The sequence below is a fragment of the Carassius gibelio genome, chromosome A13 (genome assembly GCF_023724105.1).
Source record: "Carassius gibelio isolate Cgi1373 ecotype wild population from Czech Republic chromosome A13, carGib1.2-hapl.c, whole genome shotgun sequence".
NCBI classification, from domain to species: domain Eukaryota; kingdom Metazoa; phylum Chordata; class Actinopteri; order Cypriniformes; family Cyprinidae; genus Carassius; species Carassius gibelio.
Genome location: NC_068383.1, coordinates 13,101,604 through 13,223,744, shown reverse-complemented (window position 1 = coordinate 13,223,744; position 122,141 = coordinate 13,101,604). Strand labels below are relative to the sequence as shown.

The following is a 122,141-nucleotide window of genomic DNA, read 5'->3' as shown; positions in this document are numbered from 1 at the left end:
CCGTTCCAAAAGCGCACACGTCTCCAAAGGTGCACGTTTTACCACACAAAAGAGTTGATATTGTTTGAGTTTTAACAAGAGGTGTACATATGGCATCCGGGTTGTAATTAAATGTTTTTAAGTTGTTGTTTTTGTCTGCTCAGTGAAGTTTCCTTTTCTTCTCGATGTGCAGCCTTTTCCGAGTCTGAACAAGAGAGAAGAATTAAATAGCTTTTCCGCCAGTTTGGAACAAATGGATGGCAAAAAGCTGGTCAGCGAGTTTTAGTCCTTGATTGCCTTCTTCAGATGCCCTTCAGACAAAGGCTGGGGATGAAAATAAAGCCCCACCTGGTACTTCTGTTTGCTAAAATAATAAGAAATAGATTTCGTTTCATAAATAATTGCAACAGATTGTAAAGTGCAGCAGTTGAAGAAGTATCAATCAAGAGAGAGGGGCCAGGTATCACCTGCTCTTCAGTAAGACGCATTTATTGTTAAATCAGGTTCTTTGCGATATCTATGATTTCCACAGCAACAGGTCGCCTATGTTTGCCCATACTTTGCATAACAAGCAAGATATTACTAGGCACTGATAAAAATCGAGGGACAAATCTGACAATCCCAAACCCACACCTGTCCCGCGATATCCCAATGTGGATCTGGCATGAAAAGTTATTTGTAAAGCGTTAATATTTGGTTTACTTTGGATTATTTCGAGGTCTTTATAACAGCACGACATCATTCCCTATCTCCTTGCTTTATTTGTCCATTTTATTGAAAGCATATGGTTATCAGATGTCCTACAAAATACATATTTAGTTAGACTGGCGATGAGTGCCTTTGTGGACACTTGGGCACCACGGTAAATATTTTGCGCCCATAACAGTGCTCTTGGGCTCTCCAATAAATGAAGATTTATCAAGGCTTGGGGGCTTGGGGCCAAGTGTAAACTCGTACTATCCGACCACGTTGGAAGTCTTTTGTTTGCAACTGCGACCACATTTACAACGCGCACTTGATGTTCTTAATAACAGACTCCGTTTGGAGACACCAGTGCGCACGCATTTAGTTTCCTATGCAAATGCTTTTGTGCATACTATTCTGTGTTTTCATTGTACTATAGAAGTGCTGCTGCACACAATCACAAGTTATTCCACATTTTCTTCAATTTAATATTATTTCCCCAGGGTTTTTGCACTACAGCACAATTTACGCACAGGAATATCGCCACAAGGCGCAAAAAGGCAATGACACTAAATTAGCACTGTTTATAAGTAATTCTTTCCCGTTTCGAATAATTAAAATTTATTGTTGAAATTTATATGTTAAGTGCCAATAAAAAAATGCAATAAGCCATGTATGTTCATAATACTACCTACATGATGTTAATGCAAATCATAAGACTATTCCTGCTCCAGATCCGTGAACTTTTTTTTTATCATCCAGAAGTTGATGTTTGATAAAACCTCATGCATATACTGTACCACTATTATATTTCGACAATGAGGACTTATAGAATTCATTGCAAAATAAAGGCTTATAAGCCACTATATTTGCAATAAGCTGCAACGAGCTCGTGATGAAATTGTTGTAGACAAATGAATAAGTGCTACTATAAACAACAACAACAACAGACAACTATAGAAAAGTTCACATGACATATTCTACCCTGTTTTAAACCCCCTCTTAGTTGATTTCTTAAACCTGAAGGTAAATTTCGGAAAAGACAGTCTCTGATTGGCCACTTGACTCTATTTGTTTATCCTAGAGCGCAGATAGGATAAAGGGACATAAATGACGAATGGGCGCATCACTCTCTTTTGTTCCTTTGATTTATATATTAGGGGAATGAAAAGAGACTGCATGCTGCTCACTGGTGGACAGGACGCGCAGTGCTGTAGACCAACACCCTCACTGAACCTCGGTTTCACTGAGTCAGTCTGCAAGCCAAGAGGTAAGCATCTGAATTATGATAGGTTTCTCATAGGTTGTTATCCAAGACCTTAGACTGAAGCTGACCAGTGTGTTTCATGTACAGAATGACTCCAGGATCCACGTGCGCGTCGGTAGGAAGGAATGGGGCATTTAAATCTAACTGGAGTTCAGCATTAGATCCCAAGGCTGGATCCACAGACATCACCAAAAGCCAGCAAATCAAATGCAACAGAGAATTTGAGCTGGACAGCACAAACTCGGCAACGAAGGAACGCTCATCTACCGTCAACGAAGAGAACACAAGAAGTAAAAGAATGAAGAAAAGGATGCCGGTTAAATCAGCTAGCAGACAACATGGGAATCGCAGAGTGAAGGCAAATGACAGAGAAAGGCATCGCATGCATAAGCTGAACTCCGCCCTGGATACTCTCAGAAGCGTGCTTCCAACTTTTCCCGATGACGCGAAACTGACTAAAATTGAGACTTTGAGATTCGCGCACAACTACATTTGGGCATTGTCGGAAACACTGAGACTGGCAGACCACGTTCGACAAACTTCAAATCACGATCGGGATCAGGAGAACCTCACTGTGCAAAATATTTGCTTGGATACGCGTTTTAGCGCGTGTAGCGCACGCGCGTCCAAATGGCACTCCACAAACTCATCCTCAAATTGGCAAGAAACTGAAGGCTACTACGCTGACATGTTACTAGAGGGATTGAACTGCGATTTTCGGGACAATCTGACATTTAATCTGATCTGCGAGTAGCAAAGCTAATCTTGTCCCTTGCTGTAAAGACCACGAGAATGACATAAGTGTAGAAATTTTATTTTCCATTTACGCCTTATGAAAAACGTCATGATTTAATCCCTTAAATTATTCACATTATTTATTATATATTTCCAGTCATTTTTATACGCAAGGGAAGTTTAAACGCAAAATAGCGCTTTTCTTTAGATTGCCAGCTCTTAACACTAAAAGATGTGTTTGACTGTTATAGTCATAAAGGTGTAAATATGTGTTGTTTCCTTCTTTTTAATTTAAATGTAAACCTTTTGATACAAATCATAAATAAATATTGAATCTGCTTTAGTGTTTCGTCAAAGAAGCTTTATCTGTTGTCCTTCATACGACGCTTTCTGCGCTTCCCAGAGCAACAGGTAGTTGATCAAAATAGGGTACATGGGGGTTATTGTTCAATGTCACATTTACATTTAAAAAAAAATAAAAATTCAACATCACTAGTAGATATAGATTTGACCTAGTATCATTTAGCTAGGTGTTAATATATTTCTCTATTCTATTTCTTTATATTCTTGCAATAATTGAGTAGGACAGCTTCTTTGAGATTTCTTACAGCTGCACAAAAAAGCTATATTGTACTCTGACTGAAGTGTGAGTGGGTTGATGCTTACATTACAACACTTGAGTATTTAGTCATTTATTCAGTTGTCTTTATAATGCTCTTGAAAAGCATAATTTTCAAAGAAATAAACCATAGAGAAATTTCACAATGGATATGCAAAATTTATTTTCTAGCAAGACTTAACATGTTATTGTTATATAAAAACATGGAGAATCCAAAAGACAATGTACATACATGGAATAGATTTTCTATACTGGTGTGCGTGGGGAATAAAACCATGATTACATAATTTCAATGATTAGTTTATGATTTTTTTTTATATGCAAATGCCTTAAGTGGTCTTAAGATACCCTAGCATGAGTCTTTTATACAATGAGATAAATGTCTGGAATAACAAGGACACTGGAATGTATGATAACAATAGCACTTAATCTGGATAGAACTATATTCACATATTCAGGTGACGTCTAATCACAATTTCCTGATTACTGTTGCCAAAGTCTATTTATATCCATGCACATCTGTCTGAGTATGTAAGAGCTGTTACAAACATTCATTCTGGCAACAAAGCAGCCTCACTGAAAGACTATCCAAATAAAGAGTTGCAGATTTCCAAATGAATTCCCCAGATAAGGGAATGTGCAGTTTTAAAGTAGAATGTGGGAAACATTCTACTTTGGAAAAACAGTGACAACATCATAACCCTCCGGAGGAGTGACGTGTTCACGTGCGTGTTTCTCGCAGTAAATCTTGTCCTCGACAAAAAAGTGTCCTTTTTGCTTAAGATTGATCCCGCAGTCTGTGCAGACGTAGCATTCTGGATGGCGAAACTTATCTCGAACTTTTACCATCAATCCTCTTTATAACCAAATAAAGAGAAAACAGTTGTTTAGGAAAACATGTTTGCAAAAAAGCCAACAATTCTAACCAAATAATTAACAGAGAGCGAATTATAAAGGTCATAAAGAAATTGAGTTCCCAAATGTTCCACTAGATGGCAACACTGGCATGATACAGCAAAGGACATGCAACTGTTCTGAAATGGATTTCATAAAAAAAAAAAAAAAAAAAGTGAAACTTACACAATCCCTGAACCACATTTGTCACAAAGAGAGAGCTTTTCAGGATTCCCAACCGAGGCTCCAATTTTTGGGGTGGGGGCTTTGACACTTCTGAAGCCTGAGGGTTTATCTGTATCACCTGACACAAAGAAACAGAGATCCATGTAATACTAAGGCTGTCTTTTATAGGCCCAAAGATCTGAAGCAGAATGTGTTTCACAGCTGTAGTTACAGGCATGGCTTTAGATACTGATGATTATTAAATCAGAGATAGATTATTTTATCAACAGAAGCTAAGGCCTGGTGGGTGACCCGTGTGTAATTCATACACAATGTAATATGGTATAAAAGGAAAGATGTATGAGATCATACCAGTTTCCAGGATCTCCTGCAGAACTTTAAAAGAGGCAGACTGGCGAGGAGGCTCATTGGATTCTTGATTCTCCTGCAGCATTTTGTACACTTCAGAGTCTGCAGCTAATGCAGGTATTGGCTGGCCAGGTCTACAGGGATCTGGGCTATAAAACATGCAAAAGGTCACAATGATGACAGCCACAAGACAAACAATATTCTCTCAAAAGTATTATATTATTTAACTAAATCCTAAATGGCTAGTTTCAGCCCGACGGACATAAATTCAGATTAATATACTTATACAGCACAAAACTGGAATAAGTGTAGCACGTAATGATACAGTATACAAGTGTTCATAATAAGTAGAAAAAAAAACATCTGTACAAAATCTGGTTGTAAACACTTGTTAATTCATAGAAGCTTTGTATTCATGCTGGAACATGTCCCATAAATGTACTATACAACTACACACAAGAAACGTTGAAATTTAAGTGTCAAGATATTCATAATGCATGTATTTAGAAAAGATTTCCATTTCATATAAAGGCTGTTGTTTTGAACTTTGTACTACTCAAAGAACTTTGAAAACAACATATCACGATTACTGGAGTATTGGAAGGAATGTTTGCAGAATATACATGAATGTTCGATAAATGCTAGACACAACTTAATTAAATGTAAACTTTTCATAGGCTATACATGTGCAAAACTAAATTACATAAGATTTTTCCAGAGGTGTTGCCTGAATGTTATAAATGAAAAGCTGCCGAACGCACATTGATTAACTTATTATGGACATACAGCAAACTCCACAGGTACTGGACTGATATCTTTGACTTTCTTTCAAAAGTACATAAGAGGGACACTCGATCCAGACCCAAATAATCGCTTTATTATACGTTTTTGTTGAGCATTCCTTTAACAGGCATGAACACCAGTCCATCTTCTTATCTATGGTTCTTGCAAAGAGATTGATTCGTGGCTTAAAGAGCTGATGAATATTATACAGATAGAAAGATTACGATTTATTATGAACAATGAAAAGTCAGATCTATTTTTAGGGAATTTTTAATCGTATACTGGATCACTTGGATATATTTTTGCTCCATATTGGTCATATATACGGTTTGATATTTTATTTATATATTTACTAGTTATTTTTCTGTATTCCTTCCATGTGTCATAGATGTTTATCCCAGTTATTTAATACCTTTTCTGTTTACTTTTATTTTTGTAAATCAGTACCGTACTGCTGTTATTTTTTGGACCACACATTTTGATCAGGTTTATGTTGTATAAGTGAACATAAGTGGAAAAAAAGGTACACTTTTACAGACCCCAATGTTTTGAATAATAGTATATTTTGTCAAGGTAAGAAGCCCTTTTTAAAATAAAATAAAAATATAGGATTGTGCTATAAGATAAAAACATTAGGTTTTTGTGGAGGTAGCTTGCCTTGCCATGTCTTTTGATCTCACATAACAAATGTCGGTAGGTTATCATCGAGGACTCTCTATAATATAATTTCCTGATTTCTTTTTGTTTTTCTGCATGTTTGTTGTACCACATAGCTTTGTGACAGTATGTCAGTGAGGTGTGTATTATGCTTACTTCCTACTGGCTTCACTGGATGCAGCAGAAGTCTGGACGCCATCCACTGCACTGTTAAAACTCTTAATGTTTTCAGAGGAATACAGGCCAGCAGGGTTATTGTACATGTTGGTGACCAACCTCGGACTGCCAGAATTGAAAGGAATGGCACTTCTGTTATGAGCAGAGCCTATATGTTTCATCTCCTACAAAAAAACAAAACAAAAAACAGAGCAGCTACTATGAGTCTAAATCTCAAAAACATGTCAAACAAAACTGTAACTTTAAAAGATTATTTCACCCAAAACGGCTTTGGTCATTTACTAGTTCCAATCCTGTTTGACTTATTTTCTTCTTTTTGTCCATATAATGAAAAATCAGTGGACTCTAATGTTGTTTTGGACTCCACTGACACTGACTAAAGATGACAGAATTTCATTCAAATAAAATGATTTCATAACAATGGCAGTAATATATAACTTTCAGACCAGAAGAAAAGGACTGAGAATCAATCATTACTTTTTTTTTTTAGAACTGTAGATATTATAACCAAGTCGATGTGAACAAAGACCATTTTACAACAGGAGAAAAAAAAAGACAGGGAAAAGTTTTTCCACACTAAGGTTTTAATGACTTTCGTCTGTCAACAACATATTTAACAGTTGTTTCTTACTATGTTTCTCCCTCTGCTTAAAATTAGGAAACATTTGTAACTCCCAAACTATGCAGTCAAACTCCACACACTTCCTATGATCACTCACATTCTGACCCTAAATTTCCAACATACCCTGCAGGATGTGGATCTTGCGTCATGGTTTTGGCTGATGAACTCCCTGTCTCCATGGATAGGGCTTTTTAGGATATAAACAATGACTTCACTTTGGTAGCCTATGGCGTCGTGCCTTTATTTGTTTAGCAGCTATGGTTCCGTTATGTATGACAGTCTCATGCACTACAAAGGTCTTTAAAACTCATTGAAAATGATCAAGGGTCCATTTAACATTCCCTCAGCTCCCAGATAAGCAGAGCTAAAACGCACCTGTGCTTCTTTATTTGCCAGATTCATCTTGTATGGATTGGTCTTTCCTTCTTCAGTTACCAGCGGGGACCACATTTTTGACTCTGATCTGCAAAATTTTTTTAAACTTTCAAGCAGTGAATCAGTAAATGATTAAGGTACAAAAAGTGAGAAAGATGAAAATTAGACCCAGCACCATTTTACAGTGTATGCCATTATCTTCCACCGTGTCACAGAATATTATATCTAGAATGTCTGTAAGAATTTAATAAAAAACAACTTTTCTGTTTGTTTTGTAAGAAGTTTCATTATATAGTGCTTTTCTACATACTTATAGCTAATGCTACATTCAGGTTAACAACTGCATGTTCCCCTTTGCACTGTAATGCCCCACCTGTCAATGGAAAGCACCATTTCCTCTATGCAAGCTTTGATTTTATTTTGTGCTTCCAGGTGAGTCATGCCCTCTGTTGATTCTCCATCTATGGACAGGATCATGTCCCCTATACAAAGGTCTGCTTGAGCCGCTTTGCTTCCTGGAGTCACCTGAAAAAGTCAAAACTGGTCATCTAAAAGGCTTTAGAATTAAATTGTATAGTTTTTCATACCCAAATATAAACTTAAAAGAAATACAGCAAGATTTTTATAATAACTTATTTTTGGTGTAGCTTTCACTTGTTACATCCTGACCTCCTCTATGTCAGGGTGGGCACCTTGTTTCTGAGAATAACGTGGTTAAACATGCACTCAGCAAATTTTTATTTACACTTTGCTGGCTTATATCAGGATGAATATCAACTAGAATGCATGATGTTTGTTTATTCCTGAACTAAACTGCTTGTTTATTTTCTGGATACTCTTAGATCCAATCCCGACTAAAGGGTCGTTCACATCAAGGATGATAACTATAATGATAAATCAAACAATGAAGTTTTGATATTTGTTCTAATTCTGTGAGAATACAGATAGATGACATAACGCTAGGGCACGCTTAAAGTAAACGGACTGTTATTGTGCATTGTGGATGCTAATAGATTTATCATTGCAGTCATCGTTTTTGGTGTGGAATGGCCTTCATTTCTAAAATGAGATCTGAAAAGAAGTGCTATTTAAAGCGAATTATTTTTGGTATCAACATGGTGGCACCCATGAAAGAGACCCACTCTAGTAAAATAAAATAGCTTATTCTAGAAATCTGATGTTGGGAGTCTTATACTAATGCAAGTGAACATTTTTTTTCTTTATACATACAACTTCTAGTTAAAAAATGTATTCAGTGCCCCTTTAAGAGATGACAGGCAGCTTGTTGCGGTAGAAGGTACCGTTTGTGTGTCATATTACAATCATAACATGCATTCATGCCATGAATACTTGTAATGTTTTCAAATCAATACAGGTTAGGCGACTGAAAACTTTTCTGCTAAACCATATGGAATGAAGCACAGAACTAGTTCTATTTTGCGTCAAGATGAGCTAGTTATTAGCTAATTGGTTCCTTTTGTTTCGCGAAACATTTAATCCAAGTGCTCGAGACATTACAACACTGACGTTTAGGACGATACGGTCGCGTTCACGTGCGTTCCTGTTGGATGCTGCTGCTGCATGCAGGCGTGACACGTCTTTGAGAAAGTTTATCCAGATCCTGGAGTATAATATGTTGGCCTAGTGATGTCTGTGAAATCCATTTTTCCTCTGTGATTAATTATTAACAAATCCAAAATTAATGTCTTACCCTCGAGATTGTCAGAGGTTGTTCGAAATCTTTTCCCCCGACCAGACGGAAGCCCCACGGTCCAGGACCTTGTAAAACAACCCGTAAAGGCATTATTATTTCCAACACGTAGCCTAAACGGGTGGTGTCTAGTGCACTGTAATCTGTGCTCTGAACTCCGCAGTTTCGAGTACTGTAATTGTAGCGGGACAGGGCGTTCCCTTTGAAGAGACGATACCTGGGCGGAGCTTCCTCAGAAGTGAGCGAATGTCAAGTATCTGTGCTGATAAGAGCGTGTTTCCTATGTTTATTTAGGGGTGGACCATTACGTCATCTTATATTGGAGTTGACCATGTATGGAAGAGTCAAATCCTGAGATTTGGTATGTGCCACTCCCAAATCGAGTAGATTTTTGGCATGGGGGGCAATTCGCTTAGTGCATGAATATTCAGCGGGACTGGATCACATTCTCAACATTCCCAAAGAGTGGAACAAGTGCAGACAAAACAGGCAACGCGGAAGCACAATGTCAATATTTAATTTACACTAGAGTTTTATAAACGTAACAACAGTACCACTTCCACTGAAGTGGCTATGTTTGTTGACATTTTCCAAAGTTTTATACTGTTTCAGATAAACTGCCTTAGTAAGGGGATGTTAATGTCATTACATTCAAAAATGTTTCCTAAAATGTTAATGGTTAGTACAGATAAGGGTTCTGGTTTAGTAACCAGGCCGGATACAGTTACGATGTCAGTTGGAACACTGAACTAAACGATCTTAACTTCTTTTAACTTGGTGACACCCTTCCTGCAGAGTTTACCCCTTCTTTATAAAATCTGCCTGTAATTATCAAGCGGTCCTAGTCTGTCAGTAACAGTTTCAAGTATCTATGCTAAACTGAAATATGCAGAATGGAAAACAATATAATCTAAAAAAATAATAATAATAAAAATCCACTTTTGCCTTCCCATGACTTTCCAAAAGGGAGAGAGAAAATAATATGGTAGTTTGAGGAGAGAGAGAGATGTCAAATATTCATTCAAGCCCCCAGAAACTACTTTTTGTAATTTAATGCTATAGGGTAACATACAAATAAAGCTAATTTACTAATTGGTTTATTGCAGAAATGCATCAACACAGGCTTATTATTTTATGCAATAAGAAACTATGCAATTAAAAGAAAATTGTAGTACTATATAAAGTAAACTATTAAATTAGCAATATATATATATATATATATATATATATATATATATATATATATATATATATATATATATATATATATATATATATATAAATATATAATAAATCACTGTTTTGCTGGGATGCAAATTAATTAATTTTAATGGAAATGCATCATTGCATTATCACGGTCTGTGAAATACCTGTTCATGCATGACAAACCCATGTACTTTTACTGCCACATATAGTGTATAGTGTATGTATTTGCATGCAATTAGAAATTTTGAAATGTTAAATCATGTAAAATACAATAAATAAATAACAAATAATTAAAATGAAATATTAGTGCAAAATAAGAAAAACTACAATGAAAATAAATGAAATAAAATATCTACAATGGAAAAGTAATGGAAAAGCATAAAAATAAATAAACAAACAACAATCATGAAAAATTCTATAAATAAAAAAAGATAGAAATCTCTCTCTCCCACCACCATAAAGATTTTTTTTTATTTTTTTATTTCACGGTTGGATGTTAATATCCTAATACTTTATATTAAATCATTATTCTGTCTAATTAAAATGAAAATAATTACTTTAATTAAGATTAAAGTCTATTAGTAGACATTTGGCCTTTTTATATTAAACAACAGAGAACCAAATTAAGTAAAATGGCAATAAATAGTTATTTTAACTTATTTAAATAAAAATGAAAATACTGAAATTTGTTGTTGAAAGTAGTAAAATGTATTACGTAATAAGTAGAAATTTGCCATCTTTGAAAAAATTACAGAGAACCAGATTAAATATTTTCCTTAATCTCTAACAACATTTTTTTTAAGTGTCTTTCCATTAAAAGTTGAAGGCTGCTACATTTACAGCCTGTTCACTGAAAGAGCCTGTTGGCGGCACCAGCGGTGTGTAATGTAGCTGCGAGCTCGGAGCTGAAGAGCATAAATCAGATGTGCTGTAAACCCGCGACCAACAGAGGTCACCCTCAGCCGTCTGCGCTCGAACATGCGGACAGTTTTGAAATGTGTCACTGTTGTTTTCGTTTCCACTTTTTTTCCGTGATGACAGCACTGTGAACCACAAACACACAGCTCGTTCTAAAATAATAATAATAATAATAATAATAATAATAATATATATATATATATATATATATATATATATATATATATATATATATATATATATATATATATATATATATATATATATATATATATATATATATACATATATATTTATTTGCGTGCGACCTCAATAATCAAAGCGTTTGAGCGCGAGATCAAAACATCACTGGACTTCATTAAATTGTGTAGTCTTCAAGAGAGTGTACCTACATTACACCAAGCAAATACAAAGTGTTTAGTAAGGCTAATGTTTTAGTGTTTGGAGGTGATAGCAAGATAAGGATAGAGAAGTTCCCTAAGCTGTTCTTTTTAAAGGCAAGTTATAAATGTTGTTCCCCCTTTGATGGTGAGCTCTGTTGAAAAGCAGAAGTAAAGCATGTGGCCTGAAACTATCAGTACAAGTTGGTGAAAGTATCGACTCTGTGTTGTGTTTAAATCTTGTGGTTAGTCCTGAGGGCCCTCTGCCCCTGGTAGCCCTCAAATGTGTCATGAGAAGGTGTTTTGTGATGTCATTGTGTGGGAATCGGTTCAATAATGACAGGTAGATCTCAAGAGTATATATGTTTTTGGAAGACGTCAGAGCATGTGGGAAAGTGAGATAGAGGGGTAGTGGTTTATGTTGAATACGGGGCCAATGGTGACATTTTGAGCTGTTAACACCTTCTCCCTCCGTACCGCTCCCCCACCCACAGACTGACGCAGTTGGTTTGACCAACAGTACAAGCAGGTGCTCAGTGGTCAGATACAACTAGATGGTGAGATAGCATTGGCATATTGGAACATCTGTACAAAAAATAAGTAAATAAATAAATAAGGCTCAATGTGATAGATAGATTTATAACCATTTATTCAGCTATAAACTTACTAACAGAAAAAAAACTTTTGACATTTATTTTATTAAACTATATTGTAATAGGATATATTTTGCACCTTTTTAATACATCCTTTATATTATTAAACTAATTAAAATAGTTTAGGAAAATGTTTTACAAATGCACAATTAAATAAATATTGTGAATAAATAAATAAATAAATGTTGAAATTAAAATGTAATAAAAATTACGTTAGATTAAATTCACAATGTCATATTAATTTCATGAATTTTTAGAATGTTTCATCAAATTAATATATTAAGGTTGTTGTTGTTGTTGTTATGCAATTAACTCGTGTGTAAACTTTCAAATGTCTTTTTGTTGATTGTTGTGTAACTCTGGATGTATTTGACACAAAATACCTTTTAATAAATCATTATTTTATCTTATTAAATTAATTAAATTCCTTCAATTATGTTTAAAGTTGTACAAGTCTAAGGCTAAACTTGAAATGCAGTGTATGTTGCTGTGGTCAAAAGTGTGTGCCAAACTATTTCACTTTCAAAAGCACACAGCACAGAATTTCCTGGTTGTGCTACATGTGGTATAACCTAGGCATCTATACTAGAAGTCTGTCTACATGTGTTTTAGCTTGTTTTATATACTGTATTCAGGTTTATATGAGTGTGCATGAGAGTGATAGTTTTTGGAGGTGTGGCACTGAGTAAATGGAATGGTGATAAGTTCAGTGTGTATCAATTTCAGCTCAGATCTGAGGCAGATAATTTGCAAGCACAGACTGTTCTTATGTGTAGGGTTATAGGGATTTTCCAACTATGCTGAAATCTGAGATTCATTGCACATGAGATAAGTATTTCAGTGAAACACACAGGCAGTATGTAATTAGACAAACCTCCAGGACACTTACACATGCCTCTCTTTCTCCAAACAAAATTGTTTAAAAGGTTGTAAAAGGTACATTTGCTTGCTTAAGAGATTCTGAATGAGCATCGTGACCTTTGCTTTAGACCTTCAGATCAGAATAGTGTGAAAGTGGCGTGTTTTGTCTGCTACTTAAATGATTTTCCATATTAAGCAGGATTTTCAGATTGAAACATTAATGTTCCTGAAAAATAAATATGCAAAAGCAATTTTCACTAGTAAATCTGACAAAAAATAACAAAGAAATTTAATAAAAAAGTTTTATTATTGTATTATTTAATATTTTGTAATATAACATGCATAGGCAAAAACAATTGCTTTTTTTAAAATCACCAATAAATTTTTAGTTTTCAAGATAATTTTTTTTTACCAAACTTTGTATGAAGATTGTATAACAGAATTATTCAATATACCATTTTTTCTTTCTGCAAAATGTGAGTAAAGTGACCATAGACGGGTTTTCTCATTATGTACAATGTATATATATAAACTAATAATAAACTATAATTTGCATATTAATGTGTTTTTGGGGCAACATATAATGAAAAAAACAAATGTAATAATGGGAGTAATAATTGACAAGATTTTCATAATAATACATAATATTTCACAGAATATTTAAATATTTTCTTTCCCTATTCATTTGTCATGTCTCCAAAAACACGTAATATAAATGTTTTTAGTTCCGTGTCCTCATATGAGGAAATGTATGAAATCAACATCCTGTTTCATAACAGAAAGTCATATTTTGATTTGAAACCCCATAACATTTTCCTGAGATGCTGATTTATGACACAATTAAAAAATTAGACCGATTTAAATTATAATTACAAAATATGATCATATTGACATTTACAATTAATTTCTGACATTTTTGATGACCAAGGAGAGGGAGTGGTCACGGTGAAACATCCAATCATTTGGCATGTACAGTCTCATATTCATAAAATTCATAAAAATATAATGTCCTCATATGAGGCCGTAAGGTCTTATTAATGCTAATATACCAACCTATTAAAGTACTGAAATCAGATTGGTACTTTTGTAACTCACTGCTAACCACCAAAAGCAGGTTGTGATGATGAGGTCACAAGATGAACCAAAGCTCATCATAAGCAGCTTTTCCACAGAATGAGAAAGAAAATATTAATAGGACCTATATAGAGAAGGTGCATTGTGTCATTCAGACAAATACTAAACAACATCATGGTAACACACGACACTAACATAACGCAAATAAACATCAATTTAACAGCCTTAGATGTAACATAACTGGCAAGAAAAAAACTAAGAAGAAACTGTTATTTCAATGAAAAAACATTAAAAAAAAGGAATTCCCATTTTCACTATAAATTATATGTTCTTTTTTACATCCAAAAACTCTTTTAAATTAAAAATTAAATGTCCAATACAGGTTTTCACCATATATTGTGTAGTAATGTATGCTGCATTGGTATCAGTTATGAAAAACCAGGAACTCTGAATTAAACATTCAAGTAAACACACCAAAATATTATTTTCTTGTTAAATATACTCCAATAATCTTTTTTATTTACAACTTCATTTTCAGATTTTACTACATAAGAGTCTACCTTTTTATAATTTTTTTTAGTTTTGTTTTGTTTTTTGGGGGGTCTTGGCACTGAAGTTTCACCATTCATAAACACAGTCCATTATTAGACTGTAATGTGGTTTTTCGTTGTGAACTTATTCTTGTGAGAGCAGCACAAGAAAAGGCAGTTCTTTGAGGCGTGTCATCCATTTCCCATCCTGTAAGAATGCACGCGCGCGCGTGCGTGTGTGTGTGTGTGTGTGTGTGTGTGTGTGTGTGTGTGTGTGTGTGTGTGTGTGTGTGTGTATGCTCGTGACGGAGGACAGGGGGAGGAGCTTGACTGGAACTGAGAAGTTTGGTTCTGTTTTATTTTGCCCTGGCTTTGTTCCAGGGCAGAAATGCTCCGACCGAACATGTATCATTGTAATGTAGACACACAAAATACTTCGGAATCCCTTTTCAGCTCAGTGTCAATGCTTGTAACAAAATAATGATATTGTGTGAAGGTCAATGTGCTTTGAATGGGAGCCAGGTCAGCAATCGAACTCTTGTTCAACACAGAAGCACTAATAGATATGACAAAGCATATACTGGAAAAAAGTATGAGTATATTGGGATTAAACAGCCACTGTGTCATTGTGGTCACAATTTTTCATCTCTATTTTTGACTGATATAATTTAAACTGTTGTTGACCTTTTTTATTTTCATCTTTTTCATTAGTTCCAGGAAGGTAAAACAAATAAACAAACGTCATTTAATTCATTAACTGACATCTGCTAAAGTATTTCCCCCCAAGATCTATGTGATTATTACCTCATCATGGTAGTTGTGACAACATCAGGGCTTATGATCTGATATGCTCAAAAGAACTCTATTGAGTCATTGATCTGTTCCCTTTGCTCTCATTAACATGCATAACAGAAACCTTGTTTTAAGGAAACAAATCTTGCTAAAATCCCACAGAAATGCTTGCGCTGTCCCTTCGTATGTATTGTTGTTTCTGTTTAGAAGCTGCATTGTGGTTTGCTACAGGCAGACAGGAAGCCACGATTTTAAACAGAATATCTTCCAGATAAGACCATAAGAAGAGTCTGTAGTGTGTCCTGTATTCACAGGTATTGACGTCTCTGGGGAAAGCAGCTATAATTCTTAGCTCTTACAAACCACACAATTTCAAGGAAAGTTGTGAGCTTCATCAGAATATAAAAAAATATCCATGTACTGACTTTAAATGTTTACCTAAAAATGAATGACTCACACCATTGGCTTGAAGGCCTATAATTGTTCCTGTTTTTCGTACGAGATTTAAAAGCATTTTCTATGATGCTTAAAGGAATAGTTCACCCAAGAAAAAGTAAATAATAAAAAAAAAGAAATGCTAAAAACTCACCCTCAGACCATCCAAGTTTGTTTTTCATCAGAGCAGATTTGGAGGTCCACTGCAGTGAATGGATGCAGTTTGTGTAATCTACGTAATACACAAACAAAATATGTGTCCCATAACCATAATATTGCTTTCTCCAGTAAAATAGTTGTCGGAATCAGGAGAGAAATAACAGGAAAACAGAAGAAAACATTGTTTATGATTGAACATACAAAATCCAAGAGAACCTGCTGATTCATTTTACATTATTATCTAAAATTGACTTACACTACTGTTCAGAAGATTTGGATAAGGAAGTTTTTTTTTTTTATTCAGCATTTAAATGATCAGGGGACAGTAAAGACATTTGCAATGCTGCAAAAAAAAACGACTTCAACTTTCAACTTTCTATTTATCATAAAATTTAGAAAAAATAATTCTGCTTTCCACAAAAATATTAACATATCAACATTGACAATTATAATAAATAATAATTGTTACAAATCAGTTTGATCTATTTCTGAAGGATCCTGTGACAGTGAAAATTGGAGTAATGGCTGCTGAAATCAAGCTTCGCCACCACAATTTTAAAATATATGTAACTAGTATGTAAATATATGTACATTTTTATAATATTCACAATATATCACAATTTTACAGTTTTTACTGTAAACTAATTTATCAACACCAAACATTTGAATGGTATAGTTTATATTTTTAGTCTTACAACTTCTATCACCTCAGAAGCGTGTTGGTAATTTATGATTTAGCACATTTCTGATTCATTATTAATGCAGTTTGTTAAACTGATGTTGCACGCAATATCTCATGCATGTGCAACATATAAAAATCATCATAATTGTGTAACTCCAGTATTGAAATTACATAAAAACTGAAACAAAAAGTAAAAGTGTATATTTCCAAATTGTGGAAAAAAGTTAATCAAAAAATCTAATAAGGAAGTAAAAGAATTCCCAAATTGCTAAATCAATTGAGTAACTCGGCAGCATAACAATGGGTTTCTATGGATTATATATAGCCCTGTTGAGTTTTGAAACTGCTTGAATGACACAATGACTGCTTCATGGGTTTTCATAATTCTTGTTAGTATATGACAGCAGGTTTTGAAATATGAAAGCCAGACATATGTGCATCCAAAGGCTTCTCTTCATTCTTATAAATGAAGGTTATTTGAAAAGACATATGTACACCATATTAGAGAGCTTCAACTTTTATTTACCTGAACTTTGGAATGTGAAACAGAAACAGACAATGCGTTCAAATAACCAGTATGAATGAAAACAAACATTTGCCATCTTCACATATCAGTAATGTAGCAACAACCCAGCTCAGAATGTAGCAAACATTACATACATGAAACGATAAAATCCATGTTCAGTAGTATAAACTTTAATTTGATCAAAATACAAAAACTCACTCAAAAATGCAATGTCTAAGCAAACTCCACAATTCGTATGTGTATGCTGAATAAAGTAACAATAGAATGAGACATTGGTCGTAGTTTTCGAAAGCCCTAATATCGCTTGAGTTACCGATAAAAACCCTTTTATGAACAGTATGTTTGAGAACCTTGGATAAGAAGCATGTGTAAAATGACATAGCCATTACCCAGGGACAATTCCCTGCTAGTTCCCATGTTAAGGAACACAATTACCCTGCCATAATTGAGCATTTGTGGACAAACAGCCCCAAACTACTCCAATATGACTATCAGACTGTTATGTACATAAACGTTTCATAAAATCTCAATGCTTTACCTAATTGGTTGCAGCATCCTACAGTATTTCCAAGACAACAAACCCTCCTGATTTTCAGGAAATACATTAAGTGAACATGAATCATAGCCTATATTTAAAGAAGAAAATCATGAACATCTTGAACACTTCTGGAATTCCACTCTATTCGGGGAAGAATGACCAGACAAAAGAATCGAGATGGCTCTCCTGCCCCATGCTGCTGGCAGGGTACGGAATCTGCGGGACCCTCTGATTGGGCCCACCAGCTTCCATTTGTCTCATGGTCTCTGCGGTACTTCCATTGGTGGTGGTGGAGTTCAGGAGCGCGGTGAAGGATTGCCCACAGTCCGAGCTGGGCCCCAACACAGCCATATTGCTCGGCCCTTGAGTTTCCTGCTTTAGTGGTTGGCCTGGCTGATGATTACCCATCAGGTGAAACAAATCATCATCTATGTTAACTGCATACATGTTGCCAGTTCCCATTGACCCACCGGTGCCTGTTGCCCCATTCTGTGTGCTTTGAGGCTGTTGGTGGCCATAGTTATACCAATTATGAGCTACTTCTACGCCTTGTCTTTGAGGTGGCTGTTGCGTTTGCTGGACCTGCTGGTTCAGTTGGTCCTGTCGAGGCTGGCTGCTATTTTGGCCATCAGGTTGAAGAATCTCTAGATCCATAGCGGTCAGCACAGGAAGGCTGTTTCCACTTTCCCCTGTGGTGGGCATACTGGGACTTGGGTTCACCTGCTGTAGGCCCACTCCATTACTGGCTCTGGCGGTGCTGGCGATTGGAGTGGTCCATGCTTGACTGAGTGTCCCTGACGGTAGGGGTTCTGTTAGGGGTGGCATCATGGAGCAGGATGGAGGGGTTTTGTTATAATAGCCTGTTAGATTTTGGCGCATCACCCCATGACTGGATGGACTATAATAATTTTGTTGCTCTGTAAGAAGAATACGCTGGGTTATATAGGAATACTGTTTACATAAAGAAAAAAAATATATAATATATTGGTATTTAGTTTGGGTGACATTAAAGGTGCCGTGCATCTTACCGAGTTTGATTCTCTGATTTATCATGCTTGGTGAAGGCACTGCTTTTTGTCTGTTCATGAAGCTCATGGATCCTTGGGAGAAGCTAGAGAAGGATTTCATCTGGCTTTCAATTTTACGTTTCTTCTCTTGACAGCGATATGGATCTGCAAAAAAATAAAACATAAAAAAAATAAATTAATATATAAATAAAATAATGCATGATGCTCATGCTCGCAAAACTGACTATCAATTAAATTCTTTTTTTTATATTTTATTGTGGGTACTCTTATTTGTCATTGACACATTTGTAACACAATGAACAGTGAAGGCATGGGCCAAAATCAAATCAAATCCATGATGTGTATTTCATAAAATGACGGGATGATCTCTTACCTTTGTCATCGGGGAGATAGCGGAACTCCATGGGCTCACTGACCTCCTGGTCTGTGGGCCGGCGCAGCTGCATGCGCACTGTGACAGGGGCTGTGATGGCGGTGTCATAGTAGGCGGGTGTCTTGAACACTATGGCCACTTGCCGGTGTACGTCTGCCTGAGAGAAGGAGCCTTTGGCCTCCCAGGTCTGAGTGAAGAACCTCACCTCAATGTCATCTAGAGTAAGGTGATGTGATGGTATTAAATAAAAGAATGGCATAAAAAAACTAGCAATGGAAGATGGATAGATAATTTCCCATAAAATAAAATGAATGAATGATGAATAAAAGAAAAGAACATATAATAACTTGATAAATACCTACATGAATTTCAGATCTCTATTTCAGCTTTTCATTTTATTTCAGTTAGCAAAATGGCTGAAATCGATAAGACGGAGTAATTTTTTTAAATAATTAAACTGTTCCCATACCTTTCTGCACTTTATCGCAGAGGAGGAAAATCTCATCACCTCCCTTTACACTGCCACTGTTCTTGTTCACCCGGCAGATTCGCAGTTCGGCTGTATTCGGGGCCCCTGAAACAAGCACAGGCCATTGAGATTAGAAAATCCTAACAGACTTGAAACACAGACATGCACTGCTATGAGCAGTAGGAATCCAATTTTCACATTCTTTCACTTTATCAGAGTATCTGCAGGCACAGCTACACTTGCAAACATTCTGTCCCGAGACTAAAAAGCAGCCCAACCTGTCATGATATAGAGAGTAAGGGCGGGGTGGTTTATTACTTCCTCTTTTCTTGGTTGTATAAAACTGATTTCTGTGATGGCAAAGAACAGTCTACCATATTAACACTGGCTAAGACTATATCAAAGATTTCAGGTCAAATGTACCTATGTATGCTTGTTTTGAGTATTTACATGTTTTGTTTTACTACAGAATTTTACTGCATTGTCATGAGAACAGCATGAAAGACTTGAGAATCAGCCTCTACAAGCAGACGAAAGGGTTTAACCAAGTCATGGCCTAACCCCCACCCCCATCCTTTTTATCTGCTAATTTATTTAGCATCACACAACCACACAAAACACTCTGCAAGAATTGCTGTTCTGCATCATGCAGTACACAACCATCACGTGAGGAAGTGTTGAAATGGACCATGCTCATTTCCTGTAGTGTGGGATGTGGTCACTTACAGAACTGTCACCTAAGCGATGCATACACAGCTTCTTGCTCTGTGTTAGCAGTGACTTGAATCATGTTTAATGCCACACAATACATTAGTCAAAGGGGCTGCAGGAAAGTTATGCTCTGAAGGGTATCACTATACCACGTTCTTCACAATCTAATATGTAATATCAAATATAGCAGATACGGAAAACCAATAATGATTATTAAACCACTAATTTTGACCATTAAATAATCCTAAATTTCAAACTACAGACTTATTTTTGCTAATTTGCATTGATTATAAATTATAGAACATGACGTAAAACATATCATTTAACAAGTTCTATAATTGAAGATTATATAAAACTCCACAAAAATGTTTTAGCTACTAATAAATGTTACATTTAGCTTGGTTGTTAAGTAGTGGAGTGAAATTTCAAAAATTCTCAATATCACGTACTTTTATACTTTTAAAAAGCATGATATTACAATAAATAAATAGTGTAATCATTTTTATTTTATTTAAATCAACAAACTAAAGGCAAAACTAAAAAGGCACCATAATAAAACATATATATGAATAATAAATATTGTATTCTATTTCACGATTAGCCCTACCATCCCAGTTGAAGTGTAATTCTTTACAACTAGCGGCACAACCCAGTTCTGCCACTCACCAAAGAGCTAAATAAGCTAAATTAAAAGTCACTGGCTGAGTTAGTGTTGTAATGTTGCCAAACAAACAGTTTTCAGTTCCATTTGTTGCCATGCAGTAATGACACACTTCACATTTAATGCTGGGTGCTGCTTCTTATGTGTGTCAACTCACTGTTGTCATAGATGGGGTTGGAGACGATGGGAGGCAGGGTGGTGTTGTACATCCCGGTCTCATCTTGCAGGAAAACTTGGAAGCAAAGACGCACCACATTCAGATCATACTCCTCAGTCTGTAACAGCTGTTCCCGGAGAACTGTGGACACAAAACATGTGCTCAATGTTGCAGTGTACACAATAAAAAAACATATCAACACATTAATCCTAAATGTAATTTGTGTGTCAAAACAGAGCAGGACATTTTTAGAGTGTCATGTGAATGAGGTGAATGAAGAGGAAAGCAGAAGAGCAAGAAGAAAATGAAACTGGCACGAGAATGAAAACCAGGTCAGTTCGTTTAAAACACATTTGTGACACAACTTGTGATAGGTTTTTAACATGAGAATTCTCTCATGATAAAAAAGCATGCAGTTCTGAAAATTATAAATAAACATATACTGTAATGCAAAAAACTAATATATTATTTTAAAATTAATTTCTTTCACCTGTCTAAGGATTGAGCTGTTTTGCATTGCCTTTTGTTTGATAATTTAAATAAATGTACTTTACGTTAATATAGTACTTTTTACAGTAAATTATTGTAATGTTTATAATTTATGCAAAATATATACGTTTATGTGTACATATAAATATTTAAAATTCTAAATTATAGATAATATAAATTTTACTGCATATCGTAATTTTACAGTAATTTTTCGACTTGGGTATGGTTGTCTTCAAATTTGGTTGTGATACCATGTATAAATAAGTGATATAAAGGAAGAATTTGAATTCAGATGTAGTTATTTGCGTTTATTTTTTTTACAATATAGTTCTTTTTTTTTTGACTGCTTCTATGTTATATTTTGGACTTGTACGCATGACATGTCGTAATAATGAACGCCCGAATAAAGTGCATTTGAAGGCAGCATTAATATAAAGCATAATCGTTGTCCAAGTCAGAAAAGCAAGCAGCATGTAGTGCTCTTCCAGATTCTACCCAGCAGCATCACCAGAAATGCCACTGACACATCAGCCTACAAGCACACTCCCACCCACATGGGGGCTCGTGCAGACATTTCTCACTGTGCATTATCTCCGCCCACTCTAACTCTCAAGAGTCTGTCTCTTCTCACCCCACGGCTATCCCGCCCACAGCCGTGATGAGCTTTGAGCACTCTGAGGTCACAGCAGGTGGAAATATCGCAGTGGGTTAGAAAGAGAGCTCGAGTGACAGAGTATCACTGACGGCTCCGCAGTGAAGGGGGCGGCCTCCTGACGTGAAGGGACACCTCTGTCCAGACCACAACCCCAGAAATGTGAAAGAAAGATGGAGACAGAAGCTGAGCAGCGAGAAGCAAATCAGACACATGTAAAACAAACAAGAAGGAACAGAGGAACAGAGATAAGGTGGGAGGAGATGAGTGGGTGGGGAAGACAGCGAGAGGCGGAGTGTGAGAAAAGGCAACTGCGAGCCACGGTGTGGTCATGTTTATTTGCGTATATGTGCGCCTCTAGTTCTGCATTTAGTGAAGTCAGAGAGCAAGACGAATGAGTGGACAGGAGTTGCAGGTGGGTGATGAATTAGGTTAGCGTGGGCTGGTGGAAGATGAAGCTGAGGGTTCGAGTTGTAGAGAGAAATGGGGGCAGGCAAGTGAAGATTCTCCATTCTGTGGGCATACCACCATTCCCAAGCCTGACACTCATCTCTCGTCACCTGAACCCACCATCTGTGAAACCTAACACCCACTCAGCACCCATAACGGCAAATCCAACTATGGGCAACCCTACTGACACCACACGTTTTTACAGCTACATACTTTTTTGCAACATGGCACTTATGCCTACCTATTAAACTAGTTGTGATTTCGAACAATTGTGAGTTATCGTGCATATATTACCAACCAAATAAGGGAATTGTAATCAAATGAAAGAATGTCATGAAATGCACATTTTGCCTTAATTTGTACCATCAAACCCTCAGGTTTTAATGCGAACATGTAGTGCTCTGGATTCACTTAATGTTAATATTTATGCATATTTTTGGATGTTACAGTTTGGACCACCCTGATGCATGAAAATGACAAAATTACATTTACATTTCATTATTTAGCAGACACTAAATAATCACTAAAACAAATGTATTATTTGCAAAATATTCTAATATTATATTATATTGGCTAGATATAAATGGTGAATTATAAATGGAAGGTGGACCCAAATTAGAAAATATTTGATTTATGTATAATTATATTTATGTGATAAAAAGTCTATCACATAAATAAAAATAAAAAACTTTCTACTTTCAAGAAAATGACATGTTTAATTCAGTGTGCTACTTGCTGTTTCTCTGTTTGCAAAATTTACTAGCAGTGAGGGAGTGAAACCTCTTTTAAATTAACTTTTTTTTATTGTAGGAGTATCAAGCAGAACATAAAACAATAACCTCATTCATCACAATTAGTGGTATGACATTTAATCCTTAGCTATACTTTCATGTCTCCAACAGCCCTAACCACAAAATGAATACCTCCTCGCAAAAAAACTAAACAAAAAAACATTTGATTACCTAGTCAATAAATAAAATGAATTATAGTATACAATATATATGCATGCATCATGAATGCAATCATTGTGGGATAACGTCAGTGCAAATGAAGTCATCTCTGGCAGGTCAACCCTTTGACACATGACCAAACTTCAAAAGTAATATCAAAACTAATCTCACAATGACTGCCACCATGACTAATCTACCTAATTTCAAGGGATTGTGAGTGTTATGCAGCCAAACAGAGAGATCTTTATTTGGTCATCACAGCAGAAACGAGAGCAGTCCCTAAAACAGCCCTTCACCACAGAGAGCAGCAGGACAAGGATGAGGAACTAAACAAAGTTAAGTTCACAGTCTAACAGTCCCTATGTTCACGATGATTCTTGTTGAAGCCCTTCATATAGAAAACTATAAAGAATATCCTCGATATTAAAGTCTCATTTCCAAAATCTCCTACTCTGTAGGTCAACTAGTCAGACTAATCAGAATTATTTATCAGAAAAACATTGCTGGTGGTGGTAAAAGACAATCTGAAACTTGGACCTGGAAAACCACCCAGATAAGCTGCTTTACAAATGTTGATGTTGTAATTTCCACCCACACAATAGTTTGTATGGAATTCCTGAAGTAATTGACTGTTTGCAAATTCTAAGCAGAATAAGCGACAGTTATTAATTACACAAAAAGTATAGTTCCTTTATATATTCCTCCCTCTCTGAATAAATTCCCCCTGATCATATGGCTCTCAATACCGCAGACAGTTGTTCAATACTAAATAAAGAGAAGTGTTTTTTTCTACTCTAAATGCATTGTCAGATTATGAGAGTAAAAGTGAAAGAAACTGGGTCAGTGATAAGAGGTAAGAGAGGTGATTAAAAGCCCCAGATGGAATTTGCAAATCTGATAATTCTGTGATGTATAACTAATTTGTAAGACACTTTGGATAGTAGCATCTACTAAATGAATACATTTAAATAAGAAAAAATTAGTTGGGGCAAATGTGGATTTTTTTTATTTATTTTTTTTAAATCATTTGGCCCAAATTTGGATTCAATTTGTGGACTTTTCTGTGTACGCAGATTCTATTTAGGCCTGGAGGAAATAAAAGTGTGGTTGGTTCTCACCATTAAAGGGGTTGATTCTTCGTGCAATCCTCTGCATTATGGCATCTCTCACTTCTCGTCTCCGCACACACTGGATACCCAGATTCTGAAAACTGAGGAAAACAAAGAAACAGTGTTAAACTGTGCAGATTGATTTTGAGCGGCCAGATTGGTTAAGTTCTATGTATTGTCCATCTTGAAAACTGATCCCAATGAATAAAGCTAACAGGAACAGTGAGGTTAGAACTAATCATATTGCCATATTGTTTAAAATTGAGGGCAGACTGGAGCTCTAAAGCTCTCATTTTGCATATCCGGGGAATCCCCGCACGGCTCCCTACTCTGACACAACATGCTTCTTAAAAAAAAAAAAAAGAAATTTAATAAAAAGAAGAATGGACAGGAAGAGAAATGTGGTAGTGTGTGGGCTGGAGTAATATGGAAAGCACATTGGAATGGCTTTGATGTGGGACGCAGAGATGTTTCATTTCATTAGAAGAAAAATGGTAACAGAACCAAATGAGATTAGAGCAAAATATGCAGATAATATATCAACAATCAAAGGGTTTTAAACTTCTGTATTCATGTGACATTAAAATGATTTCGACATTTTCACATTAAAAGCATCCACTTACGCGATGACTCTTCGTTCAGGTCCAAACTCTGCCTCATAATAACCATCCTTGCAGTCCTTTCCCACCAGATCATGAGGATGTGGTTTATATGGCTCGCTTTTGGTCACCAGGGTAACACGGACTTTTCCTTTCCTTGTAACATTTAGAATCTAATAGGGAGAGATGCCGTTTATAGAATCACTTAGTAAGTAACATTCTCCTTAAAGTCAAATTATACAGTCAGTTCTTTTTCTAGAGGTGTAAGATACCTGAATGCTTGGGTAGGTTCTGTTATTGTCTGAGCTTCTTTCTCCAGGTATGCTGCCTGCTGAACGACCCTCACATTTATACCTGAAGCGCATGCCTCTCTGTTTTGGCTGCTCAAAGATTTGAGCACATGGATCTCCCACTGCACAGAACGGCAAAATGATGTCAGTCAGAGAAGTGAATTTCATTCATTTAAATATTCAAATGTTCAAAAGCATTTCAAAAACTTAAACAAGTCCTATTATTTATTAAAATGACAACACTGAAGACGCAAAGGAATAAGACAATGGGCTTCAAACACCTGCAGAAACAACATCTTGTGTTTTTCACAGAACCTGACCATAACCTGACCACAAACAACCCAGCCTGCTGGTAAATAATTTCCCTTTCTCTGCACCTGTCAGCACAGACCTTTAGCAGCTCGTCCAGGTGCCATTAAACTAAGTATATCATAGCTCCTTTAAACACCTGCACAAACAGCTGCATTTGCCATGCGATATATTTGGTCGTTTTGAACACACTTGCTTCTGACATCGACAAGAACATGTGGGATCTATTTGCCTATGCATTCTTACACTGTGAAAAGTCATAAAATAAGCTGGGGAAGCTATTAAATCTATGGTTGTAATGCATGAAATAGAGCTAATGTATGATATAGTGAAGGGTGCAGATGTCACTACTGCCTGCTCAAGAGATTTGTCACTTACAGGAAGTTGTATTTTTATCAAATAAAAGAGGAAGTAAGGTAAGAAAATCAGAAGAAAAAAAAAAATTTCAAGGGCAACTGGGTGACGTTTAAACATACTTAGTGAGTAATTAGGCAAAGTTTATGATCCACCCTAAACATGTTACTGACGTCAGTAACGACAGAATGCTTTTTAACTTTGGCTCAAATGAAGATGTACTTACTTAGATTGGGGTCCCTGTGCATTGAGAGGGAATGCACTGTACAGGAAAGCATGGATAGAAGAACACAGATTAATAAAATCAGATAAATATATTGTAATTCTTTTTATATTGTACAAGAATGCACAGACGTGCAGATGAGAATAAGAGAGTTGAAACCGCTTTAAAAAAGTTCCTCATTTTTATTTCCTGCTTGGTCCCTCATGTATTCATGTAACGTTACTGACAACTCCTTTGATTTGTTTTTAATTTAGATTTGTTTCGATTTATCTTCAGTTTCGAAGTCTTAACTTTAGAACTTTGTTTTCAGGTAATGCGAATCATATTGCTTTTGTTTCACAAGTGATTTCCACAACTCTGCTTTTTATTTCCTGTAATACATAAAACTATGAAGAGCCTGTATTGTTTTTTTTCTTAAACGGAATCAGATTTGAACATGTAACGTTAGAACATGATATATTGTAAGATTAACGTTACATAGTAAATTACATTTACAAACCCAAGAATACAGAAAATAACATAAAAAGTCATTGTTTTTTAGATGGATTCTACATAATAAATATTATGAGTTGGCAGATTAAGTATCTTTAAATTAAAATCTAAACGACTCAAAACAACGATGCTGTTGTGAGTGGAATATCTTTAACACAGCTTTGAATTGTACACATAATTTAATTATAGACATCAAAGATAGAGAAAGGGAAAAGAAAAATACATTTGATTAATTTAATAAATACTGATACTCACCATCCATGTTATGCGAGCACCCTTGTCTTAGGTTTTACGTCTGAGCTCTAAAGTGCTGAACAGATATACAGTGAAGTAACACTTCGACACAGAAGACTAGGCCTACTGACTGGGAATTCCCCACTATATACAAATGCCCGCCTACATATCAGGTAACGCCCCTTACTTGTGGCAAGCCGTTTTAACAGTTCTCAGTTAATTCTTAACGTACTCGCAATAAATCACAATATTGACTTTTTCAGCTTTGCTAATAATTATTTTATTAGATACTATCATTTTTTCTGTCCCATTTGCTAGATGCTCACTATTCCAATAGTAGCAAGTAAATTTACTTTCACATTTTTGCCTTTCATGAATTTTATGTATTCCAATTGCTGATTCTTCAATGCAGTTTTACTATTAGCTATGCATTAGGTGCAAGTAGGCTACTTGTTCTTTTGTTGTAACTTTTACAAATAGTTATTGTCTAATTTTCTTAGTGCTAACTGAATAGGCACTAGGATGTGTTTATTCCATTTGTTAATAGCTAGTGACTACTAAGATTTTTAGAACTATAAAGTAGCCATTCTAATTATTCATTACTCAAAGAAAAAAAAAATGCAACTTGTGAACATTTTTAGTAGTAACAAGTGGGATAGACTCAATAGGTAGTATCTTAATAATACTAGTAATATCAGTACAGATAGGTGGAAAGATAATAGTAACCAAGAAACAAGACAAAACAAAAAAAAAAAAAAAAAAAAAATTGTTGTTGTGCTTTCTGTGTTGATAACATTTTGTGGAGCATAAATATCCCCTTTCAGTCTAGCAATACATATGCTACTGTTAAAATGTTTCTTGCATGCATTTTTTCATTCATTAAAATAAGGTGTTAATAAAACCGTGTTAGCGCAATAAATATAGATATATTAGACATTACAGATTTAATTTATGCCAAAGGCTCAATGGAAATCTGATTAGACAACATGGTACCAGCATTCCAGCCATTATATTTTGCCAGTAGATACCTGGTGAACGTGATTTCACCCAGTACATCATGTTACAGGGATCAACATCATTGTTGAACAACATTCCAATTAACCAATCAGAATTGAGGTATAAGTTTTCAAGAAATGTCAGTTTTATGCTTACAATCAGGGTTAGATGCTTCTACGCCCTATTGATTCACCAATCAATTCCCTCTGATATTAATAATACATTATGTGTAGGGTTAGGTTAAGGTAAAAAAAAAATTGATCCAGGATCATGTCGCACTTGGCAAAATCATGGCGATCGTAGATGCCTACACCAAATTTATATATTTCATAGATGATATTACTCCCAAAAACAAATTTTAAGGTACAGATATAATTTGTTGTAAGCAACCTAGAAAATAAACCCTTGGCGGATTGCACATGCACACATAACTGAGTTAGTGACTACAGTAAGAAATAAGTATGGAATCTCTAAAAATTTGAAACAGTCTTGAGATGGGATGTGTAAAAAATGTGTCATACACACAAGAGCGTTTCAGAGACAAAAACCTGAAAAACGTCTGATAACTGTAGTATAAGCCGAATAATAGACTCAGTGTTGTTGAATTATTAGAACAATAATGCACGTACAAAGCAAGCATATTGTACATTAGGTTTAGGTATCTACTGGCAGAATAAAATGACTGGGATACTGGTAATATATTACTCAGATTTGCAAACAGTCTGTAGCATTACTTAAATTAGAGATGCCTATTATTTAATGTCTAATTTGTCTCTATTTTCCTCTTGCTCACCCACGTTGTTATTGACCAGTCATCAGTTATTCCTTACATGGTTTCTAACTGAGCAGGTATCAGTCACTTCTGGTTTACATAGTAAATACCAAATAAGTACTACAAACAAAAATAGATACCATTTAAATATGTTAATTAGGCTTGCCATACCCTTTAGGACATCCAATTAAACGAGGGATGTGCATATAGGGCGACGTCACATTCAAATTAGCTAGAAAGAAAATGAGAAACGTCAAGGTGCTTGAAATAATTAATGTTTACTGTACTTTCCATTTCAACCAACACACGTTTTGAGATTTTGAAATCCCACGAATACTATCGCCTTTATGTTGTTCCAATCCATCGTGTATTTCGTTCACGAAAGGAGACATTATTGAAAATGACAGCTCCATTCACCAGTCATTTTCAATGTATGGGGAAGAAAAAAAAAAAAAATCAGTCCTGAGGTCAGTCCCTCACATTTTGCTTAACATCTTTTTGTGGGTCCTCGTTAGAAAGAAACAAAGCTTGTGGAACAGCATTAGGATCAGAACTACTGGTGAACTATTCCTTGAAAATGATCAACTTTTGAAAGAAAAAAAAAAAAAAACTCAAGACTGAATGACCAGTCGCTCAAACTGTTTTTAAAATGGACGCCGCTTTTAGGATATTTGCTTAAGTTCACGCAACTGTTAAACTTGTTAGGGTAATCCCCTGTACGCAGTGGGGAATCTCCCACGAACAAGGAAGTTTACGTCCAACAACAAACAGGATAACACTTAGACATAAATTAAGCTTTGAGTCGAACTAATTACAAAGATATGTACTCATAAGCTTATTTATATCTTGGAGTTGAAGCACCTATTTGAATTTAATGGTTAACGCGACGTGTGTTTACTGTTTACCTTTATAAGATGTACGTCACAGGGATCGCCCATAGTTGATTACGTCATGCCAGGCAATGAGACTTTACACGATAGCCTTCATTAGGTAAAGAATAGGTATATAACACACAAATGTTTTGGAGGAAATAAAAAAAAAATAACACCACAGGAGCCATTTTGGGGTTTTGTGAATTTATGTTCTTAAATGTAAAGAATGCAGTTTACAATACATACAAAAATACCCTTTCAAATACAACTTTTGCCCTACAAAAAGAATGACAAGTAGATTTTTTTTAAATTGTCCTAAAGGTAACAGGAAGATTCAAACCGAGATGAAACTAAATGACTAGAGGAATAAGAAGTTCAACTGCAATACCTGTGATATAAAAATGATAATGGTACAAATAAATAAAATGTTAAGAAACCCCAAAATGAACATTAAGTTTATGTTCTCTGTACACCCCAAAAGGGGAGGACAGTAGCTAGTGGAAAGAAGAGGAGAGGGGGAAAAAAAAAAATTCAAGGAAAGAGGGCAGAAATGTTATTTAGTCTCTGTTCTTGAAATTCAGGAGACATTGCCATTCAGACCTCCATGGGAGGCGCAGGGGTGATGCCCTAGATGCAGGGAAATACAATCATGCACACGCAAAAACCAACACTGACTCTGTTATAATTTAGCAAACAATCGCAAACTCTTTGTAAAACCAAACTTGCCTTTCAATTTTGGCCCAACAAATCCAAACCTCTGATCTAATACTTTTCTTTTGTTCTGAGTGGTTAACAAAACTATAGAGTGGCAGCAGCATTTACTGTGAAAGGTAATGGAGTCATGGTTTTTAGTAACTAATGCTGGTCCATCTATACACACATATGCACCCCACACAAAAGGTCCTCCCAGAAACTGTACCAGAACCAATACAGACTGCAAAAAGACTGCAAGGAAAACCTCCGTACATACAATGAAGAATCTCATTTACAGTGACAAACAGGACAATTTTTTTTTGTAACTTTTTTTTGTTAATAAAAACTACATTACGGTGACATAGAAAGACTAACAATGATTTTTAAAGTTATATACAAACTACATCTACTGTACAATTTTTTTCAAAAGCTCAGATAGACGTTTAAGAAAGCATTCTGACGCAGTAAGGCATAAAAAAAATCTATACTTTACACTAACTCCGTAACAAGCAGGAAGATCAGCCAAATATCAGTAGCAGTTTAAAAGCAGCACTGCTGTTACACAAGTGTGGTTCCACTCTTTAAGGGACAACCTGTGCAGAAAGATGTTGAAGAAGAGGGAAAAAATAGATTAAAAGGGCAAACCCAAGAGTGGCAGCAACAGTAACAATTCATGGCACCTGTAGATAGCTCACTGTTATCGGTTAAGGGTGAGCCTGATTGAATTTTTAATCACACGGATGTTACTTGTGGGAATTGGGGAAGATGCATCAGGAAGCTCTTTACTGGGTAGTCTCTGAAAACACAAAATACAGTAAAAAAATCATTTCAATTTAGATGTGGACTTCAAATTATGATGATTACTATGTCAATCACCTGTGATCTCGATGCATCAATGGTTGGTATCGGCATAGGTTTGGTTGCTGAAAGATCTTCCTGTGTCAAAAAAAAACAAAAAAAAAACTTTTTAGCACAAAAATTGGGTAAGGTCTTATTGTGTTGATGCAAGAAAACCGTTTTAGTGAAATGTGCCAATTATGGCCAACACCTGAGAATAATGCAATAAACCTGAGAAAAAAAAAAAAACCCTCACCACTGCTGGCCTCTCTTCACAGTCCGAGCCATTACTATTAGGAGGGTACGGCTCTTTAAATGCAGAGTCATCAGAAAACACCTGAAATTTTTTAGACTTGGATTAAGCATTTTTATATGTGATCCACAGAAAGACTGATCAATTGTAATGGATTTCTTGACTTGTGTATTTTATAAAGATCTTAGCACCTCTGTATCTTTGTGCCTCTTAGGTGGATCCTCCAGAGATGGAGAGTGAGGTCTCTTTGGTGCTCCATTCACACTGTTGGGCAGTTCAGTGGGGCTAGGGCAGGAAGAGGTAATACGTGGTATCACACTACGGCCAACCACTGTAGGAATGGTGTTGCCAGCGGGAGGTGCTGGGGGCTTGGCAACTGGAGTGGTGATGGGCTCTGGGGAAAAACAAAACAAAACAAAAAATTACACTAGATGAGTGGAATCAGAATGAATGCAAAAAAAATTAAAAATAGTTTCTCCAATAAAAAACAGGAACAAGTATGTCCATGATAGCACTTACTGGATCCGATGACTGGAATGGACATTCCCTGTTCTGGTTTTGGAGGAGAAACTTCTGATGCTGTTGGGCTGTCTATGAAAACAAGGACTGGATGCTTGGGTGGGGTGATACTACTGACAAAAAAAAAAAAAAAGGGAAATAAAGAAAAGTTCATACAGAAACTAATTAAAACATTGCTATAAGACACTGCCAGCGATTTAAGTTATTGTAAATAACAGCATTCTGACATGTTGTTCTTATTTAAAAATTTCTCATGCTTGAAAATGAGGCCATAAAATTAGCTTGACCACAAAAAAACATGACACTCTACATGCAGTTTGTGACATTTATAATTTCCACACTGAAGCGGAAAGAGTAGAGTAATATCTCTACTAATATCTAAGAATAGAGTAGAGTAAACGTCTTGTTTTCTGTTTCAACCTCTAGAACTTCAAAAGGCTTGCTGGCAGTCAACAGTGATACTATAAACTGAAAATGACATTTCAGGTATTGGAGTCAGGTGGCATTAGATCTTGCAATCTTTTAGAAATTCCTGAGAATCATATAATATAATTAGCTTAAATCACAAATATTTTGTCTGATCAGTGACACTACCTGTCTTCAGGTGTGGAGACTGGCTGGCATTGTTTGCTGACTGGTGTAGGAGAGCTGAATGGGGTGCCGATATCTGTGTCCCTGGAGCTGTCAAGCTGACTGCCATCTAGAGAGCAGCGCTTTGACCCACCACCATTTGAGCTCCGGTTTATTTCTCCCAAACTCTGCCCAAAAGAGACATGGGATGCAGTTCAGCTTTTTTAGAGACTAAGAAAATTATTATTTTTTTTAAACACTTTTTTTTGTGTTTTTTTACCTTTTTCTTCCTCTGCACAAGTTCAGGAGGCAGGTAATGATGCAACTGTTTCTTCTTCACATGTGTGGCCTCAATAGTCATGCCATCCTTTAGCATATTGATATTGCTTGCCTGCCTGTAAACTACAATAAAACACTGCTTTTAGACTTTAAAAGACACCAAGTTTCCACAACTACATCCACAGGACATGAGCATGGTGGAAAACAACAGAGGCTGAGCAGCTTACCAGTATCTGTGAAGGACTGGATGTCGTAGGTCAAGTCAATATTCACACAGTCTGAATTGTCCAGTTTTTTGAAGCTGATTCCAATGAACCACATGGACACAAATTCATTCCTGTGAAAAAAAAAGCGTGCAAATTTATTACAGATTTTTGAGATCTAAAAGGTCAGTTGAGCAGTCTGTATATACAGGCCTTTTGAAATGAACTCCCACTGGCCGAGCACTCATTCACTTTAGTACGGTTCCTTGGCCCCAAAATAAGTATGGGTAGTATAAAGCGTTGATTAAAGGTAATTTAGGAAGCAGATCTGAAACCCTGAGCATATTACTAAAATCAAATTTTACACACAAAACATTAGCCTCATGTTTATTATAGCAGGATGGCAATACAATAGAAATACAGTACAATGGTAGATATGTTCTGGTAGAAAAGTTTGTTTTAACCCAAGTGAACATGTTCAATCAGCATTTGTTGGGCAGTGAAATGTCGGAGAAGTGTGATATGATTTTCCAACAAACTCTGACGTAAACTGACCCGACCACGAACCGTTGCAATGACGATGATTCAAGACTGCAAACATATGCCTGGCATGATTAACAAAATATCCAAAAAATGGCAAACCGAAACGGATTAGGGACTGCAGTACAGTTGTCTGCATATATTCAAGTTTTCTCCATAGCAGCAATCACGGCTTCACCCATAGCTTTTTGTTTTATTCAATGTCTTTTCAGGCGAAGAATGACATGCAAAGAAATTGATAACAGTAAAATTTTCATGTTGGTTACAGGTTTATGAGCCCCCCCAATAAAAGTCAGAATTACTTGACTCAAAGTTTGTGGGTGTCTGCTGGGGCAGTGTGATCATGATAAAATTCAAAATCGAAACAGCCAACATGTCTGTTGATGTTTTGTCTGTGCGGTGTCAACTGGCCACATAATAGCTATAATTCTGCATGTCATGTGATAAAATTGTATAAATCTTATGTATTTATTTTGCTATAAATTAATGAAATAAACAAACACTACGTCATACCATCATGGTGATAAACATTTAGGTCATGCCACCCACCCATCCGTTACTTACTCATTGTGATTCTCTTTTGACCCAGGAAAAGACTGTGGGTTGACATGGGCAAGGGTGATGTACTCATTGCGCTCCAAATTTCCAACCAACACTCTTATCTTTGATTCAACCAGTCCAATCCTGTTGAGGCCAGAACATCATTATATGAAGATTCTGTGATTCCATACCCAGAACCCAAATTAGTTTTTTGTTTTTTTTACACCAGAGAACTGATTAGAGTGTGTAGAAAGAGAATTAGCAAAATGTTGAACACTACGGGTGTAATGGTACCGTACATGTATTTAACATTTTCTGTATGCTTGTGTATAGAACCGATACAGCGTTGTTTTAACCACTGCATGTGCCGAATCAAATTTGAAACATCCAGTTTTAAATACGGTTACCGTTGATAGAAGACAAAGTCTCATCTTTTAAATTCCCGCAATTAAAAAAAAAAAAAAATTATAATTCAGGAAGTTCAAACAACAGATGTAATTTTGTCACTCTTTGATGTGGCGTGATGGCTACGCGGACATCTCGTGTCATGTAATCGCTCAATCAACCACAGAAAGACGTCAACACAATAGCTTGTGAGGAAAAAAAAACATCACAAAGCATTACATTTACCTCAGGAAAGACTGAGCATTTGTGTAAATATTAGCGAATATATTCATTATTTATATTTTACCTGTCGGTGATGTCCAATTATTTAATGTATATTTAACCCCTAAGCTGTCACCCCGTCCCGAATACGGGATGCCTACGCTTACTTCACTTTATTACAATCAAATCTAATCTAGACAAACTATATTATTGTTGGAAAGATCTAAGACTCCCAAATATATATTTTTACCTATGTTTTTTGTTAAAAAAAATTATTGTAGGAAAAGTAATAGTTTAATTTATGACACCCTCAAAAGTCTACATTATAACAGGAGCCTTGACCTTTGCACATTATTTTCATGCACATTATTTTGCGTTCTATATTTAATTCTACAATATACATCTTTTTTTATATTTTATTCTTATTTTTATTGTTTACTTTTATTTCATTCTTACATAGCTATATTTATGTATATTTGTATTGTATACTTTAATAATTGCACTGTCCATGGAGCGGACCTGACTCACATTTCACTGCTGGTTATATATGCTATATATAATTGTATATGTGACAAATAAAAATCTTGAATCCTTTGTTTAAAAAAAACAACAACAAAAAAAGACTTCTTCATTGCCTTTTTCTCTATCAAATTTTAGAAATCATCAGAAATTATATATAAAACGAAAACTTAATCTCAAAATTCATCTTTTAAAACCCATTTTTAAATCAGACATTGAATTACCATGTAAATGGTACATCAATATCATGTTACAAATTGTTTTCAGTCATGAATTATACAAATTTAGGTTTGTATCATGCACATTCAAGTCTATCTTAAAAACGTGAGTGACAGGTAAGGGGTTAAATCAATCTATCAAAAACACCATTTTAACATCCACTGTGTATATGATTATACAGCATCAATTAATACTAATTTTATAATTAGATTTAGAAATGAATGTAAACTGCCTTGGAATGTGGAATTTACATGATTGCATATAATTTATTTCTTTATTTAAATGTTGATTATTAAATCCAAAATTAAATAGCAATTGAATATAATAATTTGGGTTCCTATATTACAGTAATGTGTAAGTAATGGGACTCCCTATAGTTCACAACATTAACTGAGGTAGATTTTTAACCTGTAGCAAGCCAAACTTTTTTTTAAGTCTCTAACACAAAAATCATTACTATTAATAGTTAAAATAAAAAAAAATAAAAAATAAATCCATGAAACATTTTTTTTTGCACCTACCACTCTAGGTGGTTTTCCTCAGTGGATGCACTAGCAGTGAGGACAATGTAATGCCTGCAAAGAAAACAACCAACATTAAAAACTGATTTAACTGATCTTTGATATGACACTCTGGATATCCACTTACTTGTACTTCTGGAAAAAGTTGGGAGGTTCAAACAACTTGGACCAATCGGCTTTACCCTGAAGAATTTCATCTGTAACAGTGAGACCTTAAAAAAGGAAATGTAGAAAAATTAGCAAATAGTCAAGAGAAATGGCCAATAAGAGACAATCACACACCATTCTTGAACTCTTCACTCATGATGCTGCGTGTGGAAGTGGACACGTTGTAGGTAGAGTTCTGTTGTGGATATGCAGGAGTGATAATTGGCATCAGATGATACCTGTCTGATGGATTCACCTAAAAATAAAATGACAAACTGTATAGTGAAAAGTCCAGAAAACTGCATTTCATTACAATGAACATAAGAATACCAACCCGTGGATCCCAGACTGGCAGATTCAAATTGCTGTCTTCAGGTTGTTTTAAAAGCACAGGGTTTGGCCATTCCCTGATGAAGTAAAATTAGACCAGAAATGCAGTTAGGGGGGTGGGGGTGGGGGTGGGATTGTGGATATTCCATGGCTGCATGAAAGGATTAGACATTATCAACAAAACAATACGTGAAGTTTCAGTTCCACCATATGAACACAATGAGCTGTGACCTCACCATTTAGAGAAGACCAGAAAGAACTTGTGCACAAGTGTGGCGGCAACAGCATTTGGATAGAGCTGACAAGTTCTGGCCACGAGCATTGCCCAGGAAACTCCACCAAGAAAGCCTAGCATGTTGGAATAGATTCCACGGCCTTTAAAAAAAAATAAAAATAAAAACATGTCATTGAATTGCAGTCTTGATTTTAGCACATCAAGCCAAGATTTAGAACAGAAGAGATCAGAAGTCTCGATTTCAAACAAGACAAAAAGTTTAAATCAGACGTACGTTTGGCCCACAATTTAATTGCTCTCAATGTTAATCTGAAGTTCTCTTTATTAGGCACCAAATATAGGATCTCATCTGTAACACGGCAACCTGCAAAACACAAAAATAAAAAATTAAAGCTGTAAAAGAACAGACAAACTAGACTGTTTGACATTTAAAGAAAAATCTTAGAGGGTATTACCATTTAGACTGCGAATACATCTGATGTCCAAGTTTCTGAGGAGAGAGTCTCCCCTCAGGTCCAGGTTATCAGGAATTGACTGTAGAGCGAGCCTGGCAAACAGCAAATCGATCTGGGTGGAGGAGGAAAAAAAAAAAAAGTTCAAAACTAAATATCAACCAGGCTGCATATCAAACACTTTTCTTCAACAGTTTTACCTCAATTCCATCAAACTTGAACTTGATGACTGGTACAAATGCATCCTCCACAGCCTGAAAAGGAATAAAAGCCACTCTTTAAACAAAGCAGTGGCAGAGATAAAAACTTAGGAAAAGAAAAAGGTACTCACACGTAGATCCTTAATCTCATCATGCCGTTTTAGTTTTTCAAAGAAGGATGAAAAAAAGTCAGTTCTTTCAATGTGACGTGGGGCAACACACAAAGCATCTATATCAGCACCTAAAGAAAAAAAAACAATTTGATATGCACAATACAGTACATATAACCCTTTATAACTGTGAAGCCCTTCCTGATTTACGTTTGCAGATCTTTAACGGTCATTCTGCTGCTCTACAGTACAATCAAGTTCAATAAATGTACCTTTTGTGTGCACTCCCAACCTATATGACCCAAAAGTAAAGATTTTGCCACCAACATTTGTTACTGATGACAGTGGAAGATTCTGTGAGGAGAAAAGGGAGGATTCAGAAAAGCATCTCATCATGTAACTTAAGCCCCTTTCACACTGCCATTCCGGCAAATACAGGGGTAAAGTGTTCCTGCAATTGTTTCCAGGTCGCTAGATTTTGCACTTTCACACTGCCAGTGATGACCCGGTATATGTGCGTGCTTTCACACACAAACCTTGAAGATCCCGTAATGACACGTGACATCAGCGCGTGACGTGTAATGTACAAGTCGAAAACGCTAGGCACGTTATACTTTCACTGAAGCAAGCAAACGATCTCGGTGTCAGCGTGGAAAGTGAGGAACAAACTGGTCTCTGCTTCATTACAGTTTGCACATATGTTTTAGTCGCGAATGTTGATCTTCCTTCAAAACAGCCGGTAAAAGAGTCCCACGATAACACACGTCATCACTTCAACACGGAATTAGATCTGGCTTTTGTTCACACAGCACTCGTACCGGGTCGAACCCCCCAATGTTACTAGGTCCCCGACCCGGGTTCAATTCGGTAATCAATTCCGGGACGTGGTTGCTTTCACACAGAAGGCGACCCGGCAATGTTCCCGAAATATTGCGGGTCTGACGTGCAGTGTGAAAGGGGCTTTAGTGATCAGGTCAAGAGACCTGCAATATTTTTTTACCTTTGAATCACTGATTTCTGCAATCCACTCCTTCACAAATGAATTCAGCTTCCCAAGAACTGCAAGCCTATAAAACACATAAACACAAAATTTGTGGGAAACAAATTATACACCTAATATTGCAATCCAAGTCAAGGGATATTTAGTTTAAACCAGCAACAAATCAAACTAACTGTAATATATATATAGATAATATACAAATCAAAATAATTGTAAACTAATGTAAATAAACATTAGAAGTTAATCTAAACAAATTTAGTTAAATATGAGGATAAAGTAAAAGTAAAAATAAAAATAAAACGCTTTCAAAAGGCTGTAACATGACTGTTTTACACAATGTCTTAATGGTCTTGGTTTTCTACTGCTTGCAAAGCAAATTAACTTAAGACACCAGGGTATGGTAAGATATTTAAAAAGTTTTGTGAGAAATCAGGTCTTCCCTTGAAGTCGGGTCTCCATTAGGACACCAAGCAATCCAACTGGAGACAATAATTTTGATCGGGTAGTCCCTATTAGCTCTACTATGATATCACAATATGATGGCATGTTGTTTGAATTATGGTATAATGATTTTTAATTTCCACTTGTGCATCAGTTCTACAGGACTTGAAAACTTGTCAGCCAGATAGCAAACCAATCTGTGTTAACATGCCTCATGACTTCACACACCAGAGTAGTGATTAAATGTTGTAGATTAAAACATGTAAAATTGGCCAATTCACCACTGACAAGATGGAATTTTAATAAAACTAGAACTTTAAATAGGTGCTACATGACTTGAGAAAACAGAAAAAGGCTGTGGTGCTACCTTTACCCACACAAAAAAAAGGGAAACTTCAACACCAGTAACGCACAGGGATCATTGCCATCCAAGCTTTCTTTGTTATTTTGATTGTCAATGGGCAGGGAAACAAAAATGCAGAAGCACGAGTACAAATTTCATTTACACATTCTGCTGTGTGGCAATACAAAGCTGGTGAAAATCTTCAAACTTTTCATTTAATTCTTGTAGTGTTCTTTGCTTTAAGGCACTATATTTTTGAGAAAAATTAGCAGGATAAGATATGGTTAATTGTTGTCATAATTCCAAACAATCACAGTCAAGGTCTACCAAAAAAATAAATAAATAAATAAAATAAAAAACCACTACACGTGTCTGACAGATATTACCTGGTAAGGATACAAAGATTACTTCAAAGGTTTATGTAAGTAATTTCATCAAAGATGCTACACAGTTAGCAACAGAAAGGAAAGCAATGGAGAGCAACATATCTAACCACTGGAAAGCAGTGACCCTCACCTGTGATTGAGTTCATCTTCACCCTCAAATACTCCAAATGGTTTCATAGCCTCAGTAAGCTTCTGAGTGTAGATATGGTCTATCTCTCTGGGAAAGGCCAGGCTGATTGCAGATGTGATGCCATAATGTTTCCGAGGCTGCTGCCCGCCAAGCGTACTGTTACCAGTCCTGCAAATGAAAATATGACATGAATAATAGGCCCATGCTGCACTGTTGACATACTGAATATTACAATATCAAATAGTACGGAGCTCAGAACAAGTACAACAACAGAACATGAGCACTTTGCTTATGAAACATTCTCTAATCAGAATTTAAGACAGCACTGAATACATGAAATGTAAAAGAAAAGTGTATGTATGACGGATTGCGCGTGTGTGAGTAATACACACGCACAATACATACATGTATATATATAATACATAAAAAAACTATAAACAATGTAGGACCACATTGTACTTCTGTATTCAAATACGGTTTGTTCAGTGAAACGTAAACAAGAACTACAAGACCCTCGTTTACATCCACCAGCATTGCGCAATGTTTGTGTAAACAAAGACAAGACTACTTGGCCAACACCACCAAAATATTACTTAATAAATGCAGTTGACTACAAAACATGCGTATTTTAATTACTGTTATGTAACTTATACGATTGTTTTTTTAAATAATAATAATAAAAACACACATTCAGGCCGCTTCTTCGCTACAGCCTGCATTCTCTTGCCGTGATCTCAGTAAACTGGCTAAACTAGCCTAGCACTGCATTTTTCCTCAACCACTAACTCGTTTAACCTACTGTTATCACTGTGAAGCACGGAACACTTACGTTGACATCTCTTTCATGACCTTGCGTAGAAATATCCAAATATTTTCAGAACAAACACGCAGAAAACATGTAAACTTAGCCAGCAGCAGCCCCGTCTCAATTTATAACAATAGTTGTTGCTCCAATATGGCGCCCATCGGACAGACATCTCCCGACATGCTCTGCGCCCTGATACCCTCAGATGAATGTTTTCAAATACCAATCACGGTTTTATTGGACTAGTGCGAGCAAAGTAGCTTGCGATCTGTCAGACACGGTCATCTTTCAAAAGTATTAAATCTGCACTCTTTGGTATAAATAAAATATTAATCCAGAGGAGAAAATGTATTTATTTATTCTAGTGGATATTTCTAGGATTGGGTTTATTTTTGAAAGTTGTCTTGTATGGACACATATTTTAAAGTTGTGTTACGAAAAACAACAACAACAACAAACAAAAAAAACCCTTCCACCGGTACTGGCCTGGACAAAAAGTAAACTCACAAAGATCATTTGTGACAACATGCCGCCCACTAGCGAGCAGAAGCTGCGACTGCCGGATCACGTGACCAGTGCTGCGTAAGTAGGCTACATCCCAGGAGTTTTGTCCATTTTTAAAATGTGGCAATATCGACACTGAAACTCTGTTTGGAACACTATTGATTGGTTGAAGTGTTATTTATCAAATAACAATGGACATTTGTCTGTGTCATATGGAGTTTACTCTATGTATGTATGGCTGCTTCATTTGTTGCTTACTTGTGAAGTGATAGATTTTAAGTAGTTTGTAAATGTGGGTATGTGTGTGTGTGTATATAACAATGGCTGGTGATTGGATATTTGACTTGAAGATATAGTTCACTGCTAAATGAATGGTATTGGGCAGGGCTTTTCAATCTTGCCACAGACCCCAAATATAATCATGCCTTTGTGAGGGAGCCCTCATGTTTGTTTTTGTGAAAAGTGGGGACATCCCATAGGCGTAATGGTTTTTATAATGTAAAAACTGTATATTCTATCGCCCTTCACCAACCCTACACCTAACCCCAACCCTCACAGGAAGCTTTGTTTGTGCATTTTTACTTTCTCAAAAAACCCTCATTCTGTATGATTTATATGCGTTTTGAAAAATGGGGACATGGGTTATGTCCCCATAAGTCACCCTCTGCTTGTAATACCTGTGTCATACCCATGTCATTATACAGAGTTGTGTCCTGATATGTCACAAAAAACATGCCCCCACACACACACGCACACACACACACACACACATTCATTAAGGGTTATAATAGACTGTATCTGCTCCATTTGATGAAGCGTAATAGAGCAATAGCATATGTTGTGACTGAATCGATTAGACACGAGCCAGACCTTTGGCAAGATTGTTCTGAAGAATAAGTGTGCTGTGCGTGATCGTTTATCCACAGCACCATCTCGTGGTTCCATGCCAGTGGCTTGGCGTGATGACGTCCAGCTGCTCTCCAGTGAGCAGCACACTCAACTCTATAGAGCATATGTGGAGTGAGAGTTCTCAATACTGTTGACTCTGCTGTTCTAATTATTATGATTTTTAGCGTTGGCACTATAATATACCGGTCTACATTATTATTGTTATTATTTTATTATTATTATTATTATCATTATAATTGTGTTTTTGTATTCTGAACCATTTTTGAACAAAACCTCAGGATCTTTCAAAAAATAATTCTATGAAATATATAATAATATAATATATATATATATATATAGAGAGAGAGAGAGAGAGAGAGAGAGAGAGAGAGAGAGAGAGAGAGAGAGAGAGAGAGAGAGAGAGAGAGAGAGAGACTGTATATAACAAAGTTTTGTACAGGATAATGTCACAAATTCACAATTTCTCTGTTCCATTAACTTGAAGACAAACAATCTAATCAGTATCTTCAAGGCGACTTGTGAAAAAAAAATTGTGACTTCTTAAAAATTACTTTCTCATTCAGTGACTGCACTTATTTTGAACATTCCAAATTATGTTTATACTACTGGATCTTGTGTCTGCCTAAACGTGTCGAAAAGACGCAGCTTCACTTCGTTAATTAAGCTTTAATATATATTTGTGTGTGTGTGTGTGTGTGTGTGTAGTTTACATTACTACATTCACTCATTTTCCAAGAAACGACCAGGACAACAACATTTTATTTATGTCTTTAATATTATAACACAAATTTCAAATTTCATTCTCTAATACTGTTCACTTTATTTTAGATTGGCGGAACATCATTGACAAAGGAAGTGCTCGAAGCAGAAAATAAATGTCCATTTGAACAAAGACACTGAATAAATCACACACACAAAAAGAATATAATTGGAAATGAATATAATTCCGACAAAGAGATAAATACAATAGGATAAAATATTATATCACGAATACCGTCTTTAATGTTGTATTTTAACCAGACAATACTAAACTTCTACATATAGTAAAACCTTTTCTTTTCTTTTTTTCTGTTATTTTTTGCAACAGGTAAATAACTGGAGGTGTTTCTACTCTTAAAGGTATAGTTAACCCCAAAATGATTTATTCAACCCCATTACTCACTCTCATGTCATTCTAATTCCTTATAAATTTATTTCTTCCGTAGAACACTAAATAATATATTTTGAATAATTTTGGTAACCAAACCATTTCGGTACCCATTGACTTTCCTTGTATGGAGAAAAAAAAAACATACAAACAAATAAACAAAAAACAACGCAGACCTTTCTCAAAAGGCCCTCTATGTTTCACCGAAAAATTTTGGAATACATGTGGGTGAGAACATTATGATTGAATGTTTATTTTTAGGTATTTAAACCTAAAACCTTTAACCAATGTGCAACATAGCCATATGTAGAGTCTGAAGGCATAGTCATCGGAATCAGTGCGTTGTCAAGTTGAAAGATAAAATAAAATGTTATTGTTGGTTATCAGCACGCTATAGTAAAAAGGCAATTAAAAAAATTCTGCAGTATCGTGAGCCATAAAACCAATGTGTTTCCTGAGCATGTCTCCCGTGTTTACAGACAAGCTTATACAATGCCAGAGTTTGTGTGGCTGTGGGAACCATTCGCAAGAGTCGCTGTCCATGGTTCTGAAGCAATTATAGCAAACAGAATTCCAGTCTGATTTAAATTATATCAATTCAATCAGATTGCCAAATTATTGCTGGATAAGGGGTAGCCTATGCTAACAAATTCGGTAGAGATTGCAAATACACTGCATCTCTGATTTGTGATTTTTTTTTTTTTTTTTTTTTTTTTTACATATTTCGTTCTATTAATAACAAAGCACTAGTGATTGAAATGTTCATGTTCAGTAGCTAAGTGGGAGTGGGTCGAGATTTAAGGCTGTCATTGGAGGCAACAAAATAACATTTTAAATGGTCATAAATTTTACATTTTCGAATGAACAATGCATACAAATATGTAAAAGATATAGATTTCTTTCAACTTTGGCTGTTTTTACAATTACATTACACATCAATTCGTGCAAATCGGCCAACACAGGCATACATTAATGAATATTTATCATTTTGTAATTTAAAGGTATTTGGTTTGAAGTGTTCATAGCACTGCATTGATTTTCATGTTGCCTTATTATTGATGATTATCATCTTCCTCATCATCCTTATTAAGAACAAATGAATAATAATTGTATAAACTTTAACTGTCTAAATTCTTGAAGTCGTCTTCTCCGTGCAATACATGGTCACAATGCAGTGCGTTTTGTAGTCTTTTTTTTAAATTTTAAAATAATGAATAGAATTAATCAATCAAGCAACTGAATAGCAAAAATGTTTACACGTAACTCAGCTGTAAAAAAAAAAGTAGGATAAAGAAAAAAATAGACGAAGAACGTGCCTTCACGGTTGAATAAAGAACCAGATTTAAGTTTTAAATCCCAAACATATATCTTTGTAATAAGTCGTGTTTTATGTTTTACACCGTTGATTAATCTAACGCTCAATAATGTCGTAAAAAATCAAGTTGGTTAATTCACTTCTCTCATTTCTTTTTGTGAAGTCTTGCGGAATTCCTTGTCATCATAATTCTGAACACTAGAGGGAGCCTGGAGCACGACATATTGCTTTTTTCTCCCTGAATCTCCCAAACTCCGCGATTCTTGTCCATCATCAGTAACCAGTTTTTATCCTTTAATCCCGCATGTATAATTAACATTTATTATTAATTGTAGTGTGTCTATCCCGTTAATTTTAACGCATTAATGTAAATATTTCTCATAGGGCCTATTTTAGCTTGTGTCTTAGCCTATTTAAAAAATGTTAGAGTTTTTATGTCACGGGTTATTGAATGCTAAATACTTTACATTGCTGCCATATTGCCTTTCATGCTAAACTTAGATTAAGAGCAACTGGATATCAATAACATTGAATAAATAATTATTGGATTTGATATTCCATTTGGTTTCGAGTGGATTGGTTATAACGGGGATGTAAATTGTGTTATTAATATGTTTGTTGCAGGTTTGTTTGAAGATGTTTATAATATGCCTTACGGATATATTCATGGTTTTAGGTTCTGTTAAAGCTTTAGCAAGCTCATTTCTGTAATAACTTATAGGTTACAGCTTCTATGCACAATCTATGAACATGAATTGAACATAAACGTAAGCCTTAACAGATAAACGACTGACGTCCCTATAGTGTACTTCCATTCTTATTAATGTAAGATTAATAATACTACAAGAATACTGGCATGAACTTGTGAAGCGCGTTACCTTGATATAGCATAACAACAGTCACGCAATAATATCGAGTGTGTGTATTTTACTTGTTCTTTTAAAGCTTTTTTTCTTCTTACAATAGCCTAATTGTAGTCTTTATATCTTACAGCATGAGTCCACATGTAGTCTCACAGGTAGTCTCTCTTTTTTTTCTTCTTTTTTAACACACTCACACGCCTTTGCTTTTCGTAGAAGAACCAGTACCAACGTTAATAATTTCTTCCACAGAGACGTAATCCCTTTGATTATATCTAATACCTGCCAAAACCCAGATGGCATGCCCACCATCGCGCAGTGTGATAACGCCACATTGTGAAATCTAGCCATTAATATTAATTTCGGTCCGCGAATGTGTCTGAACTGCTGGAGCTTAAAATTCCTTAAAGAAGCCAAGGCTTGATTTACCAGGGATTTTAAGATCATTCCCAATTTCGCCCCTCTCCGTCCTTTGAGGTAAAACGTTTATTTAGTGGCATATGTAGACTTTAGGTGGTCAAAGTCTTTCACAGGCGACCCGAAAAGGTCTAATTCATTTGACGATCAGTCTGATTTCTTGTGTCAAATAAAATTTCTGTTTTTGTGACATTGGACAAAGTGAAGAAATAGTTTGCACTAATGTCTTTTTTGGAGGGTCTTTTTTTATTTTATAAATGAAACATGCTTTGGAAGCGATAAAATAATTTCGATAGTAATGCACTTTTATAGTGTCATTTTACATGTTTAATTACTCAACCGCGATTCAAAGATGCTTTCCCAGAGGAACGCGTAGGATGATATCATGATTACAACCATACAGGGCCGCGGGAAGTAATTTTGAACAGGGGGTGCTGTGAATTTTATTTTATTTTTTTTTTTGACAAAAAACCTATGAGCCTATAGGCCTATTTAAAATACATTTTAAAAATAAATACATTGAGATTTACTACTTTATTGTCATATACACTTCAGTGCACAGGGTCTGAAACACACAGACATCAGTTCTCAGATATGCGCAATGCCTTATTAATCTGAAGCAGAAGCAGAATCAGAAATAATAGTTTAACAATCGAAAGAAAACGAAATAATTACTTTCATTACAATTTCAGATAGCCTATACATACATGCAACTTATTTAGATACAACAAATAATATTACAACAAAATATAATATTAATCAAACTTCACAATAATGCTAAAACAATGCAATCGATTTGGGCAGCTGGCTTGAGTCACTGCACGTTTATGTCACACGCAACTCTATTAACTCCAAAATCTTTTTACGCACACCACAAGGAAATAATCTCTGACTATTTAAGCAATTTGTTTATTGAACAGTTCTCCACATCCATTACGCAAAAAACACACGCACAGTATAACGCTTTCTGTCTCCATCTCCAACCTTTTTACACAAACCACAAGGAAATAATCTCCAACTATTTAAACGTTATTTAACAGTTCTCCACAACCATTATGCAAAGAACACACGAACGAAATAATACTCTCCATCCCCACCACCTTACAAAAATACTATAGTATACTACTTACAATTGCTTGGCTAGTCAAAGCTGATCCCACACTTGTTGCCAAAAAAATAAATGTTACAAGCGCGGCAGCACAATGCTCTTACCTGAGCTACATGCAGGCAGGGTGCCCTGGTTACAGGTGTACAAATGTCGAGTTGCGCTGTATCATATAAAGATGGATGTATTCTGCATGGAGCGAGCGGGAAACCTCGTTACTCGGCGACCAAACCTGCCTGCCTGACGTTGACAACGTAACTTCCGAACCTGTGTTGATTAGGCCTCAAAATATAAAATTAAAATCCAAAATATACGTAATAGATAGACTGCGTGTGTCAAAATCATTTTCTAAAATATTCATAAGGAATTTATAAATTGTGCAAAATAGTTTAATAGGCCTACATTTTTTTATCTCCCTCTCGTCACTAGGGGGTGCTGCAGCACCCCCAGCACCCCCACTTCCCGCGGCCATGCAACCATATACCAGGTACATGCATGCAATTTAATTTATAACTAGCAACAAGACAAGGCCGATTTAATTCCATCCTGGGCCTGAAATGAGTCCAATCTGAACCACCGAGTATGGAGTTCTTAACAATTGCAACATAGCTTATAAAACAAGATAAAGAGGCAAATAAATATTTGGGCAAAATTGTTTATTGCTTACTTTTTCATTTTTACATATTTGGATTAAATCAGTAAAATATGCCTCAATTTGTACTGTAATCGTTTTGAAAAGAAGTTTAAAGATAATATAGAAGTAAATGCACACTGTATAAATTAAAAATATGAATAACGTGCAATAATAATGTGCAATAATAACGCTGCAATTGATTGAACAAAAGTAGCCATAAAATAGACCTATTGTTTATTAAATGCTCAATAATGAGTGATAGGTGCTGTTTGAGCACTAAAACGAAACGTTTTAATACATTTGGTCAGATAATGTAATGTATTGGAATAGTCTTGAAATCTATCACGTTGGAATGCATGCGGAATGCATGCGGAAAACCTATTTTTATTAATAAAGAAATGACAACAAAAGTCACATAATGCCCATTTTATCCTAAAAACTCTTTCTAGTTAAAGTTAAGCAAAGATGAACGAACACACTGGCACGCTCTCTCATTAACACAAAGTGCACGAGAGGCGTTTTAACTAAGTGCTAATCTCGCTGGTAAACCATAAATGCCCATAAAGCCCTTTTTTCAATATGACAGTAGCGCTGGACAAGAGTTGCAGGAAAACAGATCTGCTGATGAATTGCCAGAGCTAGTGGGAAAATGAGAGGAGTGAAGCATGAACAGGGCGTTGATTTATCGCATAAACCCTTGGTCATTTCCATATGTTAAAATGCGCCCAAGGGGAAGGCAAGCACACGACAAAAATAAATTCAACTGTCTTGCCCCCCCCCCCATCCCCCCCTTCTGACCCATGGACCTATATTCATCTTTAGTAGTATCATAGTGGAACCCTACTATTTACTTGGATTTCGCAATTTAATAAAATGATCTTTCAGCAGCAATCATGGTATTTTGTAGATTTTGTAGATGTAGTCTGGTAATCTGGATTTTGTGTCATCCAGGGCCTCGCGCATCGAGCTGAATCGTTATTTTAAGCATGAATCTGTCTCTCACTCACATTTCCAATCGCTTCCTTTTTCTGTACGAGAGAGCGCGCCTGACCTCGCATTGGTGAGATGGATATTGCAACGCATTTAACGTCTGACTGATTTGTAATGGGATCAGTCGCATTGTCATTTACATATTGAAATTCTGTTTGTACGCGGCGTTTTGTTGCTGCCTGATAGCCTCATTCCTGAAGTAGGTGTAAACGCTCCGTTTGCGCTGATCAATCTGATCAGACTTTCAGAAAAGTGGGAAAAAGGCCGTCCATCAGCCCAGAGTGGGCATGTGCCATGGTTAGTGTTACATCCCCAAATTTGGCCAGCTCCAAAAGCTTTTATACAGAAAGATCGTTCAGTCAAAAGCAAACGCTATTATGACACGTTGCATTATTTGCTGTATGGAAACATTTTGATTTTGTATAGAGATTGTCGCATGCATAGTCAAAGTTTTCACAATAACCACGGTTTCCCACTACAGCTAACCTCACTACTTTTTAAACAACAATTTTTTTACAAGCACTTGGAAGTATTTCGAGCGAGGTTAAACAATGAAATCTTTCTGTGGTATGCATGAACTGCAGAGCACATTACCTCTCGAGAGGTCCTAAAGGAATCCGTGGTGTATTCTGTCAATCACGCTACAGGATCGCAGAAATATTAGACGCTTAAGAATATGTCAAAATTAGAGCCAAAATGTGCTTTACAGCTTTTTTCTGCATGATAACCTTCTATGGTAACTTTTTGTTATCTAGAAAGCAGTTTATGCTAGAGCCTAGAAATAAAAGCAATTATCTGAATAAGCTTTTATAATATTCAAATAATCGTACAGCCAACCCAAAAAACCGGCATGCTTCTTTGAATATGTTCTTTGCTTAAAGCACTATATATATATATATATATGTATATATATATATACATACATATATAATAATTACATAATTTACGCGCTTCTCTCTTAAAAGTGCTATAAATGTATCTAGCTCCCGTTGTGCATGTTGGAGAATAGTGCGCTGCATTGAAGCGAAATCAAAGGCTTAATGTACAAGATTCAGATCGATACGGTTATTTTAATCATATGCACTTGTTGAGAACAATGACCTGAAAAGCATCGGCACTGTCAGTGTGGTACAGTCGAGCGCATCCATTGGGATTCCCAGATAGCCCTCGCGCAGAGTTGACCTTTTTACCCAGCGCAAACCTGACTCAACATTCGCGTAAATGTTCCGAAACCTCGCGCCGACAAAAAAAAACCCACTCACGCACCAGCACAGCGATCAGTCTTGGTCCAGAAACAAAGATGTCACCGTATAAGCCTGCAAAGCAGTTTCACTCACTCGCTCGCTCACGGGTCACGTATTATCTCCAGCATTCGAATTCAATTCCGATCGGTTCCCTATAGAATTGTGCCTTTTCCCCGTAGACTGTCACTTGTTCACGCAGTCTCTGCTTTGAGTCTCTTGAGCAGTCGCTATAGTCTGGTCGTACTTCTACTAGTTCGCTGGGGTATCTCTCTCTTCCTCCCACCTAATGCATTGAACTAGCTTGTCATCGCGTTCGGTTATACGCTTCACTTCTCTTTAATTTCGAATGCATCGGCGCTGTTTACAGCATCTTTATATTTCTAAATCCACGCGGCGGTTTACAGACACCCCCCTCCTCCCTCCAGTCGCCATTCCCTATAATCTGAACACATCTGAAAAGTTATTACCCCGGCCCCTTTCTTATAGTGGGCTGCTCCCACAATCTATTCGTCAGTGTGTTGTTATATTTTTACAATTACACTCTTGTAGTATTTAAGTCCCACCTACATCGTTTGCAAAGCGCGCGAACGACTATCCTACCCCGCTCTATGTGATGTCCCTTAAGTTTCTCTCTGTTCTGGAGGAATGTGGCAGCGCACGCGGCTGTTGAACCCACATGCCCCGGCTCGGAACCTGTCTATCCTGTTCATGCAACCCGAACGTGTGTCTGACAAGGAGTTGAGAGACTGTGTTTGAAACACCACCAGTGTCCACTACGAAACCTTATATGCGAGGTTCCTCTCCCCCTCTTTTTGTATATATAGCATGTCCGCCCCCCTTGAATCTCCTGTCCATTGGCTTTTCGTGCACTATTTTCCTGCGTCCACCCCCAGCGCGCGCGCGCACACACACACACACGCCGCAGCGCACATTGCTTTCATTAAACATATCTCCCACTCTCTCTCTCTTTCTGTGTGTGCGTGTCTCTCGCTCTCGCTCTCTCGCCTCTTGTCCGGCCCCCTGATCTTTCTGTCCATTGGCTTCCTCGGGTCTATTTTTCATGTCCAGCCCCTAATGAGTGTCCATTGGTTTTGTTATTTCCACTCCCTCCTCCCACTCCACGGCTTTGCCCTGCCCATGTTCTGTATGTCTGTGTCCATCCATCTCCTGACGTTCAAGTTCGCAGGGACGTCACGTCCGCACTTGAACTTGCAGCTCAGGGGGGCTTTTGCCATTTTTTCATCTCTCTCTCTCTTTTCAAAAAAGCCATGACGGCTATCCCACAATCCATCTTCCCCTCGCCATCTTTGTATTATTTCTAATTTATTTTGGATGTCAAAGGCATTGATGAAGATATTTTCTCTGGAGTCTCCCTTCTAACCCGGCTCTCCCGATGTGAACCGAGCTGAAAGCCGCCACCAACCACCATGTCTCGCCGCAAGCAAGGCAAACCCCAGCACTTAAGCAAACGGGATTTTTCGCGTAAGTAAAGACAAATATATGTTGTGCCCGTTCGCTTTACCTGATTTTGGCTCCGTTCTGTAGCGTTGAGTTGCTGGAGAGCAGCGTAATTCTCAGTGAAGACACACTGGACATTGGGACAGCGCAGATCAAGTGGACTTTAGTGAAGAGAACGTTCCCATCTCTGAAATTCTTTACGCGCACCTTCGTCCGCCGAAATGCCACAAAAGTTTGCTTTCCATCGCTATACTTGGAGAAGTTCATGCCGGCTCTGTGTTTAGGCGCATATTTCTTGGCTCTCGTGCCCTAGTCGCCTTGACCACTTAAGAGCAAGCGCTCACATATACCGGACTGTGGTGGGTTTTTGCACGCGTGCTTTCGCTCGCTTATTTAAGCTTACAATTCGTGGAATGTCCCGTAACACGGTCTGTCTGTGATTCTGGGTAGGATTTCCCCCCTCTCACACTATTTTTGGAAGATTTTCAAAGAGTGGAAGTGAATTTTGATTGGGAAAAATCTCGTGTCAGACTGTTTACAAGCGCCGCGTGCGCGTATACCCACTGCCAGCAAATAGAGCACGATAGTCGCCTGTGTGAGGCTAACATCGCAGTGCAAGGAATCTGCACATACAAATGATTCGAATTTTAAACTTAAGCTTTTCTTACATTTGAACCAAACACGATTCTGATTGACTCGTATGGGCTTTAGTTTAAAATCAGTAGGGAACGATTTTACGCTACGCTCTTTGCGTTTTGTGTGCATTTGTACAAGGATAAATTCGATTTCACTTATGCCTGATTTTTGTTTTAAATGTCGGTGACAAAGGTAAGACGAAACCTAAATTTACTGCAACTATTTAGACACAAGTGTATCAAGAATACCAGTCAGTTTGCTCTTTTTGTATGCACACATTCATAGCCTACTACTAGACTACTGTTCTCCTAATTATCATTCGAATTATTATTATTATTTAGTCTAAACATGCCTTGAAGGACTGTGGTAGGTTACAGTTTTGTAAATAATGTCTGCTTCGTATTTTATGGACCTGACATGTTGTCAGGAGCACGATGACACATTTTAGCTCTCGTCTTTTTGTCTGTTCGATTTTACCTTTTATAATCTCAAACGTAAAGCTACAAAAGCATTAGTGTTCGTTTTATTAGATACACATGTTTGACACAAATCCCGAGCTGTTGTAACATTGTAAAGTATCGTGTAACATTATTGGATTTCCACACACAGGCTGTGGGATCTCAGCGCGGGTTTCTCCGTGTGTTTGCTGCTGTTCGTGTCAGAAATCCACCGCTAGGGGGCAGACGACGATCATAAACTAGACTCGAACCCGATCAGTTTCACCGCTATCTTGATCTATATTTGACCATATGTTAGCAAGAGCGAAACGTATTGTATACGAACTTGTGACAGGTTTTTTTTTTATCCTGTCCTGACCTGGTATGAAATGTATAATTTGTATACCTTGTATTCTGTAATAGATCAAGTTGTGTTTCAAACTTTACTGAAAACCAGTGTTCACGTTCATAGACTACACACAGATACTTTTCTGAGGAGAGCTATTTAAAAATATTATCATCATTTTTTTTGGTAAAAAGCTGCTTTTGTTTGTAAACACTTGAATGTATTTTAAATCTCTAAAAATATTATAAAAGAATGTTCATTCATACACAGTGTGTAAAGTTTCTGTTATTTAAATCAAAAATATGCATATGTGCAGATATCTTAAGATAGCAGCTGCGATACTAAAATAAGTACATAATTGTTATAGCTAACTGAAATGTTGAATATAAGCGGTTATTTTATCATAACGTATTTTCATTTATTTTTTTGCAGTTGAAATATATACACATTTTGTATGTTCTAGCTCGGTTTTCATTATTAAATCATGACTGAAGTTTTGCATATCGATTATCTCTGTGTTTTATCACAGTCACACCTAACTGGAAGTTCTACAGCTGTTATCATTACGAATTCATTACGAATCAATATCACTATGAATCACTCTGTATCTATGAATCAGATCTAAAATACTGAGTACACTTTAAATCGGGTAGGCTTTCTATTATTTATTTTCACGGCGAGCATTTCATCTCGAAAAAACAACAACAGCAAAACTACGTATTAGCGAAAATCAGTACTATGTATAGAAGATACATTTATGACACGTTATTGTTCTTCATGTGCAAATGTGTCGGATATTTTCCTCATAAGCACGTCTGGGAGATACTCCACATCTGCCCCTCAATATCTGCCCCAGACTGGGCTGAAGTAAATTTAACCGCCCTGAACATGATCCTAACACCTTTTTTCTTTTTTATCAAAATCATCCAATCATCACACACTAAAATTAAAATCTATTTTTTGATTCTCTGTGGCTTTAGGTTCATTAAAGCATGAAATTGGCAGCATATAAAGAAGGTCAAGATTCTTAACCATTAGGAAGCTAGTGTAACCTATGAGCAAAAGATTTCACTAAACAACCATTATAAAAATACCTGCATATGTATGTGTGTGTGTGTATGTTTGTGAACCTTACAGCTAACTTTTTCATGATGGGAAAAAAGCTAATAGTCCCTATTGTGTGAAGCATTTATTGCTGCAGCTGTGACGTGTGTTGGGTTTTCTGGATATTTACACGTGCTGTCCATGCAGTCATTTCATGTTCCAGATGTGTGTATGGTTGAGTGAAACAAAGATTCAGGCTGAGATTAATTTACTGTAGTTTTAGACACAGAAGTTAATGCACCAAAGCAAATATAACAACATTTTGTTGCCTTTACTTTTATATCATAATAAATTATGTGTTAATAAGGTGTCAAGCCCTTGCTATTAGTTATGTGAATATTATGTTTTCAGGCTTGTTCACTGAAGTTTAACTGACAGTGAGTAATAGATTTTTTTAAATGTTTATTATTATTATTAGTTATAACTTGTAAGGTAATTATAGATCTGAAATTAAAAAGATAAATGTGAAAATAAAACTAAATTAAAGTGGTGGATTAACATAAAATGTGTGTTGTTGTTGTTTTGATCCTGTTGTGTGCTCTCTCATCTTGACTGTTTCTCTAATGTTCCCTCTGCTTTTCATTCCCTCTATGTCACATATGGATTCTTCCTGCATGCAGCCGTGCCCCTGTCTGCCGTGGTCTCGGAGGAGAGGCAGGAACAGCGCGGGCTGGTACAGGTAGCTCCAGAGGGAGACCAGGACCTGCTCACCTGTGGCCAGTGTCAGATGAACTTCCCTTTGGGAGAAATCCTTATTTTCATTGAGCACAAGAGGAAGCAGTGCAATGGCACTTTTTGCATGGACAAAGCAGTGGATAAGCCCCCATCGCCCTTGCACGGTGACCTGAGGAGAGCCTCCAACCCTGTGGAGGTGGGCGTCCAGGTCACGCCGGAGGACGATGACTGCTTATCAACGTCTTCTCGAGGAATCTGTCCGAAACAGGAAAACATTACAGGTAACTTCATCTCATGTGATTTTCCTCTTAAAAATAGAAGGAATCTGCGTGTTTTTGTGTGAGGAACATTTGTGGTGGAGCAGAGTTGTTGTGTGGGCCACATATCGTAGACACATGTCCTTTCTCGGTGGGTCGCCTCATTCGCAGCTCTGGAGACATATCAGAGTGCTGAATATTTAAAAGCTGTGGGGCAGGAAGGGGAAAAGGGGTATATTCAATCAAACCTCAAAGTGAGAAGCCATTACGAAGACCAAAAGAGGAACCGACATTACTTCACAGAGTACAAAGAAGAAAAAACAAAAAAGCATTTAAAATCAGATTTATTATCTCAAGATCATCGCTGCTTGGAATCAAGGATCTCTTTCAGATGGACTCTGTGGGATTTGGATAATTAATCTCAGATTCGAACCGTAGATCGCTTGCATGCTTCAGTTTAACACATTTGGACTTTGTGTTTCAAATCCTTTTTCTGTGTTAACTTGTCGTTCACTCTTCATGGTAATGAAATGAGAAAGAATGTGGCAGAGTGTGACTTAAAAGTTGTAGATTTGTTGAAGTAGAGTGCAAAGAGTGTGCTCTTTATGGTATGGTGGATTGCTCATCCCTACTGGGAGAAAAAAAGGGGGAATGGTTTGGCACTGGAGGGGCGGTTCGAGGAGTCCTTGCTGTGACAGGAGAGGCCATCCCCCTCGGTGTGTGTCCACAGGCTCATGGGAAATGCCTCTCTGTGCTGCACAGCCTCTCTCATGTGGTCTGGACAGATGTATCTTGATTCCGTTGTGAGTACTTGTATAGCCACATCTTATCCATACAAATGCATGTGTGCACATTTTCACTTTCTGTCAAAAAAGGAAAGGAAATGGAAGGCCGTTCGGTTATTTTGGTTTGTCAGGCAACAATAACACAATGCTAATTATTTGTTTTAGTTTTGTGGATGTGCATTTTAATTAGCAGTTGACTTTATGCACTATATAAAACACGGAAAATACAGTCATAAAAAAACATAGTCCCTAGTTTCCACTGTAAACAAAGGCAACCCTGGAATCTCAGAGTAGCGTAAGTCTAACCTTGCTTAAGCTGAACGTTAAGTGAAATTAACTGCTTTAAGTTTGTCAGTGTGTTATTATGTGTCCATGAGTGTCTTGTGCTGGTGGGGCGATTTAGAGTGGCTGTTTTTTTAAATCTAGAAAATGTGAGAGTGAGACTTTCCAGTCTGTTTTTCTGGCCTGGCTTTACGTTTGGCCATTCTCTGGTGTGCCTCAAAGATCAGGTTCCAGGAAGCGTCTGGGTCCGGTTAGACCCATCAGCAGTCATTTGGACTTGACCCTTTGCTCTGGGCTAATTATCGTCTGCTGAGTTCAAGTATTGAAGTATTTTCCAACAGTTCCCACTTGCATAGTCTGAGATACAGAAAATGAAGCCTCCTAGATTGAGTGTAAAATGTTTACAATAATCTGCTGTGGAACACACTTTTGTGCTATAGCACATTTAAATTTGATCAGATATGGAGGCTGAATGGGGTCATTTTTGTCTGCTTGCCCTCTTTGTTTTAAGCATGTTGATGCAGTTTCAGCACAAATTATACAACCTTTATGCAAGCTGGCTATCATGCACGTCTGTCGTTTCTGTCAGCCGCTAAACTGGGTTATTAAACTCATTTACATCATAATGTATCAGGGTTCAGCTGATAGCGTTGGGTCACTGGTATTATGTGTGCTTGTTATTATTATTATTATTATTTTTTTTTTAAACTATTTTGTGGGAAGGTTCATAACAGCTTCTCAGCATATTACTGTATCTGCTGCATGGCAGGTCAGACAGGGAAGACATATTAATTAGCCAAATTATAGAAGATTTCAGACATAACATATACAAGGTTAGTTATGACTGCAGCTTACCATGAATGTATAAACCATAATAATTTGAGAGAGAGAGTAAGTGAGCGCGTGTGTGTGTGTGTGTATATACCTGGGTTAGAGGTGGTCAAGAACATCACAAAACTGCAAGGCTGAATATATATATATAAAACAGACATATAAATGATCAAAATGTAATTATATGTGTGTATATATATATAAAAATGTTGTACATATCTTTCTATTTATTAATTTTATAAATATTATTTTAATATGAACTTTTGCTTATTTTTTATTTTGTATTCATTGGTTATATATTTTTTTTATTAATTAAGTGTTATTATTTATTTAAGATATTTTAAAGATCATTAATTAGTTCAGGCGACCAAATAAGGAGTGGTATGTGTGATGTAACAGCTCCATTTCCTATAGAGCTGCTCAGTGTGAGAAAAGGCAGTAACTGCCACAGAGGAATGGATTTGCTGTGTGAGCATAGAAATGGGGCAATACTCATGTGTGTGAGACTGTGTGTTACCCCAAACAGCAAAATGGATCCTGGTGAGGGGGCACTTACTGGAGATGACCGAGACATTATCCTCTCCCAAGCAGTCATTTGATATGGTCATAATGTATTTATTTCATTTGTAATTTCTAAATGAGATTTTGAATGCTCTCATTTCTTTAAAATGGCAAAAAAATTAGACAGGTTGTCACAAAAGTGTCTTGTTGAATAAATGTTGTCCCACTGCTTTGAATTCACTCTGTTGATATAGTCGACTTCATGTCCTTTGCTGCACAATATAAGATGTCTGATGAAATTTACAAATTATGCAGAGTAACAGCCTATGATCTTCTGTTTCGCAATGCGTTGTCCACAAACATGTAGATGGAACAGACTGAATTAGCTTTGGCTCGCGATATAAGGCCATTTGGAGCTCTGAACTTTTTTTTTTTTATCAAGCGCTTTTCAAGACTCTGTCTTTCCCTATGGCAGCCCTTCAGAAATTATGACTGCTCGCCAATAAATCGGCAGATTAGATCGGACTAACACTGCTTCCATGCAGAACGGACCTCAATACAGATAATTGTTTTTTAAATGGCCTTTGCTGGGTGGGTTTTTAATGTCTCTAACTCTCCTGCTCGCTCACTCACTCGCTCATTTTGTCACTCTCTCCCTCTCTGTTATGCATATGGCTGTAGCAGTCAATGTAAATCAGGGCCATCCAATTAATATTGAATCAATTACACTATGTGTGATTGTCAGGCATGTGAGCCGCCTGCAATTTTCTGTGCCAAAATGTGACCCAAATGAGCGGCTTAACAAAGACCCCAGCAATTTAAGCTTTTTTTTCCTTATTGTTTTTTCTTTTCTTCCTCTTTTTTTAAATCACATATTATCTGGAGCTTGACGATCTGTCATGATCATAATTATCATCAAAGCGCCTCACTGGAGTTCAGCTGCGAGGGAGCGAGTGTGCTGACACTGATCGTTTTTTTAAGGGGACTTGTAAGGTGCAGCGTTAACTGACGTGCGGTCATCAGTGAGAACTGAGGCAACCACGGCAGTTGCTTTTATTTTCCAAACTGCCCCGTGCAGCATGGGAGTGCGTGTGTTTCTGACAGACATAATAGACTTTCCTTAGAGGCATGTGTGGAAATATGCATGCATACAGAGGCTGTTCAGTGTCACAAAATCATTTTATTTGTGCATACTTTCTTTTTTTTTTTTTTATACAATCAAAAAAATGAATAATCGGGAAGCGACAAAGAGACATGTCTCAGCCGAGCAGCGATGGTAGCCTGGAAGTGGCTCTTTATGAATATGCATTCGAACAGGGGGGATGCCATTCGCATCTAATTTTTATTTCCTTTCACCGGCAGGATTTCTTCATACACAGTTGTCCCTTTCAAAGAACTCTGGGCTGTGTGTGAAGCCCATATGTGTTTGTGTTTAGTCCTTGCATATGTGTAACATCTCCTGTCTGATCTTGGAGAAAAATAGCATTACCGAATGTGTGAGTGTGAGAGGTGTGCAGTGCTTTTCCAGAGGGAAGAGGTGTAATAATAGCACAGAATGGTATTTAATTCTCCTGGAGCTGTTTTGCTGCATGTGGTGATGTGTCTCTCAGCATCCCTCACAGAAACATCGTGATATTCTGCATCCTCGGGCTTGATTTGCATGATACAGTCGGCTCGGTGCTGTGGGGGTGGACGGCTTCCTTTCATTCGCCATTTTCATCTAATGGGCTACAGCACATGTTTTTTGTTGGGTTGGGAATTTTGTGTTGCATGGGAAACAAACAGAATCCATTTTTTAGTTGTTGTTCGTGCAAGACTTATTTGTTATCAGGTGAAATTCATATATTATATGAAAATTGTATATCTGAAGGCTTTTAACCTTAAAAATCATGTTGTTTTTACCTGTTTTTTTTTTTTTTTTGCACCAAAGCCGGCTTGCAAGGAAACAAAGGTATTTAGCATCCAGACGGGCACTGCCTGGCACAGTGCCACCTGCTCCGTCTCAGTTCTCCCACCCCCGCACCCCTTCATACGCTCTTAGCACCCAATGATGCTCTCACCCCCCCACCCATCCCTCCCTCCTGCAGACAATGGCATCGCCTCCTCCATCACAAGAGGAGAAATACCCAGCTCTCTCCTTTCTGTCTGTCCTCATCTCCATAATGCCACCTGATCACGCTGTCTTTCCAGGACTACCTCGAGTGATCGCTTTGTCTTTCCGGCGGATGTTAGATGGAAAATAAAAGCTAAATGCAAAAATGCTCAGTATCTGTTGTTGTTCGCAGATACGTGCCGGTGTAGAGTTCGATTTTAGGTCCGTGAGAAGTGTGATTATGCCTTTCTACTGATATTCAAGCACCCCTCTTGTCTGATCTCCTCGTTTTCATGTTTTTTTTTTTTTTTGTACCAACATGTGTGTGGATTTTTTTATGTGGGTGGACGTGCACAGACCCACTGGGTCCTGTCAAACTACAGCTCTCAAATTGTGTCAGATGTTTTGCAAGGAAGGTGTCCATAAAAATGTTTATGTACCACAAAGCAAATTTATAAATCTCAGCGGATTACAGACAGCTTCTATAAACACAGATAGGAATGGTGCTAGGCCATGACTGTGAGAGGCCTGAGTGTTTGTCTGGGGTTTTCTGCAGCCGTGTATGCGAGGTGTGTGTGTGTGTGTGTGAGAGTTGGCACTAGTACTGCAGGACATCCCTCAGCGGCCAATGCCAAAGAGAAATTGGCACAGAGCAGGGCTGGAGGCATTGGGTGGGCTTCAGGAGGGTATCCTCCACTACTCTGTTTACCTTTTACACACACACACTGTCGGACACATGTAATGGGCTCGTCACTGCTCCAGAGCTATGCTAGTTCATTTTCGAACACACACTTCTTTCTTTTTACTCTATCTCTCCTGGTAGCACAAGGTGGACAGTACTCCACTACGAGGTCACCTTGACCAGCTATGCCCCCGCGCCAGCCGGGTTGCTCAATACGATCAATTCATCTGGGCTCTAATGGTTACAGATGGCAGGACTTGAGTCTCTACAGACACCTTCAGCGCTTGGTGTTTTTTTCTCTCTTCTCCTTTCCTCTCTGTTTTGTCGCTCCTTCTATCATTCTGTCTCTGCTAATCTCTTAGGGGCGTCTGCTTCCCACCTGTAGGGAAGAAAAATCACAAACGAGATCGCTTTAATATGTCAACAGTTGCTCCAAATGACACAGAGATTATTTTTATTTTATTTTTTTTTATTTGCTGATATCTTTTCCTCCTCTGAAATACCTCTGAAGACTGTTTTCAGATTTGACAAAGATATCAAAGTTTTTAATCAAACGCAATATCAGTATGAACTCAAACATTTCTTATCAAATTCTTCGAGAACTGTATTAGCTGAGATCTAGTTTTAATTTGATTTTAATTTATTCAACTTGATATCTCTCGCTGGTGTTTAACAATTATCTCATTAGTGTCTATTTTTTATTACTTCTAAATAATATTGTGAGAAATATCTCATAAAATGTTAACTTTTACTAACCTTTTCTCCTAGAATGATTATTTTCTTCCTTTTAAAATGTAAAAGTCAGCGGAGCAATGAAAGAGCTCAGTTTGTGTTGTATTCCTATACTTTTCAGATTTTCTCCTCTGAAAATTACTTAAGGAATCTCATAGGTTTAGAAGAGTTCTTAACAATGTCTTAATTCTGCTAAGATTTGCCAAGATATCAAAGTCTGCAACCAAAATGAGATCTCAATATGAACTCAATCATTCATCAAATTCTTAATTTAAATGAATCCACATTCATTTTCTTGTTTATATGTAAACAGTCATCTCATTTGTGTCTATTATTATTTCTCCTAGAGCATTTTCTCCTAAAGCGAAACATCTGGGGAGAAAAATTATTTTTATACTCTTTAATTTGTTATTTGAAACTTAAAAGTTAACTGAGCTATAAAAGAACATGAGATTTTTCTACAATCTTGTGCTTTTTCTCAAATTATTCTGCTCAGAAAAAACTGTTTTAGAAGAGCTCTTCAATGTTTCAAACTGTGCTCATTGTTGCCAATATAAAAAGCTTACAATCAAATGAGATCTTAAAATAAACTCAAAAATTTCTTATCAAATTCTTTCAGAACTGAATAATCTGTATTTATCTTAATTAACTAATTGATAGTTTTACATATTAATTGTCTTTGTTTGTGAGCAATCGATTTATTTGTGTCTATTTTTTTTTTATCCTAAAGAATTATTAACTAAATGGATGTTAGATACTACCTTTCTGATCCAGTTCTGTTAAAAACAACAACAACAACACAGTGTTAAGCAGGACAGGCTTGTCTCTTGCAGGCTGGTGGATCCATGTCAAAATCTTTCACTTAGACTTTACTTGAAGCCACCGCACACCCCTCGCCCATGTGAGGACCTCAAGAGCGTGCGTGCCACAACTGGAGCTGCTGTTCGTATTTCCCTCTCTGTGTTTGTGTGTGATTTGGGTGGTTGCCTGCTCTGCTCATGTTGGTATTGGGTGCCTGCCTAGTTTTAGTGGGTTGTAGTGTTTGTGTATGTGTGTGTGTGTGCACGTATTTGCATGTGGTTTTAGACTCTGCAGCGGAGACTGTATGCATAAGCTTTGCGTGACGAGGGCTTAGATCTTGCACAGATTAATGATTAATTATTGTTTTATTTACATTTTGTTTTACAGTATATGTTACATTTTGAAAAAGAAACATTAGTTGGCATTAGATACTTTTATTATCTTGGTTATGTTTATATGATTACTATTTGACATTGGTCTGGTGGATGTTTAGATATCCAGATATGCATTATGGTAAGGTCACTCACTGTAGCTTGTGTGTTGTGTATGCACATACTGTATATGTCTGTATACTGTATACAGATCCATATGAATGCTCAGAAATGGCCTGTTCTGTCAGTTCCAGTGGTGACTGGGCTCTGAATCTCTTCTGTACTGTGCTGGAGACCTGTGTAGGTCACAGCCCCTCACCTAGAGCAGGACGGCCTGTCATACTCTTTCCCCTCCTGCCTGTCAATAAGTGAATTGCTTTATTTTTAGATTTGAGTGGGATGAAGCCACCCAGAGCCCAGCTGCAGCCCACATCGGCTCAACCTGCCTGTGACCACAGAAGCTCTAATATTTGATCTGTGTACAGTTAGACACAGATATCAACCTTTAATGTTATTGATAAAGACTCCAAATTATACTTTTTTTTTGTCACTCCGTGAGCGCTCAGTTGAAGACCTTCTCGTTTGTGTAATTGAGGAGAATTGAATTTATGTCTCATGTGGCTTTTTATAATACACCATTTTTAATAATACAACTTTTTTGTACATGGTGTTTTTTTGTTGTTGATAAGTGCAATGTGTTTATTATTTAGCTGTTGCTTTTATTTAATTAAATTGCTTGGATTGTAAGTATAACATTGGCAGTTTAATTCACATAACTAATAGAAAATGATCAACCTTCAGTTTCATTGATAAAGACACCAAATTATCTCTTTTGATGACGTTGATCCATGAGTGTTGAAAACTGAAAGCTCTGTTGGTATAATTGAGGAGAACTGAGTTTATTTCTCAATGATGTGGCTTGTTCTGTGTTTTTTATATAGTACAAAATGTGACATTTATTTGTACAAAATTGTCTTTTTGATGCAGTGTATTTGTATTTTATTTTAGCTATAGCTTTTCTTTTATTTGATTTAATTGAATTGCTTTTATTTAAAATATTATAGCAGCACTGTTATTTGCATAACTAACGGAAACAAACGATTATATCTGCACTAAAACATTTTTTTATAACCTCTGTTACCGCTCTACTTACTCCGATGTCTGCTGCCACAAATATTGAACTGCTTTTCAAATGATCATTTACTCAATAAACCGACAATTACCAGAAAAGTGTTTCCTCTTTATGAATGAACGGATCTGTATGAAACAGGATGGAAACAAATAAAGAATTTGAAGAGTCGAGTAAAGCTGAGAGCCAGCTTTGTTAAGCAGCCATTATTGTGTTGATTGGTCTCTAAGCTCACACCTAGACACTCACTAGCCTCCGTCAGGCCCACAGGGCTTAAATACTTACACATACACACATTCTCGGCTTTTCCTGTTAACAAACTTGAGGAAAATGATGCAACATCTACTCATAAAAACGTGTGCTAGCGACACACACACACACACACGGACTGCTACTTCCTGACTGAATCTTACTGATAATTTGCTCAGGCTCATTTGAATTTTAAGCACTTCTTTAATCTTCAAAGCCTAAATTGCTTTATGAATATGCATGGTGTGGGCAGACTTTAGTTCATTACCTAGTTGTAAATTCTAATGACCATTAGGTCTTCTCAGTAATTGCCAATTGTTTTGCATTTTTGATTGGCCTATTACCATACGCATTCTGAACACATCAGCATGGCCTGTCAGACCTTGTGAAGGGAGCTGTGTATGAAAAAGCATGCATGTGTTTATAAGTGTGCGTGCATGCTTATACAGAGGAGGGGTGTCCTGAGGAAGAAAAATGAAGAAAAGATGTAAAGGTATAAATTGCTTCTGAGCTTTGCTTTTTTTCATCCTGGATTTTGAATGAGAAATGGAGGTTGTAAATTAAAGCAACGTTTTGTATGTGAAGATTGAAAGTTCACCGGGAGATTTGACATATTTAATTTACTTGATGACTCTGCACACCCTCATTAATGCACCTTGCATACAGCGGCGCACTTAATCACTGCTGATCAGACCCGGCTCAGCCCGCTGCTGTAACATACTGCAGAGATAGTGGAGAGAGCCTCGTCTAACCACTCAAATTACGCACACACTGACAACAATTCTGCCTTCTGCATATGATGACATTCATGCTTTTTTTTCTGCTCCAAACCCACCCTAACCCCCCTTCCCATTGAGGAAGCAGATGTTGAAAACCTCCTCCATCCCAAACACACAGACACACACACACACACTCTTGCTGGGACTCAAATGCTAGTGCCATTTTCAGAGAGTGATTTGTCTTACTAAGTGAGGCTCTCTGTTAACATGCTGAGGGAAATTAATTAAATCTTTCAGCACATTGCATGTGTCCCTCCACATCTGGACATGTGGCTGTATTGGTTCCAGATCTCAAAAATGCGTTTATACATTCGGAACCCATATGAAAATGCACATGAAGACCTACACACACACACACACACAAATCTCGACTTGTATCAGCGTATGCATTCCCCAAAAGAGTCATATGTAATTGAACCAGAAAGAGACTGAGAGTGGGCTTGTGGACAAAAAATGTCAGTCAGATAAATTCATGCATATATTATAATGAGAAGTAATCAGATAGAGAGCTGATTTTTTTTTACAATACATAATTAATCATATTTTAATAATATAATAATGAAATAATAAAAATATATTTCAATAATAATAGTAATAAAAATAATAAACAACTAAAATAATAATAATAAAAAAAACCCCAAGGATAAATATTTATTTTCCCTTTATAGTTTGCATATTGCTTTTTTTCTGTTTTCTTTCCGCACCTGTTTTTGCCAGAAGTGCTTTGAGGGAGCACTGAAACCTGCTTTGCAATGAAAAAGAATTCTTAATCAGGAAAGAAAGTAAGTTGCGCGCGGATGCATGGTTTTACTTCTTGGATGGACATGCCACTTTCAGGAGAGGAGGGGAGGACAGAGTTGGAGGGGGAGGAGAATAGACTCGGGCCGGTGGGACTCGGCAGGCACCGTTTCCTCCGGACTCCTTTAGCCCTACCCCGGCTGTGAGCACGCTTCAGAGTTGTTAATATTCAGCTGGGAAACCGTATCCAGAACACAAATAAATTATTAAGTGCATGAACTTTTTACGCAGTAAGATGAACTGATGGGGCACATCTGTGAGATCCAGGGTCTTTTTTTTATTTGTGTATGTGTGTGTGTGTGTGTGTAGCGTGGTGTAGTATGGGTTTCTTTGCATGAGTGTGTGTTTTTGTGCATGTGCAGAGTGGATCTGCCCTTTTCCGACTTCCCAGCCTCTGGTCTCCGGCCAAGGGCATGCATAATTGATTCCACACGCGCTATCATTTTCTTGATGTAATTGCCTTAGTTAGATAATGATGAAATCTAATGGATAATTTATCGTATCAAAATGGGTAAAGAAAGAACGAAATGGCTGTGCATGTTTAGGGGATAAGCACTGGCTGTCCATTTGACTCTATCCTGGGCAGCATGTCTGATCTCTGTAATGTGGGTTGATTAGTTCTCTTTTCTCCTTGATTAGCGGACTTAAAGAGTAAATACTCTATCAATCTCTCCATCCTGAGGTCTTCTTTTCAGCCATCTGTGTCTAATTCCATCTTCAATTCAGCTTTAGACTCGTTTCCCTCTTTGCCACCATCTCTTTGCACCTGGACAGCAGAGAGTGGATTGTCATCCTTTGGGAATTATATTTTTTGTTTGATTGAGATGTCTTTCTCTGAACTGCTAGCAGTCAGCTTGCGTGATCTGTTGTTGTGCCGCATGCATTCGCTCGTGTGTGTGTGTGTGTGTGTGTGTGTGTAAGTGTGAGATGAGATCCTGGCAGAGGCTCTGAACTGTTTGTTTCACAGTGGGGGTTGTGAACCGTGTCTGTTTGTGCTCTGAACAGGAACCTGTCCCTGATGGGTGCTGCTGTCTCTAGTCTGTTGCCTGAGCTCATACAACACACACACACACACACGCATGCATAAACATGCTTGAAACACACGTTATATAGACGACCTGCTCATGTTGTGTCTGCCTTAATCCTTGTATCAGTTGTCAGCAGAAACCAGGTACAATCTGAAAAGTGGGAAGAGACATATTAAAAACTTTATCAGCCTGGCTAATAAATATTACTTAGGTGACTGTCACTGCTGTAAAGGAAGAAAAGTGAGCACTATGCATTTACTGTTGAATATAGTTGGGAACCAAGAGTCGGTACTTATTCAGAACTTTCCATTTTTATTTTTAATAAATACTTGAACCAAATGATTTTCATGGCGTTCCTATCCGTTAACAGTTTGCATGTATATACTGTACTAAAATACTTTGTGTTTTACATTTTTTCTTTCATCTCATACAACCCACTAAGAGGGGGAGGAACTTTCTAAAAATGTCTAATAGTATGGGTGACATGTCTTCTATACCAGATTATTTATCAGCTATGAAGAATATTGGGCAATATGATAAATGTAATACCTAACTGAGGAAAGGTATGAAAAGAATATATAATATTGTCTTTGAATGCGAGACAAAAACTGCAGTAGAATCGCCCTCTGTTTGAAAATCCCCGCGAGCAAGGACTAAAATACTCTGAAGTCCACTTCTTTTTTTACCTTTTCTTCTGTGCCTTTTCTCCATCTCCCTCCCTCTTATACTTTCCCTCTCTTGAGTTTAATTTTCTCCGTTGCATGTTATTCCAGGGAAAATCCAGGAGCTGTATGTGCCTCGACACGTCTGAGGCTAATGCTAACCATTCTTTTTATCTTTTCTCTCCCCTGCTGTATCTCTCACACAACTCTCAATTTCATCCTTAATTCTTCTTTTCGTCTCATTTTTCTTCATTTCCAAATTTCTCTGTAAACCCGATATTTCAAATCTAATTTAAACTTGTGAATAAATGTTTTTTTTTATTTTATTCTAATGTTATTATTTTAAATGATGAAGAAAGATAAAGATTCTGCACTATTAAATAAGTAGATTTGTCTTATTGATCATGTGATTCTTTGAATAGACAATCAGATGTTTTAGACTATCAGATGTTCTTACTTCCATTGAAACACAAAGATGGAATAAAATGATGCTTTTTGGATCATTCTGGAGAATGTAATCGGATTTGACTCACGCATGTGCATATTCTGCAAGCATATTCTGTCAATAAAACTACAAAATTCTGAAATGAATGTTGTTTTTTAAATTCAATTTTACACACAAATTGTCAGCTGACAGTATAATTTGTAATTAAAAATATTTTATTCCATTACAAAAATAGTAGAATGTTCACTTTTTGGACCCCACTGTATGTAATTAAACAAAGGAAGGAATGGATCCAGGTCGGAGAGGGCATGGGCAAGCACATCTGTGCCTGTGAGGGGGCATTGGAACGGGGGTGGCAGAGTGGAGGGGGCATCCACACAAAGACAAAATTGTCCAGTGGGTCCATTAGCCTCCTTGGGCTCAGTGTGGTCAAACTGGCTGAGCCAGACAGGATGATAGATTGCTTTGTCAGAGTCCCAAAGTGAGCCCTGAACCTGAAGTACTTTGTTTATCTCTTACAAAAAGAGAAAGGCTTTAGAATAATCTACATTTGTTTCTTTTTCTTAGAAAGAGTGAGCGGTGAGGGTTTGAGGGGGTGAGGGAGGTGCTGGTGGAAGGGGGAGTGCTGGGGCCCTATGGTGGTTGTCCATTAACAGATGAACTTGGCCAAGGTCCAGCTGTTTGATGAGACAGTGTCATAGCCCACACTCACTCTAGCCTTTACAATTCCTCTCACCCTCCTCCTCTCTCTCTCTCTCTCTCTCGTCAGTCATGTTGTCTGCTTGTCTTTTTTCCTACCTCTAATTTTCAGTCTGCTTTTCTCCCTCTCTTACTGGATCTTCTCTCTCTCTTACACTGTACCTGCAGCCGATTCCTCAAATGCTTCCAGGTTCCTTTTCACTAAACAACGCTACTTTTCTCTCCACCAGCTGCACACACTCCAATTCCAGAACCAGTTTAGACCGGTTAGCTGGCCTTGTAGCCTAGGCTCCGTCATCATCTTCTTTAGCTTGGAGGACTTTTGAGAACAAAAACAAAACACCAAAAGAAAATGAAAAGCAATACTGATAATGTTCGCGACCTGCAGGTCCCTGTGGTGATTTAAAGTAAAGAAGGAGCTCAAATTAATATGAAAAAATTGTATATGGTTGATGAAAAACACGTTTTGAGAAAATCAATGTGTTAGAGGGGTCATTTAGTTACCATTTAGTTCATTTAAGCTGAGCTTAGGCTATAACAGGGCATTAAATGGGACATGAAGGTGCTTTGTGTGTGTTATGCTGGACAGGATGGCGTATAGAGAGAGCCATAGCAAGGGTATTTCTGTGGTTGAGTCTGTCACTGTCCACCCAGCTGCACTGTGACCGCCTGGCCGATCGCTACTTGCTAAGCAGCTTGCTGAACCCGGGACCCCTGATGTATGACCCACTTACCCTCGGCCAACAGAGGACAACCATTGATTTCTTCCTCTACTCATGGTCAGTGAACCCTGGGCCAGCACTGACCCAGCAATAGTGATTCATCTGTTGAGACTGTGCTTCATGATTCAGTCCTAGAGTGATGAGAAACTTGGGATGGATTGTTAGATTTAAACATGGGGCTACAGGATTCCAAAGTCATTAAAACCTGGAAATATAAATGTAATATATATATATATATATATATATATATATATATATATATATATATATATATATATATATATATATATATATATATATATATATATTTTTTTTTTTTATTTTTATTTTTTTTTTTATTTTTTTTTATTATTGTTTAAAAAAAGAAAGAAATGTATGCTTTTATTCAGAATGGATGCATTAGATTGACCAAAAGTGACAATCAAGAGCCAAGCATTTATTTAGTCTGATACATAAACAATTTAAAATATTCTACACTAGAATGGTGAGGGTGATGGTGACCAGCGCACGTGCACACACACACACACACACATACACACACGCGCGCGCGCACACACACACACACACACACACACACACACATAGACCAGCACAGCTGAAACAGTTATTCACTGGATCTTACTGATGGCCACCAACTGTCAATCACAGGCTGGGGGTGTGAGAGGCAACTCTGACTTTATGCTTTTTTAACTTTTTAGTTTGAATGATACATGAGGTTGTCATTTAGATTTTTCCAAACCAAAAGGCAATGCTTTTATATATCTTTATATGTGTTTGAGAGTGTGAATATTCACATTCTGCTATGCTCCTCAGAGCATTCATTATGTCACCAGATGTCCATGACACAATCACAGTTATGTTTATGCATTTTTATTAACCTGCACCAGTTTTAGTGGAATGATTTCCTGGTGAGTTTTTTTTTTCTCAAATATGTGTTTGCCTGGAGGGCAGTCACATTTATTTGTATGTGAGAGAGTGTGTGTGGCTGACCTGAATAGTCAGTCTAGAAGTTTTCTCCAAGTACTCTTTAGGGAACTGGCTGTGTATATCTCCAGCTCTTCCCCTCAATTCACGGGGACAGACTAGCAAATGTGAGTCTTCGGTCATATGTTAGCTGTGTGTGTGTGTGTTTGTGTATTATGCATTGTCCTGAATACCAGTTTCTCTGGTTTTAAAAGCAATAATTCACTAAAAAATGAAACTGTATCATCATTTGCTCACCCTCATGCTATCCTAAAACTATAAGATTTTATTTCCACCTGTGAAACGAAAAAGAAAATATTTTGAACAATGTTCCAACCATTTTTTCCCCCATATAAATAAAATAAATGGAGTCCAAAACAACACCCTGACCTTCATTGTATTAACAAAATCACTTTAAAATATCTTCTTTTGTGTTCCACAGAAGAAAATAAGTCATACAATTTGGGACGACATTTATAGGTGAGTAAATAATGACAGATTTTAATTGTTAACTGTCTCTTTAAGCAAACCAGCATGTACATGTTCGGCACCCAGAGCTTTGTTTTGGTGGCAGATACACAGGTCACCGTGTGTGTGCTACATGAGACGGCTGGCATTTCAGAGTGTGTTCATGTTGCTGCTCATGTATGTGTGTGGAAGAACGGACTGTGGTACATGTAACCCGACTGGGGTCAGAGATCTGAACCCCAGATGTAACCACAGGCCAGATACGGCTCAGCTTGGGCCCGACTGACAGGCTGGTCGGACATAGAGAGACCAGAGTGGTACGTATAGGAGGACAGGCTCAGCATAGACAACATGGAATTCATTACACCCTGCCCACCGTCACTGTAGCTGGCTTGGATTTCTAAGGATAGATGTGATCTGGCTATGCGTGTATTAAATAGCACAGAGCAAACGCGATACTATTTCTTGCAACTTCGGCCAACAGTCTATTTCTGGACACGCTGTACCAGAAAACACACAATGTCCAAGAAACTGCAAAAACAAGGATCTCAAATTATTTAATGTTAGCATTGCACACAAACAAACAGGAACTTTCAAAAACAAAATCCCACTACACCAACTGAAAAATAAACTCCTCTACTTCCTCCTCTTCTCAACCGTCTCGTTCCCTTCACACTTCACTTGCTCTCTTTTAAAACTTTTGAGCAACATTTAAAGATGTCATAGGCGTGTTCTTCATGCATTTTTACCTTAAGTTTTGGTCGAATTTATGGTGGTGTCCATAGTGAAGTCCCATAATGCATTAAAATTAAATTACATTTATGCATTTAGCAGACACTTTTATCCAAAGCGACTTTCATTAAGTTCAGGCTAACAATTTTCTCCCAACATGTGATCCCTGGGATTCGAACCCCCAACCACTTGAGCTACAGGAACACAGCATTGTGACAAGCTCTTTGAAAAAAATAAACCCAAGATCATGCAAGATAAATGATTATTACTTATATGCATATTTTTATTTTATTTTATTTTATTTTTGTATTTAAATGTATTATATAGTACTGAAATAGTTCAGTGTTATTAAAAATGTATTATGCTTTCAAACATTTGTTTGTGCTATGCATTTTTATATGGTTTATTATAGGGCTGCACATTTTGGGGAAAGAATCAAATAAATTTTTTTCTCAAAAATTGCAAGTGCGATTTAAAATGTGATGGATAGATTTGTATTAGTATTAGATACAATATATTAAAATGACATAATAATGATAGTAATAAAAGTTAAGACATATTGTAAAAGAAAAATGTATTTGAGAAATATAATATAATACAATTATTATTATTATAATTATTATTATAGTACAACTGTAAAATTACAATAATAATAATTATGGCTGTCGTAATTAACTTCTTAATTTTCAAATGTTAACCCTCTGAGCTTTTTATTTCTTTGGAAAACCACAGCAAGCCCTTGAAGCTTGTTTTTTGTTGACAACAGCCAGTTTCTAAGTGTTTTTCATTACAAATTGGGAAGATGGCAAGAAATTGGTTATTAGCAACACAGGGGACTTGAGTGATCCTTAAACCGCCCGTCCCTTCAGCTGCTTCTATTCACATCAATAGAGAGAGAGAAAGTTAATGGGCCTGCTGGTGTTGGAGTTTGATGTATGGATGATGTTTACCGTGGCATATTTTATTTGTGTGCGGGGGTCGTAAGATTGGGCCGTTTGATGAATGGACATGCTCTCCAGATTCACATCAGCACCTGCGCACCCTTTCTCTCCCTCCATCCTGAACACCCCTGGTGCTCCTCCCTTTATAGGGCTATAATTGGCTTGAATTAAAACAAGTTTTTTTCTTTTATAATTGTGTTTATATAACCCATTTCTGTTGTTTACTGTCCGTGCCATGAAAGGATATAGTTGTGTTTATCTTGGATACAGGTTCACCCACTGTTAGATGTATCTGTTTAGTTATGCAAACATGAAGTCTTTCTGCTTACAGGGGCCAGAGTATCTGTGATGTTTGCTTTTGGGCTGTGTGAAGTCTTGTTAAAGTGCCTTTTATTTACAGTTTGCCTGGACAAGAGCTCTTTGGCACTGAGGCATAGAGTGAGAGTGAAAAAAGGGAGAGAGAGCAGTTTTCCACAGCTATTACTCCTGGAGAAGGACCATCAAAAGCCACATCAGTGCCCTTAATGGGGCACCAGTCCACAACTGATAGCTTCAATGTGTCCAACAAAACTATAATCCTGAATACTAAAATATCCAGACAGCTTTATGTGTGTAATTCATTAGGTATAGAAAAGGGTATATGTAGAGAAATGAATCTGAGCAGCTGTAAAATGTGGGTTTTAAAGGAATAGTTCACCCAAAAGGGAATATTTTGGTCATTATTTACTCACTCTTATGTGGTTCCAAACCTGTATGAATTTCAGCTGTAGAAAACAAGAAACATTTATGAAGAATATCCTGATCACTCTTCTCCAAACGTTTAGTTAAAAAGGACACAAATATACATGTATATATTTGAATAAGTAGGATAAATAAATAAAGATGCATATGCATGCATTAATGCATGTATCCAGAGCTCCTGGAGAACACAGCAAATTTTGTTTGTGTACACTTGGCGAATAAAGCTCATCTAATTCTGATTCTAAAAATCTTCTAATCCAGTTGGCATTTAACCGCTGTGATCAATGATTCAGTTAGCTGATTCACATTTTCAGGGAAAAACAACTTGAAATTCAATTTGTTGGTCTTTTGCATCAGATCTTTTCAATTAAATGCTCTATTCAGTTCACTAAACCATTTGAATGATTTGTTCACAAAGTATCAAACAGGTTTTGGATGAACCAATTCATTGGACAGATGAAAAAAAAAGTTCAATGAAACTGTCACTAAGAAAAGCAAGGGCAGATTTTGAGTAAATCACTTCTGTTCAACACACATCTTTTGTAGAAGATTAAGAATAAATTAAAAGAGTCACTGAGAGTAAAAGTGTGCGTGCATGTCTACTTTATACATACATAAAAGAGTAGCCGTTGAATTCATTAGAAATCCTCCATTTGTGTTCCACAGAAAGAAAGTCATACCGGTTTGAAATTACATGAGAGTGAATAATGATGTAATTTTTATTGTGGACTCATCTATTCCTTTATTTTCTTTATTTTTTTTTTTGGCGAGTACAGCACAGGGTTTGTGGTTTGCATGAGAGCAGAGGCCGGTGGCACTCTGTGTGGGGTGGCGAGGTGAGTGTGTGAGTTTGATCTGCTCCATTGTCTTCCCTCTTCACACAGTGCTCTCCAGTGAGAAGTAATCAATAGCAGCAGTGGCTGACTCTGCCTTTGTCTGCGTCTCTCTGCAGCTACTGAGAGACAGTTTTGACATCTCGGCATGCCGCGGGCAAACTCTTACCCTCTCTTTCGCTTTTGCGTACACACACACACACACACACACACACACACACACACACACACACACACACATACATCATGCCAGCCTGGCTGTTCTTTGTTCAATGTTGTACTGCTCTGCCTTTCCGGCAAACACAGCCTGTGACACAGGGGCTTGTGTAGGAGTGTATCTCTCTCTCTCTCTCTTTTTTAACATTCCATTTTTATAACTCTGTGCTGTTAAACGCATTGCACCGATTCCATAATCCACACTGTTCTGTTCTGTAGAGCTGATGCTGTGAACTCTGACCTCTGCCAGGCTTTTTAGCCTTTTAATGAAAAGTTGTTAATGCCTTCTGCTGGTCTGCTGCATGTGCGAGGCAGCGTGCGGGGAGGAGACTATGTAACCTCACTGCTGGAGTTGAGGTTGTATCAATAGCCAAAGAGTCACTGGCTCTTGAGTTATTTTAAGCTGTACAGTAGTTCTTTTGCAGGACAGGGGGAGACGTACTGTAAAAATTACAGTTTTACTCTATTGTGATAAACCTGGTGAGATTAAAGTTGTACAAACCTCATGCATATGACTCTGCAGCTTTTTAATGTCTTTGAAGGCCGAGTTATCCCAAAGCAGTTATTTATTATATTATATTATTATTATTATTTATTATTGCTTAATTGTTGCTTAATGAATAAATGTATATTAATTAAATTATAATGTGTCACTAATATTCAGGACACAAATTTGCTGATTGTTGGAAAGTATGGTTTTGGCACTGTCAAAATCATGTGCTTGAATTCTTGGAAACACAAACTGAAAAAAATTAAAAAAATAAAATAAATAATAATTAATCACAATTATAACTAATACAATTCCATAGTAATATATTACAAAATTTCTTTGGATTAAAAATGTCTGCAAAAATCTCTATAAATATTATAGTTCTCTTCCAACTCTGGAATAAATATGCAGAAATGCAAATATGTTTTTCTATGTATTTATATAATGAAATTATTTTGCTCTCTTTAGTTTTTTTGTCTCATGGTCCTCGTGACTAGACACAGATGACTTTTTCTGCTTGACCAGACAGTGCAGAACTGTCAGATGACCCATATGCCCCACAGACTAAAGGACTGTGTAACACTCTTCATATGTCTTACACTCCTTTGTACTTGATTTATTGATCTTTTACACAGAAATGAGCAAAAGAGGTTTACTCTGTGACACTGAGCTTTCACAAGACTCAGCGGAGGTGAGCGTGTCACAGGAAGAGAGAGTAAACTGTAAGAGCAGTCCAGCATCCCACTGCAGTGACACACACATATCTGACCAGCGGGCCGTACTGCGCTGGCTGAAGACACAGCCCAGGCTACTGCAAACAGGAACACACACAGAGCTTTTATAGACTGAAGGGCGAGTACAGTTCAGGATTGATTTTCTGTGGGTATTTGTGTGTGTTTGTAAGTGCGTGTGTTATTTTAAAGCGGGAACTGGAGTATTTTCCTGACCACGGGAGAGGCCATGTCTCCTGCACAGATGCCCCGCTGTTTATCGCCTCTGCACTGCATGCATAATTTAAATGGAGACCTTAGCCACACAAATCAGAGATGGGCCTCCGTTATCATTCATAATTCTCATCTGATAACCACTAATAACAGCCCTCTCCCTCCTCCGATGATGCTTGCTGCATAATGGACCTAACAGCTTTAACCAAATTACCTCCTATACGCATATGCCACAAGGCTAATAAAGCCAAATAAATGTCTCACAGGCCGGGTAGCCCAGTGCCTCCTAATGCACATAAATCCACGCTGGCTGGCTCTCATTACCCTGTGTGTGTAGCGGAGGCTAAATCCTGCCTCTATCATGTCCTACTCCCCCAGTGACCACTAGCTGCCAAGTCAGAGAGGCAAGCTGCCAGTAATCAGCGCACGATTCCCCTCGCTCGTCAGTGTGCGCTGAGCAGCTCGCCGCTGTCGTGGCCTAGTCCGAAAAGCGACACACTTGGAGGAGATGAGGGAGGTTGTTTTGCATAACAGGTCCACCACCATGCTTCCTGTACAAGAGTAAAACTCACTTCTGATGTACTACATATAAACTTGACTGTAAGACAACTGTTAGAGAACTTCAGTATAAAAAGAGTAGTATTAATAAGTCAAATGTCAATTTAGTTTATTTCGTAAGTATTCTGTAAAGTAATTTGATAGATTCAGCATTGTATGTGCATTTAATTTTCAATATTTAAACTGTATATATATATATATATATATATATATATATATATATATATATATATATATATATATATATATATATATATATATATAATACAATACAGTTTAAATATTGTATATATAAATATTTTTCTCTCTCTATATATATTCTTTATATCTGCCATTGGTCCTGCTCTCTGGGAAAAATCCATCTTTGGTCCAATAGTATTGATGCAGTAGTCACTCTGCTGATGTAGTGTACTGTGTTTGTATAGACTGAGTACATGTGGACACTGTTTGGTGTAGTGATGTGCGTAAGAGTGTGCGTGTGTTTGTTTAGAGGGGAACATCTGGACATGACAAGAATGCAGAAGTGAAAATCTCCTTCAGCCGACTACATCACCCCCTGCATTCACTCCCCTTCATGTCTTCATCAGAGGCTGTGAGAGGCCCCCTGCCCGCTCTCTTCCCCCTGTCTCCCTCTTTCTGTCCATCTCTCTGTTTCCAGCCTGCTTTTGAGTTGATATGTTAGAGACGTCCACGAGTACTTGGCAGTTACAACAAAGATCGATTATTAAAATGCAAAAATTGCATCAAAATACACCTTGAAACACTCGTATTGAAAATTATTCATCATTCATGAACATAGGAAAAATAAGACCATGTTGTGTTCGTCATTTGTGATGGGGGCATTTTGGGACCTGATTGTTAAAGGTGCTCACAACCATAAGACATTTGCCTTTTAAATGGTGAAATTCTTACTAGGAATATCTTTATAGGAATCTGTATAGGAATCAGGAATGGTTGTGCCCTAATGTTGACTTAATCATAATAAGAATAGACACATTGAAACCTCACTAATGTGAAAGTCAAACCCCATAGTGTCTTACTCCATTGTTCCTTTATGTCTCTCGTGATATTTCTCACAGAGTTTTCCTGCCACATGTGTCCACTCTAGACGGCTTCACCTCTCGACACCTGAGCAGAAAACAGGTAGTGAAAAACAAAACCGAGAGAGCAGTGTCTGTGAAGTCGTTGAACCGGAACGCTTTTTTATGTTGTTGCCTCAGTGATCTACAGTGAATCTGTTTATTTTTCAGTGGAAGGGTGTTTCCTCCTCTCTATAAATACTCTCTCTCCTGTGTGTATGAGAGAAAGAGAGTGCGATGATGTGTCCGTTGGGCTTTTGGCTCTTAAACACACATGGAGTGGTTTTAGCGTGGTGCTCTATTGCTTCGAGCTCAGCCCTGACCTGCCAGGCCCTGTCTCAGATTCCCACATTGGGCGTGTTGAGACCTTGTGTAATGACACAGTAAGCTGCTCAACCTGTCCCCCCGCCCCCCCTTCACAATTTCCCCCTTCTTCCATGCGCTAATCTTTTGCTCCTTGACCGGGTCCAAACTGTCACAGCTTGACAGACCTGTGACCGGAGAGCCGAGTCTCCATTCAGACATATGGGGGCTTAAGTTGAAAAGGGGCCATTTTTATATCATCTATAAATCCTCAACCTTTCTTTCAGCTAGCACCTCCTTGTCTCCTGCTTGCCCCCAGATTTGCAGACAAAAGTATGTAGGCCCATTGTTGCATGACGGCCGAGGGCTGTAAGAGAGACCGTGCGTCATTGGCTGTTTTGGGTTGGCTAATGGGGCAGGGGAAGGGTGGAGTTTAAGCGGGGTATGGGTGCAGGCGGTTTGTGAGAGGAGACTTGGAGCTGGGACCATCCACTCCCGTTTCCCAGGCACCCGGCGTCTCTCTACGGTTACACTAAATGTCTGCCACCACTCCTATTGGGTTGCCACCTTCAGCGAGGCATTCACGAATCCCCCCCCCCCCCCTCAAAATAAGGACACAAATAATCATTGAAGAACTCTGAGCTCAACAATACACCATGAGAAAACATGCTAAAATATGTAAACTTGCAACAGAGCACATTCCTATTGTTATTTTAAATTTGATTATTTATAAATATGAATTATTATTAGTCTTTTTGACAGTTCTGCAGCTGGCTAAGTTTGGTTACCCACAATTCTTCAAAGTATCTTCTTTTATGTTCAACAGAAGAAAGAAATTATTACAGTTTTGGAACAACTTGTGGGAGTGTAGACAATGAAAAAAAGTTTCATTTTTGCAAATGCTTCTCTGCAAACTGCGCGCTCATCATTAGTTACTGGACAGCGCCATTGATAACTTTCCCGTTCAGCTCTACATCTGGAGAGCCTTGTGTTCAAAGGGCAGATGTGAGCTCCAGATGTTTTAAAACGCACAGGTTTACTGCATGCTGCTTTCACGGCCTGCGTTCTGGAGACCACATCGCTATTTTCTAATATTCTGATCAAACTGATTTTATTATAATTGCTATTTGTATAATAAACAGTGCATAATACGTATTTGTTTATTCAAATATGTGTTGGCCTTTGTAAAATACGGGAAAAATCGCATACCCTATTGATTTGATACAGGACAAATAATTTTATCTTTAAATACGGGACGATTCCGTATTTTAAGGGACGGGTAGCAACCGTAACCACTCCCCTGTTGCCAGGGTCTATTAATAGCAAGTGTCAGTCAGTTCTCTGAGAGTAGTGCTTTTAGCTGCCATTTAAGTGGCTGACACTCTTTTTTTGCAGCAGATTAAATGAAATTTTAGGTGCAGTTTGGCTTGGCTGCGAGCGGACAAAGGAGGCAGCTGTTGTTGGAAATGTAATCTGGCTCCACTGGGAAAAGGGTGCCACGGCTGACGCTGCCCACCAACTCTCCCTCAATCTATCTGACGCCTTATTTCCAGTAGCGGCAAAAAGTCCCATTCCGTCCTCAGCACACAGAGGAGCCTTGATTTGAAAAGTTGACATGGTTTCTCTACTTTTTTCCCCCTGTCCTCTCAGAGTTGGATGTACCGTGAGGTACACTCCACACCCTGCTGACTAGGAATTAGAAGCATCTTATTTATTTCTATTTTCTTCTCAACACTTTTATATACTCATAGTTGCATTCTGTTCTGTCAAGATTCATACGATTTCCTCAGAATGACGCTTTTATGTCCGAGTAAGAAGCTCCATACAGGTGAAGGAGCCTTTGTGAATGTGTGTTTGTGTGTGTTCTGTAGGTCAGAGGGGATTTCCTGGTCTTCTTTACTGTACCGTGACACGAACAGTACAGTGTCACCACACCCTACCCAGCACTGCATATCAAGTGACACGCCAAAGTTCTTTTGGTCATGTTTGTACTTCTGTCTCTTCTCTCCAGGGGTGTGTCCAGAAGTTTTTGACTAGAGTGGACCCTGTAGGACATAGACTCATGCAAGGGTGATTCCCTGATTTAAATTAGCAATCAGTTAATCAAGACATTTTTAATGTTTATACCAGAAGAATCCATATAACATGCATTTCTATTTAACTTTTTTATTGTATATGTTTAGAAAAATAACTTTAAATGCTACAAAAACAATATTAGCTAGTAACTAAATCAGTAACTTGTTTTTATTGAAGAACATATAGAATCAGAATCTTGAATCTTCTGGAACAACAAATTAAATTATAATTAAATATACTGTGTCTACACACACACAGTTTCTGTATATTATGGGGTGCCTTCAAGTCAGAAAGCTTGAGAAATGCTGTGCTACACTGATCAGGCACATCGAGATTTCAGCTAAGCAGACCTACATGCTTTCCTGGATAACAAATCTGATCAAAATGAACATAGTGAAATGAATCTGATTTTCTGAGTGTGCTTTATTTGCTATAGTTTGCACTTTATTTTAGTTTCTTGTATGCAAACTTCTTTAATTCTGGTTTTGTTGTAGGTCAGCCAGTGTTCAGAGTTTTAAGATGTGCCCACCTGGACCTGCTTCTTTAATATGTAATATTTGTTTTCATATACAAAGTACTGAGCCCTATTTTATGTATATTAAACATATATATGTCTGTGTGTGTGCACAGGGATCTGGAGTTTGTTAAAGGATTCTCTCTGCCCTTTTCCAGCCTGAAAACGCGTGAAAAGAGACAGTTGTAAACGAGTGCAGAAAGTAGAGGCGGTCTGAACTGTGAAAGGCATCAATTTTAGCCCGACCGCTTCCTCACGCTACTGCGGGGCAGAGAGTATTGATGTCAGCCGCCGTTTGAAGCCAGTCTGCGCTAAGTGCTCTGTTCTGTGATTGGAATCTGATTGTCTGTTTTTAATGAAATGGATTAGTTCCACTTGTCCACTGTGAAACGAAATCATTTCGGTCCGTTCAGACTGGCTTCTAAAAACAGCCTGATACTGTACAGAGCTGTGGTGTTTACAAATACAGTCCTAGTTTGCACCGTAGCCTGAATATGCATTATCTGTTTGGCTGGGAGCCACAAAGGGCAGAAACAGCACAGCATGCGCTTTGCTCTACTTACAATGCTTTATATAACTTGTTCTTATGTTCTGTAACGCAACGTGGGGTCGAGGACCGAGTACAGGAGGGCAAGGTTGGGGTCAAAAATTAGAAGCTGAAACAGGATCATATGCACATAGTGAAGTCTCGCCTACACATACTTGTACAGAGAAAGACCTGTGTCCTTTGCTCTTCTCAACTACTGGAAAAACCATGTAGTTGAAGGCTCAAACGGGTTGAGTCGATTTTCTAGAAATGGTAAACACACTGCATCATGATAAATGTCATAGACACACACCTCTTTCTTTTCTCAAGGCGGTATTTGGGAAGTCCAGGCACTTGAGATAAGCATCTGAGATATCTTGCATAAACCTAAGCAACCTTGCAGAAAACTCCCCCCCGATTCCCTTTACTTCCTTGTACCCTGATTCAAACCACCCTTATGAGATCTCTGATCTATAGGACCCTGGACACATTTTTGGCAGAGCGTGCAGGTAATGTTCCAGCATGCTTTGAGTTGTGGCTCCTTGTCGTGTTAAAACCTGATTTATTACTTTTAGCCGTTGAAGAGGGCTTGCAGGTACATCTGCGGTAATTAAAATATCAGTTGTGTAAGCATCCCGGTAGGAACAAGTCACATTTTTGCTTATGAATGGCTGGTTTTCTTAGTGTTCGTACATGAAATGGCCTTCACGCTGAGTTCAGAGCATTTGTTTTGTGTCCAACTCATACTGCTAACTCTGTCTCCAAGCAGAAAAAATGGACGGAGATGAAACAAATGGTAATAGGTTGGTTTTTGCAGAGGAGGGCTCGGACTGTGGCCGTACTGGCTGGTTGTTAGAGGAGGAGTGTTTGCAGCTTGAGTGCTGAGCTGTCAGCGGTAACGTACGATGGGATGATATGGATTAGAACACTTGTATTGAATTATCTGTGGGACTGGGAGTAAATGTGGGTAGAAGCGCTGCCATGAAGAATTAGACCGAGCTGCAAAAGCCACAGGCCTGCATGTATAGCATCCATCTTACCACCCCGTTATTGATGGTAAATGTTAAACTGTCGTAACGTCTTCTTTCCATGTTATACCAATGCCTGTCCCCCCACCCTTCCAACACACTCAAGCAAAGGTAAATATTTGCAGCATTTCTTAGGACAAAGGCAAATATTTGCAGCATTTTCTTAGATTGTCATACAACGTTGTGTTGTAATTAAAGCAGGACTTCTAGTACCATCACAATAGCTGCTACTTTTGACAATAGGTAGGATGACATGGCAATTCTACATCACATTTTATTTTGAATTATTTTTATTTAATTTATTCTTTTTAATCATTATTAGTGTGTGCAGAACTTTGCAACCAATCAAGCTTAAGAAAATAGTCAAACACACTACCCTTTTCTTATGTGTAACTTTGGGAAATCTGATTGATTGGTTAGTTCAGTTGGTTAAATGTTAATAAAGTGTTTTGTAGATAAAGTCTGCAAGTTGTAGATAAACTGCAGTGTTTTCTAATTGTATTTAGTGTAAATGTTTATTTTTAGTATAATTGCCATTGTTTTGTGCCAGTATTGGATAGTAAGCTGTTTAAGAGGTGGTATGTTTTTTTCATTAAAGACTTAAATTAATTAATAAATTAATTTTTGCTTTTTAAATTTTGATGCTACTTTCAAACTATATTCCCCAACCCTGTTCTGTCAGACATATGGAGGAAGTGCTTCGGTGTCACAAATCCTAGCGGTCTCACTCTCTTTTCTTCCTTCTCTCTTGTCTATCTCTCTCTTTCCGCTAATGGCTGTGGCCTGTTAAAGGGGGTGGTAGAAGGGTCAGCCTGAAATTTTTATCCCAATGAAGTGCATGGCCACCTAGTGGCTTTGAGTCATGCGCTCTGTCCCGCATGAATAAAGCACACACACATACACTCAGACAAGAGCTTGTCCACTGCCTCTGCACGGGCATCTGATTGGCCTTATCAATGTATTGACACTTAATTGTCTCAATTTGTTTTATGAGGTTTGTTTCCTGGTCTGAGCTTTGATGTCTTTCTCATTATCATTTTTACCTACGCTTCCTGTCTAAATGTAGTTTTCTTACATTTATACATCTCTGTGGCCTTGGCCCTCGGTCTTGATGGACATGTCACCTTTCTAGCACCAACATGTACTGTAAACGACGATACTGAAAATTAGACAAGCAGCAGGTTTCAAGCCCAAAGGTTGATGTGAAATGAGATAGACAGAGACAATCTTTCCAGCGGAGTCTTTCTTTTTTGCTTTATGAACTCTGTGAGATACTGGTCTACCTCACTGCCCTCTGGACACTAGCCGTAATTCCATGTAATGGTATAGTTAACCTGAAAATAATTCTGTCACAGTTTACTCACTCTCATGTTGTTCAGATTTGAATGACTTGCCGTCTTCTGCAGAACACAAAATAATATAATTTGTATAAAGTTTCAACTGTATTAGTCAATGAAAATCAATGAAATCAATAAAAAACAAAAAAGCTGAGACTCTTTCTTTAATATCTTCTTTTGTTTTACAAAATAAAGTCATACAGGATTGGAATGAGATCGGGGGGTGTATTGGTGACAGGATTTTTGGGTAAACTCTCCCTTTAACTACTCTAGCTTGCAGGGAATTCCTCTTTGGCTTCAGATCCGTCACTAATTCATTATAAATTCGGCTGTATTTATGAGAAGCTTTAAATGAACATGTAATTTCCTGGTATACGCTCCAGTTTTATGGATCAGGCTGCCAAAACATGCGTCTCCAGGGAGAGAAAGAGTGAGTGAGAGCAGACCCGGAGTGTTGGAGCGATTGAGATGAGGGGCAGCTCTGCAGGCCGCCTGCACTCTCACCAGCCGGCCATGCGCCAGTCGGGAGGAATGCAACAGCACTGCCTTGGCCGCTTTTTAAACAGTGCTCTGTTTGTGTGTGGCCTCGTGTCCCCGCTGCGCTCGATAGATGTGCTCTTGAAGGCATGGATGTCACATGTTCTCCCCAGACCTGGTGGACATGTCACACAGCTTGGGCCGGCAGTCAGGAGGGTGGTGTGATGTATCAGGTCAGCCGGAGTTCTGTAGGGTTTGGTGTCCTCGCACTCTTGTTTTGTCGAGTTTTACATCTTCACCGATCCTCCTCCAACACACACATCTCTGGTATTAGTCATTGTGGTTTCTTTGTCAAATTTGAGGCATGTATGTTATGGCTACGCTGAGAGGTTTTGAAGTGAATTGGAGGCTTGCTGGAGAGTCACAGAGTTCCTTTGGGAATGAGATAGGGAATGTTTGTTGGCTTTGACATGGTTGCTGGGTTTCACTCTCTTTGGCCTTGGCTGACATTACCTTTAGTTCTTGCCCTGGCAGATCCAGCCCGTTTGTCCTGCCCACCCCCTCCCCCTCCTCCAGGCCATACCAGAAAGTCAAGAAAGGCAATAGCAACAAAGAAACCCAGATAGCGAATGTTGAGGAGCACGGGGAGCACAAAACAAAAACAGGTCGGGAGAGACATGAGAACAGGAATTCCACTGAAACCTGAAATGGCTTCCACGGAAAATCCAAGGTTATTTATGCGATCGCACTTGAGGCTATTTTCCAGGAGGGTGGCATCCTGCCATAGCCTGTTTAGCAGTGATAGGCCACATGCTATTAGCATCTGAGTCCTACCGGTATCTGAGGCTGGGTGAATTTATGTGAATAGCAATTTAATCTTCTGGTTTTAATGGGATATAAAATCCCTTCCCGGACAACTGTCCTCTAATAGGTCTTAAAAGTTGTTTGTTGGTGTCGAGATGGGGATAATTAGTACACCCATATCTTTGGGAGAGGGCGTTGGTGGTCGGGCCCTTGCTCTTCCTGCATGGCCAGCCGATTTTTTGGGCCTGGATAAAAGGCGCTGGGCACTCCTTGAAGGGAAGCATTTGGAGGGCTTGTGACCGCTGCGCTCAAGGGGGTGGAAGGGAAATGAATGGCACAGCACTTAGAGTATCTCTGATGGGAACATTAGCCACATTAGACTGCTCTCAAAATGCCCTAATGGAGCACTCACACTCGAGCACGCACACACCACAAAAAAGAAAAAAAAAATAGTGCAAATAGTTTTCTGGAACTTTTTAATGTGTGATTTATATATTTCTGTAATTTGCAAGCTGCCCTCTCCCTTGCCTCTTAAGTAAGATAAAAACCGTAACCAGGATGGCCGTTAATTTCTCTGGACGAGATTAATGATAAGAGACAGCAGTAAAGCGAAGGGATCTTCAACACCTCACAGTCTCCTTACATGCCCTGTCTTTAAATCAACTCATGCACAAAGACCCGCTATAAACTCTTGTCCGTAGCTTCTTCTTTATCAACCTCATTCTGCCTCACCATGTGAGAAGCTACTGTGGACTTCCCTTAAAAGGAGGTGTATATGTGTTTTGGGGGTGTTTGTTTGGTGCTAGTGGCGAGGCCTTGGTGTTTGTGTAAATGTCAGAGGCTGTGTCGTTATTGACTGCTCTGTAACGGCTGTGTGCCTCTGTGTTCTCCTACACAACTAGCCCCAGGCGGCCTGCTGCTGCAATACAGCCTTTCTTCTGACATTCATCAAATTTCTGCCTCTTGTTCTCCCTCTCCCACTTTCTTCCCAACCCTTGCTAGCCTCTCGCTTACTTTCCCGCTCTCTGGATATGTTCTTTTTAGGGCCGTGCACAGTTGATGTGCGCTTGTCCACTCTGAATAATTTAGAGAAATTTTTGTCCTGTTGTCAGACACAGGCCTGAGCTGTAAGGCAGAGTGAGTGATCTATCTGTTTGGACCTTCTCTCATCGCTGTTCATTTTCACCAATGTAGTCTGCTCACTGTGTTCTAGCAAAGTCTGTTTTTTGTTCTTTTCTTTTGGTTACAAATTCTTATTTGTTGTTTTCGTATTTCTTGTTATTGTGTACAGTATATACAAATAAATGCAGTGTACATTTAATGAACTATTTGTGTGTGCACTTGTCCCAACATACATAAATACAATAATTTCATATTAAAAATACTTTATAATAAAATATATTATTATTTATTTATTAATTTGACAGACAAAAAAGTTTTTTATTCTGTACTTTGCCATTACTGTACTGTTGCACTTAATATATAGTGTTAAGCGCAAAAGCACTTTTGCATGTGTGGTATTGCTTAAAAAATTATACACATGTATATATATATATATATATTTTTATGATTATGGATGTGATTTCTTTTTTTTAAGTGTCTTTCAGTTGTTGCCAGTGTACACTGCGTGCGGGAGATTTCCTCTGCTATTGATTTGACTATTAGCTTCTGTTAGCATAGCAGCTAATTCCAGTCAGATCTCAGGGGTTTACCCATGTGTTACTCATGAACACACACACAGGATCCTCACACCTCTCTCTGCAGTTGTGTGAATAAACTTTTTAGTGGCTCCCTCACACCCATTACTGGCCTCAGAATCATTGAGGGGATTTTACTGTTGATGGGGCTGCACTTACAGTATATACGTGTGTTAAAAATGTCCTTTTATTGATTGGTGCCCTTGGTTGAATATATTTGAAGATTGTTTTCTAATACAGAGAGAAAGAGAGAGAGAGACAGAGAAAATGCTGAGAGATGAAGTGGTGAAATTGACTGAAGCCTACAGAGTGTTTTGTAGTCAATGTGTTTTCAATGTTCATGTTTACGTGCACAAAATTTTACATATTCTGATTTTTTACATATTCTGGTTTTAATCTGAAACACATATTTACAGCTATTGAATATTTACATATTCCTGTTGCAATTAATAATAATAATAATAATAATAATAATAATAATAATATACATTAATATAAGCACAGTAACCAATTCCCACTCATGTCCTTAACAGGAAGAGAGAAATGTGCAACAAATGTAGCTCTTGAGACTAAATTAAATTTCTATTCTCAATATTCTAATTTAGATCAGAATCAGACTCAAATCCCATATGCCTCACTTCCTTTTCTCTTACTTGCTTTCTCTCTCTTCATCTTTTCTTGTTTTTTTGAGCGCTCTGGGCATGTGTGAGGCAGAAAGCGGCCTCTTGGTGAGAGCGAGGTTTGTGTTAGATCATGTATGTGTGTGTTTATGAGAGAGGGTCAGTCTTGCTGAGGTTTCTTCTCCTGAGACAGCAGAGCAAAAAGGGCTCTGACTTACAGGTTTAACTTTTCCTTTTGTTCTTTTCTTTCTCTTTCTCTCTTATCAACTCCCCCTCCACCCTGCTCCTTTCTGAATCAGTGCAGACCTGCAGCCAGATAGTGAAGAAAAAAAAAACATTTCCAAAGATAGTCTGGGCTGGAAAAAAACAAACACCTGAACCTGAATGATTAAGAGCAAAAGAGAGAGATACCAGAGACATTATAAAGGAGAGAAGATGGACCACTTGTAGGGAAATGTTTAAGAATAATCGTAACGTTTAATATGGCAGATATAGGAATGAAAGTCCTGTCTTTCATTGGGCCAGTCGGAATCAAATTGATTTTAGAATCAACTCTAGAGTTCACATGCAAATGATCTAAACTAGGACTTTCACAGTATCATATTTTCACTACACAGATTACTGTGGCCAAAAGAATTCATGATAATATTGTTATTTCATTATCTAAACAGACTGTTGCATGTATTTCTTTAGTAAGCTCTTTGTATGTGAAATTTCTTAGAAAATAGTAAACAGTCCTAAAAGTTTATTTCGTAATTTTTTTTCAGTGTATGATGTATGAACACACATAGTGGATATTATGTGTATAATAGCAGCTTCTGGCAGCAAACAAGGTGGCAAAGAGACACGGGCTAACAAGGCTAGCTCGGATGACCCGACCCCCATGAGGGGGAATCGCTCTCAACTGAAATGTTCAAACAATCTCTCGAATCCATGAAAAATTTCATTCATTTTAAGATTGAAAGTGCATTTATTGGTCTACAATTAGACATATATGGTTTTAAAGAAGAGTTGACTTCGGCTGTTGCCACAATACAGCAATCGCTTAGTTTACAGCAGGAGTGACTGAGAGCCATTGAGGACTCGGTGATGGCCATGAGCGATACTCTCGTGTGCCTTGAAATTACCATGGCCAAGCTTCAAACCTAGGTTAACTCACTATTTTTAAAGTGCAAGGATCTCAAAGGCAGATTAAGCAGATCACTGTTTTGAACTTTCCCTGCGACCTGTTGAATTTGGAAGAGAAGCCTGCTGCTCTAATCGAACTCATAGGTCACTCCAGCCAAAGCCCAAACCCGGTCAGCCCTTCATTATTAGGGTCCACTTCTACCATATTCATGAACAGATTTTCCAAATGGCACACCAAAATGGAAGACTGTCTTTTAAGATTGTTTTGTGTGAAATAGCTAGACAGATTTTATTGCTCATTTGACATGTTTAAACATAATCTATTAGAGCAAATGAAGAGTTATACTTGCATGCCTGCTAACATGAAAAATAGTGGCTTTTTAGCGTTTTGTTTAATGTATGTGTCTTTCCAAGGGCATGAGGCCAGTACCTGTTGTTTACTGAGCTTTATGATGGTACTATAAGGCTGATGAGTGATCTTCTGCGGCCGACAGCTGCTGCTGCTGACTGCCCTGGTCTGCATGTCCCTACACATCCCTGTTCTCTTGTGTATATGTGTGTGTGTGTGTGTATGTGGGTTCGTGTGCAGGTGACCGCTGACCTATTGCGTGTGAAGGAACAGGAAAAATGACTTTACTGAATTTATTTGAACACCTTCCATCACAAGTGTCAGCATTTGTGTGCTTGTTTGTTTATCTGAGCATAGGGATTAAAAGGGGATAAATGCAGAATAAGAGACTAAAAAAACCACTGGAAGCCTCTTGTGTACTGTACTTCATATACACTATACTAAAGTGACAGAGCTGAAGGTAGCTAAATAATTAATGAAGTACAAGCGAATAGACTTCCAGCTGTTCAGCCACCGTAGGACACGCTATTCATGAATGTTTGAATGTCCTATAAGAAAATATATTCAAATTGAAAAAGCACAAAAAAGCCTTAATGGAAATATGAATTGCCCAAGTTGAATACGATGGGGGACAGAAAGGGCGAAAACGCTGAGCGAAGTGCAATTATGTGAAAGCAAATGTTATGGAGCCTCAGAACTGGCTTTGGTCCTCTAATTAAAATGGCTGAAAATGTTTTGACAGTGTCTGAAGCCATGCCCCGGGCCCCAGCTCTGCGCAGCTCCAATTTCTCTTCCTTACAGATGCAGCGATACATTTATGCAGAACGTGCTGTGAATATCTCACTCACCCCCTCCCTCCCTCCCCTCTATTTCATTCCCTCGTTCTCTCTGGCTCTGAGAGAGACAATGAAGAAAAGAGGTCTCCGTGATCTGTGCTTCAGAGGCTGCAGCCGAAGACCCGGCCGTGTGCTGGTTTCTGCATTGTTATACGAATGATCTGTGTGTTTGAGCAACACTGTTTTGGTGTTTGTGTGGGTTAAATGACTGCTAAGGTTTAATTAGTACTCAGCACACTGCAAAGTATATTTCAAAAAAATCATTTTTGTAAATCTTCTGGAATACTTCTGACCGAATCTGAGATCTAATTCCAATAATAATGACTTTTTTGGCAGTAATGATTTTGGGCACAAAGCCTGTTTTCCACTACAGGAATAAATTAATCTGGGTGTAATTAATTGATGCATTTGGAGCAGTGTGGTAGTTTGTACAGTGATTAATTATAAATTAAGATATTTATGACAATGCATGGCACTCTTTCTTTACCATCCTCTACAGTCTTGTCATTCTTTCTAGGGTCCCATTTATGTGTGTGTGCATCTGGATGCTGGTATTGCTCTCAGCATTTTTTTTTCTCTTGATAAAAAAAAAAGGAAAAGAGCAAAGCACATAGCCCTTCTATGCTTTAATTTGTGTTCTCTATAATTTTGACATTTTGGTTTTGGGTTAAGAGTAGTCTACAGTTGACACCAACAGCAGTGAGGTCCTCTCCTCACGAGAGAGAGAGAGAGAGAGAGAGAGAGGATGCACACAGGGTTTTACTCTCTGACGGTTATATAAAGGCTTGGCCATTTAATTACAATCATAAACACAGTTTAAGAGGCTCTGACTGTATTATTAAAATTATGTTTATGAGGTTATGCGGGAATTCTTTTTTTAACAATCCATTCCAGAGGAACGACAGTTAACAATAATCCGAGTGACGGAACAAGGTTTTTGTTCATTGTTCACGGGTGTCTCCTCCAGGAGTACTCCATCTGTCCCTCTGGGGCTTCTGCTCTCCAGGCATGTTCTCCAGTGGAAGAGCGGATCCCCAGTACAGTTCCTGGGTTGCTTCTACATGATGTTATCATAAGGATGCACACACTTCCTACATTCACATACATGAGCAGAGGATGTTTGACTGCTGGTTAAAGAAAAGGTTTGACTAGAATTGTTCACTCTTCATATATATACATATATATATACACACACACACACACACATAAAGTCCTGACTGGCCTCACCAAAACAATAATGCGTTTATGTCCTAGTTCTATAAAAGCACTCAGAGGTAATTGTGTTTTGTCTTCATTCTTGTGTGGCTTATTGTACAGCAACACCTAATGACACACCAAGAGTATTGTGAAATTAGCCTCATTGTTGCTCTTAAATACTGAAATCAGCTTCTCGTATTCAGCAATAACAGAATGCATGCACACGTTTTGCTAGGGACTGGGCAGCTGGGTTTGATTTGACTGGCTTGAGTGGGAAATGTGTGCCGCTCTCTGTGGTTATCATTAGTTGGGCAGGATCTGTTTAGCTGTGTGTATTTCTGATTGGAGGGGACACGTCTCTCCTCACTGTAATAATGATAAGGAGAGGGGAGTCAGGTGTATGGAAATCTCTCCCGTTCTTAATTCCCGCTTGCTGTCCGGCAGGCAGGCAGATGGGAGACATGGTGTGCATTGGAATGAGTTGATGCTGGGATTACTTGCTTAATGTGGAGGGGGAATTCCATTAGGATTTTTAATTTTAACCCATATTTTCTTCCCATATTTTGTCCCATACACTCTTTTATACCCTTTCTTTATAAAAGTTGCAAGTGTCACAGATATTAAGTTTATTTCTAAACTCCACACATGCATACATTATAATTTCTGTTATCAGTGAAAGTTTATTTGTTTGGGACTTGAAGTGTGACCCAGATGCTCATCCTCTTGCAGTAATGAAAAAAAAGGGCTTCTTATCAGGGTTTGGGATGGCTAAGGTTAATAAATATGTAAGTCAGATTTTTGCCAGACTGTCCAGGTTAATTACTGACATGCTTCTGCTCCAGAGCACAAGCTCTTGTTATCACAGTATCTCTTTTAAGTCTTTTTACCCTCATTATGTTTATTTGGACAGTGCAGTTATTGTGCGTATTACATCTCATCGTTTAGATTTTAGTGTGCGTTCTTTTGCCGAGGCGGGCAGAAATGCATAATGTTTAGGTTTGGAGGGCACACAGTGTGAGAAGTGTCTCGGAGTCTTTTGTGGGATTTTTATGGTTCTTCCTCTGTCCAGCTTTGTCAGTGAGCAAGTGTTGGTCAAACAGGTCTTTGTTTGTGGCCAGTCACTCGGCACACCACAAAGAGTCTGGAACCGGACAAAGAGCCGAGTGTGTGAGAACGGTGCTGGGCCGACCCAGCCAGACTGCTTGGAGGAATACTGATACAAGCCAGAGACACACATGACCTAAGCACTGACACACGTGTTAAACACAGACACCCACTTGATGTCTTGTTCTGGTCAGAATTAGCTAATATTTTACTTTTTTTTTTTTTTTTTTTTTTTAGATCTAATCAAATCAAAAGACACTTGACTTTTTAATATATGTGAAGTCAGCTTGAAATAAAATTCTCATGTCCTGCACCATGTTCATGCTATACTCCTTATAAAAGCATTTTAAACAGCATTTTGCTATTGTTTATTACTTTATAACTCTGTGAGTGTAAATGAAAAAAAAAAAAATGGTATGACTGGTTAAATTAGCACAACAGTTTTTAAAAAGTCCATGCATTTTACTTGAAATATTTGTACTTTTAAAAATTAATTTGTCACACTGCAAGACAATTCATAACGAATAAGCAAAAGCAAAAAGTTATTAAAATTGCAAATAACTTTAAATTAATGTTGACCAGTTGCAGAATCTTGATATACACTACTAATCAAAAGTGGGATTTTTTTTTAAACAAACACTGAAGACTAGAGTAATGGCTGCTAAAAAACTACACACACACATACACACACACACACGTATATATATATTTAGTTTAAAAAAGTTTGACATTTATTGATTTGTTAAATATATTTTATCTGTCAGTGTTAAAAGGATTCCTATGCATTGTTAATTTACTTTATTTACTAATGTAATGCTTAAATTGTAATGTCATAATTTTGAGACTTGAGCAGGTGCAGAGGTGAAGGGACACCTCAAACACATATATATGCAGAGGCTCTTGAAAGCATAAGCCGCTGATAAAATTCAAAAACGATATTACATGGCATTGTCCTTTCTCCCCCTGCATTCAGTAATCCTGTTACTGCATTGTTGCATTACTTCAATTACCATTATCTCTGAGAGCTGTTGAATCTTAACATAAACGTCAAGGACAAAACAAAAGGAGCCACAGTCTCGGCTAGTGACAGCAGTGGAGCTGTCGAGATGGAAGGCTGAGAGTACAGCTCGTGAAATGCCAGCAACTGTCCAAATGACCTGTGCTTTTGCATGTAGGAGATTTTGAATCGCTGTGTGCAAGTGCGTTCAAATCCGGTGCTTTTGTTTGCCGGGGACGCCGTTTGTGTACTAGTGTGAGTGAGGGGGGTGGATTTTTTAGTGGTGGGAGAAAGAACAATGGATGAATCTGCATGTCGGGGATATTGGGCTGCCCGAGCTGTTTTAATCTGGCATTCATCTTAGTCTGCCAGTGCCATCGATCCAGACGGCACACATAGAAATGCACCCCGCTTTCTTAACAAAGCCAAGATTAGACATTACTCCAAATATACACGCTCTCCATCTATATGTGTCAGTCATCCATGTGTGTCAGTCAAGATAAATCCATTCGTTTCATGCACTTAGCTGTATTTAAGTGTATTTTAATGAAATTGGTCTGTTGGAAAAACAATTTTTCATTTGTAAATGCACTTGTGTAATTTAACACAACGCATTTGCAGTACTAACAAACAGGTTATGTGTGTGTTTGAGTGCTCTTTTACATTAAAATACAGCTGACCTGTCCCCTAGGTAGATTTTATATGTTTTCCACCCCAGACGAGCTGTCTGAATATTGCAGCAGTCATAACTTGACACTTTTTGGTTATTTTTGCAGTGTAAAGCTATCTGTTTGGTGTGCTACAGTTTCCCTGCACAAAATGCAAAACTCAGCAAGGGGGGAATTGGGTGGATGGGATGGGGTTCACAACATATTTCCTTCCTCCATGTCTCCGGTTTCACCATGGGCACCAGTCACTCTCTGCCAAGCCATCACCGCTCTGTAATACAGCCTTACTTTTTGTCAAGATCATTCAGTGTGGCTTTATCTAACTGCAGTTTAATGTGTGTGTGTATGTGGTGATTTAGCTGGATTAGTCAGTCCTGTGAGGATGTGGTTGGCAGGTTGGTTTGGGGTGGGGGGGATTTGGGGGGCTGTGGAGGGTGTTCTTGTTTCCCGTGGCTCTGTGCTGTAACATTGCTCTGACATTTCCCTGTGTAAAAACTGCCAGCCAAGCACTGAGCGCTCGCATCCGTCTGTAAGTAGCCATGCTGCTGCCAGCTCGTGCAGACCAGTCCAACAACTGTCACCGGCAGTCTCTGCCTCGAACGTCCGGACTGACCTGCTTTCACTGCAAATTGGAGAGCTTTCTAATTAACGGAGGAATCTGTGAAAATTAGAGCAAGGCCGCTTTCCAAAATTCTCTATTTAAATGCTTTGAGTGTCAAGGCACAGATTTTCAGACATTTAGAAAACTTGTGCACTCAGTGGAGGCCGAGATACTCGAGCCACGTAGTTGCACACATTAAACAGCTGTGAGTCCCTCATCTGCTTTTACAGCCCATCCGTCTCAAATGCCCAGTTCTTTCCCCTCAAAAAGACAGTCAGTGACACAAAGAATACTCTTTCAACTCTCTTGAGAAAATAAAAATTAGACCAAAGGGAGGGGGAGGCTAATTTCTTTGGCAGGCTGCTGCTTTTAATTCCACCCAGTAAAATCTTCAGAGTCTAATAGCAGATTATTGGAGCACCTGTCTGTGACTCACCGTCTTCTGTCATCGGAACAGATTGTGACAGTTTTGTCAGAAGAAGAACCTGGCTGTGAGCGTGCCAAGCACGATTCCTGCATTGCATATGTGGGTGCTTGCGAGAGGCACACCAGTCAATAATATCGCCGCTTGCGTGAAGCTATCAATTATTGCCGCAATTATTTGTCTAGTTGGATATTCAAAATGTCATGTGAAAAAGATGATTACATATTCCACTGAGTGTTGCCATGTGTAATGAAATGATGCGGGCCCTTGTTAAACGTGGAGATGCGGTAACCTGTCCCTGTGTATGAACCTTGTGGCTAGTGAGGAGACAGCAGACCCTCAAAGTCTATTTAAAGAACTGGACCTTTTGAAGACCGTATATTGAAAACAAATTGGGTTGTGTCTCCCGAACCTCGAAAACAACAAGTAGCCATTACAGTTGTAGCTGTGTGACAGAAGTGAAAAATACCCTTTGCATGATAATACAAAAATGCATACTAGGTTAAACCCTCTGCAGGTGGCAGCAATTAAATGTAATTTCTGCAGATTGTAATGATCCATAATTTAGCTGGCCTTTGCATCAACCCCACTGATATAAAGTAGTGTGCAGTCTTGATTTGGTGCAGGGATTTCAGCTGTTGGTCATGAGTGAGATTGTCAGGAGGTGCTCGTGAGTGGCAGGGCCACAGAGCAGCAATGTGATGTTATTTTTCTCTCTGTACACACCAACCGTCACCTCCCTCACTGCCCATCTCTCTCAGCTGAATGCTGGCATGTGAAATCCTCACTATTGGTATCTTGTTCTGGGACCTTGGATTATTATTATTATTATTCTCATTAAATGTCTGTCAGATTTGTCTGTCAAGTCTAAATGGCTTTGTCTTGAATATATACAAGGCGTATGTGCAGGTTCCGAGGTTTATTGGAAAGATTTTGATTTTGGTCTTTTAATCATGTATGTTTTGCTACCTTTAATTAATAAATATATATCTCATCTGGATTGATGTAAAAATAAATCTTTCTCAGAAAAAGGTTTCCCTCTCAGTTCTCAGTGAAAGTCAAACAAGTTCCGTTTTCTTATTAAAAAGATAGGAAGCTGCTAGGTGAGTGACCTGAAATGATAATGGTAAATGATAACTAGTATAATTTGAGTAAAGGAGAACACATTTATAGTTTGATGTCACGAATGTGCTTAAAATGATAAAAAAAAAAAAAAGTTTGGGAAACACCAGTATACGTCACCTCGTTTTAAATTATTTTGAGCTTTACTCATGTTATTCCTAACCCTCATTCCTAAACACTTCTAATTTATTTGTTGTCCATATTTCTCATGTAGAGTGGTTGTGTGTTTTCTGTTACCATGTTTAAGAAGTGCCAAGGCAGAGACAAAATGATGACAGCACAAAAGGGTACAGCAATGTCCGGAGGTGGCTGACTGCCCGCCACAGAGCCTTCCAGAACCACCCCCCATTTGTGTGCATTAACAGGATTATCTGAGAAAATCCACAGTGGCTCTGGCCTGCCTTTCCTCCTCTGAGCAGCAGAAAGGCCTTGCCTCGTTACATGCTTTCCTGGCTATTGAAAACTTCAGAGAAAGCCCCTCTGAGGAAAACAAACGAGATGAAAGAGTGCACACTGCCTGTTCGGCTCCGTTCAGCACCTCTTTCAGCCTTTCTTCCCGTCATCTCTCCGCTTTTTTCCCTCTACCCTCTTTCTCACGGGATGGTTGTAAAAAGTATATGATAGCAGTTTAGAGACCTCTGGCTGGTGGGGGGTGGGGGGGGGGGGGTTAAATCCATATCCCCTGTCCATTTTCGCTGTTTGTTGTTGTGGTTCCTGTGTGGATGATGGCTCTTTTTCTGACCGCTTGACCTTGCTTTTTTGGGAACGTAGGTAAATATCTGTATCTTGCATGTAACATCCGTTTCTAGCGCTGGTATTTTTCAAAGTTCAAACTGCTACTCATTACCTCATGAAAATATCCATTTCATTGCAATTTGTGAGTAAATCATGTGTTTTTTAACTAAAGGCAACCTGAACCTGATGCTTGTTTACCTGTTGATGGTGCATATGGCATTTGCAGGCACTTAATAATATATATATTTATTATTTAGGAATTTATTCATTGCACTGCAGAAATTATATATTCCTTCTTTATTGTATGCTTCCTGTTCATCTGTTTTAGTACATGGATGAAAGTGTTTAGCTTGAGAGTGCACTATTGTTTGCTTTTATAACTCTGCTGACAACTGTTACAAGAAGCCAAAAGCATGAGTGTATCACCCCATGCAAAGACCTGAGCTAAACCCCAACACAGTCTTTCTATGCTTTGTCTGGTTTTGTGTTGTGAAATCTCTGCTCTACTGGATTGTGGTCTGTAGTGCTGTTTGGGAGCATGTTTATAATAAGAGCTGTGTTTACTGTTACTTTAGCCTGCTGAGGGGTTAAAGCTGATGAGAGACTGTTAGTATGTGCCGGGGGCTGCACAGGTCTGGGGTCTAGACTGGAGATGAGGGAGGTTCATAAATGATTAAGACACAATTTGTAGGCTTTTTGTAGGTCCAAAATACACTAGGGAGGCGGTGAGAAAGGGAATAAGTATGAACAAACACATGTAGCAGATCGATCTAGAGATCTATTAATAGTTCTATTCTATTCTGTAGTTCCTTTAAATGAGTTGCATTTAATATCTTTGGTACAGTTAGAGAATTAACTCTTCTCTTTTGTGTTCTGCAGGTAAAGATGAGCCTAGCATCTACACTTGCACAACCTGTAAGCAGCCGTTCAGCAGTGCCTGGTTTCTGCTGCAACATGCCCAGAACTCTCATGGCTTCCGCATCTACCTTGAGAGTGAGCACGGAGGTCCGCTCACACCCCGTGTGGGAGCTCCTTCAGGAATGGGTGCAGATTGCTCCTCTCAGCCCCCCTTGCATGGCATCCATCTCCCAGAGGGAAGCCCATTTAACCTTCTGCGAATACCCAACTCTGGACGCGATGGACCTCCTCTCCGAGAGGGTCGGTTTCCCCCTACGCCACCTCTCTTCAGCTCTCCACCCCGCCATCACTTGGACCCTCATCGCATGGATCACCTGAACCCGGAGGAGCTGGCTTTGGCCACCCACCACCCGAGTGCCTTCGACAGGGTGCTGCGCCTGAACCCCATACCAATGGATCCCCCAGCTATGGACTTCTCTCGTAGGTTGAGGGAACTGGCTGGTAACACCTCAGGGTCAACTCCTCCTCTCTCACCCAACAGGCCCAGCCCTATGCAAAGGCTATTACAACCATTCCAGTCAGGAACTAACCCAACCTTTCTATCCACCCCTCCTCTACCTTCCATGCAGTCCCCCTCTGGCTCCCAGTCCACCCCGACCCCTCTTACACAACAGCCCAACACGCCAATGAAAAGCAAGTCTTGCGAGTTCTGTGGGAAGACCTTCAAGTTCCAGAGTAATTTAATCGTGCATCGACGCAGTCACACGGGTGAGAAACCCTACAAGTGCCACCTGTGCGACCATGCCTGTACGCAAGCCAGCAAGCTAAAGCGGCACATGAAGACACACATGAACAAGTCATCGCCCATGACGGTCAAGTCTGATGATGGCTTGTCCACAGCCAGCTCCCCTGAGCCTGGAACCAGCGATTTGGTGGGTAGTGCCAGTAATGCCCTCAAGTCTGTGGTAGCCAAATTCAAAAGTGAAAACGACCGTCTGATTTCAGAGAATGGAGAGGAAGAAGAAGAGGAGGAAGAGGAGGAGGAAGAAGAGGAGGAAGAGGAAGAGGAAGAGGAGGAAGTTGAGGAGGAAGAACCGGAGAGAGATAGAGGTAGAAACAACTTCCACTTCAGCCTCAACCTGAAGGCTGCACGGCACCACGAGAACAACGGCGGACGTCTGGGTGGGGGCGAGGATGGGATCCCACGCTCATTGCCTGAGGTTATGCAGGGCATGGGCTTGGCTGCCAGCATGCAGCACTACAGTGAGGTGTTTCATCAACACAAGCGAGGAGCCCTAAACTCTGACAATGATGCACATAGGGACATGTGTGATGAGGACTCAGCTCTGGAATCAGACAGAGTGGACGAGGGCTGTGGCTCAGCTATCAATGGTCGAGGCTCATCCCCCAATGAGTCTGCCTCTGTTGGTTTGTCCAAGAAGCTCCTACTGGGAAGTCCCAGCTCACTTAGTCCTTTCTCCAAACGAATCAAGCTAGAGAAGGACTTTGACATCTCCACCCCAACAATCCCCAACACTGAGAATGTCTATTCCCAGTGGTTGGCTGGCTATGCTGCCTCTCGGCAGCTGAAGGACCCCTTTTTGAATTTCGGGGATTCCAGACAATCGCCTTTCGCCTCGTCTTCAGAGCACTCCTCAGAGAATGGAAGCCTGCGCTTCTCTACACCACCAGGGGACTTGGATGGTGGTGTCTCGGGCCGCAGCGGGACTGGTAGTGGTGGCAGCACACCACACCTTGGGGGTCCTGGTCGGCCCAGCTCAAAAGATGGCAGACGCAGTGACACCTGTGAGTACTGTGGCAAAGTATTCAAAAACTGCAGCAATTTGACAGTGCACCGGCGCAGCCACACGGGTGAGAGGCCTTATAAGTGTGAGCTCTGCAATTATGCCTGCGCTCAGAGCAGCAAGTTAACACGGCACATGAAAACACACGGGCAAGTGGGCAAGGACGTTTACAAATGTGAAATCTGTCACATGCCTTTTAGTGTGTATAGCACCCTTGAGAAACACATGAAAAAATGGCACAGTGACCGCGCATTGAGTAATGAAATTAAAACTGAGTAGCGGTGGAGTTTGGTGGCTCACTTGCCCCATTAACAGCAAATAACACCCCACTACCACCCTCATCCTTGTAGATTTTCCTGTTTCGCTAGTCCAGTGGTGGCTAAGACAACGTGCTTGGCACCACCAGCACACCCTTTTCATTAACCGTTGAATGCATGATCTGTATCGGGGCAATACTATTGCATTGACGCAAACTTGGAGCCTTTCTCTTGTGCAATAATTTACATGTTGTGTACTTTTTCTTTGCCATTTTGGAAAATTTGACAGCATGCATGATATATTTTGGCTAATTCTAAAAATAAATGGTCCCTGGTTGGTTAGTTGTTTAGTAAATTTGTTGCTGTTTTATCGTTCATTATTTTGAAAATGTTTTTTTCTTTCTTTTTCTTTTTTAAGATCAAAGAAAAAGAAAAGAAAAGTAAAACGACCATGCTGCATACTTTCTGTAATACATATCATGTACAGTTTTGTGTTGTAACATGGAGGACTACAGGCTTCCACTTAACCCTCTTTGGACGGGCTGGATATATCGCACTTAAATTAATCTTTCAAAGAGATGTTCTGTCCATATAGGGTTAATATACTAATGGCCCCAAATTACAAAATAAAAGTAATGACAGCCTTTGAATTTCTTAAAAAGGAAACATTAAGATTTGAATTTGTACTATCATTTGGTAAAACAAACAAAAAGAGTGCCTTGGATATCTTGAAACTGCATTGGTTAATCTCATCTGCTGTTATTCTGGAGTCTCAGCTAGATACTACATAAGGATCGATTGGATCCTCAGAAGGTTCTTGCATCAAGCACCTGACAGCTATAGTCAACACTGACTTTAGAGAGAAATAGTAATAATCATAAAGCTAAGGAAATTTCTAATTAATCATCATTAGGTATCTATGTAAAATGTATCCCCTACATTGTGGTTTATGTCCTGGGCATGGCACATGCAGTATATGGTGTGGGATTTAGCCTTGTTTACTTCGTCTATCTGAAGGTACTGTACTTGACGGTACTAGTTTTCTGTCCACAATCATTTGACTTTTCTGTGTTTGTTCAAGTCTTCTCTTCAGTAGCACAACATTTTGATGTTTATTTTATGACCATTGTTAGTGTGAACAACCATGGCGAAGGAACACCTGAGGGCATTTGGAGCAGACTAATGTAATGTACACTTGAGAATTGGTTATTAAGAAAGCATTGAAATATTTGCAGCTGTCAGTGATGATTAACTATGAATTGCCTACAGGTCTGAGTCAAAATCTTATTCCTTTATTATTGCCTATGTCTGAGCTCCCTAAACCTGAAAGACAGACGAGAGAGAGAGACAGAGAGAGGGAAAACCATACACGTCACTTTTGTTCCTTTGTTTTATGAGTTTCACAAATAGTGTGGTATAAGTTGACATTCAGAGGAGACTCTTTTTCATTGTTGCATTATGACATTGATGACTTTAGACAATGTTTTTTGGTGTTTAGACGGCACTTGAACTCTGTCCTTTTTTATATTAAACATGCTATTTGGAGGTATAGTAGTTAAATATAAATTAAGATTGCTTGCTTGTTGGACAACGAAGTGCACTGTTAAAGTTTCCCAGTTTACAGGTATTCACGAGAGGGAAAACTTCCTATTGAATCAAACATGGTGTCATTATTTAATGTAAAAAAAGCCAACTCCTCCTCACACCTCATGAAGATAAAGCCCAACTCCGATATAATATTATTGTGTCAAAGCACACAGTGCTTGACAAATTATGGACAATTGAAACTTGCTGCTTTCACTGCAAGAATTTTTTTGTACAAATCTTTTTTTAAGTATGAAAATAAAATGACTTTTTTTAAAAAGTAACATTTCATTATCTTAGGGGAAACTGTATTTAAGTTTGTTGTTTCTGTTTTCCTATTCGTCTTGGTGGTGTTCAAGACTGGATCACAATATATATAAAATGGGAAAAATCTGTGATTTTTTTCTGCTTTTTCTTCTTTTTTTTCCATTTTGGCTCTTCACAGCTCTTCAGGTCAAATTTGCATTGGGGAAAGGTTTAAGATTATATATAAAATATATAATAGAGAAACATAATTATAGGAAAATGCACATCATGTCAGTTCCTATGCTAAAACACATTTATGGTCTACTTTCTTCTGTATTTCTAGAATGGTATTTGAATTAAATGTTCACCTAGTGTAGGTACCACAGTATTTATATTGAGGCTTGTATTTTTAACTGTTGCTTGTTCTCTCAAAAGGTATTATTGTACCTTTTTTGGTAGTGGAAAAACCAACAAGCTGCCACGGTATATTTTTTTAATTTGGCAGGATAATATAGTGCAAATTATTTGTATGTTTAAAAATAGAAAATCAAATAAAAAAATTAAAGTATGTGGCATTGTACAAAGGAGGCCATTCAATGGTTTCCCCAAGGAGTCTTTTGAGAATGTCCACACTAGCTAAAACAGGTGGTTGTACATATCTTTTTTCTGTTCTTCTTTTTAAAAATCTCCTGCTGCCATTCTGTATGCAGTACAGCAAGCTAATGTTGGGTTGTTCTGTAGTGTGCTTCTGTCTTTTCACCCGTCTCACCTGAATACATTCCAGCATCTTGAAAAAAAAAGCTAACGTCATATGCAGTAAACAAACAAACAAAAAAAAAAAATCATTCAAATAAATCAATTCAAATAATCAATGTTTTGCAGGTGTTTTTTTTCATTGCCAAATATTAAATGGTGCTTTATATTTAGATTGGGATGACTTTCATATGCAAAGCATATTTAAAAATGAAATGGAACTAAAGGAGCAGCCCACTTAAGTTCATACACTTTTGTAAATGGCAATGTGGAATATTTTGTTATCAGCCTTTTCTATTCCTGTTATGAGAGCTGTTTGTTGTAACTTGAACTTGAACTTTATCTTTTTCAATGGGAGTCACTATTTATTATTGCTTAAATACTCTGTTCAAAACGGAGACATAGAATGGATCCTTTTTTGTTCATTTGTTTTCATGTTTCTTAATTCTTCTTTTTTTATATAAAAATAAAAGAATGACCAAAGGTCATTGACAGACTTGCTTTTTTGTTGTTTTTGTTTCTGGTCTATGTTGAGTTTTATTGGAGAAACCACTGTCTCTGTTTTCTGGCAGTTGTCTACATTATCTTGTTCACCAACCAATTTTGTCCCTTTATTGAAAACAATTAATAATAAAAAAAAAAATAAGTATACCTGTGTCTGGTGGCAAAGATTTCTCTGTACATTTTTGTCTGTTATTTATTTATTTTTTTGTCAAGGACACTTGACACCCACACACACACACACACACACGCACACTTAAACAGCTCAGAGTATCGTACTAAAGCCAGGACAGTGTTTAAGTCTCATTTACTTGAACTCCGCTGGGTGTGTGCGTGTCAAATAATAAGGACCGTCATCCTGAGCAGCTCTGGACTCGTGGCAACTTTCCCCTCCCCCTGTTCCTTTACCCGCTACTGTGTGTTCGTGTTGTTCAGCAATGGTGTGTTTAGCCCATAGGCGGAGGAGGGCCTTCAGGCTGCTCTGCAAATCTCTGGGCTCATGTGACCAAGTTACTTGAAAAGTGTTACCTTTCGTGTGATAGGTCAGAAAAACAGCTTAGCAGCTTTACCACATAAGCAGATGGAATATCTCTCCTGAAACTGCCTTTAATTTGCATATCACTTTTATATGTGACAAAAATGTTGCCTACGTTCACCAGTTCGTCATTAGCAAAATGAACAGAAACTTTTGTAGCGGAATAAAACCTTGACCACAAACTGAGTGTTGTTTATAATGATGAACGAACTCAAAATGTTCTCTTTGTCTGTTTCTTTAAGATTCCTCTTCAAACACAAGAAAGAAATAGCCACTTGTGTTTAGAGAGGTCTATTGTGTTTTGGCAGGTGGGAAATACGCAAAACTTCAACCCCTCCCTACCCAATCATTCCCATTTTATTCATCTGACTCTTGAAGACAACATGTCACTCTACTCAAACAATGCACACTACAGGAAAATAAAACAAATCACCTACTGAAAAACGAGTGCTCACATAATACCAAGCACTGAAATTCCCATTTTTTTCAGACTTTAATGCTGTATTTCTGATAATTCTGTCATCATTTACTAAACCTCATGTCTTTCAAATCCTTTATGACTTTCTTTTTTTTATGTGGAACAGAAAAGGAGAATATAGTCAGAATGTTCAAGCTGCCCTTTTTTCATACAATGGAAGGTAATGATGACCATAGCTGTTTTTTGAAGGTAGGATTTTAATTGAATAAAACACATTTCAATAATTGTATTATTATTATTTTTTATTTTTATTTTTTACAAACTACGTAATATAATTGCTGAACATTTGTAATTAAGTGTAAATGTTTTATGGACTACATTCATGATGCCCCTTTCTTTCTTTTTTTTGGATGAACTATTCCTGTCATGGCCTGTCAAAAATCGAACTAGCAACTAATACATCAATATATAAACAGACAACAAAACAGATCGGCATCTTCCAGGAAAAATGTTGTGTTCTCACTGTTATAAAAATCTAATCCCAGCATCCCCAAATATTCTTCTTTTCCCCTTTTCCCAGTGTTTTGTAGTTCAGAATTCTCCAGCCTCTTGGAAAATGTGAGTCTCAAAGCACTGAGGTGCGTGGTTTGTTTTAGTTTTGTGTCTGTGTGGACTTGGCCGTGCAAATTGGTCTCCTGATCAAAAGTTCCTTGTGTTTACGGCCCGCTGGCAGACATTCTGCTTTGGGGTTGCCAAGCGGACTGTACCGCTATCTAAACAGAGGCGGACTCAGTTGTTTAAACGTTACACATTGTCAACTTTAGTTGGTTTGAGAGCTTGTGGTACTGCTAGACACAAATGCCCTTCTTGAGTGTTGAACTAGCTTTGCATCATTTCCTTTTCCTCCAGCTTGGCTTTGCTCTATTAATTGTGTGGTGTGAGGTGAGTGGGCACAAAGTAAGTGCACCTAAATGGACAATGACCACCTTGCACCCACTCTCAAAGTATGTGGCAGTTAGCAAAGCTTAGATTTACAGCACATCTTCTGAACATAAACTATACTCTCACTCTCTTATAGAACAGCCTCACATGGCAGTTTACACACGGATACAACCTCCACACCAATTTGATCTCAAGGAGACACGGAAGATCATTCTTGAGAGGTGATTCTTTACCCTTGGTCAAATGGGTTTGGTTAAGAGGTTATGGGGACTAGATTAGCACTCAGACATAACACCAAGCTCAACCTTTGACCCTGACAGGCCAGCCCAAATGTTCGTGGGGTCAATTGGTCAAGGGTCATTTTATCCTCATTCCAGTGAGCCACATCTTTTTTGTTCTCTTTCTCTCTCTCTGTTTCACTTTCTTTAATGGCAGGCTGTCAGGCTCCTGTAGTCATTAGAAATGGACACCTGCTTGGTGAATGGGGGTCGAGCAATGCCACAAGAACTTGTATGCTGACTTCAATCTCATTAAAGGTGGAATCAGTCTCTTCATTGTTTTCCCCCTCAAGCACAGGACAACAGATAGATAGTTAGGGGCAACCATGTGTGTTCTATGATTAGATTTGTGAGGGATAATTAATCACAAATGGTGCAGGGGAGAAATACACACACACACACACACACACACACACACACACACACACAAACAGCAGCATCATTTGAATATGTTAGTGCTTTAATAAGCTAACTGATTGATCCCAGGTGAACACTTTGTTGTGGAGATTGCAATGCCCTTTAGGTTTGAATAAACAGAGCCCGCAGCGCACACTGAGCCCTGTTTGGAGATAACAGCCTGTTTGAATGAGGCGTGTTGAATTCTGAGAAGCCGTGTCACTCGAACGGTCCTTAAGTATGTCACATATGGACTCTCTCTCTCTTTTTCTCGCCAGTGGTGTGAGGCCCTGGAGAGACATGACATTTTTAGAACACACTGTATATACAGTGAATAGCTTCTGTAAGCATTAATGAACATTATAGGTTCACATATTTAAAAGACGAATGAGAAATGACTTTTATTAAGTCGTCACTTAGCTCAGTAAAACCTGAGTCACACACTACTTTCGAAGAGGCATCTGCTTTAGCTAACCGAGTGCAGACTTTTTCCACATTTCTGTGCAGTTTTTTTAAAAAGTATAAATCAATGAATTTCTGTGAAATGGAATTAAATATAGTAAAATGTGTTAATCAACTGAGTAATGAGTACTACACTTTTATAGTTAGAGAAGCAAAAATAAATTGTAATTTTTAATTCATTTATTTCACCATTGGTAACTTGCTTCCCACATTTGTTTATTTTATTATGTAAAATAACAATGTATTACACAAACAAAAGCTGTACATCTTGTGTCAGTTAAACCTTTTGAATATTAAGTGTTTCAGGTTTTCTGGAAATCCATGGACACAGATTTCATGTTGCCATGATCATCTGTTGACTAAAGTAATAAAAGAACACTTTATGTTCACACACACTTATCCAAGTCCCTTGCCCTTGCATGGTCAACAGAGTGAGTGTGTCATTACCATAAATCTATCAGTGTGTGCGTGTGTATGCCTCTCTTTCTTGTCCTCTTCTAGAACCCTGGGTCATGTTAGACTAATGGCTGGCCTTGTTCTCACCCTGGCTGTTTGCTGAGCTGGGAAGGCTAAAGTCTATAGATAGGAAAGAGACTTGGAATGCAAGGTGTGGACAACTGAGATAAAGTTAAGACTGTGTTTACTGAAGGGAAGTGTGTGTGTGTGCGCGCGCGCGTGTGTATGTGTGTCTGTGTGTGTGGATAGTCTGGAGTGTAAAGGTCCGAGAGTCAAGTTCAATCCCTAAGGAAAAATATTTCTGGTTTATAAGTTTGTGCAAGTAGTTGTATCTAGATGAACTGGCCAGTAATCTGTTTTTCAGAGTGCTTGTCTGTGGTGACAGTCAGTTTCTCTCGCATCCACGTCCACATATACAACATTGACGCTCTTCTCCTCTCCTCAGGGCATCTGGTGCAGGCTTTAATCACAACGTAGCCTGCTGGTTGAGAGCAAGTCAGTGTGTCCAGGCAGACTGCAGCTAATCTGCTGGGGGAAAAAAGCCTGTCCATGCTTGCTGTTAACACGTCTGGTTCCTGCTTGATTCTGGGAGCTGTGCAGGGTGACCTGGGTTAATTGCAGCTGCAGAGATGAACAGCCTGGGTCACCTTCGCTACGAAAGAGACGGGGGGAAAAATGAGGTAATCATAGAGGACGGCTGAAGTTGAACTGCAGAGATTTTTTTCAGGACAGTTTCTAATGGCTGGTAGAGGGCTTTAGAGGGGAGGAGAGGACGGGACGGATGTGAAAAGGAGGCATTGCTAACTGAGCTAAGGTGATTAAAAGTGTTCAGCACTAAATAGAGGTGTACAAAACCTCATTCACCTGTTTCACACTTCACTATTTCAGGGGAAAACTAGTCTTTTTTTCTCCACATTTGTCTGTATACATGCATTACTTTTTCCTTCTTTACGCAGTCAAGTGTTTCACTAATAGTCATTGATATCTTTTTTGTAAACGAAGTAAATGAAGCTATACAGAGGGAGCTGAAATTATTCCATGATTTCATGGTGACTTTAAAAGAAAGACGTCTGATCAGCAAATTCAGAAAAGTAGATAAAATACTATCTTGTGCATCTTGTTTGATCATTTGTGGCCTAATAACATGGTCCGGAGAAGAACAGTGTGGCCAGATTTGAGACTGTGTTTTGTCTAGTGGTCTTACTGTTTTGTGTTAAAGTGACCCGAGCACACTCTGTCTACCGCTTAAGACTGTTTTGATACTTGCTCACGTTTGTATCCCCAGAGTCGCACACATAAGCACACAGAGAAATGCATCAGGAACACAGTGAACATTTTTCATGTGTTGTAAGTGATTTCAAAAGGCCATTTCATCTTAATTTTACATCATCATGGTCTCCTTGGTATGATCTCCATGCTGTTTGCTTCTTAAGGCACAGCTCTGGCTCTTTCTCCCAGTCTTAAAACGGCAGAGGTGAAAGGTCAGAATGGCAAGGCTGCAGATTAAGTTTCACATGACTGAGCACCTTTGTTGGGGCAGCCCACAGAAAGGAAGTGTCTTGCATATTTGGATCCGAGAGGAGGGTCGTGCAGCTCCTTCTTCTGAGTCCTGTGCTGAGATAGACCACTGTTGCAGCATGGCTTCCCCCTTCAGCTTCACTGAGCATGTTTGCTTGTCTGAGGGCCAAATTAAGAAACATTAATCTTTAAAAATGTGGATATCATCAGTTTTTGCTACATTGCTACATTTAAAAAATAAATAAAGTGGTGTTTTTGTCCACCTTTATTTTATTATTAAATTAAATTAAATTAAATTAAATTTTTAATTAAAGTGATTTAAAGTATTCTTATAACAGTGACAGTCCTTCTAGAGCAACCTCTTTTTTTCTTTTTATGATAAAACAAGTAGTTTAAAAAATAGTGGATAGAGTATTTGCTTTTGGAGGTTAAATATACATCGCCATTTAAAAGTTTGGGGTCAGTTAATTTTTAAGGAAATTTAAAAAAGAAACTTTTATGAGCAAGGATGCATTTAACTGATCATAATTAACAGCAAACGGTTCTTTTCAACTCCTCATTCATCAAATAATCCTGAAAGTTTTTTTTTTTTCAGTTTACAAAAATAAATAACTAAATAATAATAATAATAATAATAATAATAATAATAATAATATATATATATATATATATATATATATATATATATATATATATATATATATATATATATATATATACATATATATATATATAATTTGTATTTAGTTATTTATTTTTGTATATATATATATATATATATATATATATATATATACAGAGCGAGAGAGAGAGAGAGAGAAATAAAACAATAATTTAATTAGTTATTTTAAACTGTAATACATTTTCATAATACTACTATTTTTGTTATATTTTTTGATAAAAACAATTCAGCCTTGGTGATCATAAAAGACTTCTCAAATTTTTGGGAGGTATTGTACAAAAAACAGCACAGACAAAAAGCACACAGTATTTGTAGATCAAATGCAAGATCATATAATCAGTTCCTAATAAAGTCTGGTACCATTCATTTGATCCTGTCCACCACAAATCAACATAAACAGCTGCTTACCTCACTTCCTCTAACTGTTCCACCTTCCTCATGCTGACACGTGAACTTGTGAAAAAACCTTACATTACGTCTGGTAATGACAAGACAACACAATCGTAATGTTTGAAGATGACTCTGTAGACTTCAGTTCATGAAGTGAGTGGATTAGGTTTGCTCTCTGTCTTTGTCTTGCCCTCCTGCGTGAGGGATTTTCTGTTTACACACCCACACTGTGACTATTGGGTCATCAGGGCCGAATTAATTTGAGTGATCGATAACTTCTTCATCAATATTTTCATTTCCTGCCGGAATGGTGGTGGCCATTAGTTGTGTATGTGTGTGTGTGTGTTTGAACAGTGATGACATGGCCAAGGTCAGGCAGCCAGTCGCCAACCAGAGATCACGCTCTAAGAGGTGAGAGATTTATTTCTGTGTAGACTCTCTCCTACAGCCTGCAATTGAACATACACACACAAACAAACAAACACACCAATGTTTGTGCTGTCCAAGACTTTTTCAACTCTGCTTAAAGTGATAGTTCCAAACCTGTAAGACTTTCTTTCTTTTGTGGAGCACAAAGATATTTTGAAAAAAGGTGAAAAGAGTTGTGAAAAGAGTGTTGTTGTTGTTGTTTAGGTCCCTACTGACTTACACTGAATGAACCAAAACAGTTGAAACATTCTTATTTTTATTTATTTATTTATTTAAAAAAAAAATCACAAAAGAAAAAAAAAAGTCATACAGGTTTGAAAAGAAATAATCTAAAAATAATTAGAAACATATCCCATCAAGTTTAAAGTAAAAAAGAAAAGAAAAAGAAAAACAACAACATAAAAACTGCAGCTTTGGTTGCTAAAAGCATAATAAAATAAAATAAATAAATGGTATTTAATTTAATATATCTAAATAAAATTGTAATTTATTGTTTTTATATATATATATATATATATATATATATATATATATATATATATATATATATATATATATATATAATTCTACAGTATGCAATGTTAAACCCTTTTTTAAATTATATATAAAAAAAATCCATATATGCTATCCATATGAATTACTTACAGTTAACAGGTTTTTACTGTAGTATTTACTTTAGCATTTTTTTCTTTTTCTGTAAAAAAAAAATACTTTTTAGACATGTTTTGTTTATGTATAAATATATTTTGGCATGTATTTGTATGTGCATGTTTTTGTGACATATCAGGACACAACTCTGTGTAATGACATGGGTATGACACAGGTATGACAAGGAGAGGGTGACTTATGAGGACATAACCCATGTCCCCATTTTTCAAAACGCTTATAAATCATACAGAATTAGTTTTTTTGAGAAAGTAAAAATGCACAAAGTTTCCTGTGAGGGTTAGGGTTAGGGGTAGGGTTGGTGAATGGTGATAGAATATACAGTTTCTACAGTATAAAAACCATTACGCCTTTGGGACGTCGGATGTGTGTGTGTGTGTGTGCACTTTCCTACCTCTGTGCTCAGCCTCAGAAACCAGTATTTGGAATAACTGATCATATCAGTGGTCCCGTCTTCTTGGAATGCTGTGGATGGCCACAGGTGTCCATTACTTATCATGCTAAATGATTCAGGTCAGCTCGGTCAACATTCCGGAACTCTCTGAGACAAGACAACCCTGGAAAAGGGGGCAAGATCCCCCTCTAAATCTCTCCTTCCCTAATGGGCTATCATTTATAAGAAACTGAGCTTCAGTATTGAAATAATGGATGTTTATGACCAGCAGATTCCAGCTGATTCTAATGTACTGCTCCTACAGGGCCTGCTAATGTGTGCCACTTACCCACCCAGCAAGTGGCATTAGTTCACTGGCCCTCCATTTCCCAGCAGTGCACACGGAGCCTCGCTTGCCCAGAACTCAGTGCTTTTAGGTCATCTGCTTCTGTTAATTTTAACCTTTTTTGATGGGTTATAAGTTCTAATTATATAGATGTGTGTGTAGAATCCTTTTTTCCTTTCTTTTTGTCTCTCTCTCTCTCTCTCTCTCTCTCTCTCACATAATCAAGCCGACTCTGTTACTGAGAACAGCCCAGATTCCAGGCCCATGAGATGAGCTCTACTACTTTCAATTGCCTACACAAACCCAGCTCCTTTTGACACCTAGCCGCCTGTAGCCCATTACTGACTGTATTTCTGATAACCCAGCTTTACAACTGAGCCGAAGCGCCACCCTCTTAGTTACTGTTGCTAACTCAGACAAACTTTTCAGAATGTCCATGAACAGTTTCAATAAAAAGTGCTCATAAAGTGGTAAAACAACAGTAATAGTGCAAAGCATTTGCTCTTTTTCGTTATAGGAATTGTTCAATTATACAGTGGCATTATAAACAACGACTTAATAAATAGACTGCTTGTATTCTCTGTGGATATACCTGTCTGAAATGACCAAGCAACAACATCATTGTTTTGTTGTACTGTGTGTAAAATTATTCAAACACACGGATCTCTCACAGACTCATTAAAAAGAGCAAAGGCTTGTTCGAGAAAATGGCAGGGATTTTAAAGCTTAGTGAAAGGTCATGCTTGTGTAAAAGAAATACTCTTTAGCCTGCTTTAAAAAAACAGTCTTATTACATAAATAATATAAAGAGAATATACTGCATACTGAATGTAATGTTTTTAAACACTTAATTGCATGTTAATTGCAATTAACTGAAAATATATAATGGTTTAAGTTCATATTAAATGCAATTAGCTGAACTTTAGAATGCTTTTTTACCCACTTCAGAAGGACGTAAGTGCATCTTTGTATTTCATTTCATAATTACTTATACTGTCTTTGAAATATGTACTGCTGAATAAACTGACAAAAATAACAAAAAGTAACCAAAAGGTAATTATACTTTAATGTAATTTATCTTGAAACATGTCATGAATTGAAGCATATGAAAGATTTGTAATGATGAAATTGTAGTTTAGTAACATATATTATTATTATACTATTATTATTATTATTTAATAATAATAATTTATATATTAATTAATTATAATTATTATTATTGAATAAGACACTATTGTAAAATTATATTCTTCCTTAAAGCACAACAAAACTAAATAAATGTGTACTTAAGTATGCTAATAAGTCACTCAAATGTGCTCTTTTTAAGCACACTTAAGTGGCCTTATATTTTATTATTAATAGTATATTTTTTATATTATATAATGCAAGATGTGAAGTACACTGCAAGTGCACATTCAATAATATTAAGTGCACTTCTTTTTCACAAGACAGTCATAATAAAGTTGTCTGAAGATGTGCGTCATATATTTTTGATGTTTCGAGTTTTGTGTGTTCCCTGCACAAGTGTAAGTGCTATGGGTCTTGTGGACGCTAAAAGGTTAAACTGAACATGAGAGCCTGACTCGTCTCTATCCATTTTTGTTTTTGAAACAGTGGAGATTGCCCGAAGGCTTGCGTATGTGTGTGAAATATTAGTTCTCCTCCTCTTGCCGCAGGCACACATTGTACCTGAAGCAGAATCGGCCCCGATTGGCCCTCCTTCCGCTTATCTCTCTTGGTTGCTCCACACCCTCTGCCCGCCGGCGCTGGTCACATGCTTGACCTGCTCAACTGGCCTGGACCACACCCCGTCCTACATACCTGCTCCTCACCTGCACTGTACCGAGTGACACTTTTGTAAGTACACACACACACATACAGCTGCATGCAAGCCTCTGCAGGAAGCAAGAGTTTGAGAGAGCAGGCAGCCCAGCCCAGTGGCCGTTTATTTGCTCTGCCGTGTGCGTGAGGAGAGCTGAAGATTGGCTCCTCTGTCATTAGAGCACATCGACATTGCTGTTAAACCTTCATCTGCTAGATTAAAAACACAGCAAGCCCTTTAATGTTCATGAAGTTGCACACTGGAAACAATTATCCTAAAATACCAAAATTATAATGACCTGAGCCCCTCTCTGCCAAGGCAAAGGGCAAATAATTAGTGCAAGAAAGTGTGTTTTCATTGTGTAAAGAACACATGCAGTAGATCCAAATTGCCAGTGTCTGTGTCTCATCTCGTCAGTCAATAAACTTTGCTGAAATGCTTCCCTAGTTTATACCTCTGTTTTCGTCTCAAATTTTCCACGATCGCACATTTAATCTTTTCCTCAAGAGCTCATTAAAATGCAATGGTAGTGAACATTTAATGAGAACACTTTAATCCTAAAGAAAACCTGATTGTATTTATTTTTTCTCCCTTCCATGATGCTAAACATTTTTAGGCTCTATTTAAACATGGTATTAATGCTGCGTTTGATTTACTTCGGAAGTCAGATGACGGATATTGGAGCTGGGAATGACGTCACACCCAAGTAGACTGTGTTCTAGTAGAGAAGTCAGAAAAAAATATAATGGAGATCACTCATGTTAACATTAGCAGCATGTTAGCAAAAACAGAGCATTACACTGCATTTTGTAACTGTAGACACCATAGGGAATTTAACTGAAGCTTTATAAATATTATAGTATAGCTTTCACTTTGGCTCACGTATGGAGAAGCCATCAGTGAGGCGGGCCGAGTCCCTGAGAAGAAGCTCAAACTTGCGTGAGTGTTCCATTTGAAAAACCCGACATGGAGCTCTGGATTTTCTTCCTCAAATGACGCCCGGCTTACAGGTGTGACGGTCACATGACCCCAAAGACCATCCTTCTTGAATTGCACCTTTCTCTCAGAGACTATGGTGGTATGGCAGATGCCTAAGGATAGCGTGATGATTGACGGGTTGCACGGCGTGAAGGTGAGGGTAAGGGGCAAGCCGGGGGCAGCAGTGAGGGCCTGGGTAACTGACGCTGGCTCTCTGTGTTCTCCGGGCTCAGGTATTGAATGTCAGTTTCTCTAATAACTGGTTATAGTGAAAAGGTCAGCGCTAGTCATCTGACCATGAGAATGGAGTGAGAGAGAGAGAGAGAGAGAGAGAGAGAGAGAGGGACAGAGAGATGAACGCTATGACAGGAGCAAATAGATTGTCTGGCAGAGGGAAAGGAAATGAAGAGAAAAAGAGAAATGGAAGGCTAGTAAGCAAAGAGAGGGAGAGGGGTGGAGGCCAGAGGGGTGTCATGGCTGGTCTCAGATATGCATGCCTGCTTTTTAAATTAACATCAGCGCTTTATTACTCTTTCCTCTCTCTGTACCCTCTCTCTGACATCCATAGCACCTGAGAGAGGACTTCCTACTCACACCATCGCCACTAAATCTCTGCAAAATAAAAGGAAGAGCATCCAGTGAATATGAAATCAGCCATCTAGGCCCAAGTGGAGTTTGCAGATCTTCAGTAGGTGTTGAACACCCATGGACAAGTAACATCTTTTGGCATATATACTGATATTATGCATATGTCATGAATAACTTCAGGCCATTTTTGATCAATTTCCTCTTTGATATACTATGTAGATATTGGCTCATTTTCTAAGTGGCACCTATATACCAAAAGGGCTCCATCAATCTCAACCTCTAAACAAGACTTCTTTTGCAATCTTCATTTTTAAATCAGACTATAAATCTAATTTCAGTTCAATTCTGAATGCTTTAGACAATAAAGTCTAACAAGTGCATAAATGTTTCAGATAATTTAAGCCTTTCAGCTATGAATAAGAATGTTAGGACATTTTAAAGTTAAATGTAAATTCACCCTATAAATCTGAAGCCTTTGTGACAGTGGGGATTTAGTTTTCAGGGGCTATTTGGATACGGCTTGGCCTTCAGCATTTCTCCACTGGATCTTCCTTCAGCTGCAGCAGACTAAACATGGCCAACTCTGTCAGAAGCAGCTCTGCTCTCCAGTTACAACCACCAGCAATGACCCACAGGGTGGGTCAAGCGCTCTGCCCAAGGTCATGACAGGAGGGCAGAGGTGTGATGGGACTGGAATCTAGAGGGAGGGTGTTGAACAACCAGGGATCTGTTCCATTTTGAGCCAAGATGGTGCACAAGCCACAGGAACTGAAGACATCCTTAATTAATGATGGTTGCTTCTGGTGACTGTTGGGAGTCCATGAGGAACTCTTGTGAGATAAATAAGAATATATAACATGAATACATAGATAAAAATATGTACAGTACAGACCAAAAGTTTGGACACACCTTCTCATTCAAAGAGTTTTCTTTATTTTAATGACTATGAAAATTGTAGAGTCACACCGAAGGAATCAAGGGCTATTTGGCCAAAAAGGAGAGTGATGGGGTGCTGCGCCAGATGACCTGGCCTCCACAGTCATCGGACCTGAACCCAGTCGAGATGGTTTAGGGGTGAGCTGGACTGCAGACAGAAGGCAAAATGGCCAACAAGTGCTAAGCATCTCTCGGGGAACTCCTTCAAGACTGTTGGAAGACCATTTCAGGTGACTACCTCTTGAAGCTCATCAAGAGAATGCCAAGAGTGTGCAAAGCAATAATTAAAGCAAAAGGTGGCTACTTTGAAGAACCTAGAATATGACATATTTTCAGTTGTTTCACACTTTTTTGTTATGTATATAATTCCATATATAATTCCACATGTGTTAAATCATAGTTTTGATGCCTTCAGTTTGAATCTACAATTTTCATAGTCATGAAAATAAAGAAAACTCTTTGAATGAGAAGGTGCGTCCAAACCTTTGGTCTGTACTGTATATATGTTGACTTTTGTCAGGTATTTTATACTGTATATGCTAACAGACTAATAGAATAGAATATCTAAGTGTAATATAGTGATAAGAGACACCAAAGGTCAGTGTGGAAAATTTGGTCAATTTGTCTATTAGTCTACTAATTAGATCTGGGCAAATCGGAATTAATCGTATTAATCATATTATTTTCTGCTAATAATCGGAGGTAATCGCATTGCTATGCAGAAAACTAATAATGCATACAAAAGTAGTGTATTGTGCACTTTTTTCATTTAAAAGTAGGCCTACTGCAATATGAACAAAAGTGTAATAACATTTGGTTTGCAAACACTTTAAACAAATAAGGTGCTTTTAACAGCAGTGTTCCTTTTACATAGTAGCAGTTCAACTTATTAATGTAATTAAATAAAATATAAAACAAGCCATTTGTCACCGCCAGGACAGTTTTATAGAAAATATTTTATAGTTTGTTATAGAAAAACAAGTTATGCTCAGAGTCCCTCGATCATAACATTAAGACAGGCACCTTCCTATTAGAGACCTGCATGATCGTGGGACCCATCGCAGCACGGGACAACACTTTATGGAGACTCGTGTGTGTGGGATGAGGGAGAATAACTAGGGTGTTCTCACACTAGGCAATCTTGTCAGCATTAATCAAATAATGCATTAATGCGATTACGCGTTAACTTGCCCAGCCCTAATTATAATTTTTTTGTTCTGCTATACTTTGATTGCATAATATTATATTATACATTTATTAAATATACTAAACAGAAATGCCTTTAAAAAGGCTTTTGTCACTTTAAATAACTGAAGGCAACAGTGTAATGTCTTGTTAATGACTACATGCACTACTTTTTCTCAATGCAAAAATGAAAGATGATAAATGACCAAAAGAGATGGGGGAAATAGAAGAACTGAAATAGAGCGGTAGCAGAGTCCTCACCTCTCAACACGCACATATTAATAACAGGATATTAAAGAGGTGAAATAATTAAGCTAACAAGAGCTTGGCTAAGCTGTCTCCTAAGGTCCGATATCGATACATTAGCTTAGACAAGCGCAATGCATTTTACAAGGGGCCCTGGGAAAATGACTGATCAAGGCATAATAGCAAGCCCCACTCCTCTTCCGCCATTAGCCGGTTCAAGCTGGCAGGCCAGTTTGTCTGGGCATAGGTCAGAGCCATGCTATAATAGCTCTGCTGCCATTACCAGTGAGTCTGTGAGAAAAACTACCATTAATTAGCATTACACAGCTTCACACACACACACACTCAGCTCTCATTGACTACAGAATGGCCAGAGCTCTGGCCTTCTCTCTCAGTGCCAAACACAGGCACACAGCCATCCTCTCATTTGTACAGATAGAAAGAGATGTAGGGAATTAAGGAGAGGGAGAACGAAAGAGAGAGAGACCCGGGGTCTGACTGCCTGCCCGCTTGCTACTCCTGTTGGTTTCACTGGCTAATTGAATTGGCTTGTCAACAAAGCCGTTGTCATTCAGTAAGTGAATTTGTTGTATTATTGCGCATCACAGCTGCTGCAAATTGTCTGCTATTTCCTGGAGGCAATGGCAGCCCTCATGTCCTGTCACAAAAAGCATGAAATACCAAAAAAAAAAAAAAAGCCTAAAAAAATAAAAGTAAAAACGCTAAATGACATAAACAAACAGAAACAACAGGAACACCACAGACAGCGAGTGGTTAGAGGGAGATTCAGGGAGCAGGGAGACGGGCAGGTGTAATTGTAGCACTGTTGTTTCAGCTGGGACTCAAAGACCGAGCCTACACTGGCACAATGGCTGTGCCCCCTGGCACTGCTTGTAGGCCTGTCCATGCCCCTACCCATTCAAAGAACCAGCTTTATCTTTCTCAAACTGTTTGTCTCTCACATACACGCATACAAAACAACTCCCATTGAAGTGGTCACTCGACTCTTTGTCTGTTCCTTTGGAAGTGCACTCAGTAATTTTTTTGTTTTGTTTATGCTGCGATGGCCACAATCACACACACCTAAAGAGTGGATGAAAATAAAAGGTTTTCATTTATAGATGTTGTGTTTACGGCCATACAACGCTCATCTCATTTTAGAAGTGCTCTATAATTTTTTTTTATTAAAAAAACTGAATCACTGACTTGGAATAAGGATCAACCCCCCTTGTGTCAGTATTTTGTTGAACCACCTTTTGCTTTAATTACAGCCTTTAGACTGTTGGGATATGTCTTTATTAACTTTGCACATCTAGACATTGTTGTCTATTTGTGGAAAATTACTGTAAGTGTATGTGTGTCTGAATCAAACCTTGTGTACATCACTGACTGCAAAAGCTGAGTATTTTTTGGATGTTTTCTTATTTCTCACCCCTGAAGTAACTATGTTAGGCAATATTTCTGTGACACTGTGTAGACTTCTCTGCCAAGGTCACTTTTAGATGATCTGCTTCAGCGGAAGACTTTTAAAAGGTCTGCAAGGCCATGGCCTGATTACTGGACACTCACATACTAAACTGCTGAGGTCACATGACACTCTGCTCTCTCATCCTCCTCCTCCTCTCCCTCCCATTCTCCTTCTCTCTTTCCTCCACCCACCTTACTCCGTCCTGACAAGGTTACGCCACTATGCAGTGAGTCTCTATTGATTTCCACCATCAAAGTCATCTTTCTTCTTTGACTCTCTCTCTGTCACACACACACACACACACACACACACACTCACACAAACACACATAGAAAAAATAAATAAACCTGTCACAGTAGCCTCAGATTTCTGTCTCTAACTTCTCTCAGTTTACATGATAAGTCTTGTCCAGTGTTGAGTGTTTGGCCTTAAGGACTGGCCAACCTCGGGTCACATTAACAATTAATTTTCTCAAGTGCAAGTTTGTTAATCATTGTAAATGAATTATACATTGAAAGGCCAGTCTGTCAGCTTAAGCTTTAAAAGAGGAAATATGCTGTTCGCTTAAACATTTTGTCAGAAAGTGAACGCTTTTCATTAAAATTTCTCACTTGTGCATTATTTAGTCGACGCGGAAGGAATACCATACTAAAATACTCTGATACTGAAATACTCTTCCTGTAATATGCAATACTTATAAAATGGCTCTGCAAAACAGCTGCTAAATTTACAACATGTTGATAAGCATGATCATATTAAATGAAATTACATTATTAATGAAACTTTTAAGCAATTGGAATGATTAAGAGAAATCAGGACCAGAAAGTCCCATTCCTAATACTGAATGTAATATTTTAGGAGGGAGAGTTATAAGAATGAAGAAAGTGCATTGGTTTGTCAGTACAAAGTCAAAAGGTATACCAAAAAGTGACACCATCCTTGGTTAGAGCTCTGAAAGGGGGGAGTGTGTCCAAATTTAGGTTTAGAAATTATTCATAAGATTTTAAATCATGGCATCATTCGCTTTAAGGGAAAATTAGATTTTGCTATGCGGTTGCTTAAGAGCGACTCCCACCCCAGACAGAGGAATGAATGGCTTAATGCCAAGGCCAATTGAGAGACACTGTTGAGGGCCAGGGGGTAGATCTTCATAAATTATTCATCATTATACAAATAATCCTTAGCAGGATTGGGAAACGGGGTTGAGGCGACGGTTGGGACTGGAAGGTGTTTTTGGTTGGTGATGGGGGGCTGTTTGAGGATTCAACATAAATATGTCTTTCATAGCATTCAGGTCCAGATAGTCTCCTCTAAATATGGATTGATTAGGCTGTAATGTAACCATCATGATGGCACTGGATAGTGTAGATGTCAGGGTGGAAGAGTGTGATGACCCGGACGGTTAAGCTGAGCGTTCTGAGAGATGCCCCTCTCCAACTGGAGTCCCAGATTCAGCCTGAGAGACCAGACACTTCATCACGACCTGGGGTGAGACCCAGACACACCCCACCATACAATCACATGGACACACACACACCAGGGCACACCCTCACACACAATCATTCACACACAGACATGGGACACCCACAGGCTACAGACAAACCCCACAACCTTTAGATGAAAGTTACACGCATGTTTAAAGAGTGAAAGTGAGAATGAGAAGAGCCAAATTAGAGGAAATGACCAGTATAAATCTAAGGCCATCTACTATAACAGCGTGAAGTTAGATGGAGTCACCTAAGCTGTCATAAACAGAGCTGTTCCAGTCACTTTCCATGAATACTGTACAAAGCTCTGGAACTCTTTAAATGAAGTAAACCTTATTTTCCAGCAAATGGTCAGTGAAAGGAGGTATTTAACTTTTAGAAAAGGTTGATTTTCAACCTCAGGAGGTCAAATTAAATTGTACATGAGCTGATTTATTTTGTATTAAATTTGTAAGGGGTTTTGTAACACTGTTTGTAGAATTCTGGGCATGTCTAAAAAATATAAAACCATGACATCATGTATGTAAAAAAAATAAAAATAAATAAAAAATAGCTAAGCATTTTTTATATTATTTCATAGAATGGTTTAATTGAATAGTTTGAATAGGTTTGAATAGTTGAGGTTAACAAATGCAGTGCAATTTTGATAAAAACTGAGAAATTGAATGAGATTATTGATTTGTCGTCCTTCTGTAGAAAGTGTTTAGTAAAGTAAAGTTTACTATCCTGTCACCAAATGCATTTAATTTTTTTTTATGATATATGAAATCTTGCGATGTGCTTGAAGGGTGATCTGCACAGGAACCTTATCAAAACCAGGTGCTGAAAATCGTCTTGTTTGAAAGTAAGCGTGAAACCCCTGCTGCACAAATACCCGCTTGTGTTCATCTCTGTAGAAGACCTTACTCATCTGGCCCTGAAATATCTTTAAAAAAAGTTTAAAATTAAATCAAGAACAATATTCACTGATGGAGAATTAAGCATTGGAGCCAGTAGGTGGCTTTTAGTTTTGAATCAGAGTGATAATTCTCCCCTGTCACCCATTGCACAGGGTTGTAATTACTGTCCCTCTTGTGTGAAAGGCCTGGACTGATCAGTTCCCCCGTTGGCTCACCTCTTCTCTCTAACTCTGAACAAATGGCCTAAAGAGAATCCAGAGCTCCCGTGGCCTGCTAAAGGGCCCTTGAATTATGAAATTACTGCAAACATGATTGAGGTAGTGGTGATGATTATTGTAATAATAGAGCCACTTGATGAAAAAGAGTCAGCGCTAAACTAGGCATACCTAATGAGGACTTGCAGATTGGGGGATGCTTGTGTGAAAAGTGTTTTACATGAGAATGAGTGTGTCAGCCCCCCCCCCCCCCCCCGCCTCTCCCTCTCTTTCTCTCTGTAAAAAAACGGGAAGTAGTTTGGCTGGGGTGAACCAAATACAATGTGGGAACTAGCAGCGTTCCTGAACACCCCCTCCCACCAACTCAATTTACCGCCAAATTCAACTGCCCATCACCACACTTTCATAGTTTACACACTTTCAAGTTAATTTATATATATGAGTTTATATCTTTTAAATATATTACTCTGTATACATTGATGAGAGCTGGTGATCTCTTGCTAGTGAGTTTTACAGTTTTGGGGGCATAAGAAGAGCCCTGTTCCTCATAGGATGAAAAAAGTCTGAGAGACAACTGAAAGATGTCTTACATTAAGTAAACTTAAGGTAAATGAAATCCAGACTGAAATCATCATGGTTACTAAAAAGGTAAGATTCCAAGAGGATTTCAAGAAAGGTTTCTGTAATATAGCCCCATACAGGACTCCCCAAAAACCTGCTGAACCTCATCCCCAAGGCTTGCGTGAACCCTAACCAAGCATCCTGCCCAGACTCGCTGGACCAAGCAGAGCGGCTGTGTGTTAAGAGCTATTGAATAATAGTGACCTTTAATAAAGAAGGGGATCCCCAGACTTCTTTCCCAGACACGCACTGACCTTTCAAACCAGACGCGGGCCAAGAAAGGAGGGGGCAGGGTTTTGGGTTTCTCTAGGGTTTCAGACTGTGGACTTTGAACTGGCTAGTCCCTGCTGTCCTGTTGTGTGTTTCACTCTGCCAGGGATCTCTCTTATCCCCTCCTTCTTCCCCCCTCTTTTTTTTATTGTGTTCGGAGAGTGTTCTGCATGCTGAGGCCTGAGCTGCCGGGCCTGAACCCTTGCTAATCAATTTCTCTGTGAAGACGAGTTTGGAGGCAGGACGAAGAATGCAACCAGCGCTCTCTGACATCACTGGCTTTGACACTGGTGTCATTTCAGACAACGCTAAAGGATTACACCAGACAAGAGTAAAGAAGCAGAAGAGAGACGGTGCCAAATTTAAACCCCTCTTTGTTTTAAGTCAGCCCCGGCCCATGAAAAATAAACAAGAGAAAAAGTACATTTGGGGCGACACCTGACACTGAATGCTAAACTGTCACTCCGCCCCATCCATTCATTTTGAAAATGCTGAAGTGGGTTGCCATGTCCTTTTGTTATCTTCCTCTCTCAGACAAAACAGCCCTGTACACTGTACACTGGTCCTTAATGAATACGTATTGTCCAAACACTTCAAATAGCCCTTTAAGATGCCCATGGAAAACTGGGTTGGAGATAAAGCCTCAGGTCTGCGTGACATTCCCTCCTAAAAAAAAGAGGTAAGCTCCTTCAGAAGAAGCAGACACTGAAGGTCAGGTGAAGGATTTTGCGTGGTTTTCTCTCCTCACATATCAGTGCTTATGAACAATTGCACACATGCATAATAGTGCCAAGAACGACTGTGTTAGCATTGACCTAAGCACTGCTTTATTTACTGTTTACACTCATTTTCTTGCATCTTTGTCGCCAAACATACAATGTTTTTTTATCTGTAGTGCATTGTTTCATTGCTGTTGAATGATGATTCTATTAAAGAGTGGAGTGAGGACAAAACCATTAAGAGCGACTGTAAAAGAGTTCCAATGGGAAAGAAAACAAATGATATCTCTTTAACGTCTCAGTTGTTTCTCCCACACACCAATTGAAGGTAATGGAGAGCAAACTGAGACTTTTACAGAATTAACTCTCAGATGTTTATTTTGAGAAAAAGACCCCTGTGTCTCTATAGCATTTAACAAACCACCAGCAATTAAACATCTGAAATTTCAACTCTCAGTGTTTCTCAATAAATGCTTCCAACACTAAATAATACTCTTACTGTATGTCAAAAATTTGTGACTATTATTATTTAATTATATATGTATTATATATTTTTTTTTATTAATTTACCATTAAAAAGCATTCTCTAGGTTGCCATTAGGTGATCACAGAAATATCCCTGCAACATTCAGGGAAGGTTAGTTTTTGGTTATAAAATAAAACCTAAAAATAACCATTAGAGAATGTTCTGTATATGTCCTCTTTTCAACATTCTAAAATACATTCTAGGTAAAAAAATAAAAATAAAAATTGACTCCAAGAAAAAATATTCCCAGAATGTTATAATTTCCGACCCATCAGTGAACTACTGTCAGCTCAAGGATATCACTCCACACCAGGTGCAGAAAAATAAAATTAAGCATATTGACTAAGAAAAATAATAACCGCAACTTCTTTTCTCGCAGTGCCTGTCTAGTAATGGGGGTAAATCTGGACCACTATCTTCACCTCATCTAATTGCTTGCAGTATGACAATTGAAATAGAAAGAGAAGATAATCTCAGTCTGTATTGACCACATATTGGCCTCTATTTCATCAAGCATCCCCCAATTTACACTCTTGATTCGAGTGGCTGTGTGTGAGAATGTATGAGTGTGGTGAGTGTGTGTTTGTTTGATCCTTGATCAATATCTGTCCCCTTGTGAGACCCTGTCTAGCCAGTTTCCTCCTGCTCTTCAGGAGTCTAATGAGTGGCCTTGTCTTGGTAGGATGGGGGAATAATTTATATTACACACCTACACAACGGAAGTATACACTTAAGCGCATGAATTAAAATCTAAAGATCAACAAAATCATGTATGTACACTGCTGTTAAAAACTTTTAGGTCAGAAACTTTTCTTTCCTTTCCTTTTGAAAGAAATCAATACATTTTTCAGCAATGATTCATTAATCAAAAGTGACGGTAAAGACATTTACAATGTTATAAAAGGTTTCTGCTTCAAATAAATGCTGTTCTTTTAAACTTTGTCTTCACTGAAGAATCCTTAAAAAATTGATCATTGCTTCTTTCAAAATAACTGCTTATAACATTGATAATAACAAGAAATGTTCAAATCCACCACACAAATACATTACATTTCAAAAATACACATCTCTTTAAATTAAATGAGTTTTTGTATGCATCTGTTATCATGTGTTACAGTAGGTGGATAGATATCTAGTATAGATCTGTTCAATGATTGTTTGAGCATGTATACAAACACAACATTTCTCAGTGTCTGTAGTCTGAGAAGCTGTAATCGCTAGATGGCTGCTGTTGCTTTCTTGTCTTCATGGCTGTAAGATTGCCAGCGTGTGACATCAGTTGAGCAGCTAATG

General features: G+C 38.1%; 5 protein-coding genes across 9 annotated transcripts; 2 read left to right on the top strand and 3 right to left on the bottom strand.

The window, feature by feature from the left end:
• The first annotated feature begins 1,826 nt into the window (after window positions 1-1,826).
• Window positions 1,827-2,977, top strand: neurog3 (neurogenin 3). The gene is made up of 2 exons (XM_052614062.1): window positions 1,827-1,933; window positions 2,018-2,977. The coding sequence occupies exon 2, from the start codon at window positions 2,019-2,021 to the stop codon at window positions 2,682-2,684; it is 666 nt and encodes a 221-aa protein (XP_052470022.1). The 5' UTR covers window positions 1,827-1,933; window position 2,018; the 3' UTR covers window positions 2,685-2,977.
• A 445-nt stretch (window positions 2,978-3,422) lies between these two features.
• On the bottom strand, window positions 3,423-9,243 carry LOC128026193 (PDZ and LIM domain protein 1). Its single transcript, XM_052613022.1, has 7 exons — window positions 9,038-9,243; window positions 7,700-7,851; window positions 7,327-7,414; window positions 6,309-6,493; window positions 4,716-4,861; window positions 4,365-4,482; window positions 3,423-4,140 (listed from the first exon to the last, which is right to left on the bottom strand). Exons 1-7 carry the CDS (start codon window positions 9,128-9,130, stop codon window positions 3,954-3,956), a joined length of 969 nt encoding a protein of 322 aa, XP_052468982.1. The 5' UTR covers window positions 9,131-9,243; the 3' UTR covers window positions 3,423-3,953.
• A 7,985-nt stretch (window positions 9,244-17,228) lies between these two features.
• Window positions 17,229-27,483, bottom strand: LOC128026192 (proto-oncogene c-Rel-like). The gene is made up of 10 exons (XM_052613021.1): window positions 27,363-27,483; window positions 26,619-26,654; window positions 25,712-25,851; window positions 25,464-25,612; window positions 24,850-24,941; window positions 21,191-21,331; window positions 19,662-19,766; window positions 19,193-19,408; window positions 18,820-18,963; window positions 17,229-18,708 (listed from the first exon to the last, which is right to left on the bottom strand). The coding sequence occupies exons 1-10, from the start codon at window positions 27,367-27,369 to the stop codon at window positions 17,933-17,935; spliced, it is 1,806 nt and encodes a 601-aa protein (XP_052468981.1). The 5' UTR covers window positions 27,370-27,483; the 3' UTR covers window positions 17,229-17,932.
• Window positions 27,484-30,168: 2,685 nt separating this feature from the next.
• Window positions 30,169-41,048, bottom strand: LOC128026191 (poly(A) polymerase gamma). Of its 5 annotated transcripts, XM_052613016.1 has the most exons (23): window positions 40,884-41,048; window positions 40,055-40,222; window positions 38,755-38,821; window positions 38,027-38,108; window positions 37,776-37,885; window positions 37,645-37,698; window positions 37,448-37,559; window positions 37,267-37,356; window positions 36,994-37,132; window positions 36,762-36,834; window positions 36,563-36,683; window positions 36,408-36,492; window positions 36,281-36,334; window positions 34,440-34,559; window positions 33,360-33,469; window positions 33,134-33,255; window positions 32,878-33,041; window positions 32,284-32,396; window positions 31,956-32,158; window positions 31,768-31,848; window positions 31,551-31,610; window positions 31,355-31,470; window positions 30,169-31,267 (listed from the first exon to the last, which is right to left on the bottom strand). In XM_052613016.1, exons 1-22 carry the CDS (start codon window positions 40,898-40,900, stop codon window positions 31,372-31,374), a joined length of 2,244 nt encoding a protein of 747 aa, XP_052468976.1. In that variant the 5' UTR covers window positions 40,901-41,048; the 3' UTR covers window positions 30,169-31,267; window positions 31,355-31,371. The 5 variants fall into 5 exon arrangements, with proteins under 5 accessions (XP_052468976.1, XP_052468975.1, XP_052468977.1 ...); XM_052613015.1 differs by having other exon boundaries at window positions 30,169-31,470; XM_052613017.1 differs by having other exon boundaries at window positions 30,169-31,470; window positions 32,284-32,393.
• Window positions 41,049-50,691: 9,643 nt separating this feature from the next.
• Window positions 50,692-100,993, top strand: LOC128026190 (B-cell lymphoma/leukemia 11A). Its single transcript, XM_052613013.1, has 3 exons — window positions 50,692-51,466; window positions 54,586-54,921; window positions 95,873-100,993. Exons 1-3 carry the CDS (start codon window positions 51,412-51,414, stop codon window positions 97,933-97,935), a joined length of 2,454 nt encoding a protein of 817 aa, XP_052468973.1. The 5' UTR covers window positions 50,692-51,411; the 3' UTR covers window positions 97,936-100,993.
• The last annotated feature ends 21,148 nt before the right edge of the window (window positions 100,994-122,141 follow it).

What these genes read in the sequence shown, in the direction of transcription:
- LOC128026192 (XM_052613021.1), bottom strand. An exon ending in CCTGAACGAAGAGTCATCGC is followed by an intron (nt 24,942 to 25,463) that starts GTAAGTGGATGC and finishes TGTTTTCCTCAG; the next exon opens with TTTTCAGAATCTGGGTATCC. An exon ending in CTGCGATAAAGTGCAGAAAG is followed by an intron (nt 19,409 to 19,661) that starts GTATGGGAACAG and finishes ACCTTACTCTAG; the next exon opens with ATGACATTGAGGTGAGGTTC.
- LOC128026191 (XM_052613015.1), bottom strand. An exon ending in ATGTATTCGCAGTCTAAATG is followed by an intron (nt 37,357 to 37,447) that starts GTAATACCCTCT and finishes TGTGTTTTGCAG; the next exon opens with GTTGCCGTGTTACAGATGAG. An exon ending in CATTCCAGTCATCGGATCCA is followed by an intron (nt 32,159 to 32,283) that starts GTAAGTGCTATC and finishes GTTTTTCCCCAG; the next exon opens with AGCCCATCACCACTCCAGTT.
- neurog3 (XM_052614062.1), top strand. Translation starts at nt 2,019, where the DNA reads ATGACTCCAGGATCCACGTGCGCGTCGGTAGGAAGGAATGGGGCATTT.
- LOC128026193 (XM_052613022.1), bottom strand. Translation starts at nt 9,130, where the DNA reads ATGCCTTTACGGGTTGTTTTACAAGGTCCTGGACCGTGGGGCTTCCGT. An exon ending in AACCTCTGACAATCTCGAGG is followed by an intron (nt 7,852 to 9,037) that starts GTAAGACATTAA and finishes TGACTTTTTCAG; the next exon opens with GTGACTCCAGGAAGCAAAGC. An exon ending in ATGGTGCTTTCCATTGACAG is followed by an intron (nt 7,415 to 7,699) that starts GTGGGGCATTAC and finishes AAAATTTTGCAG; the next exon opens with ATCAGAGTCAAAAATGTGGT.
- LOC128026190 (XM_052613013.1), top strand. Translation starts at nt 51,412, where the DNA reads ATGTCTCGCCGCAAGCAAGGCAAACCCCAGCACTTAAGCAAACGGGAT. An exon ending in AAGCAAACGGGATTTTTCGC is followed by an intron (nt 51,467 to 54,585) that starts GTAAGTAAAGAC and finishes TCCTGCATGCAG; the next exon opens with CCGTGCCCCTGTCTGCCGTG. An exon ending in GAAACAGGAAAACATTACAG is followed by an intron (nt 54,922 to 95,872) that starts GTAACTTCATCT and finishes TGTGTTCTGCAG; the next exon opens with GTAAAGATGAGCCTAGCATC.